The 144,179-nt window shown below is 48.3% G+C and overlaps 2 protein-coding genes across 2 annotated transcripts in view; both read right to left on the bottom strand.

Annotated features, from left to right (window-relative positions):
- ANKFY1 (ankyrin repeat and FYVE domain containing 1) overlaps nt 1–31,006 on the bottom strand; it is a 73,241-nt gene extending 42,235 nt beyond the window's left edge. The window contains exons 1-3 of the mRNA XM_059379832.1: nt 30,954–31,006; nt 13,589–13,781; nt 9,665–9,783 (exon numbers count right to left, since the gene is read on the bottom strand). Coding sequence (XP_059235815.1) covers nt 9,665–9,783; nt 13,589–13,781; nt 30,954–30,963 — 322 coding nt within the window. The 5' untranslated portion in view covers nt 30,964–31,006. The remainder of the gene's footprint in view (nt 1–9,664; nt 9,784–13,588; nt 13,782–30,953) is intronic.
- Nucleotides 31,007–36,617: 5,611 nt separating this feature from the next.
- Nucleotides 36,618–134,695, bottom strand: UBE2G1 (ubiquitin conjugating enzyme E2 G1). The gene is given in 9 exon segments (XM_059378600.1): nt 36,618–39,630; nt 50,834–50,955; nt 54,608–54,786; nt 60,679–60,776; nt 69,781–69,883; nt 134,185–134,238; nt 134,241–134,328; nt 134,330–134,496; nt 134,551–134,695. Coding segments are annotated over 8 exon segments (921 nt in total). The 3' UTR covers nt 36,618–39,630; nt 50,834–50,868.
- Between the last annotated feature and the right edge of the window lie 9,484 nt (nt 134,696–144,179).

Below are 144,179 nucleotides of genomic sequence, written 5' to 3'. Positions count from 1 at the left end.
CCAGCAATTCCGCTTCTGGGTATGTATCCAAAAAACTGAAAGCAGGATCCTGAAGAGATATCGCACATGCACGTCACAGAAGCATCTCTCACAATAGTCAAGATGTAGAAGCAACCCAAGTACCCACCGGTGGAGGAATGGATAAATGTGACACGGTTTATGCAGATGGTGGCATATCAGTCGGCCTTCAACAGGAAGGAAATGCTGGGCACCTGGGTGGCACGGCCAGTTCAGCGCCTGACCCTTGATTTTGCTTCCAGTCTGGACCTGGACCCATGCCGGGCTCTGCCCTTGGTGCAGAGTCTGCTTGATTTTCTCTCTCTCCCTCTTCCTCTGTCCCTCCCCCGCCAAATAAATCAATCTTAAGCAAAAAAAAAAAAAAAAAAAGCAAGGGCAGGAGGAGGAAATTCTGACACTAGCTACATGGATGAACCCTGAGGACCGAGTGTGAAGTGAAATAAGCCAAACACAAAAGAGCAGATTCTGTGTGACTCCACTTATACAAGGGAATGAAGGTCGTTGAATTCACAGGCACAGAAGGCAGAATGGTAGTTGTCAGGAACCAGATACGGGGAGAAACAGGAGTTTTTTAATGGGTAAGGACTCTCAGTGTTGCAAAATTAAAGAGTTATAGAGATTACCTGACAACAGTGTGAACACACTTAACACTGGTCAACAATTTAAAATGTTTAAGATGGTAAATTTTATGTTACACATATTTTACTAAGATCAAAAATTAAAAAATAAAATAAAAAGACTTGAAAGCAATTAGAGAGAAAGTACCATTATGTACAGGCAAAAGATCGCCATGACTGTAGATTTCTCAGAAGAAACCACAGAGGCCAAAAAAAAAAAAAGAAACCACAGAGGCCAGAAAAAAGTTGAATGACATTTTTAAAGTTCTTTCAGAAAAGAGAGCTGCCAACTCCAGTGTCTATATGCAGGGAAATTATCCTATAGACGTGATGGTGAAATAAGACGCCCTCCAAAGAGGGAAAGGAGTCTGTCACTCCCAGAGCTGGTCTACGGGAAATGCTGGAGGATGTTCTTCAGGAAGAAGGGAGGATACGAGAGGGAAGCATGCATCTTGACAAATGAAGGAGGAAGTAAAGAAAGAAAAATATCTGAGTAAACGTGAAGGACTTTTGAACGCTGTTCAGTTTGCGGAAGCACAAGCGGCCGCGTAGGTGGGATTTTCCGGGGACACCCACGAACACGTGTGAGGCTCTACCCTAAAGGGCCGTCATGGAAGCAGGAACGGGCCGGACCAACACGGCTGCCGAGTACAGACAGACGGCAGTGACGGACACACTGCAGACCCTCAGCAGAAAGTGGGTGGCACGTGTATGATCCCCATGGCAGTTCTCAGCCAGGGCCCATCCTGCCCCCCAAGCAAGCCCTCATGGTGTTCATCAGTGCTTCTGGGCGGCAGAACAGAGCATGCTCTCGGCGTCTGGTGGGTAAGTACCCTGCAGTGCACAGTGCAGTTCCCAGAACAGAGAATTCAAGCCAAAAACACCGCTGGAGTCGAGGAACTCCGCCCGTGACCCACAACGGAACACGGCACGAAGAGAGGGCGGCAGTCAATCAGTGCATCTGCAGGGAGCTCTCTCTCTGCAAATAAACCAATCCTTAAAGAGATACAGTGGGGGGAGACACCTGTGTGCACAGCCCATGAGCTGCCAACTCCTAGTTCCGGCTTGTGTTGTCATCTCAGCTTCTGAGACCCAGGCCTCTGCGGAATCCACACCCAGTGTGGGGCCTGCTGAAGACTCTCTCCTTCTCCCTCTGCCCTCCCACCTGTGCACGTACACGCTCTGTCACTAAAAATAAATAAGTCTTTTGAAAACTCTAAATGGAATACCAAATATCCAAATTATCCAAAAGAAGGCAAAAAAGAGAGAAGCCCAGAAAAAAAGAGAAAAAACCTGGGTTAAGCAGAAAACAAAACGGTACCTTTGTTACAGACATAACCACTTTAAATGTTGGCGGTGTAAGCCCTCCACCGAGACAGAAGAGACAGAAGAGACAGCACAGCAAGACCTCTGTATGTGCTGCCCACAGGGGACACCTCTGAACAGAAAGATACGCATCCGGTGACAGCAAACAAAGACAAACAGTAAGTGCAGGAGGCCGCAGGGACGATCTCCTGTCAGAAACAGACTTCAAGACCTACAGCACCAGCAGAAATAAACTTTAGCATTTCAAAATGATAAAAGCCACGCTTCATCTGGAAGTCCTAATAAGTGTGTTATGTGTATAATGACAAGACCCAAAACCCATGAAGCAAAAATGAACAGAACTGAAGGGAGACACTGACAATGCCCAAACTACAGGAGATATTAACACCCACCTTCAAGGCACTGACAGAACCGGACACAAGAGAAGAAGAAAACACAAAGAAGGTCCGAACACCATCACCAAACACCTAGACCTAAAGGACACGTAAGAAGCGCCATCTCCAACAACTGCAGAACACGCTTTCTTCTCAAGTGCACTTACGCTCACCAAGACAGACCATACGCAGAGCAGCAGAACAAGTCTCAATAAATCTAAAACGATCAAAGTCATAAAAAGCATGTTCTTTGATAATAATGGAATTAAATTAGAAATTAGTCCTGGGTGCCTGGATGTCTCAGTCGGTTTCGGCTTAGGTCACGCTCTCAGATTCCTGAGGTCCAGAGCCCCGTTAGGCTCTGTGCTGGGTGTGGAGCCTGCTCAAGATTCTCTCTCCCTGTCCCACTGTCCCTCCCACCCTCCACCATGTATGGCTTGTATGTATGCCTTGCGCTCTCTCTCATTCAAAAAAAGAAAAAAAGAAAAAGAAAAGAAATTAGCCATGAAAGATTATCTAGGAAAACCCCAAATGCGTGGAAAGTACACACCATGCTTCCAAATCATTCATGGATCAAAGAAATCACAAAGAAAATCAGAACATACCCGGACCTAAATGACAACATGCCATAGTCTGCAAGATGCAGCCAGAGCAGTGCTTAGAGGGAAACATGGGACTTTAAACCCTTGTCTTAAAACAGAAGATCAAAAATAAATAATCCGGGATGCCTGGGTGGCTCAGTTGGTTAAGTTCTGTCTTCAGCTCGGGTCATGATCTCAGGGTCCTGGGATCAAGTCCCGCATCGGGCTCTCTGCTCGGTGTGGAGTCTGCTTCTCCCTCTGCCTGCAGCTCCCCCTGCTTGTGCTCTCTCTCTCTGATAAATAAATAAATAAATAAATACATACATACATACATACATACAAACTTACATAAATAAAGAAACAAATGGATAAATAAAAACTTACATAAATAAAGAAACAAATGGATACTAAAACTGCGAAGTCCAGGGGCGCCTGGGTGGCTCCACTGGTTAAGCGACTGCCTTCAGCTCAGGTCATGATCCTGGAGTCTGGGGATCGACTACCTCGTCGGGCTCCTGGCTCAGCAGGGAGCCTACTTCTCCCTCTGACCCTCTCCCCTCTCATGATGTTTCTCTCTCTCTCTCTCTCTCTCAAACAATTAAATAAAATCTTTAAGAACAACAACAACAACTGTAAAGTCCACAACTTAGATGACAATACACAGTGACCACGTGGCATTTAGACCAGGAACGCAAAACTAGTTTAACATTGGAAAAATCTATGTAACTTGCTCTATTAACAACATAAAGGAGAATAAAAACTGAAGAATCATTTTAGTGGGCAGAAAAAAAAGGGACTAAACTCAAAACCACGTGCTAGAACATCTCAAAACACTAGGAATCCTCGAGCTGATAAAGCACGTCTATGAAAAGCTTACAGTACACAGGGGTGTGGAGTCATGAAAGACCTCACTGCCTCCCTCTGCAACCAAGAGCAAGGCAGAGTCCTTGCTTTCATACAAGCAACCTGCATCCAGATTCTATACGGAATGCTTACAAACCAAAACTGAGAAGACAACCCAATTTCTCAAAGGGCAAAAGATGTGAACCCACACGTCCCAAAAGAAGCCACACAAATGACCAAGAACACGAGACAATGCTCACCACGACTGGTCCTCAGTGCCACACCACACCTCACATGCCTTCGTACAGTGACGTGCCTACCAGGTCAGGAAGGCTCTGGAGCCCCGGAGCTCCTCCTCCGCACACTGCTCAGGGGGTGTGCAGGCTACCTCCATCTCATCCATTTTCGGGAGATCCCAACACTAAACTTAATCATCCCTAAGTACTCACCCCAGAGACACACAAACACATCCAGTTGAGCACACAGACTACTTGTACCGTCCAAGCGTCCACCCGCAGGTCCCCGAAACTGCAGCCTGCAGCACACGCACACGCAGATGCCACTCAGCAGGGACAGGGAACGGGCCCTGAAACCGCGGCAGAGACCACAGACGGACGTCACGACCCGCACGCTGTGTGAATGCAACCGGCAACACACAGTAGCAGTACACACTCCGTGAGTCTGTCCTCACGCAAATTCAGAAAATGCAAGCTGACCTATAAGGAACAGAAGCCAGTCACTGGGTGCCTGGCATGTGGATGGAAAAGGGATGGGTCACAAAGGTATGGGAGGCAAATTTTTAAGGAGGTGAAAGTGTTTGTCACTCCATGTGCCAGTGGTTTCACTGTAGGTCAAAAGTGACCAAACTGGGGGCGCCTGGGTGGCTCAGTGGGTTAAGCCACTGTCTTCGGCTCAGGTCATGATCTCAGGGTCCTGGGATCGAGCCCCGCATCGGGCTCTCTGCTCGGTGGGGAGCCTGCTTCCTCCTATCTCTCTCTGCCTGCCTCTCTGCCTACTTGTGATCTCTCTCTGTCAAATAAATAAATAAAATCTTAAAAAAAAAAAAAAATCTAAAAAAAAAAAAGTGACCAAACTGTACATTTTTACTTTGGGCAATTTATTTCATTTCCTTTGCATCTCAATGAAGTTGGAAACAAAAGAGACCGAAAGCAAGAAGCCGCATGACACTGGGGTTAATGATGTGGATTCTGCAGCCGAAGGGGTTGGGTTCCCACGGAAGGTCGCATCCTTCCTACTGTGTGAGCAGGAAGTGCTCCGAGTGACTCTGGTTCCACAGGAAACCTCAGTTTCCTCATTCATGGAAAGGGAGGCAAGAACAGAACTCGCCTGAAAATGCCCTTCTAGACACGAGGGCGGGGATGTGGGTGGGGCGCACAGAGCCTGGTCCCCGAGGCCGTGATCCACTAGACCGTGGCTGCTACTGGCTGTAAAAGACCATCTTCCACCAAAACACAAAGTTAACACAGCCAATGTAAGAAAAGCACAAAGCAACACCAGGAGTGAGTGGGGCTGTCACCACAGATGGGACAGACCTTCTAAGGCTCCCGGGGACTCTCGGGCGAGGGGTGGGGGCTGCCAGCAGCAGCCCACAAGGCTGACAGCTGCAGGACACCACAGGACACTGCAGGACACGGCAGCTGGCTGCTCGGAAGAGGACTGGGGAGGAAGTCACCACGCATCCGCAAACCTGTCTCTGAAGGAACTACTGCCACTTCTTTATTTTTTGTAGGATTTTATTTATTTGTCAGAGAGAGAGAGCACAAACAGGGGAGTGGCAGGCAGACGGTGAAGCGGGCTCCCCGCAGAGCAGAGACCCACCCCCCTCCCAATGCAGGGCTCGATCCCAGGACCCTGGGACCACTACCTGAGCCTCAGGCAGATGCTTCACCAACTGAGCCCCCAGGCGCCCCCCTGTTGTCACTTCCACCACCGCCAGTCACACAGAGCTCAGTCAGCCTGCACAGAGGACGGGACCGGGGTCCCACGCAGGCAGGGAGGGTACCAAATGCTGACAGGCATCCTTCCAGGCTCCCGCGGCCACAGCCAGAAGACACGGTGAGAGGGGACACCGGGGCGGAGCCACCTGGAGCGAGCACTTGATGAGGCACCGGACAGATGCCGACAGATTCCGTCTGGCTGGGTTTGCCTTAAGGGCAGCCCAGCGGCCGCCTGCCAGTGCGCTCCGCTTGCTCCCCAGGTGTAGGATGGCCTCCGGGGACGGCTTTGTACAGTTCTCCCAACCCCAACTGGGTGCCACAGGAGGGAGGACTGGGCCCTCTGGGTTTGGGAAGGGCCTGACAGGACTGGGACTTGCCCCAGGGAAGCTGGACGCCTCTTGGCGCGCAGTTGCAGAGCCCCATGTCCAGGCGCCCCGTCACGCGCGCAGAGCCTCTAAGAGGGCAGCCACTCCCACGGAAGTGCTCCAGAGGGCGGGAAGCCAGTCACTCCGCCCGAGGCAAGCAGTTTAGCCTCCCAGGAAGCTCTCCCACAGGCCTGGAGAGACTGAGACTCTCGCTCTTCCCAGGTGGCCACCCAGTGTCTCAACAAACGCATCTTTAGGATTCAAACAATAAAAAAATAAAAAGCATGTTTATATGTGCTTCATCTTTGTGCTTCAGAACAATTTCAGACTTACAAGAAGCTGACAGAGTTCCCAGCCACGCCTGCCTCACCTTCCTTGGTAACGCCTCACGGTGCCACAGGACAACAAGCAAAACCAGGGTACTGGGACTGGCGCAGCGGCGTCGCCTGACTGCAGACCTTCCTGAACGCCACCCATCTCCCCATTAACGTCCTCTCCACGGTCCAGAAGCCACACTGCTGCTCACCGTGCCCTTGACCTTGGATCTGACCAATTCTCCCCTAGTCTTTCATGACCCTCACGGACTTGGGTGACACCAGCTAGTGACGCTGTGGAATGTTCCTCAGTTTGGGTCAGACAGGTTCCCACAATCAGACCTGTGCACCAGCCCAGACACGACACAGCGTACTGAGGAGCATGGGGGTGAGGAAACGCTCCTCTCTCCAAGCATGGTTTAGACACTGCGCCTTTATGCCCTGCTGCATCTCCACCCACACAGGCTAAAGTACGAACAGTGATGAGCACAAAGTTGTGCTTATTCTGAGTTTTAAGGAGTACCCGTTACACAAGAGCTTCAGAAGAAAACGTGGAACTCGGAAAACCAATCTATGAATGTAAGTTCCGTGCAAACAGGAATTTAAATCTTGTTCACGGCTGCGTCCCCAGTGCCCGGAAGCACCCGCAATCCGTGGGGCCGACCGAAGAGCTCTGAGAAACAAAACACCCTTATATTCGTAGAAGGATGGTATCAACTCCGCTAGCGTGGGAGAGTTCAACCAGCTGAAACGTCGCCTCTGCTCGGTTCACGCACTTGTTTACAAGAGCTGATTTCCAAGCTCCCTCCAACCGCTGCTAGCCATGCAGTGGGTAGCACATGTCGCGTAACACATGCAGCTCCGGAGACACACACATACAAGCGCGCGCGACAACGCAGTCTAGGCAGCCACACCCACGCCGCTCTAAGCGATGCAGCAGGACTGGACTGCCGGGGCCAAACACACAGCAGACTGGAACGGGTCCACCTTCGCCTCACTTCCCTGAACTCGGCCCCGGGACAAATTCCACAGATAAACCCTATAAAGTAACATGCCACAGGCTCCACCTTCGGCTACCTGGGCAAGCGCCCCCGTCCACCAAAGCCACAGGATGTCTGCTCCGCTGTGGATCACTTCTGACAGCCAACGGCACAGCCGGGCTCAGACCACACTCGGGACGTATAGCAGCAGGGGCTCCAAGGACATTTAAAGGCATTAACATGATATATATATATTTTTTATTTTATTTATTTATTTGACAGAGAGATCACAAGTAGGCAGAGAGGCAGGCAGAGAGAGAAGGGGAGGCAGGCTCCCTGCAGAGCAGAGAGCCTGATGCGGGACTCGATCCCAGGATCCTGAGATCATGACCCGAGCCGAAGGCAGAGGCTTTAACCCACTGAGCTCACCAGGCACCCCAACATGATACTTTCTTAAACTACAAACATTTCCTCATCTCCTGATTCACAGTGATGCAGTCTTGAGGTCAGTCACTGAGTCAAAGCTGCTTTTAAATGATGTTCTAAAAAAGTAAAAGCAAATTTTTAATGTTTGAATTAGGCCTCTTACACCTTACTGCAAGTGCCTGTGTTCTTAAGTAATTTTGCTTGTTCTCCATTCTTACTCATTTTGATTCCATCCAATATTTCACAATAACACAAGAAACTCTGATATCACCTTTGCTGCTGAATTACCTACCTCAGAATCCGCCGGACAGTCCGACAACGCAGTCCCAAGAAAGACCCCCGTACAGCTCAACTCTCTGCTTCCTCAGATGCTCAGAGCCGCTCACAGCATGACTGGCCATGTGCCAGAGTACCAACTCCATGGGCCTCAGACCACCGGGCCCATCAATTTGTGATAACATTCTAACAGACAGCTGAAGATGACGCGTTCCGAACTTTTTTCTTGGCAGACTATTTCCCGTGTCTCATCATCTCTTCTAGTCTTTGTAAACTATCTGGTCAGCTACTGAAATTGAGACCCTCTCATGCCCCTTGTGAATGGGCTTTCAAAGGTCCCCCCTGTTCTGCCACACGGGGGGTTGAAGATAAATGGCCTCCAAGGAAAGCTCTGCTCAGAGTCTTCTGTCGCACAGCAGTGCGCTGTTTCCTAAGCAGATGCACTGTCGCACACACAAGTGTATCCACACGTAGATAATTGTGTGTTTGCAACTCTGAACTACAGGTCGCAGGTTAAACCCTGGAAATGATCCTCAAGAGACAGGGTTCACTCACGGTGGAAAGGCATCCGCCGTCTGCACCCCCAGCAGCTGCGGTGAACACCGACCCAGGCTCCGCAGCACCGCTCGGCCGTCAGCCTGCGCAGGTCGTCTGCGCCGGCGACGCGAAGCCGCTGCACTGGCGACAGCAGAGCCCTGGCCGGATACGACCTGTGTAACCCACTTCTCCACAGGCAGGACGCGGCTGTAATCGTCTCAGTGCTCCCAGCACTGCACACGGAAAACAGTACCTTCTGAATTGGCAAACCTTTGGCAGAAAGATGTAATTTTGCAGCATTTTCACACAGACAATAAATAAAATCTGCAAGTAACTCATTACCCCACTGCCTGGGAGTTGCCTTAACATGTGTTATAATTCTCGTGACTATTCATAAAAGAATTAAATTTAAAATTCGGTTTTTAAAAAGCAGTTAGGTTAAGTACTAAATGAAAATGCAATTCTGAAGCAAGCTTTTGAAAGTGATTCTTTTGAAGTCTACTTACCACCCTATTTACCCAAATTCTACACAACACAAGAGAACACGAAACAATTAAGTCATACATCAAACAGCTCAATGCCGCTGTTCCAATTCTGAAGTCTGGTGGTCGCCCTTCACTGCTAGAGGACAACAACTCCATCCTTGGGAGGAACCCTACTTCCATGTTCAGTCCCCGCATGGCAGGAGGAGCCCTTGGCAACCATGATGGAATCCTGAGCAACTGAACACCCAGACGTGTTCTAGAAGAGGAAGCAAACGCTTCCTTCTACACGTGCTCCCATATTTATAACATTCTAAGAAAAGAGTTTCTGGACATTTATCTTGTCACAAGATACGTTGTGATGGACACATCTTGTGTTGGACACAAGAATGTTGCCGGTATCCACAGATGTGGGACTTACGTTTAGGGATCACACAGACGTGCTGTGTTCAACCCACTGACTTCACTCATTACTCAAACGGCTCACGGTCACCACCGGTCGGTAAGAACGTTTCTCACTTCCACTGAAGCACTAACACGTCCCCCACAGGCAGGTCACAGGCTCACCTGACAGGTCCAGCTCCTCGGTGGAAGACAAAGTAGCCAGACTCCAGCTGTCGCTGCGGGCCGCCAGCACAAACTTGTGAGCACGGATGTGCCTGTCCCCAACCTTTATCTTCAGATCACTGGGGAAGAAAAACACCCACAGACATAAAGAGAAACGTCACCACGATTAGTTACAGCGAGGACTCAAATGATAGGAACACGCACAGACTGATCCCCATATACCTGGAGAAGAAGAAACCAGCGCAGGTACGGCCCTGCGCCAGCACTGAATTCTAATGGGCCGTGCATGTGACACACGTTGCCCTACATGCCTGTACTGCCAGCTTCTAGCTATGGTTCACATGGGATGTTCTGCTTTTTCCTATGGGACTCTGAAGGTGGCAAACCTACTGGTTAGACAGGATAATTAATATTCACATAAAATGTAGTAGAGGTTTCATGCAGACTAAACGAAGGTGAATCATCAGGGAGAGAAAGAAAACGTGGAGACTGTGACACAGGCTCTGGGACCACGGAGCTGCACACTGGACCCACTGACAGTCAAGCAAGGGGACGAGGAACACTACAAACTGGCTCTGACCAAGCAGTCCAGAACGTGAAACCAACGTCTACACTCCCGTTCTTGACAGAAACATTCCGACCTATTACGGGATGCATTCTGCTCAACCATTTAGACAGAAATGGGGTAGGAGAAATATTTTTTTCAAACACATTTTCATATTTATGACAAACCATTATTGTGAAAAGAGCATTTCAAATATTTATATTTGACTCTGAAATGTCAAATGCTGAGGGAAGAAAGCATCTGGGCATTTAACAAAAACCTCCGGATGACCCTCTGGGCCGACACAGCCATGTGCCATATGGCTTTGCTGGCAGCACTAATCCGGAGTCATTAATTATCACCATGCTGTGTACATGCAAGTTCTTCCGTTTTCATATGCCCCTTCAAAATGTGTTGGCTTGGAAACCTTCACAAGCTAAAGACACAAAAGTCACTACAATAAAAAGGAAAAAAAAAAAATCTATGCCATGAATTAACGCATCCACTTAAGAGGAGCCCCAAGGAGGATACTGTTTCTGCGTTAGTGTGGACGCAGATGCAGTATATCCACAGATGCACCATCCAGGCTGCAGGCCTGTGAGCAGCTCCGGCTCCTCTGAAGACCGAGCAGCTGCTAATCACATTAGATCAGAAGAACAAAGGATACTCGGTATTTCCAATTACTATAAACTACTCAAAACCGCAGAACATTATTAATCAGTCCGTAGAAAGGAAAAAATATTTTACCTAAAATACAACAAATCATATCCTTTGTTAAATTTCTAAAACTCAGAGAAAACAGGAAGCTGTTCGTAAAACACAAATGATTTTTAAACTCTGAATTTATGTATCAAGTATTAAATTGTAGGAACTTAAATGAAGACTTATTGTTTCCTGTTTTGGCCACGAACTGACTTCTAGTCACAAAATCATAAAAATGAATGTTTCTACATATTCACGAATGTCAGGCCAAACAGGGGAAATGGAAATACAGACAAGAACCTCATTAGTAATTTCTAATAACAATTTCTACAAATACAATTCAAAAATGGAAGACTGGATACGTTTCTGAAAACGCTACGCAGAAACAATTAGGAGGGTAGTAATGTTTTTAAATTTTCCTTCAAGGGGCACCTGAGTGGCTCAGTCAGTGAAGCGTCTACCTTGGGCTCAGGTCATGATCTCAGGGTCCCGGCATTGAGCCCCACATCGGGCTCCCTGCTCAGCAGGGAGCCTGCTTCCCCTTCTCTCTCTGCCTGCCTCTCTGCCTACTTGTGATCTCTGTCAAATAAATAATAAAAATCTTTAAAATTTTCATTCCAGTCAAAGAGCTTTTCCCTGTAAAATACGCATACTAGGATGTTGTTACTGGAGAGAAAGCATAAATAAGAGCTTCCTGCTAGTTTCTCAAACACCAAGAGAACCCCGTAAGCTTGATCACTAGAAGAATGATGCATTACCATCACTTTGAACTATTTTAAGGGACAAAAAAGCCTTCTCCTGAACTTAAGTAAAATTAACGTGACCACTTTCTTCCACATTTCTCAATTTAAAAACCCTTTAACACCTACTCTTCAATTACTCTAGTTACTGAGATGCACATAAAAATACTATCTAAATTCTTCAACAGAATGCACGTTACAGACAAAGCTTCGTGGTGGGTTTCTCCTTATTTTCTAAAAGGACCGCCTGCTTTAGAAAGTGATCTTCCAACTTCAGGTCCTCCGTGTCCGAAGCTCAAGTCCTCCTGGAACGCCCTGTGCCCACTGATCTCCAGGCTGCACTGGGTGAGGGACGGGCTTTGGATGCGCAGGGGGGCCCACTGCAGCCATAGCACCCGCGCTGTGCACCTGGCTCCCTGCCACGGCCTCCCAGAGCGGCCACGGTAGAATGGACGTGTGTGACAAAGAAGTGACAGAGAATGTGAACAAACGATGGGAGCTCTCAGGACACGAACCTGGAAGTGGAGAAGTGCCCATAACAGGTCAGGCTCCCCGCACCAGGGGAACCAGTTTCTACCGGTCCACGGAAAAAAGAGGGGAAGACAAGAGACGATGACCTACACGTCACAATTTAAAAGGCTGCCCTTTACTCGGAGTATGTACTTCCTCTGTTTTGGGTATTAAGTTTTTCTTTCTTTTATAAATAATTAAGTTGAAAGACAGCGGTTCTAGATTTTGATCTTTTTTTTTCTTCTAATGAGAGCACGCGTGCGCAAAAGAGTGAAAGCACTTGAGCAGGGGGAGCAGCAGAGGGAGAACAGACTCCCGCCGAGCAGGGAGCCTGACGCGGGGCTCGATTCCAGGACCCTGGGATCACGACCCGAGCAGAAGGCAGACACTTCACCAACTGAGCCACCCAGGTGCCCCTGGATTTTTATCTGTTGTAAATGTGATCGTTTATTTTGGGATTGTACTAAGGCTTAGCTAGCCTGACTGCCCGTCTCCTCCACAGCCGGACTCCCTGGCGTGCATGTCCTTGTCTCTTCTCTATACCCACTGCCACCGCCCCGACTCAGCCCTTCTTCCTCTCTGGTCTGGACGACGCACAATGGGCTGCAGGGCTCCCTTCTCTGCACGGTGCTGCCTACACAATACCAGCAGGTTCCCCTTCCTGAAACACCACTTTGACGGTAACAGTCCAACAGCTCGAAACACTATCCCATACTGCCTAGAGGATCAAGTCCAAATGTCCCCCCTTGGCCGCCCAATTCAAATCCCTGTACCTTTCCCGCCTCTCCCAGCACCCCCTCCAGGGACACGTACCCCAAGACGGTCCCTCCCGTGCCCCGTGTGCTCTGCAGGCTCCCACACCTCAGCCTGCTCTCAGCCTCCCCGCTGGTAACACGGCTGTCTTCATCTCCCGAACCCTGCCCAGTCTCGAACATTCACCTCGAAACTCAGTAACAACAGCTACTACGTGCCAGACAATCAAAGTACTTCAAACACAGACTTACTAATTTAGTCCTCACAGGAACACAGCGGGAGGCCGCAGAATCCCCACCTCACGGGTAAGGAGCTGAAGCATGTCCTACAGCTTCAGACCACGCAGCCAACAGGTGCCCTCTGAGCCGCTAACACAGGCTGTGAGGCTCCAGATGCCATCCTCGACCACACTAGCCTGCCCGCTCATGCCAAGACCCCTTCCTGGGTCATCCCAAGAAGAAGGGACCCTTCCCTCTGAATCCCCGGACATGTGAGCCACTTCCTGTCACCGTGACTCCCTACGCTCTGTGCTAAAAATAAGCAGGAAATAAAAGAAACAAAAATCTCACCCCGAAGAGCCTACACTCCAGGGACTACAGGGTTGCTGGCATCCTGCTCAGAGAGGAAGAGCCCAAGGAGAAAGAAAGAGAGAGCAGTTACGGCGGTGCGGCTCACCTGTACTGCTCCTGCTCGTAGAGGCCGGCCACAATCGCCAGCAGGCGGCTGATGAAGGACTCACTGCTGCTCTCCTTGTCTGCTTGTGCAGCCAGAAGTGCGCATCTCTTCTCCGTCTCTGCCAGCGTCTTCTGTAGCTTCACATACTCCTGTCGGAGAAGCATCAAGTGCTTCTCCAGCTTGGCCACCTCCTCTGCGAGGGAGACAAAGCCGCAGCTTTACTATGGCAGGTGTGCGTGGACAGCACCCCGCAGACAGGACCACCATGAGAGGATGGTTTCCTGGTGACACTCCTTTCCTAGTGATACTCCCAGTGATACCCATAATGGCTCTGTTAACGGCTGCCACGGCGTCACTGGGCCAGAAAGACCCTTGTAGTCCAGGAGTTTCTCTAAAGATCGATACTCAAGAAATGACAAGGAACACACGGAAGATGTTCCAGGCTCCTGCCCTGCAAATCCTTCACCATGAAGCCACAAGTCTCAAGGAAAGATTACCAAAATCACCCAGGACTGTTTTTCCAAACCACTGGGAGTGAAAACGGATTGCTCCGTGTCCCGTGCAAACTCTTTCTCAGGCAGCTTCAGAAACAGCCCGTGAGGTTGGCACAATCACTAGCCGTGCAGCCCGGGTGAGGATGCCAGGAAAAGAGAGACTAAGACTTAGCAGGCGGGGGCACTGGGAAGCGCCCCCGCACTCTCACGCCTGTGGTCTGTCACCCACCATCCCATACCACCTGACCTCCCCCCTTCAGGAAAGAAGCAGCCAATGATGGTTCCAATGAAAGCACGTCAGGTCCACAGGCATGCTGGGCCGGATCAAAAAGGCTGGGTCTGAAATTCAACAAACATTTGCCGAGCGTCTACTAGGTCCCAGACACTGCACAATGGTAAGGAAGTTCAGATGTCTCTCTCCTCGGAACTTCCAGTTTGCTGGGGAAACCAAACTTTTAGGGTTACAGTAACAATGCTAACCATCAAACACAGAACTACAGCTCTAGGCACACAAGAAGGAAGGAGCAGACGTGTGAGAATCCACAGTAAGTGTAACTTAGGACGCCAGGGAAGACGTCCCTGGGGAAGTCCACAGTCACGAAAACTCCCTTCTCTGATCCCTGTGCTCCAGAGCCTTGCTGGGGCTCACGGCACGGTGCTCACCAGTGCTCACACAGATCACGGCCAGAGAACCGCATCTCTGACCACGTGCTGCTCCTGCCCCTGGGCCTTGGCCCCTTTCCCCCTTCCCACCCCTTCAGAAACGGCAAATCCTGACAATGCCCTCAAGCCCACGTCCCACACAACCTGCCTCATTCTCTGTGTCTTGAGAAAACCGAGTTGCTGTCAACAGCTCTGGCCGCACCAGCCGCCCGGTGCTTCCTCAGGGCAAGGACCCCCTCCTACACAAGCGCGCAACCCCTCCGCCTAGCCTCCAAACCCGTCACCCTACTCAGGCCCTTTGCTTTGGCATCAGCCTCCCTTCTCAGCAACTTTCGTCTCTTCCAACTGGGTTCTTCTCAGCACATACATCTGCTCAAGACCCTAATAAAGCAAAACCCTCCTTCCACAGCTCACCTGACCCCCTGTGCCCTTGCACATCTAGCTACCATACACCCCTTCCTTGCCCTACTCTCCCATCACTTCCTCCTGTGTCCCCACCATCCCCCTGAAACTCCTCTCCACAATGACCTAATTGCCAGTCCAACAGACACTGGATGGTTCTCCTCCTGGACCTACTACACTGCATGTGAAGATATTTTTTCCCCAGCAACCATGATGCCACCCTCTTTCCAATTCTGCTTCTCCGTCTTCACCACGGACCACTGATGCTCCCCAGAGTTCTACCCCGGCCTCCTCGCAGCTGTCTGTCCTCCCAAGGCAGCTCCACTGGTAAGACTCTGCAGCTGGGCCACAATCCCAGTGCTGACGATCCAGGGACACTTCTCTGTGGTCCGGATTTCTGTTCTTAGCTTCATCTCGCCAACTGCCTAAATGACACTGCTCTCTCGTGGACCATGGGCACCTCAAGTTCCCTGTGCCCAGGACAAAAGTCTGAGCAAATGTGCTCTGCCTCTGTATGGTCCCTAAACTAATAAATTATGCCACCATCTAGCCCAGTTATGTGAAGAGAAAATGTGGGAGTCATCTTAAATGTCTCTCACTCACAGGACCCCAACCCTATAAAAGTCAGGGCTTTTTCCCACATAAAAATCTCTAGGAATCCTTCTGTCTTCTGTATCCCCACACCCACAACGACTCAGTTCAGGCCCTCACTCATCATATGTGCTGTCCAACGTGAAAGAATTCACATCCACATCTCAGAGCCCAGCGCAGGGTCAGATACACAAAGGATCACTAAATAGTCGATCAATTCAGTTGAACAAGGACAATCCGGTTTTGTAAGAGAGGATTCCTGGCCTCTCCCCACCTTCATCCCTCCCCCACCACCTGCTGTCCAATAGCTAATTTTTTATAAACATGGAAACAATCAAAAACTGGTTCAAAACACAAGAAAAGTTGAATAAACTAAGTGTGATGCTTGGTTGTGAAGTTATTACGCAACAAACACTTTCTAAGAAATACATAATAGTTTGTATATGTTCAAAGATAAATAACATATTAACAGAAAAAAGCAGGCAGTGAAACTAAATATATTTTGTAATTCGAATTTTATTATAAATATTCACGTATGTGGTAAGTACAAAGACAAATACCACTAAGTATCAGCAGATCTCACGGCGGGGGAGGGGGTTACTGCACATCTCCACACATCTCAGGGATTCTGTAACAAATGTGCTCCGTTTTCATAAGCAGAAAACAGTATTTTAAGAGAAATCTATACAAACACAAATACAGATAATGGACTGTTTCTTCACACATCTACTAGGACACATTCTCCCTCTCTTCCAGAGGACCCATGTTACACAAGTACCCAGGCAGAAGGCTGGCGTGGGTCTCAGGTAAGTCAGTGCTCCTGCAGAAACAAAGCAGGAGGCACCTGCAAGACGAAACGGTGCTTGGAGCTGCTGAACTGACCCCTTTGCACGTGAGCAACACACCAGAGGACAAGTCCGAAGAGATGACTTTCTTCCCAAAGTACTGCCATCATTTGGCCTACATGTATTTCAACAAAACACCGCTCTCAAAGCCACCAGCTAAATATAGAACAGTACTGATAATGATCCTCCTACGATATTTAAAATATCAGCAAACAGCATCTACAGGTACACGGAAGCCCTTAGGAAGGGCTCAGTCACTCTCCTACTCTCGCGGGACAGACCGACAGGGTCACTGGGTTTGGAGCGCCCTTCACAGCGGCTCTGACGAATACACCAAGGATTTTCATTACTGACCTCAAAGGGAGAAGTCTGTAGCAAAAGCACTGCGTTAATACATTTTGTATAAGGTAGGAGATTTATACTTTTTTTCCTGTACAGAAAGAAACAGGAAGAAAAGCTAGGTCTGAACTTCCAGAAGTGGTAACAGGAAGTGTGAAAGGACATATGCTCAAGAATCGTATCAAAGTCTGTTCAAACCTGTGACCACATGAATGTACGGCATCAGCAGTTTTGACAGCGGCCACCTGGGGAGGAAGAGCAGGAGGGCAGGACTGGGGAGGAACATGAGGGCCTCTGGGGTGCCACTAACACGCTTGCTGTCTAACTGAGTAGTCAGTGTACATTCCATTTGGGGAGTACACTGAGTTCTACACGCGCTATGATTTGCTCTTTTCCGCATGTATCTTATGCTCCAATTAAAAAGCTGAAAACTTGGGCCTCTGGGTGGCTCAGTCGATAAGCCTCTGCCTTCAGCTCAGGTCATGATCCCGGGGTCCTGGGATCGAGCCCGGCATGGGGGCTCTCTGCTCAGCAGAAAGCTGCTTCTCCCTCTCCCCTCCCCCTGCTTGTGTTTTCTCTCTCTCTCTCTGTCAAATAAATAAATAAAATCTTTAAAAAATAAAAAATTGAAATAACTGATATACACGAAAACAGCTGATACAGTGGTTTTTGGAGCCAAACTGACAGAGTCTGAATCGTTCTGGTAACGAGCCGTGGGTCTGGAGGCAAGGTCATCTCTCTGAGCTTCAGTCCACGTATAAACTGGGGTCGAGGGGCTGCTTCCCGGTGCTCCTGCAGGACTGAGGGACAATGGTACCATGGCTCACGTGTGCCCTCACGATCACCACAGTGATATGATTATCGGATACACAGTTGTAACTGTTACCAAGTTTACACAACTTTTTTTGAGTCCTGACAATCAGAATGGGATTCAAATGCTTTATTGATCTCGGAACCAAAACTGATCAATAAAAGCCCTGGCCAATCAAAGGGATGTTACGAGAAGTGTAAAGTGATCAAAGTCCGAGAAGACGAGCAAATACTGAGAAACGCACAACGAGCCGCTTCGAACGCCGCGTCACCTTGGACCGCAAGTCTGCGCTGACAGTGCCCACGGCGAACCGCAAAGCCTCTCGCGCTCGGAAGCGCCAGCACTACTCACTTGGGAGGTGCAAGGGAGACTGTGCTTTGAGGAAACCTCTCCGAGGGGAACCGCTAATGCACCACAGTAAGAAGTCAGAGTCTGGAAAGAAGTCAGAGTCTGGAAAAAGTAGCAGGCACGCAGTGGTCACCGGAGAGAGAAGAGCGTGGTGTGGTGAGCGGGGCTGAGCGGTGGGACCATTTATTTTCTGCTGTAAGCCTTGCAATATTTGACTTTTAATTCTATGTGCACTTATAAGCAAACATATGGCTTTATACATGTTTTCAAGATTGGGGAAAACAGAATTAATTTTCTAATACCCAAATATAAGGGTTTCTAGAGATCACAAAACGTTCTGACTGAAAGGAACCTAAAGACCATCTCTTTTAGTTCAACTCACAGATGATGCCCCAGAGGAAGAGAAAGTGGCAGAATCCATGGCCCCCGGCCACCTGCCCCTCCTCTCAGGTTCTGTGGGAGAACCGCCACTCAGGCTGTCGGAACTCGACGGGGCATGACCCGCGCAGTAGACCTGGGGCGGGCTGGGGAAAGCGGATGTCTCGCACGGCCGCAGGGACGGAACAACCGCCTGGGAGGAAAAGCTCAGTCCCTGCACAGCTCCCCAAGTCATGCACAGGGCGGCTGCCCCAGGCACACGACTGAGCGGACGGAAGACCCGCTGAGCGGCCGCCTTCCGTTCACGCGCTGGTCCGTCAGAAGACGTCCACCCTGAAGACGTGGACATGATCTAGTCCCGCTCAGTAAGAATGAAGTGCCACTGTCGTGCCGGTGCCAAGGCAAAGAAGCCCACCTCGGCACGTGGGGTTTTTGCTTACGAAGCTACAGGTAGAGACAGCGCTCTGAGGGGACCCTAACAGATCAGGAAGCCGGCAGCCCGGGGGGCTCAGCCGCAAGGTGTGAGCCCCCTCCTGGGACTGAGCCCCGCATCAGGCTCCTTGCTCGGCGGGGAGCCTGCTTCTCCCTCTGCCTGATGCACACAGTCTCTCTCTCCCCACTCCCCAACAAACAAATAAATAAAATCTGAAAAAAAAAAAATAGATCATGAAGCCACCTGGCTTAAGCCAGAGCAAGGGAAGATGTCCCAGGAAAGTGGAGTTTTACCTCAAACAACTTAGATAAAGCCTGTAAGTTATCTCAGCACACTGGGTCCAGAAAAATACAAGGAAAAGGCTTGTCTTTTACTTCCTTGGTCAGATTCTCCCTTTAAACTAGTATCAGTCAACAGGTTTGTAGAACAGAAGTGATACTCAACTCTGAGAAACAGAAATAGTTAGCAGGCAAGGCCTAGGCTCACTGGCAAACACGCTGGCGCCTCACCTGCCTCTGCCTAAGCCAAATGAGAAGGACGGCTGGTGGCCACCTGCCCTTGCTAGTGCCAGCCAGTGGCTCCAGGTCCAGCCCACCTGCCTGAGACAGGGCAGCCTGCCACCATGGACCCCTGGTTCTCCTTCCACGGAGCAAACTGAAGCTTCCACACTCGAGCCAACCTAGGCCTTCTGCTCCACCAAAACTGCTACCAGACAGCGGTGTGTGTCTGTTTCACTGAAACGACCACTCTGCAAGTGTTCAGAAGCACCTACTATGCACCGTTACAGGAGATCAGGACCTGCCTCTTGGAGAGGTTTGAAGAAGAGAGTCTAGCTTCACCTCTTGCAAACAGTGTGGCACTGATGCAGCACCCACAGGGAGCTCACGGCAGGAGGGAACAAGAGTCTGGGTACTGAGTCATGGGCACATCTGCCTTCCTGAGTAAAAAGTCGTGATTCCTCTACCTAACCCTTAAAATTAGATCACAGAAGTTCGGCTTCAATCATTTTCTCAAGGAATCCCTGTAAATTTCTTTGGAATTCCAATTCCGAAATCTACTGCAACAGCCCTAATATCTGTCCAGAACTGCTGACATAGAATTCTAGGGGCTGGACACCACCAGAGGACACACAGATTATCATTGGGGAAGATGGAAGGTACAGGAAGGGCTTCAGGGCGATTTAGGGCTCTTATTCGCAAAACCACAGACACTCCACAGCATCTCTGCAGGGAAACTCAGGTCACAGGTGCACCTGTCAGTGACGCTGCCATCGTCACACCGTCTCTTCTGTCACGGAGCAGATAGCATGCTCGGCCAAGACATTCTTTTTTTTTTTGTTTTTAATTTTTTTTATAAGATTTTTTATTTATTTATTTGACAGAGAGAGATCACAAGTAGACAGAGAGGCAGGCAGAGAGAGAGAGGGAAGCAGGCTCCCTGCTGAGCAGAGAGCCCGATGCGGGCCCCGATCCCAGGACCCTGAGATCATGACCTGAGCCGAAGGCAGCGGCTTAACCCACTGAGCCACCCAGGCGCCCCGGCCAAGACATTCTTGAGTGGGCACACTGCCTGCAACAGCGCAAATGTGTCCTTGAAGTGTCCCCAAGCCCTTAAGAGTTCGCATAGGAAAAAGCACGAGGTCACCATTCGGAGCAAAAATGAAGACGGAGCCCAGCGCAGCCCAGGGGCGGAGGCGGCACACCCACAGGCTATGGAGCGAGGCTGACTGGGATCCAACTCCGGCCCCACTCTTCCTACCTGGGACCCCACACCAAACACCTCACTCTCATCTGTAAATGCGCTAACACGTGTAGTGACCTCGGAAGGGCACCCGCTCGGTGGTGTGTGCTCAGCAAGTGTCTGCTGTGATCCCAGCCCTTCGGAAGGTAACAAGCTCGTCCTCAACAGCAGGACTCTGGAGCCTCGCCGCCAGGGCTGCCCACTTCCTAGCCGCATCCCCTCGGGCAGGTACTGCTCTCTGCTGCCGTTTTCTCAGTGGAAATGGGAACTACAGTGACATCCCAGGGTTTTGCCAAGGAGGAATTAAGTCCCGTTAAATCATGTAGCGCAGGGGCGCCTGGGTGGCTCAGTGGATAAAGCCGCTGCCTTCGGCTCAGGTCATGATCTCGGGGTCCTGGGATCGAGTCCCGCATCGGGCTCTCTGCTCAGCGGGGAGCCTGCTTCCTCCTCTCTCTCTCTCTCTCTGCCTGCCTCTCTGCTTACTTGTGATCTCTGTCTGTCAAATAAAATAAATAAAATCTTAAAAAAAAAAAAATCATGTAGCGCAGAGCCCGGTTGAAAGGGTTACTATCTACTTTTTCATCAAGTGGCTGCTGTCAGCTGAAGTGCCCTCCTTCTCTTCCGCCATCTTTACTTTAGAAAAAGCAAGTTTCTGTAACATATAAAACCTACCGTTTCACCAACACGGCCATGCTAGGTAGCAGTGAAGGCCTCGGGCAGGTGGCGTGAGGCACCATGTGCTCTTCACCAGCGCAGTCTGAGTCCTGACAGCTCATCGGTCATAACGAAAATGCTGCAAAAAAACCTGCTTTCACCATGACTAGCCTAAACTAATGACTTACGTATATTTAATCAGCAAGGCATGGGACAGCCAGAAAAGGAACCAGCAATGGTCTGTATAAGACTCTTCCTTCTGGGGCGCCTGGGTGGCTCAGTGGGTTAAACCCTCTGCCTTCGGCTCCCGGGGTCCTGGGATCGAGCCCCGCATCAGGCTCTCTGCTCAGCAGGGAGCCTGCTTCCCCCATCTCTCTGCCTGCCTCTCTGCCTACTTGTGATCTCCATCTGTCAAATAAATTTTAAAAAATTAAATATTAAAAAAAAAGAATCAGTTAAGAGGAAAAGACGAGTAAACTGGACATTACGAATTTCCAAAGTTGTTTTTAAACACTAAGAAAAAGAACAGGCAAGCCACATCCAAGGAGAAAACGTATAGAAAGTGTTGTTTCCAGCAAAGGTTTCTACTCAGACCACGTTAAGAACTCTTAGAGCTCCTACAATAATACAACGCAATAAAAAGGGGCCACAAGTGGGAACACTGCACCAAAGAAGATACGTGCACGGCAAATAAAGTACATGAATACAGAGATGCACGTTGTCAGTCGTTAGAGAAATTCAAGTTAAAGCCACCCTGGCCTGCCCTGGCACTCCCCCTGGACGGCGAAAATGAAATTGCTGGTGCAGACGCGGGGAGCGAGGACGTGGAGCAGCACAGCCACTCTGGAAAGGAGGCCGACCATGGCTCCGAAGTTAATCACACACCTGCCTTGTGATCCAGCGGGTCCCCTCCCAGCTACTGACCCAGAGGAATGGAAACACATGCACACAAACAGGAAACAACTCGAGTTTCCAGCCGGCGAATGCACACAAACGCCAGTGCAGAAATCCAGTGGAACGTTACTCCTCTGTGAGAAGGATCCAACTACTGACACCGGCAACACACTGCCTGGAAAGCAACACAATGAGTGCAGGAAGCCAGACACACAGGACGACATACTACAGGATCCCGCACCAAACTGCAGAACAGGCAAACCACAGGGACAGAAAGCAGATCGGTGGCTGTCAGAGGTCCAGGAATGGAACGGACTGCAAAGGAGTTCAAGAGAACCTCTGAAGACAGCAGAGATGTTCTAGGTCATGACTGCTGTGGCACTTACACTAAGTATTTGTCAATTGTCAGGTTGAAAACAATGAATCTCACTGTTTGCCAATTATGCCTCCATAAAGCTCGCAGCACACTCCCTCTGGGACACACCTGGACATCTTGCTCTTTCTCAACACCATCGCACCAGCATTTTCCCATCTGACTCACTCCCATGCAGCCAGCATCCGTGTCCTACTTCCCTCGTCACTGTACTCCACACACATCATCACTCATCTTCCTGAAACACGGCTTAACCAAGCCGAGCGCCTTCAGCCAGTTCTCTACTGTCTAGAAAAGTACAGGCTTCCTACTGAGGTTCTGGCTCCTCTAAGAAGTCTCTTGAGGGCACGAAACGTCTTATTTATCTTGGTACTCCACTGGCTGTGCTCTGAACTGCACGGCACTGTCTCTGAGCATTCCAAAACTGCACACAAACAGCGTTTTAGATATCTGATGACACGGATGATCAAATCCCATGACACTGCCTACCGTGGTACACTGACAAATGCCCCCATCAACATCCACGTCCTCATCCCTGCAACCTACGGATATCACCTTTATATGCCAAGGGAAGGGGGGCTCTGCAGGTGTGATTAGAGAGCTGAAGTGGGCAGGACCCCGAGCAATTACACACGTCCTTATGAGGAGGGGCAGAGGGAGCTTCGACACAAAGAGGAAAGGCCACACAAAGACACAGCCTTGAAGACTGACAAGCGGAGGAATGCCAATCACGCTGGAAGCTAGGCTCTTCCCAGGGGGAGTGACACTTTCCTCTCAGCCCAGTGACACTGGTTTTAGACTTCCGCCCTCCAGAACCATGAGGAATACATTTCTGTTGTTTGAAGCCTTCCATTTTGGGGATATGTGTTCCAGCAGCCCTAGAAAACTACAATTTTTTCCTTTACAAGCAAAAGATTACACATGGTAAAATATTTTAAAGTCCTAACAGCTTCTTGCTGATTAGGGTCAACAACAAAGTTTTACACAGTGAATAAAATGAACGCTTTCTTGTAACACGTGGCAATAAAAAAAAGGAATTAGCATTTTTTGATGTCTCCTATACAGTTAACTCATTATCTCATATTCTAACCAACATATTCCAAACAGCACAGCACTTAACAAAACAGAATTCACTTAGATTCAATGAACGGTCTAAAACTACACAGTTAGTGGGCGACCAACCGAAGATTCAAGACCCCAGGCCAAAGTCCATGCTCGTCCCACAGTGCCATGCTGCCTACCTGCGGCTCCAGGATCAGGCCAGCAACCCTTTACTGTTAATTCACTAACCAGGAATTAAATGTGTTCTTTCCGTTCCCCTCCTAAATGCAATTTCTACGCCCTCTGCTTACTCAGATTCTAACCTAAACTGGACTCAAGTTTTTTTAGATGAACAAAATCTTGACGTTTCATTTCTTCCCACTTCTCTAGTTTTTGTACTCTAGCCCCAATTTTAACAGTGAATTAGTGTTCTTTATAGAATGCGTTACTCACTAAATGACTTTATCTTTTACTCTGCTTTAACCATGTCAAGAGATAAAAGAAAAAAAATCACTGTAAAAGCTGTGACAACACCCTATTTGGAGATGTGCAAGACTAAATATTGTCTCAAGAGTATGTTATGGTCTTCCACGTAACAGTATTTCATTCAAATATCAACTTCTCAGCAACTACTATCCTCCTTGCTGGAATCAGCACCAACAAAGAGCTCCTCCCTGGTGATGATTCACCTCCGCTATGACTTTTCTAACCCTGTCCCAGTACAGATGGGAATTTTCTTCCACAGTGGTTCATGTCCGTTCTTTAATCAAGAGTGCTAAAGTAGGATGACTGTTGTTTTTTATATTTTTTATATATTTTATTTATCCAACACAGAGAGAGAACACGCGGGTGAGCAGGAGCAGGGGAGAGGCGGGAGGGGGAAGCCAACTCCCCGCTGAGCAGAGAGCCTGATGCGGGGCTCCATCCCAGGACCCTGAGATCATGACCTGAGCGGAAGGCAGACGCTCAACTGACTGAGCCACCCACAGGCCCCTAAGACGACCGCTTAATAAAGAGTATGAAATAAGTCGGTATATTCACTATTGAGAACTCAGGTGCACAACACATCCTCCTGGAAAGAAAAAGGGAAAGAGGAGGTCGACACCATCTGGAACATGCAAAGGGTCAGTCAGGGCCACCGGAGCCCGCCGGGCTACCCTCTCCTGCTCCTCTCTCTCACTCTTCGGATATTATTAAAAACATGAGGATGCTAAGAGCTCATATTCTGACTTCTCGCCCTTTTAAAAATCTAGCAAATGTAACTGTCATAACCTGAATGTTTTGACAAAGCACAAAAGCCATTGTTTTACCCAAGTTTGCTTTAAAAAACCCTATTATACTAGTTACAAATAAAACTCACTACCCAGGACTCCTTCCTTAGATAGGAAACATTACTTTTTTTTTTTTTTTAAGATTTTATTTATTTGACGGAGAAAGATCACAAGTAGGCACAGAGACAGGCAGAGAGAGAGAGCGAGAGAGAGAGAGGGGGAAGCAGGCTCCCTGCCTAGCAGAGAGCCCGATGCGGTACTCAATCCCAGGACCCTGAGATCATGACCTGAGCCAAAGGCAGAGGCTTTAACCCACTGAGCCACCCAGGTGCCCCAACATTACCTTATTTTATTCATATCTGCATCTGTGTACACATACACAACTATACATTCACATACACACATATATAAATAACCTAGTTTAAAAAGCTGATTTAGTAAAACCATGTTTTATCCAATTAATGACTCAGTTTGAAAAAAAAAAAAATGTTTTGTGGGATACATCGCTCTTCCCTGAAGCTGAGTGATGCACAAACCTGTTTTTTAAAAGCTCCCCGGGGCGACCGCACCGTGCTGGGAGCCAGAGTCTGAATCGGGACAGCCAGCAGACAGAACACACGGGAGGGCCAGCTTCACAGGACCCACAGGTGTGGCGGCTGAGTGCAGGTCACTGACGTGAGAGCGTGTTTATTAGTAGTGCCATCGATCACCAACGCGAGAGAAAATCTGTGACCATAAAGCACAATACACATCCTTTTCTGAGAAATTGTGCCCTTCTGTCTGCTCCAAGATCCCATCAAGGCTGAGACTGTCTTGGTCACTCTGTCACCCCTGGCACAGCAGCTTCCACTTCACAGAAATGAAAGACACTTTCCTGAACGGAGCCCAACTCTGTGAAGTCTCATCTGTAAGTCAGCAGCATGACAAACATCCTTCCAAACCTCACTCTGTGTAGCCCTGATCATAGTGCTGGTTTCCTAAGAGATCATCAATAAATATTAGTTAACTAGCTAATTTTTACCCACAGGCCAGTCTGACTGGAAATGCTTCTAAATGCTCTCGCAAAGACACAAACACTGGACAAAGCAAACTACACCCACAAAGGAGGTCAAGACAGTTGTTCTAGAATCTGTTCCTCCTCCTCCTCCCAGCCATTATCTGAGTCATGCAGATGCAGAACCCTTGAGTCATCTTTGCTATCTCCTGTCAACATGTAAACAAGTTTCAAAAGTCCCATCTTTCATACCTTCCCCAAGTCTTGCTCCTATCGGTCACCAGCCCAAAGCTCCTTACCAAAAAACTCATCACCAACTGTGACCATCTTCCCAGATCCGTCCTCGGCACTGCAGTCCCGCCCGCGTGCCACCAACAATTCTAGTCCGTCACTACCTTGGCTGGTATCACTCAGCAGCCTCACTCCACAGCCCATAGCGCAAAATCCAAACGCCTTATCAATCCATTCATTATCTGCTCCTTAACATACTTTTCCAACCTCGTAACCCACTATTCCTTCCATCGAGTGACCTCTTCTCACTACCATCTCCCCATGTCCACAAGAGGTCTATTTTCCTGATCACAGGTCAAATGCTATTTTCTGCAGCAAAGACCTTCCTTGACTACCCAAAACATACTCCCTACCACTTTCCTATAGTATCTCTTCCCATCTGAATCTTCAAAGTAACTTCTACCGTTTTTTCACCTTCTGCCTTACAGTAGATTTTTAAACATGCTTTTCACCTCCCCGCCCACACTGCAGACTCTCCTGTGAAGATGCTCGAGGTCTGGCTCGTCTGTTTGAACCACAACTTCTCCCTCTTCCCATTCCACGCTCATCCCATCCTCTACCCCATAGCGCCTCACAAGGCAGAGCTTCAATACCCCAGACCCTTGGCCTACTCCAATTGAACAGGACACTAACACTTGGGTATTTTCACTCGCCTTGCCAGTGACAGAACCCTGCACCTCTCTTCCCACACATCCGTAGTCACTACAGTGAACTGATAAACCTTCTCTCTTCATGGGGGGAAAAGAAAGTCCTCAAGGAGAAAGTAAACAGATGCCATAGGTGACAGAAGTGAAAAAAGGGAATGGCAGAGAAAAGGAAGCAATGCTCATGAAAGGACAGTGGTCAAGAGATCTCCAGGGAATGCATAATTGTCAAAAGCCTGGAACATGATAAATCCCAGACCTGTCCCCCTGAAACGAATGACACCTTAGATGTTAATGAAAGAAAGAAAGAAAGAAAGAACAAACAAGACCAAAACAAAGTGTGGGACAGATATTCACTGAATGAGTAAAATAATAAGGAAAGGAATAAATCTGAAAACTGAAAAGAGAGCAAAGTTTCCTCTCTCCCGCCTTCTACCAGCCTGTACTGACAAAGCACTTTCTGGAGGCGTGTCATCTAACAGCACTCTCTGCAATGATGCAAGTGCTGTTCATCTGGGCTGCGTGCTAGGAAGCAGACCACCAAGCACACAGCTACAAAGCAACTGAAACTGAGCGACTGTGACCATAGAACTGAATTTTTTTAAAAGATTTTTTATTTTATTTATTTGACAGACAGAGATAACAAGTAGGCAGAGAGGCAGGCCAGGTGGGGGAGGGAGCAGGCTCCCCGCGGAGCAGACAGCCCAATGCAGGGCTCAATCCCAGGACCCTGGGATCATGAACAGAGCTGAAGGCAAAGGCTTTAACCCACTGAGTCACCCAAGCGCCCCAGAACTGAATTTTTAATTTTATTTAATTTAAAGGAAAGTAGCCATATGGGGCTAGTGGCTACTATATCAGCCAGTGATTGTCCAGAATATGAAATGTACTCACCTAGTATTTTATTTATTTTTTTTTTAAGATTTTATTTATTTATTTGACAGAGAGAGATCACAAGTAGGCAGAGAGGCAGGCAGAGAGAGAGAGGAGGAAGCAGACTCCCTGCTGAGCAGAGAGCCCGATTCGGGACTCGATCCCAGGACCCTGAGATCATGACCTGAGCCTAAGGCAGCGGCTTAACCCACTGAGCCACCCAGGCGCCCCTCACCTAGTATTTTAATTGTCCAGTCTTTTCCTCACCAAACTCCAGTAAGCTAATAAAAGTCCATGATCAATTTCCTGTTTAGTAACCCATTACATCTTTTCCAGTTTTCACCTTCATCTTACTGAGAAAGGGAAGGAGAGCGGAGCTGAAGAGGGGACGCAGAAAAGAGCACAGGCCAGGGTCAGAACACTGGGCACTGCGTTGGCAGTGTTCTTTGTTTCACCATTTCTTCTGACGCCCCCTCAGCCACATCTGAAACAGAGAGGACCCCCTCTTCTAAAGCTGAGGAAACGGAGACAGAGAGCAATTAACCAGCTTGCCAGGCTAACAGCTTGGCGGGGCTCGGGTTCAAATCCTCGTCTGAGCACAGAAGAGCTCTCAAGCATTCTACTAGGATTGCTAAGACTAAAACGGGCAGGATGAAAAGTATCCTGGGGAGTCGCAAGAGGCTAACGTTATTCAGAACACAAGAACAACCAGTCCTGCCAGTGCACCCAAACAGAGACTGAAGGTGTATCCAGGCTACTTTGCTCCATGTCTGATAAATGATGCCCAGTAAACTCAGTCATTCCTTCAACCATACCTATGATTCCAAGCTGGGTTACACAGCACTGAACAAAACGGAAGTCTCCACCCTCATGGGGAATTTAAAGAATTTAAAGGAATAAAGGAATTTAAAGAATAATTAGGAACATCTCTAAAGGTGGTGAGAACTAAACAGACACTCAAATGAGACACTTAGTGGCAAGTAAAGACAGTGAGAGACTGTTCCAGGCCAAGGCACCGCAAGGACAGACAGAGAGGTAGACGGGCTGGGAGCGCACGTGGAAAAGCAAGGAAGTCCGCACGGCAAGAGCACAGAGACAGGAGAGAAGCAGGCGACACGGCCACACAGTTAAGCAGGCCAGACCCCGCTGGGACCTATGGGTCCCTGGAAGGCTTTGGAATGTATTTTTAAGATCACGAAGACCCACAGGAGCGGAGACTGTGTGTGTGGGGTGAGCGTGCTGAGAAGAGTAAAGGAGACGTGGTCTCCTCCGTGTCATAGAGGGAACGCTGGAATTGTAAAAGTGGATGGTGACGAAGCAAAAGCAAGGAGAAAAGGGAAAAGCAGGAAGTCCAATTAGGAAGGATTTTTTTTTTTTTTTTAAAGATTTAAGTAGTCAGAGAGGCAGGCACAGAGGTGGAAGAACTTAATTTCGAGTGACGAAGCAATTTTAAATTAGTAGGAGAGCTGCACATGTAGGGTAGAAACTAAATCAGAACAGATTTTAAGCTAAATACATTGGGTCAAACCACCAGCTACGAATGGACGGAAGGAAGAAAAGGCTGAGTTCTAAAGAAGTCGCTAAGAGGGGACCTGCAATCGGGTCTTTCCGGGCTCTACCATACTCGCAGGCACTGCTTCCCACACCCTTACGCCCTGGCACCACACGCAGAACCACCAGCAGCAGGTCTGCACAGGGCATGCCCTGCAGACTGTCCCGCAGCTCCCGGACCCAGCTTTCCGCCACTGGTCTGTCCACAGGGATTTCAGAACGGCGGAGCGGCCCTGACAAACGGACAGCAGCGCCCGCAGCATGACTTCCCGGCTACCCTTGCCTTCCTCCCCCCAGCACCCTCCCCGCCCCACTCAAGGCTTCCCGACGTTTGGCAACACAGTTTCCCCAAACCTGAAACGACGGGCCGGGAAACTGAAACACAGAACAGGTGCAGAAAAGCCGCCCGGTGGGAACGTCCCGGGTGGGCGCGCCCATCCATGACCTCTTGGCGGTGGAACCCTCAAGGAGGTGTCGTTGCAGGTCCCCGGGCCCAGGGCTGCGCGTGTCCCAGGGCGACCCTGGCCGCGTGTCCAGGCACCCGCAGCACGGCTCGCTGGTCGCTGCCCGCAGCCTGCGCGAGGTCCTCCGGCCTGCAAGCTGACCGCGGGGCAAGCAGGTGCGGAGCAGAAGTGCTGAGCGACCCCCAGCCGCCGCGCCGTTCCCAGCCCGGTCACTCGCGCCCCTTCCAGCACACAGGGCTAGACCTCGGGCCTCCCGGGAGGCCCTCCTGCTCCCCTCCCTCCCGCCCTTCCTCGCTACTCCGGCCGCGATCTGCCCCCAAACGAGCTGCTTCCGTCCCTTTTACTCCCCTCGGCGTTCACGATGTCCCTCTGCGCCCCCGACCAGGGCGTCTATCGCGGGGAGGACCGAGCCGAAAGCGGGGTGCCGGCGCGGGCCGTGTCCGGGACCGCGGCGTCAGACCCGCGTCCGCGCAGGGCAAGGCAGGCGGGTTTCACCGGCACATCGCCGAGCCCAAGGCCCCGGGCGGGAGGCCTGCGAGCCGTCCGGGCCGCCCCGACCCAACACCCGAGCCACGACGGGCTCAGGCCCCGCTGGGCTCCAGAGCGACGGGGCAGGTCATGACCAGCGCTCTGCGGCTGCTCGAAGGGCACCGGGTCACATCAGGCGCGTTTCCCGTGTAACAGCGGGGCGGGGGGGGGGGGGAGCGGCACGGCAGCGGCCCCCGCAGGACCCCGCGCCGCCGCCTGCCCGCCCTCCCCCCACACAACCCGCCTCCACCGCGCGGACGCCCTCCCGCAGCGCGCGAGAGGCCGCAGCGCCTCCGCCCGCGGGGTCCCGAACGGCGCCCCGGGAGAGCGCGAGGGCAGGACGAGGGCGACCCCGGCCGCGTCCGCACCCCCGCCGCCCCGGGGGCAGCGTCTCGGGGGCAGCGTCCCGGACGCCGGACGTGCCGGGACGGCAGTTTCGGTTTCCGAGCAGCGGGCGACCCAGCCGGCGCGGCGGGTCCCCAGGGGCGCCTCGCGCACGCCCACGGCCGCGCCCAGCCTCACGGCCCGAACCCGGCTCCGCAGCCGTCGCGGCCCGCGGGGGTCGGGGGCGCCCGAGGGGCGTCGCCCCGGGAGCCGCGCTCAGAACCCCGGCCCGCCGCGCGCCCCCGACACCCGCCGCGCCCGGTGCGACCACGCCCGGCCGGCCCCCGCAGCGCCGCGTCCCCGGGCCCGCAGCGCCCGCTCCGCCCCGCGCCGTCCCGCGCGCCCCCCGCACAGCCTACCTTCCGCCATGTCGGGCCGGCCCTGCCGCAGCCTCGCGAGAAGTGCGCAGCGCTCACTGGGCGGCGCGCGCGGGCGGCCGCGGGTCTCGCGAGAGTCTCTGGAGGGGGCGGGGGGCGCGCGGCTGCCTCTCCTCCCCTGGCGGCTTGGAGGATGGGGCCTCCGCGCGCGTGGACGGCCTGGGTCGGGACTGCGGCCCCACCGGGCCCTGCCGGGTGGACATGGCGAGTGACACTAGTGCTTGCACAGAGCCGGCCGGGGGACAGTCGGGGGGCGGGCGCGCCGCTTTCACGGCTCGTGTCTTGCCGGGCAGCTGAGGTGGCGGCAGAGGCGACGGGAACCGGAACGGGGGCTCACCGCGCACCCCACGGTGCACCCCTCCCCGGACTCCATCACGCACCCCACGATGCACCCCTCCCCGGGCCCCACCACGCACCCCACAGTGCACCCCTCCGCGCACCCCAGTATGCACCCCTCCCCGGACTCCACCGCGCACCCCGCGATGCACCCCTTCCCGGACTCCACCGCGCAACCCACTGCGCACCCCTCCTCGGACTCCACAGCACACCCCACGATGCACCCCACCCGGACTCCACCGCGCACCCCACTGCGCACCCCTCTGCGCACCCCACTGTGGACCCCACCGCGCACCCCTCCACGGACCTCACCGCGGACTTCACCAGGCACGCCACGATGCACCCCACCATGCGTCCCACTGTGCACCCCTCCACGGACCGTCCCTGGACTTCACCACGGACTTCACTGCGCACCCCACTATGCACCCCACTGCACACCCCTCTGCAGACCCCACCGTGCAACCCACTGCACCCCTCCACGGGCTACACCGTGCACCCCACCGCACACCCCACTGATGAGGGAGCAGGAGGCTGGCTGAGGACAAAGCAAAAGCTGGCGCCTTGCACCCCCCCCTTTCATCTGCTCCCCTCCATATGTGTAGCATTCCTCAGGTACCCCTGATTGCCATAAAATGATAAATGGTTAACTTGCTGAGATCACAATCCTGCAAGACAGGAGTCTCCGTTGGTTTGCAAATGTCCTTGAGATTACAACAAAGAATTTACCTTATCAATAGCCCAATTTCCAAAGACACAGAACTCAGTTCCTCAAGCCTAATGTCACCCTCCCCTCCATAAAAAAACCAAAGGAGGTGGAAGTAGAAGGAAAAGTAAATAAAGTTAAATTTCTTCTAAACCTAAATCTCTTTAACAAGGATGCTTGATAGCAGGAATGTAACATTCCACCAGGAGACTCTCAATTGTCTTTACTTGATAGTAACCAAGCCTTCAATATCCTGATAGTATTCTTTGCCCCAATAGCCCTTCTGGACACCCCTTTGTCCTCACCTGCCCAACTCCTGTGTATATAACCAACCACTCCTCACAACCCGGGGCAGCAGCTCTTCCTGCCCATGGGTCCTGTCCCCGTGCTTTAATAAACCACCATTTTGCACCAACGACGTCTTAAGAATTCTTTCTTTAGTTGTCGGCTCCGAACCTCCTCACCCCACCGAACCTGACTTAGGTTCTGGGACTTCATCACCACTATGCACCCCTCCTCGAACCCCACCGTGCACCTCATTAGGCACTCCACCGTGCACCCCACTGCGCACCCCGCCGGGGACTCTAACAATGACCCTGCGGTAGAACCCATGCACACCCCACCATGGACCCCACTGGATCCCACCCATGCGGACCCCACTATGCGTCCTACCACACCCCACACCAGTGGCCCCTCCACGGATCTCACCATGGACCCAACTGGTGACCCCAAGTGGACCTCAGTGCACACCCCAGGACCCCTCTTTGGACCCCACCAGGGACCAGAGGTCGTTGCTTAGTCGTTTAAAGCCCACAGAAGAGGACCCAAATGGGCCGAGAGGCGTCAGGAGACCAGATGATGACCTGAGTTCATGGACCAGAGAGAGACACAGGATCTGGCCCGAAGGCTCCACGCTGTCTCCTGTGCGTGTGGACGGGTGCTTTCCCAGCAGAAGCCCCCTTGGGCTGAGAGCACGGATGATGGTGCTGGCCCGGCCTTGGGATTCCCTGCCAGACAGATGGAGCAGACAGCTCAGGTGTAGACAGGTAGGGGCAGGGGGTAGGGTTGTGAAACCCAGGTCCCTGTCCTGTCGAGGACCAGTGGGGAGGCTCGTGTGCCAGGTGGCAAAGGGCAGCTCCAAACTCGGTAGCCCCGGGATGTGATAAGGTCCAGGACAGGGAGTGCAACACACCTGCCTCAGTGAACAGTTAGAAGCCAGGGAAATTGACTATTGGGACTGAGAGGTAGGGGAGGGAGACCCTAAGCCAGGAGCCAAAACTTCAGTGACTCTGGGGACGTCCCACAGCAAAAAACAAGGTTAAGGAGTAATAGGACCAAATAGCAGAGACCTATCCAAACAGATTTGGAAAGCTAAAGGAGACTCGAAAGAACAGTGGCAGCCGCATCTCTGGAAGCACGGGGACCGCAGGGGACACGGTGGCTGGGAGGAGAGCCAAGGGAGAGATGGAAGTCTGAGAAAGGCAGAAAGGTCCCAAGCGGGAGAAGCCGTGGGTGCTCTCAAAGGTAAGCACCAGAGGGTAGGAAGGGGGAGTAGAGAAGGGATCTGGAGTATGTTCTGAGGGAGAGGGAGGAATTCTGGCCAAGGGACACGCGGGAGAGGGAAGAGGAGAGGGTGTGGAGACGCGTCAGGACAGTGGCGCACTCAGGGAGATGCTGCTCCAGCTGCGGGGGGACACACAGGTGGGCGGGACGTGGGCCAGGGCAGGTGGCCACGAGGGGCGAGCAAGAGGCACTTAGACCACTGAGGGTTAGGGGAGGACTTGCCGGGCGTGTGGGCCAGGCCAGAGTGCCCAGCTTCTTCGTCTGTGAAGAGTAGTTTGGAGGTGTGCCACACGGTGAGCCACTGGGGTCATCGGTGTGGCCTGGAAAGCCTGTCCCCTTCGGCCACAAGCAGCCGTGGCTATTTGAGTGGGCCCTATGGACACGTGCTGGGTGGTGGCCAAGGAATGAGGGGAGTGTCTGGGAAATAGCATCACAGCTGATGCCTGTTTTGCGACAGACCACTTCCTGGGTCTCACCAGTATCAGCCTGGCACGTGACACGGAGAGTGCTGGGCGTTCGAGGTGTGGTTGCCGCCGAGTGAGCTACACCCGCAGTCAGGAGAACACGGTGCGAGTCCTGCCCGGCAGCTGACGTGCTGTGTTGGTGCGGGCCAGGGCCTGCAAGCGCATGCTCCTATCGCGACTCCACCGCTGTCTCATTATGCTCGTAAGGATTCGGAGGGTCAGGACCCCTGTGAGAACGTGACGAAAACCAGGGACTGCAGCACATGTGCGGGAAGAAACAAATTTGGGCCCTTCCAGCTGGCGCCCACAGCCGAATGGAAACCCACTCAGGGGCTGGAGTACCCCCTCCTCTCGGCCTCCCTCAGGAAGCCCTCCACGATGCACGCGCTGTCCTGTTAGGAGGACCGGGAACAGACCCCGATCCTGGGCCTTTGTCTTCTGCCCTCCTGGACTCCTAACTGGCTTGAAAGCCCTGAGCCACGGAGAGGCCCTCCTGGCAGAGCCCGGGACACAAAGCCACACTAGCACTGGGCAGTCGAACTCCAACAGCCCCCAGGCTCTGGGGCACTCCCAACACTGGAACCACCGGAAAGAGAGACAGTCTGAAAACTCAGCCCTGGAACCTGGCTCACCGTAGACTTGGCTCAGCTTTTGCTCAGACGAAGAACTTGGTGTGGAGTTGTCTGGGACAGGAAGCAGGAGGAGCATGAACGGGAAATGCTGAGGCCTTAAGGGCACACGGGATAAGGCTCTTCCTGGGAGAGCAGCGCCCTGTCCCGGTAAAGGGGAAGGGACGGGATCTCTCGGAGTCCACTGAATTGGGCTCGAGTACCGGCCTTCACGTGCGCATGGTCTGTGTGACCTGACGCGAGGGGTGGCAGTACCCGGTATGGGAGGTGGTGGAACAGAATTCCAGCCGTGAAACTTACTTGCTCTACAGTTTTAACACTGACCTGCACGTGTTTCCGTGTGAGAAAGCATTACTTTGGAAGATCCTTGTAAGAAAGGAGCTAGGTCCCTTAGGAGACACACCTGCGCAAGCCTGCCTCGAAGCAGAAGCTTGAGAAATAGGAATGAGATCTCTGGGGCTCCTTAGGAATGAAGGAGATGCCGCTGTGAACACACAGCACAACCACACTTATTTCTAACGGGATACTGCTGGGAAGGGAGAAAAATCAAGGGTCTTGCCTAGGACTTTCTGTATGGAACCTTGGTCTAAGAGCTGTCTGCTGTTTTGTGAAAGTCTTTTCCTTCTCCTGTGGTTTATTCTGCCGGTGTGAATAGGATTCACATCGTTTCTCATCTTACTACAGCTCTGTGGGACATGCTGGTCCAGTGAAATGAAACAAAACCAAAACCCTAACCCTACCCCGGCATTCATGTTACACACATCTGAAACTGAATAACCAAAAATACCTTATCCTGGAAATAATTTGTTCTGCAAACTGTATTCCTGCTGGGGTTTGCAGTCCTCTGGGAAGGCCTGAGGGTGAAGGGGAAAACCAGGGGGTCCTTCCTTAAAGCCCAGAGCCTTGCACACAGCAGACCTAGTCCAACACTGTTTCTTTGCGCTTATTGCTAAAACCCTGGGCAGATGACTGTGCATAAAACTGGCATCTAAAGGGGTGCCTGGGTGGCTCAGTGGGTTAAACCTCTGCCTTAGGCTCAGGTCATGATCTCAGGGTCCTGGGATCGAGCCCCGCATCGGGCTCTCTGCTCGGCGGCGAGCCTGCTTCCCTTTCTCTCTGCCTACTTGTGATCTTTATCAAGTAAATAAATAAAATCTTTAAAAAACCAAAAAACCCCAAAAAACTGGCATCTAAGGTTCAGGAACATCATCTGGACTCTTACAATTTATTGCAAATATATTTATCAGGAAAATTAGATTTTGATAATGACCTCCAATCCACTTTCAAGGACTTTCTGTCTCTAACTCAGTTCTGATTAGAGATTTGGCTTCTCGTTCTTTTCTCTGGAAGGAGGAGGCCTTCACGGCAACAGGCAGCGCAGGTCCCAGTGAACACGACCTCCCCGCTGTGACAGAGCTGTGTGTAAGGGTGCAGGGTGGAAGGCCCGATGGCAGCGTCCTCTTGGGGAGAGAAAAGAAAGGAAGGAAGGAAAAAGTACTCAGTCTTGTCTCTTTTTGCCCTTCACTGACTCAGTGACCCTGGGCAGGTATCCAGGTATCCAGTCTGCTAGTCTGTGCAGAGGAGGGTCGGTGGCACTTGAGATGGTGCCTGCGGTCTGGCCCGCTTCCCTTCCGAGTCTGGGTTCTTCGCCTTCTGGCTCATTATGTCTGTGGTAGAGCCAGTTCCGGCTAAAGAGGAAATCCCTCAAAATGCCCTCAGTCAGCAGGCATAGAGCGCTGGTGAGAAAGAGTGCTTGGCCCCCTCCTAGAAGTTTTAAGACTGTTTCATCAGGTTGGAAGTCAACTTCCCACCCCCTTTCCTCCTTTAAATGCAGTTTGAAGAATTCTTTTTCAACATTCCCCGGTGGACCTTTTGGTATCATGTGCTGTTTAGAAATAATCCCACAAAGTTGCTTTTGAGACCTGCATCCTAAAACCAAAATAGCTCGTGATACAGCCTCTAAGTCATCATTTATTGATTTACAGAGCACCCACCACATGGCGCAGGGGCTTTACAATACAGCAAACATCACAACAGAACTCACACAGTTAAATACAATCAAGGAGTTACAGAACTAAAAACAGCTGGAATGAAGCAACATTGTGTCAAATTTCAAAGATGCTGGGCGGTGTGGCAGGTACAAAGAAGGTAGTTCCACCAACTGGAGACCAGACGGGCAAAGATAGATACACAGGCAACACTGCCCAAAATGTGATCTGTAGGGGGTGAGTGAGCACACAGAATAAAATTTCACACCCGAGAATGAAGGCCATTGAAGATACCAGGACACCCAAGTGATCAGAGAACTCGTGGCATCGCCTCACAAAGAGACTGCCTTGTGATGACAAGGAAACCAATCCTGAGTGGATTTTAAACTCACAGAAGAGAGGCCAGAAAGCCACTGAGATCATCCGTCCCATTATGAGCACAGACTGAGATCTATAAGCCTTTACAAGAACTTGGAATCAATTTAAGAAACAGCCAACAGTTCTAAAACCCATAAGACTGTGTAGATGTTGTTGATAGTTGGCACAGAGTTGGGGAGAAAAATCCTTTCCTAAAGCAGAGAGGACTCGCCTCACACTAGTGATGAGACACTGGTGGCACAAAAGCCACCTGGATCAGTGCCACCTGAGAGTGGTTGAGTATCAAACATGGAGGTGTCAAGTTCACTGTCAGATGAACACGGGGAAAGGCACGGGAGACGCCCCTGGCAGAGAACAGGCCACACCACCTCCTGAGGCCCGTGTGTCCACATGCAGCACGCCAGGGCGCCAGGTGGAAAGGAGCGCGAAGGGAGGGGCACTGGTTCCTGGCTCGCCCCTTCCACTCCCCTAGATCTAGCCCCAAAACATACACGGTCACACCGAAGTACCTGCATGAAAGTGGCACTTAGGGTTCAGTGAGAGTTGTCCCTGAGTGAGTAGGTCACTGGCTGCTCCCTGAGGACTCAAACCCCAGGTTCGAACCCAACAGACCACGAGCAGGATCACAGCCAAGAGGAGAGCAAAATTCAGACTCCGTTCCGCCTCCTGCAACCATGTGAAGTTTCTGATTTGAGAGTAAAAAGGACTGCATTCAGATCCCAGGAGGCTGTGCAGCACCAGCACTTTGGGGCAACAAGTTTTACAGCCTCTGAGTAAGAAAAGTCACAAAATGAAGTTCTTGAAGAAAATCAGCTCCAAGGGATCAAACACTTTCCACGTTCAGTCATTACACATTGATGGGTCCCTACAATGCTTCAGAGTGCAGAACAGACGGACTCAGAAAAATCACTCTCTGCTGCGTCTACATCCTCAACCATTTTACTTCTGCTGAAAGAAGGACATATGGAGTCGCAGGGATGGGCAACTCGTAGGGACCCTTCACTCTCTGCCAGAGTGTCTCTCCGAGCCCCATAGGCCAGAGACGCGCCGGTCCTCACAGAACCGTGTCCCATTGGGCACTGCTTCCGTTTCTGTCCCTTGCCCGCCAACTACTACACTTCCCAGCCCCAACCTCACACCCAACACAGGGGAACCTGGGCCTGCCGTTCACACCGCACACGGTCACTTCATCACTTCCTGAAGCTGCTTTAGAAGACATGATATGAAGTACACTTATGCTCAAACGTTAATAAAATCCAAGTGCACGGTGTCAGTGACAGAATCGATGTATCAGAGAGCAAAGCATTCACACCCTGGAATGCTTTGAGACCCACATAAGAACCTAGATAGAGCCCAGTACATACACTGCCATGGCCATGGGATTTTCAAGTATTAAGTCTGTTTGCATAAGGAATCAACCTGAGATTTTTCTAAACTGCACTTCTCTGGCATTCAGTATTATAACCTTCATTCAATACAATAAAAGTCAACAACTTGACGATTATTGGAAAAAAATTATATTTTGGAAGAACTCACTACATAAGGTGACAGAATTCCAAAATCAAATTACATGAAAATATACATCGCCATTTCTTTGTACAATAAGTGAGAAAAATCTGCAATATAGAAGAGTAGAGGCAAAGAAACGCGGAGGACCGTGGAGAAGGGGATGGGGGGTCCACAGCATCTGTAAGAGCAAACTCACGAGTTAAGCAGAAAGCCTGCAGCCATGCACACTAATCCATCCAACCTGAACGCCCAGGGACCAACGGGAAGGCAAAAGCCAAACCAAACCAGATTTTGTTCTGTCTGGGGCAAATTTCAGTAAGTTGAATTCTGAACCAACTCTCTGTTGTTCTCAGGGATGACGGAGTTCAAGAGCTCTCAACAGCCAAAATGTGGTATTGTTCCACCCGATCCAAGAGACGGTGCAACCAGAGCACAAAACGACAAGCACCTAGTGATGACCAATGCTCTGAAGTCCTCGTCAAAATCAAGTAGTTGCTTACTAAGTGTTTCAGTACTGGAACTAAATGACTTGATAAACCTTCTGGCAGAGAGAAGAGAGAAAAGCAAAAGGGAGTGTGTCAAAACAAAGAAGATACAAAAGTTTAGTAAGTGAAAAGAGTTTAATGAAGCCTCAATGGTTTAAAGGAAATTAAATGGAAACTTTTAATCCTAATTGTTTTTCATCTGACATGCTTTAAGGAGTCTTTTAAAACTGATAAGAAACAATGAATAGGGAAAGAAAACCTGCTAAAATCTTTGAGAATTTACACGATTCTTGTCCTACTACAAGAGAGCATTATTTGGTACAAGGTGTATTGGTGGATGTACATGAATGGTATATATATTATCCGGATCATGTTGTGCTATGTACAGGTCTTTACAAGTCTTCCTGAAGGCTAAAACAGTTCATGAGAATTCAAACTGCGCAATCCCCTGTAAGTTGGCACTTGTTAGGCTCTTGTCAGCACGGTACTGGCTTGTTCTACTGCAGCCCAGCTCCAGCCAGTGTCCGCCAACTTGTTACAACAGAAGTCCAGCAATAGGTGGGTAGAGTGCAGGAAAACAGTGCCATGTTTCTCAGTTGGAGACCTGCAACGAAACAACAGCATTACATCATGAATTTACAAATCACAAAAGAATCAACCAGTCAGACATTTTTATTTCTGTTCTAGTTTTTCGGAAACAAGCTCTTAATTTCAACTTAAGCTCATTTTTGTGCTCATCCAACATGGCAGCCAGGTAGGGCCATTTTATTTCAGTTTTAAATTATATAAATGAAATTTACATTTTCGTTCAAGTGCTCAATATGGCTGGTGACTACCATGCTGGACGGTACAGAGGTACAGCATTTCTACCTATCGGCACAGATAGCTCTATGGCAATTCCCGACTTTACATCATTTTCAATATCCCAAATGTCTTTCAACTTATATTGAATCTAGAGTCAAACACAGAAATACTTACAAGTCATGTGATTGGGAAATTTATTAAGGATTTAAGGATATTCAGAAAAACAACGTAAGATTGCCACATTTCGGGGCACCTGGGTGGCTCAGTGGGTTAAAGCCTCTGCCTTCAGCTCAGGTCATGATCCCAGCATCCTCAGATCTCTGCTCGGCAGGAAACCTGCTTCCCCGGCTCTCTCTGCCTCTCTACCTACCGGTGATCTCTGTCTGTCAAATAAATAAATAAAATACTAAAATAAAAAAATAAAAAAATAAAAAAGACTGCCACACTTCCCAACTTGTTAAATTTTATCCAACCCCAGAGGTTCAGTCTAAACCCATTTTCTACGTGAGGCTGCCCGCGACAGACCGTCTACTCCAAGTACAGGTACTTCCACTATGCTGCGTCTGGCCAGTCTTTTGCCCTCAGCCAGCCCAGATGTCAAGAACCCCGTCTACCTAAAAACAAACTTCTCTGGTGCAGTGTTCAGAGGTATCACACGAAGGAACTTCCCCCATTTCACAGGGTAACTGAGACAAGGTGACGCCGCTGATAAGGGCAGGGTTTCCTGCTCAAAAACTGAGAAAAATTAGGTCCAAGTTAAGAAAAAAAGTCTATGTTAATGATTGGACTTCCATTCAGAGTTGCTCCTGTTCTACTGTGTGCTCTGAGCACACAGGGCAGCAGAGGGGAAGCAGGGAGGAGAGTGTCGGTCTTCTTCTCTCCGGTCCAGGCGTTCCAGAAACTCACACACCTGTTGTCTGCCAAGCACGCTGCTGGGCACCAAGAACCTGAAGAGAAGGTGGCTGGAGACTCCAAGGACATAATAAGCTCCTAACAAATAAGTCAGGTGTACTCAGAGTTAGGACAAAAATTTAAGTCACACCAGAGTGTGTCTTCCAATGTCCTGAACTAATTTATCAGCACCCAAGTTCAACCATATCACAGCTCTGCTGTGGACAGAAACCAAGCAGCGGGCCTGTCCATGCATGGCCCTGCATATGCCCATTTCCCTGACTTGGGCACAAAAATAGCGCCTGCGAGGCAGGACGATTGCTCAATTTCCTTCCAAAGGGGCTGTGCCAGCTGACACGTTCAGCCCTGGCAAAGCTGGCAGTGCACCAGAAACGCGCGTATCACCGTCCCCAGAAGCGGGATCTTCCACTGGCACAAAGACACACAAAGTGTGCAGATGTTCTGTTGGAAGACGGAAAGACGTTACTGAAATGAAGAAACACCATCACAGAACAGGCGTCATGTAGTTTTTAGGTGATGTTACTTGAATGCTTTCCCAAGGACTCGATCAACCACACCCAAACTACTCCCTGGCCATTTAACCTCTCAGGGCTGAAGGAGAGCTGGGGACAGAGACTCTAATCATTCCCCGAGGACATGAACACAAAATTTCAGGGCTCTGAAACAGTCATTTTTTTTTTTTTAAAAGATTTTATTTATTTATTCGACAGAGAGAAATCACAAGTAGGCAGAGAGGCAGGCAGAGAGAGGCAGGCAGAGAGAGAGAGAGGAGGAAGCAGGCTCCCCGCAGAGAGCCCGATGCGGGACTCGATCCCAGGACCCCGAGATCATGACCCGAGCCGAAGGCAGCGGCCCAACCACTGCGCCACCCAGGCGCCCTGAAACAGTCATTTTAAACGGTCTCTTTGTAAGGTTTTAAAAAGAAAATACTCCAGAGGGGACTGACTGCTCAAAGTCATTAAACACCTAAAATCAAGCAACCCAGCTTTAAATAGCATTAACTTTTTCAGCAGGAACAGAAAAATCCATTTTCCCCTCATGAACAAAAGGTTCAGTACCGAAAAAGCAAGTCTGTCGGCTTTTCTCTAAAAAGATAAATGTGAGACTCGCTCTCCTGGCCACACCCTGTCCATTTAAACAGATGCTGCTGACCTCCGACGTCACTGACAAAAGTTGTGCATTGTCCTATCTCCAACCGCATCGGCCTGTTACTAAAATCACACACATTTTATATTAATTGAAATTCTTTCAATTGTATGTCTTTATGAAATAACTTTATTTTTTTTTATCTCAAAACTTCGTATTAGTCCCTATTTTTAATCTACAAATCTGAAGATGGTTTCCCTCTACAGGACATTGGTACCTTGGTCTATTTATTTCTAAAACTAGAATCAAATGAATTTCCTATGCGGCTACACAACTTAATTATTTTTTAAGTCTAAAAAAATACAAATCAGGCGAGCATGCTTCCAAATAAAAACCACTTTTGATGTTAAGGATAATAGTACAAGGAATTCCACACTCTGGAATAAATGTTCCAGTAATCTCAACCATTCTCCACCGAGAGCAGTCCCTGTGTGGGGGGAGCTTCCCACTACCTTCCATACAGAGGACCCCGGTGCCCCTCTGCTTCCTGCCAGGGCCCTCGTGACCACCCAAAGCCTCTTCCTTTCTGAGGCCCAAAGTACCTCACACAGTCTGGCTCCCCTCCTGTGACCAGCCAGCCCACAGGTTTCTGTTTCTTCCTTCTGCCCCGACACGTGGCCCTTCTACATGAACGTCCTGTCTACTCTAGGGCCTTCCCATCTCAGCAGGACCCTCCCGTGGCAGCCATATGCCATATATGCCACACTCTCCCAAGACAACACCACCTGTGCAAATGGAAGGAAAGGAACCAATATTCATTCACAAGAACGGACATGTGCTCAGGCCAGCTGTTCTTGGTGTCAGCTCCCATTTCAAAATACAAACCTTCATCCTTAATGATATGCCACTGTTAAAAAGCTGACTGTTCTCACACCGATACACATAAATCATATTGAACTAGCGAAGTATCAGAAAACCATGTTACATTTTTAAAACGTACTCGTCTCTGCCCACATTATTATACGCCCAACACGGACGAGACGTTATTACACACCTGACACAGACGTGACATTATCACATGCCCGATGCTGACGAGATGTTATTACACAACATGGATGAGACGTTATTACACGCCCAACATGGACAGACGTTATTACACGCCCGACACCAATGAGACGCTATTACACAACACGGACAAGATGTTATTACAAGCCTGACACGGATGAGACATTATCACACGCCCGACACGGACGAGACATTATCACACACCTGACACCGACGAGATGTTATTACACAACATCGACGAGACGTTATTACACGCCCGACATGGACAGATGTTATCACACGCCCGACACCAATGAGACGTTATTACACAACATGGATGAGACGTTATTACATGCCCGACACGGATGTAACTTTATCACAAGCCCGACAACGACGAGGCATTATTACACAACATGGACGAGACGTTATTACACGCCCGACACGAATGTGATGTTATTACACACCTGACACCGACGAGACGTTATTACACAACATGGACGAGACGTTATTACATGCCCGACACGGATGAGACTTTATCACAAGCCTGACACCGACGAGACGTTATTACACACCCGACGCCACGCCCGACGCATACGTGAGTGTCGGGAGGAGTCACATCTCTGAAGATGAAGCCACCGTGTGTCAGGGGTTGACCCATCTGGGAACAGAACTGGGGCCATGACAGGACTTACTTTTCCTCACATGGACAAGCTTCCATCTCCAGAGTGTTGTCATGCCAGCTTTGTCCCTGTAGCTGGGAACAGGAGTGAGGACAGAAGAGGGGCAGGATGAAGAGGCAGGCAGGGAGCAGTTGGGCTGAGAAGGTACCAGGGCAGAGCCCTAGCTTGCATGCGTGAGGATGGAAGACACTTCCAGAGGTACTGTCAACAGTGTCAAGTCAAAGAGATTAAGAATCAACACCATGTGAAGCCACTGGGGCCAACACGCTGTCCCCAATGTCCCGGTCAGTTTAGTCTCCTGAGGGGAGGACAGAAGACGAGCCAACTGTTAAGGGGACAAGGCAAAGCCCCTGCTTCCAGTGCACTCCTCCTCCCAAAGTTAAGTGCCACTGCAATCTTTGCGACTTTTGTGTGTTTCCTCAAGTCCCTGCTTTAGGAGAGAGAGCTCTTTACCACAGAGCAAGTACATACTTTTAACTTACATGAACAGCACCTTACTTGACGCTGTTTTTTCTTTTTTGCAAATTATTTTCCTACTCAAGACTATTTCCTGAGATTGAACCACCCAGTGACCTACAGCTAAGCCTGTACCACGCACACAGCCGGCTGCAGGTAGTTCTCCGCTGCATCAGTCCCAGCTGCGCACACTGCTGACGGGCCTCGTGACGACAACACACAGCATGGCCCAACGCCATGGCTCTCCAACGCCAACACGCCTGCACTCTCGCCCGACCTCAAGGACGCCGCTTCCCCAGATCCTCAACAGCACTTGGGTTTCTCGGACATTTTGATTTCTGACAACCCAGTCCATGTGATGCTACCTCCCTGTACCCTCCAAGTTCTGATTACAAACACAGTTATCTTTCACATGCGTAACAATTAGCTTTCTTTAGTACCGAGGCAGGTGATTTTCCTTAGTACCACTTGTTTTCTCACCGATTTGCCCAAGCTGGTGTAGATTCTAGATACAATCCAGAACATCAGGTGGACGGTGATCTTTTCCCAGTCTATTGTTTTTAAAAGTCTACTGTCATAATATTTAAGTTTTCAGTTTTTTTTTTTTAAAGATTTTATTTATTTATTTGACAGAGAGAGATCACAAGTAGGCAGGGAGGCAGGCAGAGAGAGAGAGGAGGAAACAGGCTCCCTGCTGAGCAGAGAGCCCGATGCGGGACTCGATCCCAGGACCCTGAGATCATGACCTGAGCCGAAGGCAGCGGCTTAACCCACTGAGCCACCCAGGCGCCCAAGTTTTCAGTTTTGACACAGATCGGTTTTTTCTCTTTTTCAGGTGTTTCCTGTGCCTAACAAGTCCTTCTCTGCCTTGCAATTCTCCCTTATTTTGTTCTACAATAGCTATGTTTTTCATACTTAATCTGTTGCCTTACCGGAGATGGCTAACAAGGTAAGGCTACCTGCTGGTGGGGGGGGCCATGCTCCAAAAGCCCTGCAGTGGATTGGGCCAAGTGTTTCTTATGCAGGCTTGCGGCCACACAAGAGGTTAGAAAGATGCAACACGGCAGGAGCTGTGATGGCTGGAAGCCTAGGTGAGACGTGGTATGAAACCCACCAAGGACGCAGTCGGCTTGGGCCCATCTCTTACTCCACATGTGGTCTTGACTAACCACTGGAGAGAATACGCACCCCCCACCACTTGTGCTTTTCACTTTCTCTCAAATAAAATCTTTTTTTAAAAATACTGTTTTGGGGCGCCTGGGTGGCTCAGTGGGTTAAAGCCTCTGCCTTCGGCTTGGGTCATGGTCTCAGGGTCCTGGGATCGAGCCCCGCATCGGGCGCTCTGCTCAGCGGGGAGCCTGCTTCCTCCTCTCTCTCTCTCTCTCTGCCTGCCTCTCTGACTACTTCTGATCTGTCAAATAAATAAATAAAAATCTTAAAAAAAAAAATATACTGTTTTAAGCCCGAGGATTTTAGGTAATTTGGAACACAGCGCTAGAGACTACAATAATCCCTCTGGCCTTAAGGCAGAGCAGTGTACAGAGTCTTGCCGTCTGGTGGCTCAGATGTGGTCCCGCTGCTCATCCAAGGGATGGGAGGGAGGGTTCACTCCTCCCCTGTGTCCTCTCTTCCTCCCCTCCTGTACCGGAGGCCATTCAGGTCTTTACGGAGGATGAGGTACAATTACGAAGAAAAAGCGCAATAAGGAGACACATACAACAGGACCCCAGTTCTAGGAGACACCCAAGGAACCAAACTCCTAGACGGGGCCTGACGGAGGGACTGGAGAGCGAGAAAAGCGCTTCCGTCAGGAGGAGGGTCTGTCGTGCACCAGGGCCGGTAAGAAGTGGGAAAAGGGCAAACCCATGTTTTTTAAAAAGTGAAATAACGTCCGCATCAAGTTCTTGAATGGTGATACTTCCATCTGTAGAAAGCACACGTCGTGGATCTGGACGGAGATTTTTTAGAACAATTTTATTTTAAATTTTTTTACTTTTTTTTTTTTTTTAAGATTTTATTTATTTGACCGAGAGAGAGAAATCACAAGTAGGAAGAGAGGCAGGCAGAGAGAGAGATGGGGGAGGAAGCAGGATCCCTGCAGAGCAGAGAGCCCGATGCAGGGCTTGATCCCAGGACCCTGGGATCATGACCTGAGCCAAAGGCAGAGGCTTTAACCCACTGAGCCACCCAGGCACCCTTTTAGAACAATTTTAAATCTATTTTTGCTTCACCGCAGGATTTATATTTCACATCTGCAGTCTATGGTGCTGACGGAAGCTGCCGAGGACACGCAGAAACCGCACGGTGATGAGTCACCAAGAGAACCAGACTTTATGAAGAGCCTGAGGGGCAAGCCCACCTGGCCAGGCCTGCGGCCATGCCCCAGGTTCCTGTGATGTAGCCTCCCGCGGGACCCTGACAGAAGGACTAAGGGCACATGAGGGTCTTGCAGGCACCTGAGTCCAGCGTACCAGCGCCATGTGTTGCGGGGGTGGGCGGGGGGCGCCACAGACCTGCTTTTAGAAGGCCTGAGTTGGGGCGCCTGGGGGCGCTCAGTGGGTTAAGCCTCTGCCTTCTGCTCAGGTCATGATCTCAGGGTCCTGGGATCGAGTCCCACATTGGGCTCTCTCCTCAGTGGGGAGCCTGCTTCCCCCCCACCCCCCTGCCTGCCTCTCTACCTACTTGTGATCTGGTCTGTCAAATAAATAAATAAATAAATAAATAAATAAATAAGTAATCTTTAGAAGGCCTGAGTTAAGTCATGGATTTTGATGCAAATTTTTTAAAGTCCAATTTTCAAATGGTTTCACTCTCCGTTAATCCAGAGATGACTGGGCTCAGGTGCTCACCGTGGGAACGTGGTAACAACAAGAGTAAAAGAACACTCATCCGTGACTGTGAGTTAGGGCCCTGAGCACTGTGAGGGGCGGGGGGAGCATCTGTTGGAAGGGCAACTGCTTCATGAGAGGAGGAGGCCGAGACGGGCCTCGTCCCAGCACGTGGCAGAACGAGGAGACGTGTGCCAGGGCCCAGGTGTGGAAACTAGCTCCCTCCCGCCACACTCAAACACTCCCCGAGTGACGGGAAGATGCATCCCAGCGAGAGGAGAGCTACAGGAACAAAGGGGGAAACAACTAGGACTGTCTGACACACAACAGAGCTGGGGACTTGCATGCTGGTCGGGCAGGTCCGCATTAATATGCGTTGATCAGTGTTTCCCAAGGAACGTCGGTCGCTGCCCAGGGGTGAGCCAAACAGTCCTTCTGGTGAGCTTTGAACTGATAAGATACTAACTCCTTCATTCAGTTCTTACCAACGTAAGACACACACATTTCAAGCATGATCCTTTTTACACAAAATCCTGAGCTTAAATAGTAACTACAGTGATCATTCACACAACTGGTTTACTAACTTTCTTTAAAATTCTGCTCTATCAAGGACTCTGGCTGCCAGGCCCTCTGCGGCGACACAGAGCCATCACAATGCACCCGGTGGACAGGCAACACCCGAGGGTGTTCTGCTACTGGCCTGTGTCGGTCAAGATTTCCCATCACTGCTTCCTTCCTCTCTCATGGAGGCTCTCGGTCCAGTGCCCTCAACCACAGTGTATCATATTTTCACTTAACCTGTTCTAGACCATCAGGTATTTTGAATCAACATTATTTCCTGCCTCCATCTTTCTGATGAATGGACTTCACTCTTGGTAAGTATGAACACATGTGTGTGGTTTTTTTTTTAAAGATTTATTTATTTATTTGACACAGAGACAGAGATCACAAGTAGGCAGAGAGGCAGGCAGAGAGAGAGGGGTAAAAGGCTCCCCACTGAGCAGAGAGCCTGATGCAGGGCTCGATCCCAGGACCCTGGGATTATGACCTGAGCTGAAGGCAGAGGCTTAACCCACTGAGCCACCCAGGCGCCCAAACACCTGTGTGTTGTGAACGGATATAAACTAACGGTAATTCCACTAGCAAAGGAAAGTATAAAATTCCTTACAAAATTTGTCTGTGGCCCCTCATTAGTATGTATATTTAACTAATTCGAAATATACTATCAAGGTAAATATAATAAAATTCTTGGTTATTTCTTAAATCTATTAAGTAGTTTAAGAGATGGAATCGCGCGTGTACTTGGGCTTCAGTATCTGCAGTTCTGTCGCTGTCCAGCCCGTCTCTGACTGGGAGACCGTGTGGGAAGAGTCCCTTAGGATGTGGCCACACGCACGCAAGCACCAATGCAAAGATCAGGGAGAACGACCGGCATGGTGGGGCATACAGGACAAGCACCTGGATGAAGGACCGGCAGGAACACCCAAAGTCCCCGCAGACCGAGACATGGTCCAAGAAGAACAGTGGGAAGCAGGGACCATGTAGTAGATGGGAGGGAAGGGTGAGGTAAGGACACGAGGACAGGATTACTAACAAAGCGTAAGCAGGCGGGACAAGGACAAGCTACTGAAAAGCAGTGTGAAGGCAACAGGTCACTGCTATCCTCGGTCGCAACAGAAAGCAGGGCTGATCAGCGTTTCCGGTTATTATGAGGAGACCAGAAACCAGGGATCTCAAACACGGAAACAGGACAAGTGGTAGGCAGACTCAGTCTTTCTTCTAATTTGTACTTTGCATTTGATATAGTCATTATAGAAATAATAAAAATTAAAACAACATGAAGCTAGTTTAGGAGTAAGACAGGCCAACTCACAGAACACATTCAGGTCCGAAACAGATGAACACACCTGGAAATGGAATTACCTAGGACAACGGACCCTGAGTGTCAGGGGTGACAGAACCTGCCAACAATGGACGTGGCCCACGGTTTCTGCCCGGGGTGCGGACACAGCCACGCCCTGCATGCCCAGCAATTCCAGGGCTTCAACACAGATACCAACGGGAAAACCGTATAACCTTCACCAGACAAGATGCAACGCGAATCTTCTGGTGTTATATAAGAAGCTATAACACAAAACCTAGCTCTGTGCAGGAGAGTTCTAATACCTCTGCATTAAGATTAAGGATCTCCGTTCATCAGGGCGTCTGGGTGGCTCGGTTGAGTGTGCTTCTGGACGTCGGCTTGGGTCATGAGCTCAGGGTCATGATGAGCCTTGTGTCGGGCTCCGTGCACAGTGCCGTCTGCTTGAGACTCTCTCTCCCTCTCCCTCAGCCCCTCCGCTGGCTTCTGTGCACACACACTCTCTCTCTCTCAAAAAATCTGTTCATCCGGAGGTTCCACAAAGAAAGGGAACTGACCAGGGAACAAGTCCAGAGCTAACAGAACAGCCCAAAGAACAGGAATTTCGCAAACAGCCAAACACATGAAACGACAGTCAGCAGCGCCGGCCACACCCATCAGAGCAAGGGCTCACCCACCCGCTTCCATATGGAAAACTTCAGAGAATGCAGGGGCAGCTCTGGAGTAAATGGGAACATTATCCTTGTGAAAAGGAGTGAAAATAGATGCAGAACTCTGGTGACAACTTGGCATTATCCACTCAAAGTGATGTGCACAGACCCGAACTCAGTAACCCCACCCCCACACACACAGCCAGAGAGCTCTCCTCACGAATGTGCACCAAGAAACAAGCCAGCCACACCCGCTCTGGCAGGGACACAAAGCAGACATAGGGCTGACAGACCTCTCCCCACACCGGAAGACAACTGCAGTCAGCAGCGAGGGCAAGATGGTGACTCAGCGACTGAGGTCTCACATGACAGTGACAACAGTTGGTACAACCAGACCCAACACAGGCCAGTGACAGGACAAGTCTGGGAGCAGTGCATGGCAGCTCCATGCACGGCGTTCAGAGGCCGGGGGCACACTCTTTAGGACGGACCAACCGGATGAAGGGACAGCGGAAAACCGTGGTAAGCCCAGACTGGGCATGGGAGAGGAGGCTGGGGCAGAGGGGAACGTGGGGTAAAACAGGCGGCAGGTCCAGCATGACTCATGATCCTTTACATGCTCCAAGTCCTAAATAATTTTATCACCCCAACATTTAAAAAAAAAAAAAAAAAGGAAGAAAAGAAACCAAATAACTAAAATGTCACATATTTGGTCAGTGGTCCCCACCGTGTCCCCATCTATCCTAGACTCCATACTGGGTGCAATAAAAGCCTCTGGACACGGTGTACAACCTGAGAGAGTGTATGACACGAGAGAGAACTGTCCTACTGGCCCTAATAGTAATAAACAGGGAGATAAAGACCAATGAAAACATGGAAACTAGCAGCGTCTGGGTGGCTCAGTCAGTTAAGCATCTGCCTTCGGCTCAGGTCATGATCCCACGGTCCTGGGATCAAGTCCCCCATTGGGATCCCTGCTCAACTGGGAGTCCGCTTCTCCTTCTGCCTCTGCTCACTTGCTCTCTTTCTCTCTCTCTGCCTGTCTCTCAAATAAATGAATAAAAGCTTAAAAAAAAAAAAAATTAAGAACAACATGGAAGATGATGTTTAATGGTCTTGCCAGTTCATTACAAAATATAATCTTCCTTTAAAAAAAATTAGGAAATGAAAATTCACATCATCCTTTGCTATAAACCACACAGAAATAGGCACTTTCGTCTCTCACTGTCAGTGAAAAAACAGAGATCACGACCCCACGCCAGCCCGTGTAACACAACTACCTAGATGAAGACGCGGAGTCTGTTGGAGCAAAACGCAATGGGCTACACGGTTTCTGTTGAGAAAACAACAACAGACCACTGGACACTCCCGCTAAAAAATGAAGCTAGTGAAATCAGGCAATTCAAATATCCAAATCACACAATTCCCAAAAAACGTATATGCCATTTATCACAAGGCAAAGAGTAGGATTTTAAAATGAACTCACCCTGAAATAATGAAGTTATAGCTGTTGAACAAATGTCACTCGAAAGCTGTCTCTTGGCTTTTTCTTACACAGCGGGCAACTTTCCTTTTGAATTCTCCATTTCTGTCTTCCCTCCACTCTTTCTGTAGATACAAAAGTAACATGAAGTGACTTTATCCAAGCTCTTCTTAAAATCTCAAATACAACTTTTAATTCTGAATGTTATCACTTTGGCAACATGCACATTTTTAAAACGCTGAAAAGCTGGTAAGTCGGAAAAAGCAGTCAAATACTTTTGCAGACTCTGCTGCGACCTAAGAGCAGAAATCACTCACGCAAGTCACCTGTGCAGGTGCGGTTCTCCTAAAGAAAGAACTCCATGAAGAACACAGACGGTTCTCATTACTGGAAAAGGCGGTCTTGCCTTACACATTAGCTCTTCAGGCCCTGGGAAGGGCTGCGGGCTCCCTCCGGAGGCTCCAGAAATTCGAGCCAACACGAAAAGCAAAATTTCTTCCAGAAGACCAAAAGCAGATGGCAGAAGCATGAAGCATGCAGCAGAGGACAGAGGTCTCTGTGGAACCAGTGCAAGGAGGGGCAGGGCCGACCGAGCAGCAGGCAGAGTTTAGACTGTCACTGAGATGCAGGACTGGACACAGAGGCCCAGCTCCACAGTTTGGCGTTTTCCTCCCACCCACATCCAAAAGTCAAAGGCTCTCCTGAAACGGTGACCACCGTTACGACGCACAGATGCGCGCATATATGAAGAGCTCTCAACACAGGGCCACTAGTGGGGAGCAGAGGACGGAACTGCCTCTCAGCCTGGGGCTCAGGCAGGCTCGGGCCCTCACACCTGAGCCGAGCAGGCGCTCTGTGCGTGCACGTGCTCTCCTGGACCTGTGTGTCCGGTCGTCTGGGGTCACGCGCACAGCACTGTGCGGAAAGCCCACAGGTTCTGGCGCAGTCTTCAAAATACAGAAGAAACACAAAAGAAAACAATGGCCTCAGAGAATGACCAGAATATAACTTGGAAAATTTTAATTAGAACTCCCACGAGATAGACCTATTAACTTCGTCAAACAGCGACAAGATTTTATGAAAAAAAAAATCAATGCAGAAAAGAAAAAGCTACTTCAAATTAAGAGTAACAGTGCCAAAATGAGCATCCACCAGGGACTAGAGTCAGCAGCCGTGGAGGTGAAACCGAACACAAGAGTCAGTGTAGGCAACAACTGCGCACCAGAGAAGCAGCGAGAACCACTCCAATAAGAACTTGATGAAAGACAAGAGGAGAGAACGCTGCACACGAGCTCAAGCCCTGCAAGTACACACTGACCCCAGGAGGCCCCCCCACCACCCAGCCGCAGCTACAGCCCCTGTGGGCTCACCTGTCTCCCAGTCGACCCCGGGCTGTCCAGGAGCAGACAGTCCCCCATAGGATGTAGCAGCAGGTCAACAGCATCCTCAGACCACACTGCTGGCTGAGTCGCTCGCCCTGCGGGCACGTGACCCTGTCACACCCTCACAAGTAGGGCGCGTGCGCAGGACACCAAGGTACTGAGAGCCCCACAGTCCCACGACTTTCATCACAGTGCACCATCCTAACTGCCCTATTTCATTACCAGTTACGGCTGTAAACCTCTCACTGAGCCCAACTCATAAACTAGACTTCATCCTGTGTATGTACCTACAGAAGAAATCCTAATGCAGATAGGGTTGGTACCTATCACTGCTTTCAGGCATCCGCCAGGGGTCTTGGAACACACCCCTCACAGAGAAGGGGGGATACTGTACAGAAATGAAAATATCTTAAACTCTACACAACAACATGAAATTCCAAAGACCAAGAATCAGAATAGAATCTGAAGGGAACAGGGAAAACAGAGGAAGAAAGAAAAGCACCCATAATCAGCGACACATCAACTTCCTCGTCAGCAACAATAAATGTGAAAAGATGAATTCTGGAGAAATCTGCACTCCTCCTCCAGAATTCTACAAACTGTCACTTAAGGCTAAGGGCAGGATAAAACCCTTCCAGACAGGTAAGGACCCAGGTCTTCATTCCCACCCAGCCTTCCTGAAGCACGACTCTCAGATGAGGTACAAAAACAGGAAGAAGTCAACCCAGAAAAAGGAACTGGGATCTGGGAAACAGAAGAGCAGGAAGGGCAAGTCCAAGGAAGGCAGCTGCGCAGCAGCTGAGCCGACCTAACCCAGAGCCCACGGATGGAGGAGTCCAGGAGAGGGATCACCAAGAAAAATGCAGGTTTCCTGGAGTAGCTTTCGCTGACTGAGAGGTCAGAAAAACAAACAGAAAACCTATGAAAATATGGCAAGGTGTACAATGCAAACATGAAAGGTAAATGAAACCGTGGCTTAACTAGGGGACGACTGACTGGTTATTTCAGCAAGGGCAGCAACGGCTTTCTAGCGACAACCGGAACGGTGCTGCACAGCCCATGGTGTGCAGATCTGAGTCCCATCTGCACGGCTCAGCTCCACACAGCATCAGGCCAGGACGGCCCTTCCTCAGGAGGCCTATGGTTCCAGGACCCAACTGCCTGGAAGATGAAGTGACTTCTGCAGTCATTCATCAGATACTTGCTCTGAATTTATCCTTAACTTTAACCTTCATGAAGATTAAGATACAGTTTGTCAGTTCTGATGTTACTGCAAAGAGGTATAGCTGATCACGAATCAAAGTGAACAAAAATTAGTTCTCACTCAAAATGATGACCAGGATTCCTTCTCCCTCACACGTCTCTGACAGTGATCAGACTGACATTCCACTAAATAAGAGGCTAGGATGGCATTCTGTCAATTTTTTACTTCAATTTGATCACTAAATTAAAAAATCAAAGGCATACATTTAAAAAGAGTTTATCGAACTAGTGTTTTCCCACATAGACTAAATACGAACTCACCCCAGGGTTAGTCACCCATGTAACAGGCTACTAGCAAAGTGAATTTCATCTCCTGGCTTTGATACATACTAACAAAAGTTCTAAGAATGAGAATTAGAATGAAAGGCTTTTCAAAGGAGAAGAGAAGGCTGAGGCACTAGACTACTAGTAAAGAAGACTAATAAAACATGAACACAAGGGGCGCCTGGGTGGTTCAGTGGGTTAAACCTGTGCCTTCGGATCAGGATCTCAGGGTCCTGGGATCCAGCCCAGCTCTTTGCTCAGCGGGGAGCCCGCTTCCCCCCCTCTCTCTGCCTGCCTCTCTGCCTACTTGTGATCTCTGTCAAATAAATAAAATCTTAGAAAAAACAAAACAAAACAAAAAAACCCTACAAGAACACAAAATGAAATGAAATGCGGGTTTCCCAGATTCTGGATTTAAAAAAAAAGAAAACAAAAACCCAGATACAAGGAACAATACTGGAGCACACACCTGTGCATGCGACAGTATTATTGGAGGCAGACTTGTGCTGTGGTTACAAGGAAGGATGTCTGCACTCTCAGAAGAGGCCACAGCAGTACGCACACGTGGAGAGCCAGGGCATCGACAGACTCATCAAACAGGTTAGGGGAAAACAACATCTCCATAACCAGCGAATCTCAGGGGAAGAGTGTTTATAGCTATGAAAGACAGGTTCCTCATTCCTAAAAGATGAGGTTCAAGTACTTAGGGGTAAAGATCAGTTACATCTATAACTATTTTTGTGCAGATTGAGGAGAAACTTAACTGTATGTAAATCGATCTGCAGATACATACATACACACACACACACACACACTCGTCATCAAGTGTAGGGGAAGGGGAGGAGAGATTCGGGCATGACCACCTTACCGCAGCATCAACGTTAGCAGGTGAGTCTCCATTAGGGTCTGCCAGCATTGAAATGACACTAATCATGATGGTTTCCACAGTGTGAATAGGGAGCCAGCGTTCCTCTGGCTTTTCATAACCGTATTTATCTTCCCCGGGCTCATGAAGAATGGAAATGCATACATCACCATTTTTATCAACTGCAAAATTAGAGAGTAACAGTACTGTTTAAAGTATTTAAAATAACAAAACAAAAAAAAGTATTTAAAATAACATGGTTAGGGCGCCTGGGTGGCTCAGTGGGTTAAGCGGCTGCCTTCGGCTCAAGTCATGATCTCAGGGTCCTGGGATCGAGTCCCGCATCGGGCTCTCTGCTCAGCAGGGAGTCTGCTTCCTCCTCTCTCTCTCTGCCTGCCTCTCTGCCTACTTGTGATCTCTCTCTGTCAAATAAATAAGTAAAATCTTTAAAATAAAATAAAATAAAATGGTTACACATAAAGTACCTATTACAGACGTGGCCCTGGCTCCCGCAGTCCTTTATAAAACACTGAATATATACAGAAGACGATTTCCAAAATGGACCCCGTTCACCTTTCAGGAAGACCGCAGGTTTTACCAAACAGGATGCACGTGTCGGAGCCAACAGACACAGACATGGTGTTTCCCACTCGTGCAGGACTCCCTAGACAGCTGGCCCACCGACGGAATCTAGCATTTACACGCAGTGAAGACAATGAACCTGCTCTTTGTACATAAAGTGCACCATCCAAACACCAGAACCGAGTCTCTGTGTTAATGATGGCCTAGACTCCCCACTAACGGATCTACATGGGCAACAGTCAAACATTCTGAGACTCTCCTAAGAAAACAATGACAAGTAACCTCATAATGTACTTTTCAAATCACAGAAAGGCAAACTTACATTTTCAGGGAAAGAAGTGCACTCAAATTTACAAAAGGAACATGTCATATTGCTAGTGAAAATACATCAACATAAATGAAATTCATGAGGCATCTTTTCCATAAAACTAGGATTTAAAATCCAAGTCATAAATTAATTGTTGGTCAAAACAAAGGTGAGTTTCAACTCCACCAGCTCACTTTAATCACACAGACACTCCTTATTGCTCAAACTACCAGAATCGACACAAATCTCTTATGGTGAAGTTTGCTCTACTGCAAAATACAAAATAATAGTACAATAAAGTATGCTTACTTAGAAAATATAAGAGAAGACAGAAAAGTAAAGAAATTTTGGTGTAAAAAATGTCAATCAAATATCCAAATCCCATAAATCATCAATGGCAATATGTACGTCTGTTTCATTCCAAACTTCCTACCTAAAGGTCTAAGAGATTTTTAAAACATTTTATGTAATTATTTGGCAGAGAGAGAGCAAATGAGAGAGCATGCACAAGCAGGGGGAGAGGCAGGCAGAGGGAGAAGCAGGCTCCCTGCAGAGCTCCATCCCAGGATGCTGGGAGCATGACCGGAGCTGAAAGCAGACCTCCAGCTGACTGAGCCCCCAGGTGCCCCAGATCTGGGATCAGTATCATTCTCAAGGTTATTTTTCATCTCCTGACTTGGGCACTTCCCTGGCTGTTAAAAACTCTGGGGAAGCCGAAGCCAGGGTCTGCACACACTGCTGCTCCCCGACAAACCCTTCCCAGTGTGCACTGGGCACACGGGCATGGAAGCGCAGACGGTGACAACCCCATGCACTGCGGGTTTGACTGGGCTCCTCTTCCCAGCGCCCCGTAAAATCTGCTGCGTGCAGTCACTAGATCGAGAGGCAAGAAAGCTAAAAGGCTGTGAGCACACTGCAAAGTCCAACACGAAATGCTATTGCCATCTCTTTTAGATAACCTCCTCACACTTTACTTAAAAAGGATTTTTCCAAGTCATTTTCTTTGAAAACATAGTATTAAATGTTTCTATAAAACTCTATCAGAGAGAGAGAATCAATGTAAGATCATTTTCCTTTATTGGAAATTACTGTCATTATCTAGCATCTTTAAATGTTTAACCTTGAGTCCTTTCATTTTAAACGTAATTTTTTTAAATGAAAGGGTTCTTAGGCTTCAGACTTATTACCAAATTACAGTTTAAAATGGGAAACATGGGTGGAGCATCTGGGTGGCTCAGTGGGTTAAAGCATCCAACTCTTGGTTTCAGCTCAGGTTATGACCTCAGGGTCGTGAGATCGAGCCTCATGTTGGGCTTTGGGCTCAGTGGGTATTCTGCTAGAGATTCTCTCCCTCTCCCACTAAAATAAATAAATAAGTCTTTAAATAAAAAGGTGAAAAATAATCTGGTTTCTCTAAATGCTTTTGGGGGTGAAATTTCTCTAAGTACAGAAAATACACGTATTTCCTCTGGTGCAATGTCTGTTCTTATTCTTCACTCATTTATAGACCCAAATGTCTCGCTTTTTTTCTTGCCGAACTGCTTCTTTAATTTTCCGCACGTAACTTTCACCGCTACTTTAAGGCCCCAAGAGCGGTCTTCTCCCCGCCCTCAGTGACACGAGGCTCACTTGCCAGTCCTACTCTGCATTCGCTGCAACATTTATCTTTACTCTTCCGGCCGGGGTGCATGTGAAATTTTCTAATTTTCTCATTCTTGCCCCTAACACCCAGCAAACAGCTAATATTGTTTCTTTTAAGCCGCTGGCAAGTGTAGACTCCACTCACAGATTGGGAGTTTCCATCCCGTCTTCGAAACCCTGCCCCTGCATGCAGTGGCTGCCAGCCTCCCATCCACCAGCAAACCTCGTAAAGTTCCCAGGGACCCCCGAAGCTGTGCATGGGAAATGACAGAAACCAGCTGACGCCAGCCCCTCCGGACACCCACAGTACAGTGTCTTCTCTCCCTCTCAACCTCTCTCCCCTCGCCAGGCTAGAAACTGGCTTCCCCCCTACCAGGGCACCACCACTGCTCAGGAAACGGTCTGCACAACCCTCTCCGTGGTGCTCACTGCGTCTCCCTTCCTGAGTCACAAGGACCGACCTGAGCAAGGACGGTGCCCTCGGCCTCCGCTACCACTTCTTGGCGGGCTGCTGCCGACCTCACCCGCCCACAGTCCTCAGTCCGGCCTCCAGAACGCTCCCACTCCGCAGCACCCGCCGGCTTTCTCGTGGGAGAGAACTCGTTCCTCCTGTCACAGTGCTCCCGGCCCCTCTGCTGGGCTGTCCTGATGGGGACCATGCAGTGCCGTGAGGGTGCGGCGCACGGTGACCTCAGACATGCCCCCGTCACCCTGATGCGGGTCACTGTCAAGGCCCTACCCTCATGTTCACCCAATGAAGCAGACATGGCCAGGACGCCTCGAGAAAACTCCTGCGGTGCCAGTGGCTCCGTGGGTGAAGCGTCCGCCTTCAGCTCAGGTCATGATCCCACCATCGGTCCTGGGATCGAGCCCCGCATCAGGCTCTCTACTCAGCGGGGAGCCTGCTTCCTCCTCTCTCTCTACCTGCCTCTCTGCCTACTTGTGATCTCTGCCTGTCAAATAAATAAATAAAATCTTAAAAAAAAAAAAAAGGAAAAGAAAAGAAAACGGAGCGCACGTAAGCCACACACGTCTAGTTGCACCTCAGAACCCCGTTCCCGGCCACACCGCCAGGATAGAGGCGCACGACAGTGGCGTCTCACAGGCTCACAGAGCAGTGAACTGTCCCCTCGATCCGCCCCGACGGCGCGTCAGCCGGAGAGAAGGCGCATTCGCGTCAGCGCTCTCTCCCCGGACTCTGCACCCTTCCTCGAGCAGAGGCGGCATGACCCGACCTCCTCGCTCCAGGTCTGCCCGTGCATCGCGCCCCGCTGGGCTCCTGGGACCAGCTCCGCGAGTGACTGGCGCCGCCCTTGCGAACCTGCAGCTGAGGGGAGCGGGCTCCCCTCGTGCGGCGCCGCGCCCCACTGTTCGGACCGTGGGCCGTCGGGAACGCAGCTGCTCGGACCGCTCCAGGCAGGTGCTCTGCGGGCGCTTGTCCAACGCTGTGGCTTGGCTCAGCCGCTGTGGCTGCGCCTCCCGCCGGGAGCACAGGAGCCGCGCCCGCGCGCATCCCCGCCGGCACCCCTCGCCTGCTTCCGGGAGCGTGTCTGCGGCGCTACCCAGGCAGCGTGACCTGGTATGTCACGCTTGGTTCTGCAGAGCCGCGGCGGGCGGGCTGTCGGCGCCACGCTCCGCCCTCCCTGCCACCCCATACCTGCAGCGCGGGAGAGCGACGCCACGCCTCTGCGTTCGGGCATCCACGGCCGCTGGTCGCTGGCCGCAGTGTGCGGAAACGCACCGCAGGCCTGTCACCGCCCAGCCCGGCCTTCCCTGGCGGCGGGTTTCCGCATGAGACAGTCACGACCGACTGCCGCAAGCCGCACCCTCCACACGCGCTCTGGAGCGCCACCCGCGACCGACGGCCACGCGGCAGCAGTGTCCCCTTGGTGGCCCGGCACGTCCGTTCCTCCCACGCCCGGGCCCGGCCACCCTCACAGGGGCGGCGGCTCCCGACCCGGCATCCCCGCGGGCAGCGCCCCTGCCCTCCCTCTCTGCAGTCGCCTGTTCTACTGGCCGCTTGCCTCTGCTCCCCTCGGGCCTGAAGCGTGAACGTCCCCTCGACCCGACCACACACACCCCGCGTCTGCCGCCGTCCTCATGCCGCCCCTCAGCTGCCTCCCCCATGGCCAGTGGCCACCGCATGCCGCCCAGGCTCCCGTCCACTCCTCCAGCAGCCTCGGCCCATGGCCCACGGCCCATGACGCACCAGGGGACCCAGCGACGGCCGGACAGACGGCCAAAACCTCAGCAGACAGCGGCTCTGCAGCCTGGGGCAGACGGGGCCGCTCGGGCATCCGCGCCCCACGGACACGGTCCGCACCAGCCGCCTGCGGGAGACGCCTGCTTCCCTCAGTGCTGCCACAGAAGGAGCAAGCCATGTCCCTCCCCGGGACACCCACCAGGGGGCACGCGCACCGCGGGGGCCCCGTTCCCGGTGGCTGTCCCCTCACTAGTCCATCTCCCCAGACCCGCGCATCTCACAGGCCACTGGGCCCCGCTATGACCCAGTCCCCGTGGCAGAGCCTTCACACCCGCCCTCCTCGGACGCAGACAGGAGCCCCTCTCCCCGCGATGCAGCACCGCCGTGACATGCAGACCACAGCAGGGCACCAAGTCAGAGGCCACAGCTCTCCTCAGGAAACACTGACTGCCAACACACTCAGCGAGGAAATGCGTGGGCTCCAGCACACAAAACAAGGCCAAAGTCCAGAGAGACTGCGCATCAACACATGGATCCAGCCTAACCTCTGGCTCGTAAAGTGGGTTTTAAATGGGGACACATCTTTGGATAAAAATATTCAGCGTCACCACATCTCAGGCACAGCAGGACTGGGCGCTTTCCAGAGCTTCCAACACGCAGTGCACATCTCATCTGACCCTGCCGGTCACTGACGAGGTGGGCAGGACGTTCCCTGCTTAGCAGCTGGTCTAGGGAAAAAGTTAGGAGCTGCCCATGGTCTAAGAATGAAGATGAGAAACATAAATTTTTTTTTTAAAGATTTTATTTACTTATTTGACAGAGAGAGATCACAAGTAGACAGAGAGGCAGGCAGAGAGAGAGAGGGAAGCAGGCTCCCCGCTGAGCAGAGAGCCCAATGCGGGACTCGATCCCAGGACTCCGAGATCATGACCTGAGCCGAAGGCAGCGGCTTAACCCACTGAGCCACCCAGGCGCCCCAAGATGAGAAATATAAATTTTAAAACCAGGTGTGGTTACTCCTATGCTCTCTGTAGTACCAATGAGTCACCTAATACCTTAGAAATTATCTCAGTTACAAGAGCTGTACTCACGTCAAGTATCACCCAGCAACTTGTCTCTAGTTTGGGACATCAGGATTCTCAAAAAGAGTTGAAGACGAAGTAGTAAATATTTTTATATGATCTCTATTCCTCCTGTTGTTCTAAACAAACTAATACAAGGCCATGTGCATAATGAACACAGTGAACATCACTGAGAACTACATCTTTCTTACTGACCTTGGAAACCTCAGTGACAGGCCACCACATTAGCAAACGTAAAAGTAAAACTTGATAAACTTACCATTTGGGTGCCAGATCTCTGTAATGAATTTCATTTTAGGAGGCCGGAGGGGATAATCTTTTGGGAAAGTGAGATGAGCCTTAAAAACACCACCTTCACTGGAAGAAAAAAAAAACAAGTTCTTTCCTGTAAGTTCCCGCATAACAAAGGACAATTATCAGACAAACATGAAGCCATGTGCAAGTGCTGACACTAGAAATGAACTGAATTAATAATCTGGATCTCAAGCAGATCACCGACTCACACACTCACACCTGCTATCTCACCGGACTCCCACCCAGCCAGGAAAATGAAAGAAACAGTTGCCTGGAAACAGGCGGCTGTATCAGGTCACATGACTGCTGTGCTAACAACCTTTATCAAGTCCCATGGCACTTACATCAAAGTCCAGAGGCTTAAGTTGCCCGTCAGCTCTCCCTGCTGACCTCCAACCACCACCATTCCCCCCATTCCAGGCCGTCTTCTCTGCTCTTCAAGCACAATAAGCTCTTTTTCACTCAGAACGTAAACACATTTTGTTTGTTCCCTGTGTGGAAAGAGGTGCTGACCTTCCACTCATCCATTCATTTATTCATCTCATCATTTAATAAATATTTATTCAGCCTCTACACGTCAGACACTAGCAGTGAATGAGGTATAAGGTCTCTCAAAAAGTTTGTATTCCAGTGACTTTCCAAAGCAGTGCCGTCCAATGCAGCTTTCTGCGTACTGAAGACGTCCCGAGTCATACTGTCCAAGGTGGTAGCCACAAGGTCCTTGAAACAGGGCTGGTGCAACTGAGGAACTCAACTTTTAATTTTTAAAAAAGATGTATTTATTTATTTGAGACCGAGAGAGAAAGTGCTTATGCAGGGAAGGGGAAGGGGGAGAGAAAGAATCTCAAGCAGACTCCCTACTGAGCACAGTAATGTGGGGCTTGAACTCATGACCCTGAGATCATGACCTGAGCCAAAACCAAGAGCCAGTCACTCAACCAAATGCACTACCCAGATGCCGTTGAATTTTTAATTTTATGTAATTTAATAGCACATATGGCCAGTAACTGCTATATTCGTGCAGTCTTAGGTCAGTGCCACTTAGGAACTGTACTTGAAGAACTGTCAAAGCAGTACCAGTCATACTGTGTCAACAACAAACACCAATGAGATCAAGTCAGCCTCATGGGGCATATGACTGAGTTCCTGCGTTATGTCAGTACTAACCATTTCCTAAGCCTGAAATACCCTTCTCCCCTTGTCCTCATTTACAATTCAGCTTTGGGGCCCCTCAGTGGCTCCGCAGAGTTGGTTAAGCATCGGCCTTTGGCTCAAATCATGATTCCAGGGTTCTGGGATCGCGCCCCACATCAGGCTCCCTGCTCAGCAGGGAGTCTGCTTCTCCCTCTCCCATTGCTCCTCCCCTGCTCTGCTCGCTCACTGGCTCATAGGAGTAAGATCTTACAGAGAGAGACTCAGCTTCAATGTTACCTCTTGAGATATCACTGGATTACCTAGTCCGAACTCTCTGCGGTGCCCCTGCCACACTGACCCCCTCCATTTCTTTACTCCAACACCTATTTGCACACCCTGTTCTCATACTGTTCCGTGTGCTGCACTCCTTCAGAGCAGGGCCATGTGAGTGTGTTTGTTTCAGATCCACTGAGAAGGACAATTCTGGCTCCTCAAATGGCTTTCATTCACTGAACAAAGAACACCGATTACCTGCCTGTGTGAGGAACTCTTTTATGTAAAATAATAAAACAGAGAAGACATTAGAGATGCTTGGTTTCGAGCACTTACCATTTTGGTAACAGAAGAAAGTATCAAGCAAAATACCACTGACAGCCCCTGGAATGGTCTGGGTGATCTAGTACTAAATGTTTAAACAGCCACGTGTCTATAGGATAAGCCCATTTGTCCTTACAAAGGGAAAATGGGGGAGTGCGCCTACACAACACAGAGAGAAAACCACCTGCAGACACAACCCCAGTACACAGCAGTGGTTTTTTTCTGGGGCGCGGGATTATGGACATCTTTTCCTTTCTGCTTTGTACATTTCAACACAGAATTCTAAGCACAAGTAAGTATTAATTTTTATTGCCTTTTTCTGAGCATAAAGGATTTGGGGGGAGGGGGATTTAAAAACAGAGAGGCAGATCATTAATACCAAATACCTCTCGATACCTAGGGAAGGCCAATGGGCTCCCAGCACACAGGGTTATCGTGGTAACACAATCGTGATAAAAGCAACAGGAGGCCACAGAGGGTCAACGAGAGAATGGGGTGTCAAGGACAAGCATCACGAGCAAGACAATCTGAAAAGTCTGACAGTTTAAGGAACAGGGTAACTAACTAGATGGGGAAAGAGCACAAGGGGAAGACTTTAAAAAGGAGGGGAAAATCCTATCTGTTTACAAGGAGATGGGAAGGTGCTGGCAGAAAGACTAGAGACACTAGAAAAAGCAGAACTGAGCCATCAGAAGAGGAAAGAAAGTAAGGGGAGCAAGGGGCCTCACCAAGAAAAAGAACATCTTTTCCTTTTGCACTGGAAAAAGGAGAGAATAAATGTGGTACAGATATCCAGGGGTAAAATGGAAGAAAATGGACAAACTTTATGCCTGCTATATGGCCTCCATTTCGTAACTTACACAGTGATTTACTGGAGAGGCTCTGAGAGGCACATACCACACCACCCATCACCCCTGCTACCCTGACTACGCGGATTAATGCCTGATGGGCCCGGGGAACGTTAACTGTGTGGACTCCATTTTCAAACTGGGGGTGAATTACTAACCAGTCTTTTTAACAAATAAAAATCCCAAAGAGGGGCGCCTAGGGGGCTCAGTGGGTTAAAGACTCTGCCTTCAGCTCAGGTCATGATCTCAGGTCCTGGGATCGAGCGCCGCATCAGGCTCTCTGCTCAGCGGGGAGCCTGCTTCCCCTCTCTCTCTGTCTGCCTCTCTGCCTACTTGTGATCTCTGTCAAATTTGAAATTAAAAAAGAAAAAAAAAATCCAGCAGAAAACATGGCGCTACAGTGTGGCTTATTTCATCTGCACGCATGTTTCTACTCACTATAACATACACCCATGATCTCCATCGAGTCACGATGTGGAATGTTTATGATTGTGGGCTGTGGCGAAAAAAAGCCACAAACATAGAAAACAGCTAAGAATCTGTGTGAAAGGACCTCAAGAGAGCCTCCTACAGGCCCTCACACTCCATCCACTGGGAAGGCTACTCCACGCAGGAAATCGCCTTCCTCGGTCCCCTCGTCTCGGTTGAAAAGACCCACTTTGTAGCAGCCGACTGGAATCCCTGTCCTGATAAACCGTCTCCGTCTCTTAAATTATCTTCAATCTTTAAAGCATCAAATTTCTTAACCGATGCATCTCAAAAGGTGTAAAAGCACATGGTTTTCCCTCTGTCCGCAGTACCCTCCCCACTCTGGACCAAGCACGTTATTCCTTCCAGTTTTTTTCCTATGGTTGGGCTCCTTCTCTCTCAGTTGGGCCATCCTGCCTGTTCCCCTGAAACCGAGCTCCGGGATCCTGGCCTGCGGGAGCAAACTGCCTGTGAAGAGCCAAATCAGCAAAGAGGGGCACGAACCCCGAGGACGGGGACACCGTCACCCGAACGTTAACACATCGTACAGTCACTACATTTCAAACACGCAAAGACAGCACTGCGATGAGTCAAATTGACAACCTATGACAAAGCATCTGGGAACTGAAAATACGCCCATTACACACACAGTCTCATCACACGTACGAATCGTACACCTACCGGCAGGAGGGTAAAGAGCAGTAAAACCAAAAAAGGGTCACATTTGAAGAGACTGAGAAAGCTAAGCCTGGTTCAGCTTTCTTCCACGAGCCTCACTATTTTTATGTTGAACTGCGAAAATCTAACCTGGACCAGATCCTGTCATTCCATTCTGCCAGAGCCCACCCTTCCGTCGCATTTACTCGACTTCAATGCCACGCCGTACGCTGCCATCTGAACTTCTGCTCGATACTGTTCTCATGGAAATGTTCCTGGTGATCCCTGTTTCTTGTCCGCTTCACCTGGCGCGTTTCTCCATGTACTACCACACTCGTGACTACCATAGTCGTTCTGCTACTACATGCAGGACACCAAACATCCCTAACCCTTCCTGGCACAGGTTTCTGCCCTAAACCCAAAGCTGCTAAGACCCAGCTGAAGCCATCGTTCAAAGTCCCGCAGCTAAGGCAGGTGGTGGGGTTGGGGAACTGCGCGGAGCCCCCAGCCCGCGTTCTGAAGCCCAAACAGGAAGGGCCGGGGTGTTGACGCCGCAGCCTGTGTGTGCAGCAGTGCTCACCAGACAGCGTGCGGGGCCCGTGTGCCCACGTCGGAAGGACAATTGTAAAGGGACTCTTGACTGTAATATCATTCCCACAGTCTGGGGAAGCGACTCTACATCTTCTGCATGTACTCAAGGAAAGGCAATACAACGAAATGCACACAATCTTCATATTCTTCAGTTTCCCACACCCTGGCCAGCAGTGAGGGACAAAGGAAACCACACTTCCCGAACAGACTGGCCGTTGAGATGAGAGAAGAAAAAGCAATAGAAGATGGTGCGCGTTCACCATTCATGAAGATTTTATGAAATTTACAATGACATGGTGGTTTCCGAGTGTCCTGAACTTCCTTGGAAAACGTGCTGCTGCTCTTGCCTGAAATGTCTGGTCCGTGGACACTGCCCGGTCATCGCAGGCTGGACGCAGCGGACATGCACACCAGTTTCGGCTTCCACAGGCAGACAACCCAAGGAGTCCGTTCTCCACGGATGATGGGGCAGAGCAGTCACGAACCTCAATGCCATGTAGTGACAAACGGACCGGCTGCACTCACGCTCGTGGCCAGGCTCCGTGTCCCAGGAATGCTGGAATACCTGGGTTCTTGATCACCTGAACAGAAAAGGGCACAGTGCCCTCTAGTGACTACATGAAGGCTAACGACACCCCAGAAAGGACACAACTGCTTTCCAAGAAGGTTTGCACATGAGTAATTCTTGCTACCACTACAGAAATGGCCTAACTACTAAGTGGTGACTTCATTAGCTGGGTCTGGGTTCCATCTAAGCCCACACTCGCTTTAACTGATTTACACCTGGGGTCTGCGTGCCCGTGCCCAGAAGACCCCTCCACCAACTGCAACACGGCCTCGCTCTCTCCACGCTGCTAGAGTACCAGAACACCAGTAACTTCCTTCCTGCTAAACCAACACACACCATAAAATACTGGATTCCTGGCACTTTCAGGGAGCTTACTTCCAAACACACTTTCCTCTCTATCCACCCCCCTCGGAGACCCCCTCTCTGCACACACTCTCCTTCTCTCCCCACAGGCACCCCCAGCTCCCAGCCCATCTTTTTCACTAGAGACAAACTTTGAGGATAACAGTGTTAAGAGCAGATTTTTGTTGCAGAAATAAAATGCAAGTAAGGTGAAGGAAAATGAAATCCATGATCCCAAAATTAGGGTACCTGGGTTGTATGCTAGAACCCTAACTGGTGACTCCTGTTCTCAACAGTTGTGCTCTGTCCTCAGGACCAAAGACTAACCCAAACTCTTCAGCAGTGTTTATGAACTTTGAGTAGCCCCCTCCACTCCCTGCCCAGCCTAATTTCCTGACATCCTGTGTGCTCGCCTCACTTCTTGGCCACACCACGACCCAGAGCTCCCCTGGGAAACGCTGCAGCTCAGTCACTGCCCCCACGTCTCCCCACCTCTGCCAGAACACCTCTCCGGTTCACTCTGACCTCGCTGCTACTAGTTCCAAATCCTTTCCACTGCAGAACTGGTCTCTCCCAACTGCAGCCACTTCATTCATCTCACCAGTTACTGGGTGGCAGTGAGCAAGACTGCCACACAGGAGGCAAGAGCCAGTCAGCCGCAGAGCTCCTGCTGCACACAACACACACCACACTAGGAAGAAGTGTTGCTTGCAGCCAAAAGCCTCCTAACTCTTAAGTTCCCACTTCAGATGGATCATCCTCTGGCACAAGGCTGATCCATCCCAAACCTGCCACACCCCCAGTGAGTGCCCCTCTCCACCACGGCCATCAGCAGTCAAGTGACCGTGTGGTGACGTGTCTGCTCTCTGCAGTCAGGGACAACACTGAGCTGGTATCAAGTCACGCTCCCAGCGTCCAACGTAAGACCTCTAGAAAACGACTGAGTGAGATGTATGAGCAGTGTAAGTGCTGGTGTGATGCTCTATTTTTCAATCATTCTAAGTAGAAAATTGCCCAAGGGATGGCCTAGACTCAGTAAATATTAAATAATAAATCTTAAACCTCTTGTTTTGAGAGCTTTAAAAAAACAATCTCAGGGCGCCTGGGTGGCTCAGTGGGTTAAAGCCTCTGCCTTCAGCTCTGGGTCATGATCCCAGGGTCCTGGGATCCAGCTCCGCATCTGGCTCTCTGCTCAGCAGGGAGCCTGCTTCCTCCTCTCCCTCTATCTGCCTCTCTGCCTACTTGTGATCTCTGTCAATAAATAAAATCTTAAAAAAAAAAAAAAAAACCAATCCCATAACTTCCATCACACTTGGATTTCAGAGATATTAACAAGAAGGAATCATGTCCAGGTTATTCCGGACGACGGTTACAATGTCTGTCAACTGCCATAAGGCCTCATTACTCACAGGGCATTCACCGTGCATGTGGCATGGAGTTCAGCTCCCGCCCAACAGTCCCATCTGAAGGACTGTGCAAGTGGCTGCCAGCCGTCTCCTTGGGAAGCCCACACTCCAGAGGGCCCGCCACAAAGGCTTCTGCCATGCACATCTCACACCGGCAGCTGGCACTTTGTAAAGATAAACTGAAGGCCAGAAATAGTTTTTAGTTGGCAGAAAGAATGGACTATCCGTCAGTACAGGGAGTGCTGAAATGTGGTTCTTTTTGGTGACGGTGAAGGTACACATCAAATACAGGGGAGATGTGCCACCACGGCACAAGAAAGTGTGAGAATTCTGGGAGGCCCTTAGAGATGGAGCGTGGCCTGGAAGCCCAACTAACCCTCCAGACAGTCACCAGTTCAGAAGAATTCCTCCTGTTATCCCCTGTCGACAGCAGGGGTAGGTAACAAGATTCTGTCACTGGACTGTCACTGTGTCTTCTAAATAAACCTTCACGCAGTGTGATTAGCTTGAACACCTGAACTTCATCAGGCTTATAAACCAGGTTATTTGTACAGTTTTACGTGCAAAATTTAGTGAAAAATTTGCTTTAAAATAATTACATTAAGGTTGTGGGGGATACCTCAAAGACGGTTTTCAATGGCTACTGTTATCTACCGAAACAAACACCACGGAATGACCAAACTGAGTTATTTTAGTTTTCAACAATCAGCAATACAAACATTGCACTGAGAAATACATCAGAAAAAAATTCTGGGGGTGCCTGGGTGGCTCAGTGGGTTAAAGCCTCTGCCTTCGGTTCGGGTCATGATCCCAGGGTTCTGGGATCGAGCCCCACATCCGGCTCTCTGCTCAGCAGGGAGCTTGCTTCCTCCTCTCTCTGCCTGCCTCTCTGCCTACTTGTGATCTGTCTGTCAAATAAATAAATAAAATCTTAAAAAAAAAAAAAAAGAAAGAAACCAGGGAAATAAGTGTGACTGACTTCTTAAAAAAAAAAAAAAATCTGATTGGAAATAATCATGACAAAACATGAGTCACCTTCCAGATGACAGAAAACCCAAAGTCCACACCATAGCTCGCCCTGTTTGTCCTGTGGCAGCCTGCCCTGGTACCAAGTAGCCAGAATTTTCTTTTCCATCAGGTAGGTATGACTATGGTGGGCAGGGCTTCCCCATCTCTGAACATCTAAGATGAAACTACCGTGGGGTGCCTGGGTGGTTCAGTGGCTTAAGCCGCTGCCTTCGGCTCAGGTCATGGTCCCAGGGTCCTGGGATGGAGTCTCACATCGGGCTCTCTGCTCAGCAGGGGGCCTGCTTCCCTTCCTCTCTCTCTGCCTGCCTCTCTGCCTACTTGTAAATCACTCTCTGTCAAATAAATAAATAAAATCTTTAAAAAAAAAAAAAAAAAAAGAAAGAAAGAAAAACTACTGTAACCGAATCGTTGCCTGCTTAGCGCCACAGAGGACCAGAGCTGAGTGAACAAGTGCAGTCCCCAAGAAACTCCGCTACACATCGGCCCCTCCGTTGTGGGGCCCAGTGGTGAGTGAGAAGGTCACTGCATTCTGTGCCATGCCGCCGCTTCCAGAAACAATATGGAGCTTATACTAGTCACTAACACAGTTGGGAACAACCCATCTTCTAGAACACTATTCCTAACTTTCAGTCAGTCTGCAAAACTCCAGAGCAGGAAGTAAGGCTGTGGCTTTTGAATCTAAACCATGGGACAGGACACTGAAGACATCGCGCCGCTCTCTCCAGCTCTTGGACTCCACTGCACTCTGTTGGCTGACTTTGCATAGGTAATGAGGGCTAATTCAAAGAGATTAGCCGTGACCATCACAGTTACGAACTGGGAGAAAGTAAACATCAGTTCTCATCAGTGCTCTGTGGGGACCCAATTCAAGCAGTGCTCCAAGTGATGACCTTGAGAGTCTCGGCCTGCAGACATACCGTGTGCAACCGTGTTCCATATGAGTCTCCCAGGTGTAACACTGTGCTTTAATTAGACTGACAACGAGCTGGCAGTGGTAAAGACGGCTCTTTGAAATGACAATGTTCCCTTTGCAGGGGAGAAACATTTTAATAAAGACTTTCCTTCTAACCCCATCCTGCCAAAATTAACCCAATACCCAAGCAACAAGCAAAAAGTACATTATTTATACATACGTTCACCTTAAAAATAGCTTTTCTGTAATAAATGTATTCTAGGTATTAAGAATATCTGAATTTTTGAAACTGTCATATATTTAAGAAAGCAACAGGTTTTAGACACTAGAATTTCAGAACAGAAAAAAAAAGCAGAACACAAAAACCCTAGACATGATCATTTAGCACAAACGATTTCACCTAAACACAGCCATTTTGCCTGCTTTAAAAAATAATTTCACTTCAGTTTACCAAAGCAGTTTCCATCTGAATTAATTAAGAGAGCTACTTTAGTGTCTGTTCCATGGTACTTACTAAAGTGTGTCAGGGGGACCAATGATAAGGACTTCCCACCGGTAAAGATCATTGTCATCTATTAAACCTGCTGAAAAGCCTTCCACTGGATTTTTGTTGAGTTCTGTGGAAAAAAAAAATTTTTTTGATCAAAACTTTTAGGCATATAATTTTCACTCGACAGATAAATTACAGAACCTGAATATACATGATATAAAGTGCAAACCGTTCAGCAAATATACCTGGGTCTAGAAGCAAAACACTACCTGATGGCTGGAACATTCCCATTTCTGCACCAGAGGGCCCCAGTGGGGCAGCAAACTGTGCAGATCACATTCAGACCCCTCTCCCTTGCACGGTTGTTTCCAGCTGGGCCCTTAGCATCCCAGGGAGCCCTGCGGTGGTAGATGGAGCTAGTTCAGACCCAGATACTCAGGCACACCCCTCGCAGACTGTGCCCGCGACTAACCCCAACCAGCACCCCAGTCATTCTTCCACTGTGGTCTTCAGGGCACACTCTCAGAAGCACCAGCCGAGGCCCTAATACCCTTCTGTGGGAATTCACCTAAGTTAGCCAACCTTCGTTTATGCCAGCGCGCATCCGTGTGACAAGCCCTCTGTCACCTTTGGGACACACAGCTACAGCTGGTGTTCAGGTGGGGCTCGGCAGACTCCATACTCCACACACATGGGGAGAGCAGAATCCCCAGGACTCGCCCGTGTGTGCTGACCCCGATGCCAGCCAAACTCCCAGCACACAGGACCGGCTTAATGGTAACAACCAGAGATGCGCCCAGAGGGCTCCATCTTGATCTCAGGGGCCTGGGTTCGAGCCCCACATGGGGTGTACAGAATGGGTTTTGAAGAAGACGACGGAGGAGTAGGAAGAGGAGGGGGAGGGAGGGGGAGAAGGAAGAGGAAGATAACAACAGCTAGAGCCTATAGGAATGGCAGTGGCATCATGACTGTTTTCTCTTCCAGAGAGAGGGTGCTGTGGCGCGGATGGAAAATGATGGAAGCAGAGGGCCAGTGAGGTGGTGGCAGCATGGGGGGAGGGACGGTGGGTGGGGGACGGGGACCCAACAAGGGAGCTTACTGGATCAGGTCAGGAGTGCCATCTGACAGTTCCTAGACATATAGCGCTTAATAACGACCTACTGATGATGGGTATTATGAACAGACTTATCTAAACAGCTGTTTAATGAGGCATAATTGACACTCAGTGAATTGTACGTATTTAAATTGGAAAATCTGATACATATTAATCCACATACACTCCTGCAAAGTAGTAACACTAACACTGCGGTAACCAAGCACACACACTGTACACAGAAATCAGCAACAGGGAGGTCAGACGGGGAGCAGTGGGGGCCAAGCACTGGAGACAGCGGGCTGGGAGGAGTGTGCCGGAGGCCTCAGTGGCGTGTGATTCTCACACCCGCCCTGCCATCAGCCTCAAGCATCTGATGGTGACCGTAAGCATGTTGCAGCCCAGAGCGCTTTGACAGGACTGAACGGAGAAGATCTTAATTCTCTGAGGGATAAGGAGGTGTTGTGATTTCACTAACTAGGAGTTAACACCCCAACATGCCAGTGAAACACAGAGCTTAAAGGCACTTTGCCTTTGAATTTGCCTTTAATAATCGCTTCTCGGCCTTTTGGCTAAGATCAAGTGTAAAATTGCCTTTAATAAATAAATAAATAAATAAATAGAATAAATTTGCCTTTAAATACAAATGGCTTTTCTCAAAAGTTGAAAGATTTTTTAGAAGTCTAAATTTTTGCCTTAAAGGCAACACAGACCTAACGTTTTAAATCAGTACACTATTTCAAAATGCAAGCAATGTATTTTTACTTTTACTTTTAAATAGCTTAGTCTAAGACGTTTTTAAAAAGATACTGAAAATGGAAAGACATGAAGATAGGAACTGCATTTCGTTCCTGCGCGTAAACAGTCCCTGAGCAGCGGCGGCCGCTGTGGGCTCACATGCTGGGAGGTGCCCCGAGCCCAGTCCCCAGGGCAGGACGCAGCACACAACACTGCAGGGATGGGCAGCCATGTTCTTTTTCTAGAGGAAAAATCATATTTCATTTTATCACATTTCTCAGACCGTTTTCTTCAACACTGTATTCAAGTCTTGTGGAAGATTCTAGAACTTATCTAGAAAATCAGTCTTGCTGCATTTTCCGTCAGAATTCCAGTGGGGTTCTATAAATGAAGGTGGGTAAGTTCTGAAATTAGCATATATGGTCAAAATTACCGTTGAGAATTCCCTTATATGTCCCATAAAGTACATCACTGCTTCTCCCCTTTGTCAATACATCGTAATTTGTAAAACTCTCCCGCACATGCCCTCCTTGCTCTTCTCCTACAGGAGCGATCACACCCATGTTGAAGATGTCCACTACCTCACCTCTGGTGCGGCTTTTGCCCCGAGCAGGGGTCCCCCAGGGCCTGCACCCTGTCAGGTATCTGACACTCTGACACCACACCTGCACAAATGCTTCCCTTTCCCATGGGGTCGTCCCTAAATAACTGACCAAATAATGGTCTTTTGCCTTCTGTTAAGTTCCCAGTAATTACACTTCTAGCCCACACTCCACCCCTGACACTCGAATCCTGCGGAGTCTCAACCCGATTCCCACGGAAGTAAACAGGTGAGCATCATGAGTGGTAAATGGGTCAACAGCAGCACAGAAATCTGCAGGGACACAAAGAAGGGCACCTCATCACCAGGAAGAGGCAGAAAAGGGCTTCCAGAAAGACAGGAGACACCATACCACCCTGAACGCGCCTGATCTCGTCTGATCTCGGAAGCTAAGCAGGGTCGGGCCTGGTTAGTACTTGGATGGGAAATAAGAGGATCTGGGTGGCTGCTGCGAGGGTCACACAGAGGGTTAGTACACAAGAACCTGAAGCGTGAACATCAGGAACTGCCTCCAACAAAGGCGACATGTGGCCGAGAGCCGCAGGAGGTCAGAAGCCAGGAAGCAAAGGGCCTTTATAAGCCCTGTATCCAGAGGGCAATGACAAGCCTTTGAAGGCTTTGTGTCTTGTTTTGTCTTTAAAACAATGAGGTGACCATGAGATTCACATTTTCAAAAACAAACCTTGCAGAGCATAGATGATACAGAATTAGGCCCTAGTGACAACCAAGAAACCAAAAAGGAAGCCATCAAGGTAACCCTGGAAAGCGTACCTTTAGTAGGATGACCCTGGGAATCATGATTGAAAACAGGGACATTTAGGAGAATCAATCAACCAAACTTGGTGATGTGAGGGGTAAAATGACACAGATGTCCTCAGAAGGGGGGATTAAAAAAAAAGCCACAGAAGTGACAAAGAACAGGAAGACAGTGAAATAGGAAGTAACCCAAGGAAAAAAATCATATTGAAGAAGCCAAAGGAGAAAGTGGCCGACAGTAATAAACAGACAGTCCTCGGGAAAAGGGAGGTCTGAACCCAGTCCGCCAGGTGTGACAGGAAGCAGCCCAGGGATGCCCCAGGCACGACGAGTCTCAGGGTGATGGGAAGTCATGGGCCACCCAGGCAACACTGAGCTGACAAAAAGATGAGGGGAAAAAACACAAGGCGAACCCTTTTCTAGAAATCTGTGGACAGAGAAGTGTAGCAGCCATACGAAGACGAAATGCCAGGTTTTTTCATGGAAAAGGCCGAAGAAAAATGTGCAAGCACCCTACTGACACCTAAATGTTGATAAGGGTACTTCACGCTACGTTCAAACCTGGGTGCACTGCAAGACGTAATTAACCAATAAAACTTAATGAAAAGTAAATAGAGAATTTTTTTTCATAATGGGTTGGAGGTGGCCTTCCTATGCCACCTCCAAAAACCAAAACGCAACACTCAGATGATATTGCACAAAACATTTTAAATCCAGAATAAAGCTTTAACACAAAGCAGAGACCAGGAGAGACTATCTGCAATGTAACGGGTGAAAGCTCGTGGCCCTAATACAGAAGAGAGGGGAGGCGTGCACTGTCCAAGTACAAGGCGGAGTGGATGCTGCGAACAGAGTCCGGGCCTGCTGAAGACACGCACACACAGCCGTGACCCAGCCTCTGCCTATACTCCATAAGGACTGCAAAGACACTTTCCATGGGACAGACACGGACATTCAGCTTTTCGAACATACCTAGATACAATTTCAGGTGGAAAGAGCTCTCTTTTCCACAAATCACGACTGCTAAAGCAAAATTTTAAAGTTCTAAAACAGGCAAAACTACTAATGACTAGTACTTTTTTTTTTTAAAGATTTTATTTATTTATTTGACAGACAGAGATCACAAGCAGGCAGAGAGAGAGGAGGAAGCAGGCTCCCTGCTGAGCAGAGAGCCCGATGTGGGGCTCGATCCCAGGACTCTGAGATCATGACCTGAGCCGAAGGCAGCGGCTTAACCCACTGAGCCACCCAGGCGCCCCTGACTAGTACTTTTTAAAAATTTTTATTTATTTATTTGACAGAAATCCGAAGTAGGCAGAGAGGCAGGCAGAGGGAGGGGGGAAGCAGGCTCCTCGATAAGCAGAGAGCCCGATGTGGGACTTGATCCCAGGACCCTGAGACCACGACCTGAGCCAAAGGCAGAGGCTTTAACCCACTGAGTCACCCAGGCACCCTAATAATGACTAGTATCTGAAATCAGGACAAGACTGTCTTTTTTGCTTTTCTTTCAGAAAGGGAATGAGTAGTATCTGGAAGGAGGCATAAAAAGGGGCTTCAGGAATACTCGTAATGGCAGCTGCACAAAATACTTACGCACTTTTCTTTGTCTATGTTCTACTTCGATTTTTTTTATATGAAACCTTTGTCTTTTTCTAAAAAAAGAGATTTTATTTATTTATTTGACAGAGAGAGAGATCACAAGTAGGCACAGAGGCAGGCAGAGAGAGAGGGGGAAGCAGGCTCCCCACTGAGCAGAGAGCCCGACATGGGGTTCGATCCCAGGACCCTGAGTCCATGACCTGAGCCGAAGGCAGAGGCTTTACCCACTGAGCCACCCAGGCGCCCCACTACTTCATTTTTTTTTTTTTAAGGTTTTATTTATTTGAGAGAGAAAGTAAGAGAAAGCAAGAAAGGGCAGAAGGTCAGAGGGAGCAGCAGACTCCCCACAGAGCTGGGAACCCAGTGCAGGACTTGATCCTGGGACTCCGGGATCATGACTCAAGCCGAAGGCAGACACCCAGCCAACTGAGCCAGTCAGGCACCCACTACTTCAATTTTTAAAACTCAGTAAATCCTGGAGTGTCACATCATTGTTAGATAAGCATTATGCATGTCTGCAGTCAATCTGGAAATTGCTGCAGGCCAAAGTGGTCTACAGAAGATGTCCTTGAGAATAACCATCTGCAGAGGGGTAAGGAGCGGACAATAATGCATGTACGCACTCCTGAGAGAGTTGTTACTCGAGGTGAGACCAGAAGAGAATGGGAATGGGGAGAGCATATGAAAACTAAGAACTCTATAATTTTGAATGTGAATCACAAGTTTCAGTAAGAATCCATGATTTAGCTTTAAAAATTCTGAGCTGTGTCCACTGAAAAGGTGGAGGAAAAATGACCAGCCCTGTAGAAATGAGCATCCCTAGTTCCCAGAATATGACTCCCAATAGGATTTCCTACTTACAGGGCCCAGGGATCTTCAGAGGAAGTGTTGATGGCAGGTCTAGGGCAGGACAGGTTCTAGGCTCATCTCATACAGACCAATTAAAAAGGAAGCTGTCAAATAATACCATGGTCTTCTTAAAAGGACTCATCCAACTTAGAGAGGTCGCCACTGGTCATATACAGGACAATCTGGGTATCAATGAAGCCAGTAATGATGAACAGTCTAGAATAAACAGTGGTATCAAAAGCAACCCACCTATTGGTTCCACCATTTCTGGATACTAATTATCTTTTTGTTTGTTGTAAAACCCAGTTTTTAAAAGATTTTATTTATTTATTTGTCAGAGACAGAGCACAAGTAGGAGGAGCAGCAGGTAGAGGGAGAAGCAAACTCCCCACCAAGCAGAGAGCTGATACAGGACTCAACCCCAGGACCTGAGATCATGATCTGAGCCGAAGGCAGACACTTGACTGACTGAGCCAGCCAGTCCTGTAAAACCAATTTACAACAGCAAAAGATTCAAGATTTATTCTTCCTTTTATATACAAAATTGTACTACCAAGTAATCAAACAGTAATTAAAATTTGATCAAATAAGGTATCTCTCTATAGAAATAGCCCAATTAAAAAATGAAAAATGGACGCACTGCCATGCTGTCACTTTAGTGCAGGTACTTTAAGAAGGAAGACAAGCAGGTGCTATGAATCTCCGGATGACCAAACTCCCATTCGGGAAGTGATCTTGCCTCACTACGCTGAGCCTGTCCACGCCCCGGACATAATGATCAATTTCCGGAACACACAGAGAAATGTGGTTACAGACGGCCCAGGAAATTCTAAAGGGCATGGCCTGGAGCCCTCAATAAGGACATCACGTGGGAACAAGAGAGGACCGAGCTCAGACTTCAGAAAGAATGTGCCCATCCCTGGGCACTAGAGATGCTCATTTCTACAAGTGAACATGAGAAGGCTGACCAGGTATTAGTAGTAAGATGTTAGTGCAACCTTAATAACACGAAACAATCATTGATTCTTTAGAATGTGGTAAGGTCGTCTACTGGTGTTCCCACCCCAGTTGTTAGAGATGCAGACAAATGGTCACTGACATAGGATACTTGTGACGAGCCTCAATACCCTACGGGACAGGGGAAACGGCTGTTCTTGACGGACAGCTGAGGTTAGAGGAGCCCACGGAGATCATGACCCGAGCCGAAGGCACCTGGGTGGCTCAGTGGGTTAAGCCGCTGCCTTCAGCTCAGGTCATGATTCCAAGGTCCTGGGATCGAGCCCCGCATCCGGACCTCTGCTCAGCAAGGAGCCTGCTTCCCCCGCTCCCCGCCTGCCTCTCTACTTGTCATCTCTGTCAAATAAATAAAATCTTAAAAAAAATTTTTTTCAGGAAAACTTCAGAAAAAGAATCTCAAAGAAATTACTATGAAATGATATCTTTTTAAAAAAAGACCTGAAAGAAGACATTAATTATAAAGCAACAGAGACATCCAAGCCAAGCAGGAACAACGTAAAGAAATAAAAGGAGAAAAAACAGAGACACGGATTACTGTCACATTGGAAAGGACAAAAATTTCTTAGAAATTGGTGGCTCAGTCGGTAAAGGGGCTGCCTTCGGCTCGGGTCATGGTCTCAGGGTCCTGGGATCGAGTCCCACGTCGGGCTCTCTGCTCAGCGGGGAGCCTGCTTCCCTCTCTCTCTCTGCCTGCCTCTCTGCCTACTTGTGATCTATCTCTGTCAAATGAATAAATAAAATCTTTAAAAAGAATACTAAAAAAGTCTGATAACGGGCTCTACTGTTTTTTATCGATCACATGGAAACCAACCATCACTGAGTCTCATCAGATATGGCAGGCCTGGGACAAACAAGTTCAAAGACCCAACTATGTACCACTTTACACTTGACTCTTAGGGAAATAAGCTGCTTTAACTCTAAGTGCGCCCTGCCAAGAGCACGGCATCTGCTCCAAAGCCAACAAACACTGGTATTCGTAGCCCAGCACGGATTTGTTTTAGCTTTGTAAATTTTCATTTTTTTGCTAAACAGAAGTTCAAGGAATGCACATTAAAAACAAACAAAAAAACAAGCTTCATGATTCCTTAGTCTGTCATGCATAGAAAACCCCCTCTGTCCACCCAGACTAAAATATTCTGGACTGCTTTCTTCTAACAGTCTTATCTCTTGTTTTATTTCAACTACTGGCTAATGGTCTGGGCATAGTCAGGTTCCAAATCTGCCAAACGGGGACAGCAGTGTCCACTTCATGTTTGAGGAATCGACTCACACACGTCCAGCATCTAACCTCGTACTTGGCACGTGATAAACACTCGGTAACTATCATGATCCTTTTAGAGTTCAGACAAACATAAAGCTATGGACCCAGCTCCCATCTACCAATCGTAAACGGGATCAGTCAGTTGTTCTGGCAGTTTATGAAGTAAGCCATCCTTTCTCCAGGATCTGAGTCCACCTACTGCTGACCCTGGATGGAAGGTGGTCAGGCCCTCACTCACCACTCAGCTTCACACCCATCTGAAACGGCACTTCTCTCCCCTTGCATATCTACCAAGAAACTGGAAAACCCCCCACCTGAAAGTCTATCATTTGTTGTGTTGTAAACACACACACACACCCCTAAGTTGGCTACAGGGCACCTAGAAAGGGTTCCAAATAAACTACTAAAAATTAAACCCCTACATTTTCTGTAATACTTGTTTTTATGACTGGAAAAAGTGTATTTCAGGCAATGGGGAGAAAGGAAGAACTTAATGGTAGGGAATCTTTTTTAAAAATAGTCGGGAGTGGGCAGCAGCTCAGTGGGTTAAGCCTCTGCCTTCGGCTCAGGTCATGATCCCAGGGTCCTGGGATGGAGCCCCGCCTTGGGCTCTCTGCTCCATGGGGAGCCTGCTTCCTCCTCTCTCTCTCTCTCTCTGCCTGCCTCTCTACCTACTTGTGATCTGTCAAATAAATAAATAAAATCTTAAAAAAAAAAAAAAAAGCCAGGAGCTAAAAGCTGATGGGGTGAGTGCACACATGTGCTTTAGGTCTCCACTGGCTTTTCAGCATGTCTGTAATGACCTAAGACACGTGTTCTGCAAAGTCCAGATATAATGTATGACAGACATGTGGACAATTTCCAGCTGGGGGGGAATAGCAGATCCCTAAGAAAAGAAATGGAAATATACTATCATATAAGAAACAAAACAGAAATAAAATAAGTTAAAAGAAAAGGGAAAAAAGGGACTGGTACTGAGCTCGAGGCAGCTGGCCACTGACCACCCTCACAGAAAGCCGGCAGCTCTCCAGGCGCGGGAACCAACGCCCGAGGCAGCTCTCTGCCCTCTGCAGACCAGTGCTTTGGCTTCACTGCTTTCACGGCTTTAAAAGGACATAAGGAAACAACCACAAAGAGATGAGATGCAGCAGCCTAGGCCCCTGGAGCAGGGTTAGGACACACCCGCTGACGCGCCAGCCATCCCCTCCACCCCACCCAACTTCCCGGATGAAGTCTACACACTCAGACGCCACAGAAGGTGTAGGATGTAGGGCCAAGGGCACGTGGTGCTCACAGCAAACTGCCCTCGTTCCCTGGAGCTAGAGGCCAACACCTGCGAACAACCTGAGACGTGGATGCGCCAGGCGAGTCCAGCTCTCTTGCTGAGTCTCCAGTGCTTCCTATGGAGGGAGAAAGAGCCAGGCTGCGTGTGAGACACTGTCGGTCAGAGTGACCAGCCTGGTCAGACAGGGCTCCCAACCGTCAGCACAGCTCTGCACCAGGCCCTGCCAGAGCTCAAGTAGGAAGTCCTCTCGGGGCCTTGGTTGCCGTGAAGAATGTGGAAGCACACATTTGTTTAAGCCAACGGTCCCCACAGAAGAATGCAACCCAGGGTTCGAGAGGTGTTCCTGCAGATGTGCTGAATTCTGTCTAGTAAAGTCCCTACCTAAAACTGCTCAGACGCACAATAGCCCCAAACAACATTCTGGATTCTGATCTCGTAAACAAAAACCAACCCACTGTTCAATTAGGGTTAATTTACCTAAGAGAGGTGAATTTTATACACAAATTACCAATAAATAACATGGCATTCCTGTCACTTACCTTTTTTACGCTTTTCATTTCTCTTAACTCATTTATTAAATAAAATCATCAATTTTTAAATATGCATTCAGATACCAATCTTAGCCCTCCTTTCTAACTTTCAGTTGATTTTCCTGGAGTTTTAAAGGAGATCTGCCTTTGGTAACACATCATTTGATTCGTTTCCATTATTTCATGTCTTGCTTTTTGTCTTGTTTTGCTGTATTGGCTAGAACATTAATAAAAGTATGAACAATAATGGCAATATACACCTTTTTAGTATTCCTGACTTCTGATTATACCTATAATTAGTGCTGATTTTCAACAACTATTATTTACACATTAAAGCATTTCATTCTTTTCCTACGGCTCTAAATTGCTTTTTGTTGTTGTTGCCGTCTGGTTTCTAAAGGCTGAAAGCTGGATCTTTTCAAATGCCTTCTGACATGCACATGTACCGTCACTGCCCCACACAGCCCACAGGACCGCAGCCCCTCTGATGCACCCACGTTACGGCTCCAACCGTGTCACAGGAAGACACCACCTGCACACTCCTCAGGAGAACCCCACTGGCCGTTTACTGTCCTGCAGGTTTCAATTTGCTAAGATCTTACTGAGGATGCTGGCATCTATACTGGGATTGGTCCAGAATGTTTTTAGTCTAACTGACACACAATGTTACCTTAGCTTCAGGTGTACAGCGCAATGGTTTGATGACGGTCACCACACGTGTGGCTGCCACACGACACTGTCACAGTACCACGAACCCTATTCCCTATGCTGTGCCTTCCACTCCCGGGGCTCACTCGGTCCGCACCTGGAAGCCTGCTTCCCACTGCCCTTCACTCTCTCTGCCCACCCCTCTGGCCCAGAGTGTTTCCTTGCTGTCTCAGGTTTATAATTTTGGTCTCAGGGTTATAATGAGCTCAAATGAAATAGGAAACTTCATAATTTTCATGATGGAGTAATTGAAGTGAGATGAATAAAAGAATAATCAGGTCAATACAACATAACAGGCTCTTTGGGAATTTATAAAATTGTCCACTGGGGAAGAGAGGAGCAAGTCGAAAACTTTTATCACATTATACATTTACACACAATAAAAATTTTACCAAAATATTTTAAGTTTTGATTTTTTTTTTTAAATTCTCTAGCTGGACTAAGCAAGATAACAGAACTCAGCTTTGTCTGCCCAGAAATGAATGATAAGGAAAAAATTACTAGGGGGACCTGGCTGGCTCAGCTGGTGGAACACATGACTCTTGATCTCAGGTTTGTGAGTTCAAGCCCTACGTTGGGCCTAGAGCTTACTTTAAAAAAAAAAGAAAGAAAAGAAAAGAAAAAGAAACGAAAGAAAGAAAGAAAAAAAAAATTCAGGTGCCTGGGTGGCTCAGTTGGTTGGGCGGCTGCCTTGGGCTCAGGTCATGATCCTGGAGTCCCAGGATCGAGTCCCACACTGAATCTTGCATTGGGCTCCCTGCTCAGCAGGGCGTCTGCCTCGCTCTCTGACCTTGTCCCCTCTCATGCTCTCTCTCACTCACTCTCTCAAATAAATAAATAAAAATCTTTTAAAAAAATTACTCACACATGACCAAGTTTTAATGCACTTTTGGTGCCTGTGTGAGAGGACTCCTATAACAAATACCAGAAAAGGTAAGGCACAAAGTAAAAACTAGGGTGGGTGATACATAGTAAGTCACAAATGTGTCTCAAACTCAATACTGACTCTTGGTTCTCTGAAGCAGGCCCAATCCCCGGGCCCTTGCGATGGAGAGACCACCTATGCAGCAGCCCGGCCAAGACTTCTTCCAAAGAGGAGAGAAAGCAGGATGTACTGCTGCACTGACTTATGCCGTGTATTTGTGTGTGCACGCATGTGCTTATATACGCATATACGTCACATGTACTTACATGTATAAATGTACTAATTCCTATGTTATTCATTAATTCATTCATGAATACATACTATACGCATCAATCCATTTTTCGGCGCCCCTCCCCCATCACACCTTGAACTCCTCTTCAAACCCTTTCCTAAGGTAGCACTGACAGCCGACGTCCTTCTAATTCTAGTCACCATTTATTTGTGTGTGCTTTTTTATTATTGTAGTCACACCGGTGAAGGGAGAGGAGCCGGCTGCACGGCCAGCGATGCAGTGTGACAGAGCCTGACCCGCCACGCCCCCTGTGCGTTCCAGTGATCTGTACATGAGGCAAACACGGCTGCTAAGAAACCAGGACGTCCTGGGAAGATGCAGGTGAGCGCTGGCAGGAGGCCCAGAGGAGCACAGCCCTCCCAACAAAACCAACGACCACAGCCTGACTGTGACCGCACCTCCCTCTGCCACACATAAGACTTTCTGTGCGGAAGTAACGACAGAGATGCGGCCGGCCAGCATGGCACCGTGCTGCTCTGAGGAGCAGGGAGACCCCTGCACAACGCGTTTCCAACCAGAGTCTGCACGGCCACCACCGAGCACCATGCGGGCACAGCAATGGGCTCTCCAAGTCGGCAAAGGTGTGAAGCGGCAAAGAGCCAGACCAGGACGCAGCAGGAAAGTCACACTGCAGGGCAGGTCCTAGACCGTCTCAGAGGCTCAGAGCAGGCGCAAGACCACGTGCATTCAGTGTCACTGGTCACACAGCCTTTGCGGAGAGAAAGGCACAACACAGTCCCTAGTGACCGCAACAACTAGTAACAGACACGGTCACATCAGAAAGCAAACCGCTTATCTCTACAACAGGCCCTTTTTGGAAATGAAAGCCATCTTAAGTTTCCATTCCGCAAGGCTAACAAGGCTCACACACAGAAAAGCTGACAGAGAGGCTGACCGAGGCCCCTGGCGGTGTCACTCTGACAACACAATGCTGGAGGGCAGCCTGGGTGGCTCCGTGGGCTGAGCACCTACCTCTTGATTTCGGCTCAGGCCGTGGTCTCCCTGTCCCGGGATTCGCCCCATGACAGGCTCCACGGTCAGTGCAGAGTCTGCTTGTCCTTCTCCCTCTGCCCCTCCCAGCTGTCTCTCTCAAATAAATAAAATCTTCTGAAAAAAATAAAATACTTGAGAAGATGTTGCAAAATGTTTTTTTAGATATACAGCTTTTTAGTACTTTTTAAAAATTATTTTTATTTATTTATTTTTCAGAGAGCGAGCAAGCGAGCACAAGCAGTGGGAGGGAAAAGCAGGAAACAGGCCCCAGGAGGAGCAGGGAGCCTGACTTGGAACTCCATCCCAGGACCTGACATCATGACCTGAGCCGGAGTCAGACACGTAAGCAACTCAGCCACCCAGGCATCCCGCTTTTTAGTATTTTTGAAAAAAATGGGAGGGGCACTTTTTAAAAAGCATTATGAATATTTTTATAATCTAAAAACAAAGCAAATTTTCACGGCAGGAGGGGTACTAAATCTATTTTCATCCTACACATTCTCTCCCTTCTCACCACCGCCCAAGCCCCATTTCCTGACCCATGCAGGGTCAGGATTTACTCCCTGACTGCCTCCCTTCCATTTATGACTAGTCCCCTCACTGTAAATAAAGACCCCCTAGAGGCACCTGGGTAGCTCAGTGGGTTAAGTATCTGCGTTTAGCTCAGGTCATGATCCCAGGGTCCTGGGACTGAGTACTGCATGTGGGTTCCCTACTCAGTGGGGAGCCTGCTTCTCCCTCTCCCTCTGCCTCTGTGTGTGCTTTCTCGCTTGCATGCTCTCTCAGATAAATAAATAAGATATTTTTTTAAAAGACTCTCTGGTCACCCACTCTTGATGTTCCTTCCTTCCAAAATGTCTCTAGCGTCTCTCTCCTTCCATCATTGTTACTGTTAACATCATTAGTCTAGGTTTAATCCTAAAACATGATAAAACTATCCCAACTGTTTTCCACCCATACTGAAAGCTGTCTTCTGTATTTACTAGAAGGACTTTTTTGAGGGTGTTACTTATTATATTCAAATAGTACCTTCCTCATGAGGGAAGGCATTCAAGAGAAATAGTTTTCTGACCTCGGCAATGTGTAGGCTTCTTTGGAGCAAATGGCTTATTTTTTTTATCTTATCTATTCGATGATCTGTGTAACTTACCAAACTGGCCTCTGAATTTTGCTGTGAGAATACTGAACAGCCAGTTTATACCGGCAGTAAGTACACAGAATTGCTTGGTATGTATTTTTATTAAAAGCTAATTTTAGTGAATACTCTGCCTGTATCCACTTTCCCCCTTTGCTCTCCCTTTTAACAGCTGATGTCAACTTGCCTAAACTAACTCATCTATTCAGAAATGTCCCTGAGGATGTGCTAGGCACTGAGACACAGCAACGAGCAGGAAGCCGTTGTTCCCACTGCCCGTGAGAGAAGAGTCCCGTGGCCTGTCCATCTGGCCAGAAACACACGCACACGAGTACTATGTACAGCAAGTGGCAATGCGTCCTGGGAAGGAAAGCGCAGCCGCATTAGAGAACGAACAGGGGCGGGTCCGGCGTGGGCTGGAGACACATGCACACATTTAGGCATTTCAAGAATCCCCATAAACCACTGTTTGAGTAAGAGAGGAAGAACCAATAGTCCAACAACTCATCAAGCCAGCATATATTCAAACAGCCCTTTATGTCACAAGCTTCCCTACTTTCTGGGGATAACTAGAAAACTATTTCTCTTGAATGCCTTCCCTCATAAGAAAGGTACTATTTGAATATAATGTACTTTCCCTACATCTTTCTGGGGATAGCGATAGCTGCACAACCCCATGAACAGACGTCGTACCACGAAACTGTACCCTTCCAGATGCGTAACCCCTCTCTCCCTAGGAGAGCAACAGCTTCCTTAGAGCCCCATCCTGCTCATCTCGTGCCCTGGGCTTCCCCAACCACGGAGCTGGGTACACCGCCTGGGTTTAGGGATTACTCTCCCTCCCTACTTCCCTTCCCCTCCAGCCTTCCCTGCCTCGGACTTCAGTGACCGTCTTCCTTCATTCCGCCCGTGCTTTCCCTCCATCTGCCCTCCAACAAGATCCCATCGTCTGCCCTTGTCCTTCAAGGGTGTGCACACAAGGAAGGCTTCAAGTTCCACCTTGTATAGGCGATTACTTCCAAGTTTACCTTTCACAAGGTTTGGACAGTCCTACCAGAGCTCAACCTGAACTCACAGCCCCTCCAAAACCATTCTTCCACTTGACCTGACGTCACTCCCTCTCCTCTCCTCAGTCGCCCAGCCCTGGAGCCGGCTCCCAGTGGCCGACCTCTCTCCAACGAGCCTGCACGGCCTTTCCCAGCAACCCCACCTGCAAAGTGCCACCCGATTCTTCTTTCTCAGACATAATTTTGGTCCTCTGTGATCCAACTTCAAAATGTGAAGTTTTCCATTTACCTCTTATTATATGCCCTCTGCACCCCCAAGCACACCCACGGGGTGCTCGTGCTGACAACTGCTGAACTCCTTCCAAACAATATCCGACGCCCTGTCCACATACCAGACCAGGACTGTAAGTTAACACTCTCATCTGTGCTCCCCGGCACCTTGCATTACTGGGTTTGCTGCAGTCTGGCTCTACAGATTAACTTGGGTTTATTGTTAGAACGCAATTCTACTGTACGTGCTCAAGGAGAGCGCGAATATAGGGCAGAGGAAATCACACGTGAACGCTTTGGCAGACACCCTACACTTGAATTAAGAACCATGCAAACACATATTCTAGACCGTGCTTGTTGATCCAGAGAACATCTCTTTTAAGATCACATTTCAACCCAAGCAGTTCCAACGGACGCCCAGGTCCTCCTGATGAATGCGCAGAGCGCGGGCTCGGGGGGCCATCACTGGGCCCGTCACTGGCGCCGCCAGCTCGCGAAGGTGGGCTCCCACCAGCTCTCCTTTATGGCGCTGCGGCAGGCCCTGCTTCCCAGCGCCTCCGCTCCCCGCCCCGGCCCTTGGAGCTCCCGCCTGCAGATGACAACTTCACACGACGACTTCACACGGGCACCTGGGGTCCGGGCAGCACTCTCGGACGGAGATCCAGGCTCCAGGCGGTGTCGTCCTCCTGTGACCCCAGGCCCCCAGGAGGACATCCGCCTCCTACAGTGTTCCTCCTGGAGCATCCTGAGAAACTGGCTTCTGTTTCCGGACCTCAGCTGACTACCCAGACTCTGCTTCCACGGTTCTGAGGCGTCACACAACCACATCGCCACCTGAGAGGCAGCAACGCGCTGCTGTATCTATGGCTCTCTAAACCACGTGTCACATGCTCACTCCCTGCATGTGAACACACAGCCTAAGAGTAAGGACAAACACTTGAAAGAGACCGAAAAAATATTTTTTTTTAAATGAGACCCTTAACCAAATTTTTACTTCAAATATGCCAAAAGTCCACCCAAAGAGATGTACAGATTCAATAAAATCCTTATCAGAATCTCAAAAGACATTTTTTGCAAAGAAAACCTAATATTCATACAGAATCTCAAGGGACCAAAGTGGCCAAAACAATCTTGAAAAAGAACAAAGATGAAAGATTCCTATTTTCTGATTTCAAAGCTTCCTACGAAGCTGCAATAATTGAAACAGTGTAGCAGTGACAAGAAAGGACACACAAGTCAATGGATTAGAATAAAAGCCCCACAATAAACCCTCACATACACGGTCACATGATTCTCGTCACCGAGACCAACAGCACTCAGCAGGGAAGGACCGTGTCTTCAATCAGTGATGCCGACTCCTATGGCATCCAGATTCAGAAATGGCGGTGAATCAAAGACCTGCACAGAACGACGAAAGCTATGATACTGTCTGAAGAAAACACAAGATATTAGATTTGGCAAGGATTTTTTTTTTTTGGACACCAAAAGGAGAAAGGGTAAATGAGACTTCATCAAAACGAAAACCCTGCGTGTCATAGGCTCCCCACAGGACGGGAGAGATATGCCCATCGCGACACAGGACCGAGGCCCAGGGCAGCAAGTTCATTCGCACTCACACACGAACACCCAGTTCAAAAGAGGGCGAAGGGTCTGCACAGGCACTTCTCCAAAGCAGACCACAGACAGCTAGTGAGCCCTGGACAAGATGCCCAACATCACTTACCACCCGGGAAAACCAAACCAGGCTCCTGGAAGATGCCCCTTCACACCGATTAGGATGCCTATTATTTAAAGAAAAACAGACCAAATAGACAAGAATAAAACGAGACACCACAGGATGGAGGACGGCACGCACCCCTGTGCACCGCCAGCAGGAACGCCGAGCCAGCAGCCACTCACAGTGCTCTGAGGAGAGTCGCCTTGCAGCCCAGCAACTACACCGCTGGCGATCTGCCCCGCAGATGAGAAGCAGGCGCCCCGACACACAGCGGTGCCAGTGTTTACGCGGCGTCTCTCGCAACAGCCCAACTGCACGTGGAATATTAAGCTGCCTTTGAAAAGGAATCGACACACGCTACAATACGCACAAGCCTTGAGAACATGCCGCATCCGACACAGGACACATACTGTGATCCGAAATGGGGTACCCAGAGCAGTCCAACGGAGATAGAAAACAGAATGGGGGCTACACAGGGCTCGAGGGGGACCACAGGTACAGAATCTCAGCACAGGATGACGGAGACAGCCGTGGAGTGTGCTCACGGCCAGTGAACGACATGCTCAGGGTGACAGAAGTTCTGTTTTGAGTATTTCATCGCAACAACAAAAGCCCGAAGTCCAAGTTGGATCAGTGGGGAGCCTGCCAAGCGGAAGGCCAGAGCCGTCCTGCCGCCTCATGTGGCAGATATGAAGCACTGACCACGGGCACCCCTGCTCGCACTCCCTCGCCAGCCTGGGAGTGGGCCGGCCCGCACATCAGCCACCAGTCCTGGGACTCCAGACTGCTATACGCCACCCGCTGGGCAGCCGGCTCCAGCTGCACACACGCGTGAGACCGAAGTGCCTCTGAAACACACCTGCCCTTCTCCTCCTGCGACCAAAGGGGCGGTGTTCCCCTCTGTTCTCCACAGGTGACAGGTCCACCAGCATCCTCGAGGTACAAGGAAGCCAGCACCCTCACCATCGCCGCAAAAGGCTCAGAAGACAGAAGCAACCTGCATGGACCCCAGACTGCTGGCGTTTCAAGGACACGTCAGATTCCACCAGGCTGAGGGGCCATCACTTCTACAGAATGGGAAGTCCCAGCCTAGACTAGTAAAATCAACAGCTAGTCTGGGTCTCCCAGCTGCAGACCAGAACAAGAAGATAAGCCAGTGTTGGTTTTAAAAAAAAAACAAACAAAACTAGAAATACTTTCCACAAACTAACATTTATTTTTAAAGATTTTATTTATTTGACAAACAGAGATCACAAGCAGGCAGTGAGAGAGGAGGAAGCAGGCTCCCTGCTGAGCAGAGAGGCTCCATCCCAGGACCCAAGGATGATCACCTGAGCCGAAGGCAGAGGCTTTAACCCACTGAGCCACCCAGGTGCCCCGACAAACTAACATTTTTAAGTACGTGTACAAGCTGCTAGTATTTTACACTCCTCAATGAAGTGACACACCGAATTATTTTTGCATAAGCACTTCGGTGCCTCATGCGTACCAAACTCTCTCTTCTCCCAGGGGGTAAACAGATATCATGAATTACAAATGGACGAACATCTCAGTAAGGCCTAAGGTTTGGCCTGAATTGCTGGCCTTGTGTGCTGATGACCAGAGGGACGGAAGGCGGAGTGCCAAGAACCCAGGACACAACTCTGAAATCATTTCAGAGATACTGAAATGCACACAGGAAACCTAAGCACCTACATGGAAAACTGGAATTAAAACATTTCCAAAGAAGTCTAAATGAGAAATGATGTGATGGGCTCTTGTGTTGCATCCCCACGCACACTGAAAACAGCACAGCCGCACGGGTGACATGCGATCACAACACACGCAAACAAAATCAACACGAACAGTGAAGACAACGGCACAGCCACACAGGCACTCTTCAGTAAGGAGGGCAACACATGGGATTATGAAATATCCAAACAAATCCATATTAAAAAGGTGGGAGAGGGGTGCCTGGGTGGCTCAGTGGGTTAATCCTCTGCCTTAGGCTCAGGTCATGATCTCAGGGTCCTGGGATCGAGCCCCGCATCGGGCTCTCTGCTCAGCGAGCTCTCTGCTCAGTGGGAAGCTTCTTCCCCCTCTATTTCTGCTGGCTGCTCTGCCTACTTATGACCTCTCTCTCTATGTCAAATAAATAAATAAAATCTTTGAGGGGGAAAAAAAAGGCAGGAGAAAAAAATACACCAAAAGCATAAGTAATTGTGTTCAATTACACAGATTTTTCTCTTTACAATCAACATAGGAACTTTCTCAGATATAGGAATCTTAATGATTTTAATACTTTGATATTTCAGGACATTCTTCTGATAGTTAAGGATTCCAACGACCTCAAAAGACAGATCACCTCAACATAATACTGATCTCTCTTCCGCAGCCAGTTCAAAAACCAATTTCTTACTTTCCAGTATTAGCTCACTGTGCTACATGGCCCACTACCATGTAGACTTTTAAACATTTTTATAACATGTTGCTACATATAAATACCTTAAAATGTCAGTAAAAGTCCTACTAGTTTAAAATTAAATATGTTAATTTCTCCCCCAAAAGGACTAAACTATCACCAGAAGTTCCCAATGGAATTATGCCAGATAGTGACAAACCCTCTGGACACACTCCATGACTCGTCAGAGAAAAAGCTCATGTAGCACGGCCTCTGAGGGGAAGACTAGTTTGGCCAGAGGACCCAGAGCTCCAGGCTACTAGCAGTAATAACTCCTCAAACATCTAAAAAGCTTTACACGTTATAAAGTACTTTCACGGAAGCCTCAACTAATTTAGCACCTCTCTAGTACAAAGCAAGACAGCTACAAACCAAAATTAAACGACCAGGGTGGATTTTTCTCAACACAAGCCAAAGGCCAGCTGTGTTTAAAGAAACTGCTGTCAAGTTTCTCCCCCAACTTCCCGTTTCCAAGCGACCTTCAGATTTTCCATAGTCTTATCTGATCTTAAAAATAGGAAACATTTTTTTTAAAGATTTTATTTATTTGACAGACAGAGATCACAAGTAGGTAGAGAGGCAGGCAGAGAGAGAGAAGAGAAGGAGAAACAGGCTCCCCGCTGAGCAGAGAGCCTGATGTGGGGCTCGATCCCAGGACCCCGAGATCATGACCTGAGCCGAAGGCAGAGGCTTAACCCACTGAACCACCCAGGCGCCCCAGGAGGAAACAGTCTAAGTGTTCAAGAAAAAGAAGAAAACCCAAGAAACTGGACAAGTAAAACAAAACAAAACAAAACTCCCTGTCACAGCAGCCACAACCAACTGAGAGACAAGCAAGTGCTGTCACAAACCTCTAAAACACACAGACACACACGAAACTCAGAACCGTCAAGAAGGGTTCCAGCATTCTCAGCAATTATTAAAACAGTCTTTTTACCGGCAGAATCAGACATTTTGAGAAGCCCCTGACGAGAGTGAGAACACAGGAAGACGTGAACTTGAAGACAATGACAGTGAGAATATAAATTAGCACAACCTTCCCAGAAGGCAACTGGGATACTCAAGAAGAACCTCAAAACAGACAAAGTTCCGGTTACGAGATAAGGTCCAACGTCATGGCCACGGCAGTGACCCCTGAAAGTTCTCGTCAGAGGGGGAGAGGAACAACTTTCCACTCTGTGACTGTGTAGTGATGAAGGCTCACGATACTCGTGTGTTGTGCTGCCGCAGCTCAGAACTGAGAGAAAAGGGACCCTCAGAAACTGTTTCTCTTTGACGCAATGGCCACCACACCTAGATACTTATCCCAAGAGAAAGTAACCCAAGAGAACATGTGAATACTGTTCGTAAGGAATCTCCACAGAAGCATGAGCTATAATTTAAATAATCTGTAATTATGTATAAATCAAAACAACCTCCAAATCAAAGTTTGGGGGATATTCTGGTAATAGAATATGGAAAATTGCTATGCATCTATTTAAAGTACTTCGAAAGAGCATTTAATGACACAGAAATGTTTAAAATCTGTTTTAAAAAGACCAAATACTATAAATATTATCTCCGACTGCTAACAAACACACAGAGCACGTATGAGAACACAGACAAAAAGCTGTGGCCCACTTCCAGCTCTATCCCGTTCATAAGGCCAGTGTGAGCCCATGTGTTCACTTCCTCTCCTTCCCAATAGTCAAATTCCTCTGAACAAATGTTAAAACCACCATGTGGGTGAAACTGCTCTGTTTAAAACAAGGAGACTAAAATAAACAAACAAACAAACAAATAAAGCAAGGAGACTGCACACGGCTCCTGATGGCGGGAGCGGGACAGGAGGAGGTGAGCGGATCAGGCCGAGTGCAGGGCACAGCACGGGCACCCCCAGCACAGTGGCTGCCGGCGGTGGTGGGGGGGGGGGGTTCACCTTCTCGGCTGAGCCCCGGAGCCGCCTGCACCCCTCCATGAGCACCGGCACCAGTGAGGAAGGTCAGCAGTGAGAAGTGGGACTGAAAACATTGGTCACAGCAACAAGTCAACAACGTCTAAAGTTGGCAAACAAAAATAAACACTACAAGCCTATTATTTACAAACGAGGAGCCCACAGAATCTGTACCAAAAAGGGGTTTCAAAAGTGGCTGGGAGTGGGCAAGCCTCATAAGCAAGCCTCTGGACACCCCACATTTAATTGCAGTTTAAGCGAAGCATGGACGTCATGTTGACTTGAAGTTCTTACTCTTTTTCATCACACCCCTCCCCCTCTCTCCTTACAGCCCCACAGCTTCCCTCCCAGGGCGGCAGAGGCCACACGGGCACTCTGCAGGTGTTTCCCAACCACGAGTCATGAGGTCACAAAATAGATCTGCAGGCCGGGGTGGGTGGGGCTGGGTAACAGCAACACCTTCTTCCTAATACAAAGAAACAGTGAAACAGAGATACTGTTGGTGAAGCTTTCATTTCGGTCTGGAATGCTCACTCACGTGTGTGGGGTGGTGACGCTGTGACTGAGCGTGTCCTCAACCCGGCGGCCAGCGGGACCTTGTGGCACAGGTGAGTCTGGATCAGGCCAGCCCAGGGTGGCCTAGGCCCTGGCCTTTCAGAACCTGCCAGCATGTCCTGTCAACCTCCTACCCCCTTCCTTGGGCTTTGGCTAACTGCTCTTTCAGTGTCGGCCAAGTTTGAAGCACAAACCCCACACTCGCACACTCTCCCGCTGTCATCCCCTCTCCCTGTTTTATATCCCCCAGCCCTCCACAGCATTCCCCCAACTCTGTGCACCTCCCCCACCCCCACAGAGCACAGCTCTGAAAGGGCCCAGGTGTCTGCTTACTGACGGGGCCCCAGCAGTCCAACTGGGCCAAGCTCCAGGCCTGGCAGGGCACACGCCCTTAACTCTCCGGCCATTAATGGGGGAGTTAAACACCCGAAGATCTCAGGAAGACACAGGCAAACAAGCTCTCAACTTAAGTGAGTTTAAGTTTAAGTTTTAAGTCTGGAACCCTTAAGACATGGATCAATTACAAAGATAAGCTATAACGGAGACTCTGGAGTAGTAAATTCAGGCTTTCCACAACAGAGTATGTTGCTGGGCCACACCACATGCCACACCGAAGATGCGTCTACACCGCTTACACACACAGTGACATCAAGAACGCCAGTGTGCTGGCCACAGGTAACGACAAATGGACAAACAGAACCTTGGGAGAACCAGTCGCTGAACAGCAAGATACTCTGAAGCACACACATCTTGTGTAGAAGCCACAGTCTCGTTCTGAGGAACCACAATGTCCACACATTCAGTTTCACTGTGCCCTTCAACTCGGAAGGAAGGTCAAGGGCATAGTGCTGATCACCTCCCTCTTTCTTCAGAATAAAACCAGAGCAAGTCAACAGAAGGACAAACCCGCATGGATGACAGCCCTGTGAGGCATGATTTCTATGAGGTTTCTCCTAGTTTACAGCTCACTGAGTAGAAAAAGAAAAAAAAAAAAATCAATAGATTTAATGATTAATAGGAAAGAACAGAAAAAAAGTCTTGAACTCATCCACAAAAGCATACACGGCAGAAACAGACTTCTATCATGTACAAAGGAAGCTTATCCCATTGCAAAAAGAAGCACCTTTAAGCCCACTCATGAATAATGGCTTTTCCCTAATTCATGCCATTAATAAAAGCCATCTAACAGCATACCTGATAAGTCAATCTATTAAAACACTTGTTCATGTCCTTGGCGAATAAATTTTGTTATTAGCTGCTTTGTAACTGGTTTTACCCATCTTCTCAAAAAGATGTGGTTTTATCTGTTTTACCACAAGAAGTAATAAAGGCTTTTTCCAAAGGCGGAGAGAAACGAGACACACTGAAAGGGCTGCTTGCAGACGCTCGCGCACGCACCCGCCAGTGTGCCGAAGCCTCCGGCCACGTGAGAACCACCATCAGGAAGCAGCAGACCCCACGCTGGCGAGAACAGTGCTGTGGAAGGAGAGACTATCTCAAGCGGGACATAGAACACAACAGAAAAGGACAAAGGGAGCATTCCAACAAACAACAAAATAAGGGGCAGAACAGGGAGATAAACGAGCACAGAAGTGCTGTTTCCTGAGGAAAGAAGATTCGGAAGGAGAGCGCAGCAGCCTGTTTTCAAGGAGGCGGTCTGACCGGACTGACATGGCTAAGGAGGAACAGGAAACCCTGCCAGGGACTCCCATCCAGACCGACGTCCCAAAGAAGTTACTGCACTTCCAGGACAGAGAAAGAAGCCTCCCAACCGGGCAGAAGCAGTCACCTTTCTCTGGACTAATAACCCCAGATGCCAGAAGACAACAGAATAATGTTTACTAGGCTCTTAGGGAAGGTAATGTAACTCAAAACTTCTATAATCAGCCAAAATATCAGGTCACTTGTGAAAGCCACTGACAGATACTTCTAAACAAAGAAGCATTCCTCAAACAGACACCTACTGGAGAAACATAAAAGACAGTATATTAAAGCTACAACTTTATAAATAACCGCAGAACGATCACCAAACCGCCTGATCATTTTCACCTGTGGCGCATCTGAACGCAGCACGTGGGTTCCAGTCGCCAGCGCGCCCTGGTTTCTTAGGCAGCACCTACCTAATTGGCGTAGCAGCTATCAGAGTTACGAGGTACCCTTACCGTCAAGGATGCCTCAGACATCACTAAATAGGAAATAGGGTATGTAACTTACAAAATGACATGGGGACAGCAAGTAAGAAAATAAACAATGTACCCTAAGGAGGAAAAAGAGGGGCGCCCAGGTGGCTCAGTCGTTAAGTGTCTGCCTTTGGCTCAATTCATGACCTTGCAGTCCTGGACAGGTCCTGGGATGGGCCCCCCACTCTGTGCACAGAAGGGAGTCTGCTTGCAATTCTCTCCCTCCCCTTGCCTCTACCCTGCCCAGGCCTGCACACACACTCTCTTTTAAAAAGTAAATAAATTAAATGCTTTCACTCGAAAACAAGAGAGAAAAAAAACAAACAAGCAGAAATAAAGAAAAGAGTATTACAGAAGCAAAACCAAACACATGACCTTAATGTAAATGAACAAGAGGCCTCCCACACAGGCCCACAAAGCCTGACGTTCAGCCAAAAGGAGGGGGGTTTCCACGGACAAACATAAAAACCAGACTGTGGGAGGTTAGAAATGAAGGGAAGACACAAGTATACCAGGCCAGTATCAACAAGCTCCTAAAACCAGTTCAATTCCAAGTATACATGAAAGGTGGCAGGAAAGGGCTGCTTTTTATACTGATCCAGATCAGTCTATAAGGAAGATGCGTTTATAAAACAATATATAACAAAACCTTCAAAGTAGATATATTCGGAGCCAAAACTTCAAGGAAACTGGGTAAACATAGAGGTGATCACCATTTCAGTCCTAAAAGACCAAAAGACAAAAATAATAAAATGGTTGACCACACAGCAGGAGAGCAGATCACTGATTTAGGCCACAACACCTCAAAATTTAGCCATCGAACTACTCCACTTGGTGAAGGAGACTCGACCACTTACGAGCTACCTCGTCCTCAGTTACTCCATTCAAAGATGGAATCCAGGGGCACCTGGCTGGCCCAGCCAGGAGAGCGTGCAACTCTTGGTCTCACAGAGTGTGGAGTTAAAGCCCCAACCTGGGCACAGAGCTTACCTATTTAAAAAAAAAGATGGAGGGGCGCATGGGGAGCTTAGTGGGAAAAGCCTCTGCCTTCGGCTCAGGTCATGATCTCAGGGTCCTGGGATCGAGCCCCAGGTCAGGCTCTCTGCTCAGCAGGGAGCCTGCTTCTCCCCCATCTCTCTGCCTGCCTCTTGCTCCTTGTGATCTCTGTCAAATAAATAAAATATTAAAAAAAAAAAAGATGGAAATCAAAATTAATACAGATTACCTAATAATTATAAAAACCACCTAGATAAAAGCCTTTGGTACACAAATAAAGCTATCCCCAGAAGAAGATCCAAGACTAAATACTATCAACCTAGTCAAGAATTAAAATTAAATGTATTAAGCTCTCAACTCAAGGACAGAAAATAAATACAACTAAATAAAAATCAGAATAAAGGCATTAAAGAAACACAAAGTTACTCAGAAAACAGAAGCTAACAGATTTAATTCTAAAACCTAGAAGCTACGTTTTGAAAATAACAAAAATAAACAGATAAACCGTATAGCAGGACTAAAAAAACAATCATGTGAAAGCAGGGCTGATAAAGGAGGAGTTAGATGAAACTGAGGAAGCCAAAGTAAGTATGAGGTAAGTTTCCAGGAGGGCCTCCTGGGTGGCTCAATGGGATGGGTGTCTGCCTCTGGCACGGGTCATGGTCTCAGGGTCTCAGGGCCCTGGGATGGAGCCCTGCATCGGGCTCTCTGCTCAGCGAAGAGCCTCTTCCCCCTCCCTGCAGCTCCCCCTGCAGCGGCCTTAATTAAGTCCTAAAAAGAAGAAAAAGAAGAAGTCTCCAGCAAAAGTGAAGCTACTGAATGTTGTGACACAGACGAAGTAGATGGTTTTCAGGGAAAACCCAGAGTGTTCTCTAGTTCCACTCGATCCTACTGGACAGACGCCGCAGTGACCTCCACAAGGGTGAGTGTGAGGTCTGTCCCCTCCCCAGCAAATGGGGACAGCCGCCCCACACGTTTTCACAGTGAATTCGACTCTTCTGCCTGAAGTTACTGACCTTTATTAGACCACAATCCAGAACACAAAGTCTCCGATCCCGTGAAGCCGACCGTGCGTGCGCGGCAGAGAGAGCACCATCGACAAAATCCCAAGAGTAAGAGCAAACTCTCCTGCATAGTATTTGCTGTGCTCTGGACGCTCGTCAGAGGAGCAGGGTATGTAACACTTGGTCCCCAAATGACCCGGCAAGCTGGAGGGCCAAAACATTTAGCAGCAGGTAGAGAAGACGCGCAGCCTGTCCGATGGGAGGAAGCCAGAACTCGGCTCTGTGGGAGCACAGCCCTGAAGGCCCTCTTTTGGGCCATGCATGACTCCTTGACTGGCCAGACCACAAGGAAGAAGGGGGCAAGCACATCCCAACACCAGTGCTTGTTCCGACGGGTTGACGAGGACTCCCCGCCTTGAGCTGCCGCCGACCTCTCCACTTCACGGTGAGGAGGCCGACCTAAGAGAGCTTCGGTAACGCTGAGGCTGAGGCTCAACCCACACAATGAGGCCTCAGAGACTAGGCACTTAATCTCTCTCTAAAATAAAATATTAGTCAATATAACCCAACAATAAATTTCAAAAGTGTCAATCTTCCACAGATTCAAGAAAGGCTCGATCTTCTAGCAGACAACACATCAAGGCCCAAGGAGAAAAGGCATTAATCCTCACTGTTGTTGAAAATCCTCCATAAAATGCAGTATACATGATCTATTTTATGACACTAAATGGAAGAGAACCCCAATAAAACAGAGACAGATATAGTACCAATACAATGTCACTGAGAAAGACACACCACCTAATATACATTAAGCTGCAAATATGTGTGTATTCACTAAGGATCTTGTATACACACATAGCGCATCATGCCACTAAGGAGGAAATCACAAGTTTTCTCATTAAAGTCAGACAGCAAGACAAAACAAGGTCACCTGCCATGACAACTACCTCAGAAAGCAAGAAATGAAGATGAATAATAAAATGGATGTTCCTTGAGAAAAGAAAAAATAAAGACAAAAGTTAATGTACTATTATATGTTTATAAAAAATAAAAAATTTAAAAAAAGTTAATGTACTATTAATAAAAAATAATATAAATATTTAACACTGTTTTAGAACAACTGGGCAATGGACACAGGTTAAAAAAATAATTAAAGAGATCTGCATGATTACTGTACAGTTAGGAAAACTAAGCAAACCAAGTAAACACTATTAACAAAGCGGCTATTCAAAAATTAAGTAAATTAACAGGTTTCCTAAACATAACTACTAACTAATCAAAATACACTAAAAATGACTCTGTCCCCAGCAGGAACTGAAGTCTAAAGAGAACACAGGGGGCACTTTGAAATAAATGAATAAGCAAACAAATAAAATGCCCACTAAAGACATGATATGTAGGAAGTCAGATTCTGCCCCTGGAAACATAATTCAGTATGGGAAAGATATCAAATCTCCCTTAATTGATCTCTAAATCCAATGCCACTCACTGCATCCAGACTGTGTGTGGGGGAAAGGGAGAGCGTGGCAGTGAAGGGAACTTGACAAGGTGATTCCAGGGTGTGCGATCCTGGAGCAAACAGATGCCAGCATTCCTTCCTTAACATCTGAAGACCAGTATTAACATTTGCATTTTAAATAGTGTTCTGTATTTTTAAGTTTTTAAATTTGTAAAAATAATCTCAATGCAAAAAAAGGTTTAAATTTTAAGAAATTTAAACTTATTAAAATCATGTTAAACATACAGTCCAGTATTAACTGCTCACATAAGCTATTCAAGAACAAAACACTGGGGGCACCTGGGTGGCTCAGTGGGTTAAAGCCTCTGCCTTCCGCTCGTCATGATCTCAGGGTCCTGGGATGGAGCCCCACATCGGGCTCTCTCTGCTCAGCAGGGAGCCTCCTTCCCCTCTCTCTCTGCCTGCCTCTCTGCCTACTTGTAATCCCTGCCTGTCAAATAAATAACTAAAAATCTTTTTTAAAAAGTACTAAAAAAAAAAAAAAAGAACAAAACACTGCACCAAAAATTTACTTACTTAAAACACACACACAAAAATATTTTAAGTCTGATCTAAAAAAATGTACAACTATTGTACCATTTGAATTTTTAAGCATTTGGGGGCAAACTTTTCTAGCTGTGGGAAAAGTGCATTCTAACTACTATTCCAAGTACATCTTCAGTAAGGCTGAGAGGTGAGTCCTTGGGTCAGAATGATACTATTCCAGTAGGAGTCAGATGGCGGCTGGCTGATGGAATGACACCCTCCACGGCTCTCTACCCAAGTGCCAGCCCTGGTCCTTACCAGGGCCCACAAGACACAAGAGAACCAGACACACGCCGCCTTCCTCTTCAGCTGTCTGACCTCAGCTCCCACTCCTCTCCTACTTAACCTCCCTACACGGTCCAATCAAGGTAACCTTATTAACAGAAGTTCCAGAAAGAGGTAACAGAGGAAACAGAAATGAGGTTACACACACAATTTTGTGAGAACTGAAAAATCCAAGTTTATAGCAGGGCCTTCAAAGTGCCCAAGATATTTAATGCAAAAGCTCATACTAAGAAGACACACACACACACAAATTTCAGAACACCAAATCCTGAAAGCTATAAGACAGAAAAAGTTGACTTTTCTTTTCAACCAAAATTTCAAAATTGAACTTCCCCAGTGATAAGGGACAAAGCACTGGTTTGAAATTTTGGTATATAAGGAATGACATTTCAAATCAGGAGTGGGAAAAATGGGCTAGTCAAAAGTGATGTGTTAGGACAGCTGGTTCATCCGAGAAAAAAGCCCGTCTCTACCTAAATCTTACAACAAAAAATGTCCAAATACAAAAAATGTAAACATACAAACCAAAACCATAAAAGTACAAACGAACATATATGGGAGGATGGGGTGGGAACATTCCTATGATCCTGGTTTAGGAAGAGCCTTAAATCTTAAAAAGAAAACCTTGAAGCAATAAATGATAAAAATGAATCTTGCAAGAACTCTGAATTTCTGAAAGGTTTAAAGAGGGGGAGAAGGAATCCAAAAGACAAACTGAGGAGGAAACACGCACGACAGGGGTAATGGCAAAACAGGTAAGGAGCACTGACAAGTCGATGAGAAATTAAACCGAACATCTGCACAGAGCCGTCAGTACCCATGTCCGATAGATGTATGTTAGCCTGTCTTTTAAAAATACAAGGAAATCATTGGGGCGCCTGGGTGGCTCAGTGGGTTAAGCCGCTGCCTTCGGCTCAGGTCATGATCTCAGGTCCTGGGATCGAGCCCCACATCGGGCTCTCTGCTCTGCGGGGAGCCTGCTTCCTCCTCTCTGCCAGCCTCTGTGCCTACTTGTGATCTCTGTCTGTCAAATAAATAAATAAAATCTTTAAAAAAAAAAAAATACAAGGAAATCACTTATATCTTAAGATTGGGAAGCGATCAACATGGACAGGACTGGAGGAGATGATGCTGAGTGAAGTAAGTCCAGCAGAGAGAGTCAATTATCATACGGTTTCAGTTATTTGTGGCACTAAAGGAACAGCATGGAGGACATTAGGAGAAGGAAGGGAAAATGAAGGGTGGAAATCAGTGGGGGAGATGAACCACGAGAGACCGTGGACTCTGAGAAACAAACCGGCTTTCAGAGGGGAGGGGGGAGGGGAGGAGTGAGCCCGGTGATGGGTATCGAGGGGAGCACGGGCTGCATGGAGCTCTGAGTGTTCCACACAAACAGTGAATCACAGAACACGACATCAAAAACTGATGACGAACTATATGGTGACTAACATGACACTAAAAAAAAGAAAAAAAAAAGGTTGGGAAGAGATTCTCCATTTTAACCACAATTGGCAAAGACACGGGCCAACAAGCAACAGATGGAAACGCCAACTGATACATTTTTATATACAGCAAGTTGGCATTATTGGACTTTATTTTTTACCCTTTTGTTTACACTCAATTTTTTGGTTATTTTAGAGAAACACTGACACAATTGAGAAAAATGCCACTTGACTTCTCCTAATGCACCATACCTTCAAAGTTTTTAAAAAGTTTCTCATCAATTACACTCACATAATATTCACAAATACTTTTACTCACTCTTCCTAAAAACTCTGTGCTCCCTTTCTTACAGTTGCCTATCTGTTGCATTCTCTGCTAGATTTCTTCCATTTTATCTTCTAAGAGTTTCTTTCCTTTTTCATGGAGTTCTGTTCCTGTTGACAAATATCCAAGAGCGTCTTGACTTTTTTAAATGTTTTCTTCTCCTAGTCTGAGTTGCACTTCCTCCTAATTGTTTTTCCATTTGTCAGTTTCTTTTGCGCAGGGACGCTCTTCCCTCATGGGATACAACTCTTCCCCCATGGGATACAACGTGATGGTTGGAAGAGTGGGGGACTAGCGGGAGGGGGGCTGGGGGGCGGGTACCAGTCCCACCAGGGAGGCCTGAGGAGGGGCAGGCTCCTTGCCACTAAATGGTACGGCTCGTGATTGGGGCAAAGAGAGAATCTCGTGTAGCTTGAACACAGCCTCCATGAGTGAGTGAAGTCCCTGTATTTTCAACATTCTTCAAAGCCTTGTGTAATCTTCCATAATAGACTTCCTGTCCTTGTCTGTTTTTCGAGTGGGCCCTTGTGCTTATTTATTTGTAAGAAATTTATTTCAAGAAATTTTCTTTTTAAGTTGGGGCATCTGGGTAGCTCAGTGGATTAAAGCCTCTGCCTTCGGCTCAGGTCATGATCTCAGAGTCCCTGAGATGGAGCCCTGCATCGGGCTCTCTGCTCGGCAGGGAGCCTGCTTCCTCCCCCCTTCTCTCTGCCTGCCTCTCTGCCTACTTGTGATCTGTCAAATAAATAAGTAAAATCTTTAAAAAAAAAAAAATTAGACTTTGCCTGTGTTATTGCAATTTTTAATAAAATCCACTTTAATTTTAAAAACTAAGAACACGGTAAATTGTTTTCCTGTGCTCACAGCTTTTTCCATTTCTATGTTCCTATGCTTTCTGAGCATATTCCCTTTCACGATGACAGAGCAATTTCTTTACGCGGCTGATAACTACGGGCGTTTACTTGTCTCACTCCTCACCCTCTACTCTTTCCCACCCGCCTACCCACAAGCTTCCAAAGCATTCACTGGGGGGAAGCCAGTGCTTGGGGGGAGGAAGGCATGTTCTGAGAAGTTCATTAGGATTTCATTTTCACCGGAACAATGTTTACCACGTCCAGACTCTTTCCTACCAATAACGGAACGGTCACGGAGACGTCCTCTCCAACACCTCCACCGTCTAGTTCCAGCAGCCGTCCGACAGCATCGCCTCCTCCTCTCACTAAAAGCGGTCCCCTCCTCCGACAGAAGCCCACAGCATCCCAACACTTACCTTCCTTTTGGAATGTTACCTCCCCTGGCTGGTAAACAGACTACAGGATCCATGTCTAAACACATATTTTGTATTTTAGAACACTGTTTTCAAATGAAAACTCAGTGGAGAGGTGCCAGAAAACATAATTATAGGAAAATAACTTAGGTCCAAAGGCATTCCACACAGCAAACTTGAAATTCTTCTCAATCACCAACGTTTGACTCCAATCAAGTCCTCTTTAACTGTCCCCCTCCGGTTTCCAGGGCCCCCAGATCAAGCCTCCTCAAGGTTTCTGGCCGTCCTAGGTCTTGCCCTACCAAACCCACCTGCTCCCGTCTTACCACCTCTTACCTAATAACCCAGTCAGAACCTGGGATCCAAGACCTTTTCTCCGTCAGAGCAACACCGTCTCTCACAGAAGTTCTGGATGTCTCCGACCACATGTGGACTATCTCCCTTTTCACCCTCACACCCTCCGTGTCACCCTAAAATCACACTCATGTACTTACAGATTTTAAGTATTCTCATTTTCAAAATAGGAATATTACCTAAAGCCAGTGACAGTCCAAGAAGAATTCCCAAATCTCCCCAGGTCCCACTCTCCCAGCTTCACATCTGGTCCTAAAGCTGCCAATACAATTCCCATGAGTACAGGGGGATTTCCCTGCTACTTCTATCCTAACCGAAGTAGAAAAAGAATTGTTTTCTACTACACAATGTTACAGTTGGGTTAAAGGAATTTTCATTCACTTGTTTAAAAAAACAACCTTCAAAACCACCCATATCAACTACAGTGTTTCTGATTCAAGGGATGGAAACCCTGATTTTCTAGGTTCATCTGCTCTGAGTAGCTGCACCTCTGGGGGCTCCTCTGCAGAAACCAGGACATAACTAGAAATCACTGCCTGATCCCCTGGCTGGAGTGAAAGGACAGTATTCCCAGAGGGTCAGGCAGAGATTCACAGAAATCACTAACTTTGTAGACAAACTGACCCCCTCCACAGCCTCATACACAAATGGCTTACAGCTCTCTGGAGTCGACAGGGAGCACAGAGTCTCCTGATCACTCCTGATCCCTGGGGAAGGACTAACCTGGTCAGTCCTCACAGAAATCCCAGAGGGTAAGTACTGAAACTGACTACACCCCCCTGAATCTCTGTCCATACCCCCACCTATCACCCCACCACCTTCTCTGTGTTCTGGATGAACTCACCTGCTCCTCACTCAGGCTTCTCACCCGGCTGTAATGAGACCTCATCTCCCCTGCTCAGACACACGGCTCTGCTCCAGAAATTCCCACCTTCTCCTCGTCATCAATGCTCCCTTCTCTACTGAATTCAGTCCCATCAACAAACACGCTATCATTTCTCCAGCCTTTACAAAAAACAGGAAGCCCAAGCACGTTTCAGTTACTGTCCCATTTCTCCGCTCCCGCTTCACAGCTCAGCTTTGGAGGTGGGCGCTTTTAGGAGAGCTCCTTTGTACCTATGCTCCCCATCCCTCCCTCCCATTCCCTCCCATTGATGTGACACCTGCCCCAGCCACACCCCTGAAACCGTCCTTCTCACAGCCAGCATTCACCTCCAGTGATCCAGGTCACCTCCCTGTCTCCTTGAAACTTTCTTTGGTTGGCTTACAGGCTACCACATTCTGCTTTTCCACTTACCTCCCTGACCACTCCTCCTCAGACCCCCCGCCTTCACGACTTTCTGCTCATTTCTCTGACCACTAAACACTGGTGTGCCCCCAACTTCCTCCTTAACACTCTTCTCTCTGATGCCATCCCAGCCTCTCGGTTTACATACAATCACGTAACAACTTCCCAGTTACATCTCTGAGCCAAACCTCTTCACTGAACTTTTTTTTTTTTTAATGATTTATTTATTTGACAGAGAGTGACAGAGGGAACACAAGCAGGGGGAGTGGGAAAGGGAGAAGCAGGCTTTCCGCGGAACAGGGAACCCAACCATACAGGGCTCAATCCCAGGCCCTTGGGACCATGACCTGAGCCAGAGATAAACACCCAACGACTGAGCCATCCCAGCACCCCAGAATTCCTGGTCCTATCTGATAAGCTGCCTACATGACTCCTCTGCATCGGCATCTAACGGGCCATTCAAAACTGAGCCCCTGGTCATGTCCTGGTCCCACCGTCTTCCCACCTCACTGCCACGTCCATCCTTTCAGCGGCTCAGGCCAACAACCCCAGGTGCCCTGATGCATTCTCACACGTGGACCACTCCGAAGAACATTCCATCCACCAGTACACCCCGAAGCTCTGTTCAGAAAACAGACAAAGAATTCAACCACTTATCCCCACTGCCACCATCCTGGTCCCAGCCAATGCGGCACTGTGACTGACCTACTGCAGAAACCTCATGCCCGTCCTCCCGCAGCCCACATTCTTACACCACACGTCAAGGCGGAGCCTGTTCAAACAGGAGTCAGACCACGTCCCCCCACCCCAGCATTTTTTTTTTTTATATTTATTTACGAGTGAGCTAGCAGGCATGCCCCAGAGCAGCAGAGGGAGAGGGGATCTCAAGCAGACTCCCCACTGTGCATGGAGCCCCACCCGACGGGGGGCTCAAATCCCAGGACCCTGACATGAGGATCCGAGCAGAAACCAGAGCTGGACGCTTCACCCACTCCACCATCCGGGCACCCCATGCTGAAGAACTTCTACTGGCTTGTTTTACCTCCGAGTGAGAGCCAAAGCTGCCACTTCCCCCGCCCCAGCACCCTGCTAGGCTGCTTTCCCACCTTGGAGGGCCAGGGGTCCAAAGCCCGAGAGAAGGCCAGACACCGCCACGCCCCCCCACCTGTTCATTCCCTCTCTGCCTTCTTTTCTTGCTGGGGCACTTATCACAATCTAACACACCACATTTTTCACGTAATTATCTAGTTTATTATCTTCTTCCCACACTAAGTGTAAATGCTGCACCAGCAAGACTTTTACGTGCCGTTATCGTAAGTATTACTCGGAGAGAAAAAGGTACCCAAATATTTGTTAAATGGCTACAGAATTAAACTTATGGTATGTCAGCATTTTATTTTTTTTTTTAAAGATTTGATTTATTTGACAGACAGAGATCACAAGTAGGCAGAGAGGCAAGCAGAGAGAGAGGGGGAAGCAGGCTCCTGCTGAGCAGAGAGCCCGATGTGGGGCTTGATCCCAGGACCCTGGGATCATGACCTGAGCTGAAGGCAGAGGTTTTTTGTTTTTTTTGTTGTTTTTTTAATTTGACAGAGAGAGATCACAAGTACGCACAGAGGCAGGCAGAGAGAGAGAGAGGCAGGCAGAGAGAGAGAAAGGGGAGGAAGCAGGCTCCCTGCTAAGCAGAGAGCCCGATGCGGGACTCGATCCCAGGACCCTGAGATCAAGACCCGAGCCGAAGGCAGTGACTTAACCCACTGAGCCACCCAGGTGCCCTGAAGGCAGAGGTTTAACCCACTGAGCCACCCAGGTGCCCCGGTATAATTTTTACATGATCCTATGGCTTAAAAGCTATGAAATTTTCAAATAACATCAAGCCCTCTTTCCCTGTATAAGGGTACGAGATTTTACCATACTCTTCTTCAAACCGTTTTTCCAGAAAGAGGAAAAAAAATTACTGGTAAATTTCTCTTCGGTTGCAGCAGATACAAACTCTGGGGACCAAAGCCCCAGGGACATCTCTGGAAAAAAGCGGCAAAGACTTTTAGCCAAAAGAAAAAGCCTGAGGCAGACTGGTGCCCCAGCAGGTTTCCAAAAGAGCACTAAGCCCTCCGCAGACTGAAGGCAGAATCAAGGTTATCCTCACCGTTAAAGCAAGTGACTGTGAGGAGTCAACAGTGTGACACAAAAACAAACAGTGAAGAACAGCTACTCCCTGGTACGGACACTGAGCACACGACCTGACAGTCTGTCCCTCAAAGAATGTACAACCAGGAAGCCCAGTCAAAAATACAAGAAAAGGTTCTTAACACAGCTTGCTCCAGTCATCAAGCAAATGTCTGAGTAAAAGGGCCTTGGAAATAATTTTAATCCTATATTTAAAAGAAAAATCCATTGCCCAACCAGGAGACCCATGAATAAACGAAGAAGGTGACAAAATAAAAAACTCTAATTACAGAGGCGCCTGGGTGGCTCAGTGGGTTAAGCCTCTGCCTTCGGCTCAGGTCATGATCCCAGGCTCCTGGGATCCCGCCCTGCATTGAGCTCTCTACTCACGGGAGAGCCTGCTTCCTCCTCTCTCTCTCACTGCCTGCCTCTCAGCCTACTTGTGATCTCTGTCAAATAAATATATAAAATCCTTAAAAAAAAAAGAAAACTCTAACTACAGAGAACACAAATAACCTCATAGTATTAATAACATAAATTTCTTTCAAATCTCTTTTTTATCTTAAATGTTAGGGAAAGGTTTCATTTTAACTGTGTAATACATCCATGCTTAATTCAATTCTCACGGTTTTCCCTGAATCTTCTGATAACCCTACAGTTCAAGAATATTTACACCATGTTTTTTTTCCTGTAGTTTTGGGTATACCCTAGCAAAATGTATATCATCAGACAAGCAGGAATTGATGACAAACTAGAGTAACCCTACGTTTGGAAAAATAAGGCATGAATTTAAGTTTCACAGATAACTCAAATTATAAATACCATCACCAAAAAGTTCAACTGGTCTGAGTCTGACTACATTGTTCAAGAAAAAACATTTAAGTTGAGATCACAAATTTTCCTAACACATACCTGAATTTGATGCAATACAGATAGGATCAAGCAAGCATCAACATATAGGACTTTTAAAACTTGGCAGCTTTTCAGTAGACAAGTAGAATAATAAAATGGCATAGTGCGTACCGACCACGCAAGGGTCACCGGCACACGGCCCACCTCATTTCCCTGTACCCTAACCCTAACTGTCAACCTGGATTTCAGAGTAAATTCCAGCTGTCCTCCTTCAGTGGAGGCCGGGGAGGTTACTGAGTAACGGATCTGACCGACAGCTGAAGGAGCTTTACTTCTCGGTCCCTCCTTGCACGAAGTCTCACTGGTCTCCTCTCTCTTGGCCTGCAGCAGCTCTCCGGAGGGCCCATGCACATCCTAGGTCTTACACCTGTGGGCCCCAGCCCGCTCAGCCTGGGGTTCTTGCCGGCCTTGTCTGCCTTCAGCTTGTGAATGCGTCCTGAGAATCTGCTCGTCTGCACACAGTACACTTCTCTCAGGTACGGGCCGTGACCCACACAGTGGCCAACCTTGTCAGATTCGTGGGCACAGAGCTCTCCTCCTCCTCGGCCAGGCCCCCTTCTCGGGCATACATACGAGCACTCCAGGCCCATTCCACTGACCAGCAGAGAGTTGGGAAGGGACAGTCACAGGCTTCTGTGTGACCAGCTCATTGCCCATCAGTTTCCAGATCTACTGGCACCAGCTGGCACTGGTGCTCTCACCGGTATCACGGGGTCCACCCCACCTCCTGTTTGTCACAGAGCAGGGTCTAGAGGCCAGCCCCTTCTGAAGCTGGGCACTCGTGGCTGCAGCCGCAGCACAAAAGGCGCACCAGACGTCCCAGTTCCATCCACCAATATTTCAGTGCAAGTTCTAAAACACGACCCAATATTATCGTACCCTGAGACAGAGTTCCAACCTTAGCACCACCTATCTGCACTCAAATTTCCCCTTTTGCTCCTTAAGGCTAATTTAAAATTAGTTGGTTAGAACCAGGATCCATCCAAACAAGATCCCCATGTAAATATGCCTCTTTAATTTATAGGTTCCCTGAGCTGTCTTCTTTTCTTGTCACTTACTTGTTGAAACCAAGACCCCTGTCCTATCGAGTTTACTTCTGGATTTTACAAGTGCACCCTCCCATGGGGTCTTCATGTTCCTCTATACCTTGTATTTCCTATAAATTGGCAAATCTAAAAGCCTGATTAGGTTCAGAATCAGGTTTTTTACAAGAAAATTGCACAGGGTGCCACTGCATCACATCAGGACACACATGTCTTGGCTGGTCCCTCTTTCTATGATCTGTGGGTGCAGGAGACCTACCGGCTTCAGCAGTTGTCAGCGATCACTGCCTTTGTCAATTTCATTAGGCTGTGACACAGAGATATCCTGATTCTTTCACTTCTTCATTAGCTGGGTTACTATTACAAACAAAAACTCCTCTTTATCAACTACTGGGTTACCGAGGACAGTCCTGGAAGATGAATACTTGATTCTTTACTCTTACCCTGGAGTATGCTGGTGCCACATCTTCCAAGGCGACCGTTAAGATGTTTTGCTGTTACAGCTGTTGTTGCTATCACTGGTGTTAGGATTAAGAAGTCATGGACTGTGGGATGCCTGGGTGGCTCAGTTGGTTAAGCAGCTGCCTTCGGCTCAGGTCATAATCCCAGCGTCCTGGGATCGAGTCCCACATCGGGCTCCTTGCTCTGCAGGGAGCCTGCTTCTCACTCTGACTCTGCCTGCCTCTCTCTGTCTGCTTGTGCTCGCGCTCGCTCTACCTCTCTCTCTCTGACAAATAAATAAATAAAAATAAAATCTTTAAAAAAAAAATCCAGAAAATTAAAAAAAAAAAAAAAAAGAAGTCACGGACTGTAACACACTATGTTTAATCCATGATTAGTACTCATTTTATCCACCCTAACTGTCCCGTGGACCGATCTGTCCAATGGGAACCCTGCCCAGCGATAAAGTTGTCTGCCCATCGACCTCTGATAACTTTCTTGCTTTCTGATACATAAGACAGGATGTTCTGAACATTTCCAATCCCAGACAAATTACCCATTTCTCTATGGTTTTATGTAATGAGAGCCAGTAATAAGTACGTTCTCACAACCAGTGGGCCTTTCTCCGGAAATCTCCTGTCCTCCTTCTCCACACCATAACAGCGTGGACACGGGCACCACTGCCTATCCAACGAACAAAGCTCCACATGGCTATCTACCCACATCCAGTATGTCTATCTCACACAGATTAAGGAAAAAAGGGGAGAGGGGAGCACGCAAAACTCAGGGGGAAAAAATGATATAACTTAAAAAACAACTGAAGGACTTAGCACACCAATGTCAAAGATCAAACTGAATATACAAACAAACCAGAATTTATGAAGTGGTTAAGAGTTCAAATGTAGGAAAATGCTGAATTAAGTTTTCTAACTGCCTTTAGAAATTTCCTCTGATTCAAACAAGTTTTGTTTACTATATGCATTCACGTGTTTAAGAAATAAAAGATCAAACTTTATCTTAAAAACAAAATTATCTGAAAATTTTACATCAGCTTTGCAAAGTAAATGGACTCCTAATTAAAGTCTGATATGATGTCCTCTTAGGCCAGACACCCAGAAGGAACCAGTGGAATGATAACATCAGACAGCCAGAAATGCAAGCTCCAATCCCCTAAACAAGCAACTTAATGTGAATCACTTTGAGGGGGAAAAGGGCGTCATTAGGTCTTCTCTGCAATGTTAGCAAAGGGAATCTAAGTAATCAAAGAATTCAACCCAGCCCCAAGCAGGTCCTAATGCCCTGGAAAGAATAAATGTTGCTGCACTTGAATCTTATACAGTACGGTTTCACTTTCATTTCATAAGGAAGATGTGGTTTGGTCTACAAAACATTTTTTAATTCAACAGTCCTGGCTTCCAGTAATTCGTAAATATTTCATATATATTTTACTTTCAGTGGTCCCTTAAAAAAGAGCTAAAAAAAATAAACATATAGAATATAAAGCTTCAAAAATGCTCCTTTAAAAAAAAAAAAAAAAAAAAAAACCACTTCTAGCAACCCCTCACAGAAAAAACCAACTATTGCATTTATTCTGGAATTTTCTTTAGTCACAGTACCACGAGACATTTCATAAAAAGAAATTGCTGTTACTGAAAACACCTGATTCAATGAATGTTTACCAACTTACTAAGAACTGTTTACCCTAACAGTCACCTATTACCCAATTCTCCCCTTACAAGAGATCTCTCGTTGATCTGCAGAGCATGAAATCAGAGACTGCCTAAGGACGCAGGCCCACAAGTAAAAATAGAACAGACTCCAGAGACTCACACGGAGAAGGGGGAGGAAAAACACAGCAAACCGTGTCTAAGAAAACAACCTTGGGTACAATGCCAAAATCAAAAAAGGGATGGTATTTCATGTAATCTGAACAGAGAACATTAAGGAAGTCATGACGGCGCAGCAGGACCACTAACGGGATAGTAACATCTGCTCTTGATGTGTCAACAAATAGTACGCAGAGCTGCGATGCCACTTACAATCGCTCTTCTTTAGGAGAACGACTACGATTTCCTTAAGACACGGATATCATCTCCTGCCTTTGACGTGAAGGCCAGCGTGAGGCTCACGGGAAGTGTGCCTCGCACCTACTGAGGGAAGGCTGCAGGCGCCCGCCGTCTTCACCCTGGCCCGGGAGCGTCAGTGTCGGGGTGGTCAGGGGTGAGTATCAACACTGCATCCAGACCGAAGCCAAAGTAACCCTCAAGACAGCGATTGGACAGTCAGACAGCTGCCACCGCCCGCAAAGCAGGTAAGACACAGCTCACACTTTCGAAAGAAGGCATGAGAGGAGGGGTCACCAGAGGAAAGGGACAAAGATGCCTGAGAAGAAGGTACTGATGAGGAAGCAGACACAGCGGCAGAAGTTCAAGAATAAAGACCGCCTGCAGGCGCCTGGAGCTCTGCGGGCTGAGCAGCTGAGCGTCCGACTCCTGGTTGCGGCTTAGGTTGTGGTCTCGGGGTCGCCAGACTGAGCCCAGGCAGAGCTGAGCCGAGCCGGATGTGCAGTGTGCTGAAGAGTCTCTCTTCCCGGGGCACCTGGGGGGCTCCCTGGTTAAGCGTCTGTCTGCCTCCGGCTCAGGGCATGAGGGTCCTGGGATCGAGTCCCACATCGGGCTCCCTGCTCAGCTTGGGGCCTGCTTCACCCTCTACCCGCTGCTGCCTCCTCTCCCCCACCGCCCCTGTCAACCGAACAGAGCCTGTCTCTGGCCGTGTCTGTGATGCTCACCGCACCATACGAGAAACCCAGAGAGCAGAGACCTCTGCCAACCTGAGCCCACGAGAAATCAACCCATGTTTTAAGCCACTGGGACTTAGCCCATTCTAACATAAGGAGTGATCACGTATTGATCATGTATGATCCTACTGATCATGTCTCTCCTCCTCACAAGCGGCCTACTGCTAAGCTAGGTCTCCCTGACCTCATACAATTTTTTTTAAAGACAAATAACTACTAACTACTATTTAAGCAAACTTCCTGCCCAACTATAGAAAACTGTCTAAATCCTGATTTTATCAACAAACCTAATGGTTATTCAATTTCTGTGATTCATACAAATTTTGTATATACAGTAAAGTCTTCAAATGATTACTTTTTGGAATGTGATCGATCAAGTTCAGGAACCCTGAGGCAAGCCGGCAGAATGTCCGTCAGGACTAATACAAGCCAATCACTCGCCACCACGGTTATAACTGTTCAGCTGTACACACGTCCCATCTAAGATATGCCTTAAGGATAAAGAAAAAACTTGAGCAGAGAGGGTAAAAGTTCACTAAAAATAGGTCGGGCCCTAATCTAGACATGTTCTCAATGCCAATGGCCTTGAAAAACTATTTCGCAAGGGTCAGGGTGTTGGAGAAGACGTCCAAGCAGCAAAAACATTTACACTACTGGTCCTTTACCATAAAGGGTGAGTTTGTTTTACTAACCCGAGATGGGAAAAAGAACAGAACAGTCTTAAGTAAAAAGTATGTGTTACATAGGGAAAGGAATATGTAACAAAAGACGAAACCTCTGAACACAGAGGGGTTTTTCCTTTTTTAAGTATCCTATCCTGCCCCCCAAGTAAAATATGCTTTATAGAGATACATAAAATACAAAGTAAGTTAGAAATGGAGGAGAAAGAGAAACCATGAAGAACATTTAATGTAATCAGAAATACTAACATTATAAAAATGCATAGGACAGGGCACCTGGGTGGCTCAGGGGGCTAAGCGTCTGCCTTTGGCTCAGGTCATGATCCCTGGGTCCTGGGATGGAGCCCCGCATTGGGCTCCCTGCTCAGCAGGAAGCCTGCTTCTCTGTCTCCCTACACCCCGCCCCTCCCTCATGTTCTCTCTCTCAAATATTTTTTTAAGAAATGCGTATGACTCTCCCTCCTCCTTCCTTCTGTCCTTTTTTCTCTCTCTCTCAAGTAAATAAATACAATATATTTAAAAAAGAGGGGAGGCCCTGGGTGGCTCAGTCTGTTAAGGGTCTGCCTTCAACTCAGGTCGAGCCCCATATCGGGCTCCCTGCTGCATGGGGAACATGCTTCTCCCTCTCCCTCTGCCTGCTGCTCCCCCTGCTCCTGTGTTCATGTGCTTTCTCTCTCTGTCAAATAAATAAATAAAATCTTTATTTTAAAAAAATATTATATAATATTTAAACAGTTATTTGCATTGCTAGCAAAAAAAAAAAAAAAAAATCTTCTCCTGCAGGCCTCCCTAGAAAGGACACTGTAACGCACTGCCTTCATAATACCCACGCGCAGGCCAGGGGGCTGCCGACAGCACAGCTCCCTGGGTGGCAGACGGCAGTGACAGCATCCCAAGTACAGACCAGTCAAGACCCCTCTCTATGGGACAGGTGTGCAGCTCTTCACAGCCTGACGAGGCCCTTAAGGGGACCCCAGCAGGAGTCGGGGGTGGGGACAGTTAGGGGTCAGCTGAAAGGTGGTCTCAAGACCCTGTGAGAATCCAATTAAAGGGACAGGTCCTCCCTTCCCTTCACCCAAGACACAATTCTGACTATAATTTCAAGGGATTGCAGACTGCAATGTCCACAAGACCTCCAGAAGAAGGGGCGGTCTGCAGAGCCTTTAGTCAACCCTCAAAGACAGTCTAGGCCAGGCCGCACAGAATACGGCAGGAGCAGATGGCAACCGCACATGCTGGCTGGAGACCTCAAGTGCAGTCACGCAGAGCCCACGTTGACAACGGAGAGTGACGCAGGGGAGAGCGGACGTCCTCTCAGTGGTCACTTACAATGGCTCAACACTGCTCCCAGACTGCCACCATCACCCCCAACCACTCTGGACTTCTTGTGGTTTAACGTGGAACTAAAATTCTATTCTGGGCAACAAGCTATCACCAAGCTCGTTAGGCTTTTGGCCCGTTCTGACCCTTTTCAAGGTCTGGCGAGTTCCTACTAACCTTTAGTCTTAGCTTGGCTGTCTTCTCCATAGCGATGCTCTCCCCAACTCCTCCATAAAACACAACCCCCACATTTTACGGCCAATTACAAACGTGACCGTCTTCCCTGCTCAACAGACAAGCTTCCTGCAAGAGCAGTTTCTCCAGGGTCCCCAGCCCGCCAGCACAGCCAACTCTCCAACAACACGGGTTTGAACTGCACAGGTCCACTTACACACGGATTTTTTTCAATAAATGTATTAAAGTTTTTTGGGGATGGGGAGAAATACAGTTCTGTAAATGTATTTTCTCTTATGGTTTGCTCAGTAACATTTTCTTTATCTCACTTTTCTGTCAGGATATAGTACATAATACACACAACACACAAAACATGTGTTAATCGAGTCTTTGTGTTATCGGTAAGGCTTCCAGTTAACAACAGGCTATTACTAGGTAAGGCATGGGGAGTCGAAAGTCACACAGAGATTTCCAACTGTGCAGGGAGTGGGCACTGCGAACGCTAACATTGCTCAAGGGTCGAATGTATCTAAAGTCAGCGCTCAAACATTTGCCTGAAGAAGAAGACCACCTCTGGTGAAAAGGCAGTTCACCTAGAAGTGTTATGATCTCCCTTCTGACACACAAATGAGCAAACTTCTGTCTCACAAAATATGGCTCAGGCACCTAGCGGAGAACATGGTCGAGGCAGTCATATCCAAATGCCACCCTGAACACTTCAAAATAAATAATAAAGCATTCAGAGAATGTCTGGCTTTGAGCAGTTACCTTTTCCTGTCCTCTCCAAATTAAACTATTTGTAGAAAAGGCACCCAGGGACTGAAAGAAGCAACTTATAATTAAGTGGCAGGGCCACTGTTATTTATCTAAACCACTGTTAGATAATCTATCTCCATCCTAAGACTGCCTTCCCATTCTCTCTACAGAAAAAGCTTCCATGTAATTAACTCAAAAGCGGTATCAGATCATGAAGGAGCCATTAAAAAGGACACTGGCCAGAACACAATCATTTCTGCCTCTCCAATGTTCATCATTACTTGACCCATACAGAAACAGTCTCCCAGGGACCCTAAGAATGATCCATATGGTAAAGTGAAGTGTACCAGTCAAAGTTCAGGGCAGAAAACAGGAAATAGAATAGGTGTTTCAAGGACAAGGAATTCAATGAGGAAGTGGGTGCTTACAAATTACTAGAAGGGCTAACAGAAGGAGTTAGAAAGACCACCAGAGAAATACAGAAATGACCCACCCCGAGCCCTAGAGCTGAGAGTTCAGGAGTACAGTGACTGCTAGCCACATTAAGAAAGATGAAATCAAGGAGAAATGACATTACTTGAACTTGCAACACTGTCCTGCAGATAACAGCCAGGGCAATAAGAAAAAGAGGGGCGCCCAGGTGAGCGCAGTCAAGCCCAGTCAAGCCTCCACCTTCGGCTCAGGTCATGATCCCGGGGTCCTGGGATGGAGCCCCGCATTGGGGTCCCTGCTCAGCAGGAGCCTGCTTCTTCCTCTCCTCCAAACTCATGCTCTCCCTCTCTCAAGTAAGTTTAAAAAAAAAAGAAGAATAAGAAAAAGAAATAAAAGGCACACAAATCAAAGAAGTAAAACCATGTTGATTTGCAGACCATCACATATGCGGAAACCCCTACAGAATATGTAAAAAAGCTAACTCAATTTAGTAAGGCTGCACAACACATGGTTAAAATTCAAACACTTTTTTTTTTTTTTGAGAGAGAGAGAGAGTCAGAGAGATAGCCTGGGGGCGGGTGGGGGACGCAAGGGGAACGCAGGGGTGAATGCGGTGCTGAAGAGGTCTCAAGAGAATCTCAACTTGGTGCCACACCCAGCACAGAGCCTAATGTGGGGCTTGATCTCAGAACCCCGTGAGATCATGGCTTGAGCCTAAATCAAGAAAGAGTTAGACACTTAACCAACTGAGCCACCCAGGTGCCCCTGTTTTATTTCTATATATAAGCAATGAACTGGAAAACAAAATTTTAGATAATTTAACTAATGGCAACATTAAAAAGATGAAATTTGGATGGATATGTTCAACGAAACAGGTATAAGATCTACACACAGAAAACGACAAACTTTGCTAAAATGTAAAAAGACCTAAATAAATGGATAGGTAAACCACATTCACAGGACGGAAGACTCAAACTGTTCACTCTCTGCAAATTCATCTAGCTGCTCACTCGACTCCTCTCAAAATCACGGCAAGGCTCTTCTATGGAAATCATCAAATTGATCTGAAAAGACTTCAACATACCAAAACAATCCCCACAAAGAAAAACAAAGTTGGAAGGCTTCCACCACATGGTTTCAAGATTTAATATACAACGATAGTCAAGAACTACGACAGCGGCTGAAGGACAGGCACAAGAGACCCAACGTCACAAAATACAGCCCCAAAGAGATCTGCACAATAGGTCAGCCAACAGATTTTCAAAAGTTTGAAGATAATTCAGAGCAGGATAGTGCTTTCAACACTGATGCCTGAACAACAGCTCTCTCCACAGCACGGATCAACCGTAAAAATAATATGCCAAGGGAAAGAAGCCATACACAGAAGAACACATAATGTATTATCTCATTTACACGAAATGTCCAGAAAAGGCAAGTTCACGGGGACAAAAAGTAAATCAGTCGTTGACTGGGAAGGTGACCACTCACAGGCACAAGGTTTCCTTCCGTGGTGGTAGAAACATTCTGAAATTACGCTGTGACGATGGTTCCAACTGTAAATGTACTAAAAGCACAGAATTCTACATCTACACCAAGAAGACTTTACGCACGCAAATTAAACCTCAATAAACCTGTTTAAAAAATAAACTTCTGGAGGGAGAAAAGAAGAGAAGTTGTTCTTGGGTATTAGAAATACAATTGCCAAATGAAAAACTTCAGTGGCCAAACTAAATGACAAAACCAAGTCACTAACATGGGAGGAAAAGTAGAGAAAATCTCCAAAATATACTAACAAAAGATAGAAAATGAACAATGTGAAAATAAAGAGGCAAAGAAACAAGATTAAGGAGCTCCAACACCTGACCGGTAGAAGTTCCAAAGAATGGGTTCTGCTGGAGAATGCAAAGATGACAACAGAGCAAAAGAAGGACATTCCTGAGCTGAACACAGACCTAAGCCCACAACCCAGAAGAGCCCACTGACAGTCTGAAACAGTGAATACTTACCAGACACACATGGGTAAAACTGTACAAGTCTACGCATAAAGGAATCTCTTTGGAACCTGACAACAGTACCCCACAGGAAGAAACAGGAGACTGGCCGTGTGCTCCCGAGGAGCTCTGGGCACCACAGACCCCATTCTGTGGGGAAAAGAGGCTGAAGCCAGAACTCCCAGAAAACCCGTCAGTCGCATGGCAGGACAAAACAAAGGCATTTTCCAATGTGCAAGGACTCACAATTTGCAACCCACACATGCTTTATAAAACTAAGAACTACCGGGGACGCCTGGGAGGCTCAGTCAGTAGAGCGTCCGACTGCCCTCCTTGGCTCAGGTCAGGGTCTCAGGGTTGTGGATCGAGCCCCACGTCAGACACTGCACTGGACGTGTAGCCAGCTGAGGAGTCTCTCTCTGCGACCACCCCCTCCCCTGGGCACCTCTTTTTCCTACTCTAAAAAATAAAAAATAAATGAAGAAATACTAAAGTAAGGACAGTGTGAGCTAAAGAAGGAGTGGCACAACCCAGAGCACAAGGAATGAGACTTGGGGTGGGGATTGAAAATCCCCTCTAACAGAGTTTCACTGACGAGAGTGCACACCCCCCTCTTTAGGCCCCAAATCATTATTTGGTATTACAGTGAATACATTAACATAATCACATAAATGCTATTTTTCTCGTTTTCCTTTTCTGAGACTTGATAAGCCCAGAAGACTATTTCAGTTATAAAAGAGAATGTAAGTGTTATAAACCCTGACAATATAAAAATAATATAATCAATTAACAAAATCTGTAGGAGGAAGATAATCAGGGACAGCTCATTTCTTTATCTTTCACAGCAGGGACTCCTAGGTAAGACTGATGAATCACTTCATTAACAGTAATAAAGACAATCAGCAGAAGAGCTACAAGTATATAATAAGAATTAGGGAAGGGTGTTACTACATTAAAATCTTCACCCTTCACATAAATCATACTGGTAACCACGCACATCAACTCTGAAGTCCTGTCTAGAGAATGGAGGAAGGAGGAGATCAGACCTTTCAGTCTATTCTCTTTTGTAGAACTCATATTTTTTGCCAGGAATATGCAATACTTTCATAATTTAAAGAATTGTTTTAATGAAAAGTGCATAATGTTTTAGCCATACAGTGGAACACGGTGTAGGTTTCCAAGAACAAAGTAAGTTCTCTATGTGCAAGTCCATAAGGAAAGCTCCACTAAGGGCACCTGGGCGGCTCAGCCAGTTAAGTGTCTGACTCTTGATTTCGGCTCCAGTCATGATCTCAGGGTCATGGGCTCAAGCCCTTGGGTCCAGCTCTGCACTGGTCAGAGTTCACCTGGGAGCCTCTCCCTCTGCCCTCTCCCTCCCCCACCACATTTTCCCACACACGTGCTCTCTAAAATAAATCAATCTCTTAAAAAAAAAACTAAAAAAATTGTCTCCCTCACCCAAAAAAAGATGGCTACACCGTATTAGGTGAAAAATCAAGATTAAGAACAAAGCATCAAGATGGTACGTATTTAGGGGTCCTGGGTGGCTCGTTAAGCGTCTGCCTTTGGTTCAGGTCATGATCTCGAAGTCCTGGGATCAAGTCCCACATCGGGCTCCCTGCTCAGCCAGGACAGCCTGCTTCTTCCTCTTCCATTCCCCTGCTTGTGCTCTCTCTCAAATAAATAAATAAAATATTAAAATTTAAAAAAGGGGGAGGTAGTACATTTTTTAAAATAAAATGTGGGGTACAGTGACTTCAGAAGACAATTTGGCAGTTTCTTATCAAGTTAAACATACTCCTACCACACAATCATTAATCATACTCCTCGGAATTTATGCAAATGAACGGAAAACCTATGTGCACACAAAAACATGTACACAAATGTTGGCAGCAGCTTCATTCATGGTCCTTAAAAACTGGAAACACCACGAGAGCCTTCAGCATGGAAATGGGACAGGCAAACTGATCCAAAGAAATACACACAGCAGGAGGGTATACAAGGGAATGACACTCACTGACAAAAAGGAATGGGCTACTAATTCACACACCCGCGTGGACGAATTTAAAATACACACCACTAAGTCAAAGAAGCCAGACCCTAAAAGCTGCATATGATATTCTGGAAAAGGCAAACTACAGGAACAGAAAACAGATCAGTGTTTGCCAGGACAGGTGGAGTGGGGAGTGACTGCAATGGGGACATCTGGGGGAATTTCAGGTAATACAACTAGTCTCGGGGTCCTGCAGTGGTGCACAGGAGACTCGACACACTTGTCACACCCACAGAAATGTTGATCTCAAAGAATAAACTGTGATGTATGCAAAATCAATTTGAAAAATCAACATGGACAGAATGAAGACTGTTACAAATAACTTTAACTGTATCACTAACGCGTGACAAAACCTCACTGAAGGGATGGCAGGGAAAGGAGAAGACCTAAGTAACACTAAATATCAAGGTTCTGACTCTATAAACTGGAAAAAGAAGGACAAGAACTGTGCATTAGAGCTAAGTTCTAGCAGGGAATCTGTTTCCCACAAGGGTATTTAGCAATTCTGGAACTGCTTTCACAGAAGTGGTAGGGGCTGGTTTCTCAGCGTCAGAGGGAGGAGCTAAAAAAAAAACCCAGAAGGGAAGGCCAGAAGGGACACCCAGCACCCTGGCACTTTCTTGGAGTCAGAACCATCAGGAGGAGGCTAGGTGTGGTCTGACCGAGACACAGACGGACAAAGAAACACTGCAGATGCACACACACCCAGGTGAGTGTAGGCACAGTGGGCCTACCTCCTACGAAGAACAACCCTCCAGGAGCAACAAGTGCCTCCAACGCCCAGACCTGGGTTTCTAGATATGTTTCACATTGGAAAGACGCTGATTCTCAGGCTGGGCTAGAGAAAATACAAGACAGGTCTGATGCATTCTAGAGTCATCAGGAAAGAAGGATGCTCAAAAATTTAAAAAATGAGTGCATGTCAGAGGAACACCAGACGACCTGAAAGAACTCTCAATGACCAACGCCGGAAAAATGTGAGAACAAAATAAATGACATAAGAAACAAAACACGTGCCAGTTCATTTTATGTGACAACGTTACCAGGCCACAGATATCTGATCAAACATTACTGCAGGTGTTTCTGTGAAGGTAGTTTTCAGGCAAGATCACAATTTAAATCAGTAAATTTTTTTATTTTTTAAAGATTTTACTCATTTATCTGACAGAGCACAAGGAGGGGAAGCAGCAGTGGGAGAAGGAGAAGCAGGCTCCCGCTGAACAGGGAGCCCAAGGCAGGGCTCAATCCCAGGACCCTGAGATCACGATTTGAGCCAAAGGCAGAGGCTCAACCAACTGAGCCACCCATGCGCCCCTAAATCAGTAAACTCTGAGTAAAGATGATCCCCCTCCATAAGGTGAGTGGGCCTTGGGACGCCTGGGTGGCTCAGTTGGTTAAGCAGCTGCCTTCGGCTCAGGTCATGATCCCAGCGTCCTGGGATCGAGTCCCACATCGGGCTCCTTGCTCTGCAGGGAGCCTGCTTCTCCCTCTGACTCTGCCTTCTACTCTGTCTGCCTGTGCTCGCTCTCTCTCTGACAAATAAATAAAAATAAAATCTTTAAAAAAAAAAAAAAAAAAAGGTGAGTGGGCCTCATCCAGACTGTTGAAGGCCTTAATGTTTCGAAGGCTGACGTCCCCTGTGAGGGCGTTCTGCCCTCCGGCTACCTTCGGAGCCCAACTGCAGCACCACGTCTTCCCCGGAGCTCCTGGCTACCCTGCAGATCCAGGACTAGTCAGCCTCTACGACTGCACACCATGACACATGGGATATACAGGTACAGACACACATATACGTCTCCATCCCATCGGCACCATTTCTCCAGAGAACCCTACTAATACAAATTTTAACCCAAAGTAGAAAATAAAATACACAAGTCTGTGGGGGACCTGGCTGGCTCAGTCAGTAGAACCTGTGACTCTTTATCTCAGGGTCAGGAGTTCGAGCCCCACACTGGATGTGGCACCAACTTAAAATTTCAACATGCACACACACACAGGTCTATACACAATACATGACTGAATTATCAAACAAATGGGGGAGAAGGGACAAGTCTTCCTGAGAGAAGAGTTCCGATAACATGAAGTAAATATTCTCTCTGACATGAGGTGGGGGGTCTAGTCCCTCCCTCCCCCATGAGTGTGGGCTGGACTTAGCAGCTTACAAACAAAAGGGTAGGAAAGGTGGAGAACTAACTTTACAGTGAGGAACCTGATCAACACTGCCTTACCCAAGTGACCAAAGTTCACACAACCGTTGCTGTCGTGTGGTCACCGTGGGCCACCGGGCTGATGTGACAGGAAGCGCACTGCATCTCTGCAGTTTTCTTTCCTAAAACCCACTACCCCATTCTAATCATGAGAAAAACATTAGAAAAAAACAATTTGAGGGACATTCTACAATATACCTAACCGGTATTCCTCAAAACTGTAAAAGCCACAAGAAACAGCACTCTGAGAACAGAAAACTCCCAGCACAGAGCTGCTTCCTAGAAGACCAGGAAGAACGCTGGCTAGATGCGAGGCGGCGTCCCAGACGGGCTCCTGGAGCAGAGAAATGGACGGCAGCAAAACCCAGGAGAAACTGAAGGGCGGACTCTAGGTAGTGACACCGTGTAAGCGCTGGTCCACTCGCTGCATCGGATGTACCACACTCACGTGAGACGTCAGCAGTGGGCGCCCGGCCACAGAGCGCACAGCCACTCTCTGTACTGTTGCTGCAAGTTTTCTATAAATCTGAAACTGTTCTAAAATTAAAAGTTTAGAGAAAGAAGAAAAAAGCCTATCACAGTGGTGCTCCCTCCCTGCCAGCCACGAACCACATGTCTCGGACCCCGAAGAGAACAGTAGGAAACACGGGGCTCACCCAGACACCTGCAAGAGTTAAAACAGAAACTAAATTGGACGACAGTTTTGTTCTGTTTCCACCAAGCAAATGCTAAAGGTAGAAGCAGCAGCAAGGGTATAATCCTAAGGGACAGATGTAGAAACAGCCAGAGAAGACACTGAAAAATACAGTACCTTCCAGGGGAACCACCACACCATCAAACAGCAGTGTGAAAAAAGACATCAGCATGTCCTAAAGTCCTGACCTCTAATGACAACATAAACTACGCCTTGCACCGCTAAGTAAGTAAATACATAAAATCCTCTATTTACCTAGAGTAAAAAAGGGAAGTAAAGTCTCAGGGTAACACCCCTCTCTACATAAGCCTGAAACAGACATTTTAGTTTTAGAATCCTCCAACACAAAAGATGAGGGACAAACCCAAAGTATCAGGTGAGGCCATGAACAATAGTAATTTGCCTCCTGAAAGTCACCAGGATTTCAGAATTTAACACACAACGTGCTATTATGTTAAAAAGCACTAGTCTTAGTAATAAGGCGACCTAGTTTGAAACCTATTGCTGCCACTTACTTGCTAAATGAATTTGGAAAAACAACTTCTTGGTCTTAGGCTAGGTTTCTTAATGGTAATCAAGCATTTAAAAGGAATATCAATGAACTCAACTCCAAAGAATATGATTTCCGCTAAAATTCTTAACACTAAAGATCCTTCCTTCCAGAATTTCATTTTACTATAAAGGCAAAATACAACAAAAAGAAAAATAATCAAATGTTAACAGAAGCTTTAAAGGGATGGCTGATATTTCTATCACATATATATATTTTTTCAAAATCTACATTAATCATGTTCATTTGTAAGTTCTTTTAAAACATACATATGACATTTTCCTCTAGACTATCTTGATTCAGGTTACCTAAGATTTATTCAAATGCATCTGACTCACCCTGAGAAAAGTAAAAAAACCAAAGGGACATATGACTGCAGAGATACCCTAGGACTTAAGTAGAAAGGGGTAACTGAATCAACTCACTTTTATATTCTCTATGTAGATCTAATTTAAATACTGTTAAAGACAGGCTCAGAGATTAATGGAATCTAGTTGTCTTGGTTTTGCTACTGTAAGTAAGTCAAACCTAGTTAGTTTCCTCTTCTGGAAAATGTGGTCAGCCACCTGGGTAGAAAGCCTAAGGGTAGGTAAGGTAGAACACCAGAGAAAAATCTTTGAAAACATAAAAAAAAAAAAAAAGACAAAGAAAAGCCAAAGGCTTGGGAGGCAGGGTATAACCTTTAATTTCTCTGGCAATTCATAAATTATTAAGAGTTGTGAAAACTAGGGATGACTGGGGGCCTCAGTGGGTTAAGCCACTGCCTTCAGCTCAGATCATGATCTCAGGGTCCTGGGATTGGGATCTGGGATCGGGATCTGGGATCGAGCCCCGCATGGGCCCTCTGCTCAGCGGGGAGCCTGCTTCTCCCGCCTCTGCCTGCCTCTCTGCCTGCTTGTGCTGGTGCGCGCTCTCTCTCTCTCTCTCTGACAAATAAATATCTTAAAAAAAAAAAAAAAAAGTTGTGAAAACTATGGCCATAGTAGATAGAACTGCCCATTAAAAAAATCGCTTTGAGAGAAATAATTTGAACCCTGCTGAAACACAGAAGATCCAAGAGTCCTTTGGTCAAAGCTACACTTGTAGAAAGGGCACCAATGTCTACACGAATGTGCTGGAAGAACCACTTCTAATTATTAACAATGTCTATAAAACTTTGCCTTCCCCACTAGAAAGGGGAGCCAGGGACCCTATCATGTATCCCTACAGCCAAGCACAGAGAAGGAATTAAACGTTTACTCAATGGAAGGATCTTGCTTTAGTTTCTACCTCACATGTCCTTGAGTCCTCAGGGAAACAAAATCGAGTATTCTAGCTCTAACTCATTCAATACCTACTACTCGGTTGCCTGCTACATTTCAGTGACCCTTCTAGGCATCTGTGTGGGCAGCTACCAGACAAAAGCGAGCGTCTCTGTGCCCAGTGCAGGCCGAGGGAAACACACACTGGGGATAAGGGCCGGGCTCTCCTGACGCGTGCTGGGAAACGTACAGGGCTATCGAATGCACGAAGGCAACACAGCTGTCGCTCACACCGGACTGAAAACCTCTGACCCGACTGCATTAACAGAATGCAGTCCCAGCGCCACCCCGCACCCTGTCCACAGCCGCCACACTCAAAGCCTGCGCCATTCACAGCAGGCCGATTCCTGGTCTGTGATGCGGGAAGCTGGAGGAAGGATCCAGAAGCTCATAAAAGCAATCGGAAAGGCACTTCACATGAACCTAGTATTACAAAGGCTGGGCTCAAATTTATGTCTTTTTAATTTAATTTCTCTAAAAACTCATCTTTATTGTTTTTCTAAGTACCATTACAAATAAATGAGAATTTTCCTTAGAGTTAGTCTTCCATCACAGATCATTTGAGCAGCACTGGTCCAACTCACTTTGACCACATCACTTCTCCCCTCCTCAAACAGAATAAAACTTTCAACATTTTAAAAATTTCCCACAAATACCAGCCTTTTCAGATATTGTTTTCCCACTAGATGAGTTTATCATATGCTCCAACCACACTGAATTGTTTTCAGTACAAACCTTCTGTCTTGCTTGCTCTTTTCCCTCAATGTTAAATACTTTCTCATTTATGTGTCATGAAACTTTATATATGCTTTAAAAGTCAAATGCCACCAACTCCTCAAAGCCTTCTACCAACCGGACAGGCAGAAGTAAGCATTCCCTGATGTTCTCCGATACCTCAAAGCAGCTCTCACAGGACTTTCTACAGAATACAAGTTTCTGGAACCTAAGAACAACACTGCATTCATCTGGCAACCCTACAGCACACAAAACGGGTCACCCAACTTGCCGAATGATGTTAAGACACAGCATTCTATATACGTATGCCTACGTATATACAGAGCATATGTACAAATGAACTTCACTCAAGAGATCAGAATACTCTGAAATTATACCAAACTAAGTGTGTCCACTTTTCTTAAATTGTCCAGAGTCTTAAGAAACTACTACTCTGGGAAGAGCTCAGGTTTCATCAGCAGACAGACCTGTTTCTGCTGCCCAGGTCCACCAGGGCTAGCTTGGGGAAATTACCAGATAGACTATAAACCTCAATTTCCTTACCTCAAAAAGGTGGTAACATTTACTTCAAACATTTGCTGTGAGACCTGAATGTGACCACCAGTGGAAAGTCCTGGGATCAGGAAGAGTATGTGACAAGCACTCAATGATTTGCTTCCTTTCTGCCCTCCTCTCTCTTAAATAAGTTACTATAGCAGTGAAGTGAGCAGGCTTAGGTCCTTTAAAGCTGTCTTAAATTACAAATTGCTGCCATCCCTTGAAAGATGTGTTCAGACTCTTTTCTTGGAAATTGTCAACAGGGTTAGCTGTCTCTCAGAAACACCTATGTGTTTCAAATTTGTCAACTTTAAATTGCAGCCCACCAACCAATTCTAATTACTATTTTTTTTCCTGATAAACAAAGGATTTTCTTAAAAGTATATAACCCAACACTCTTAAGAGAAGGGACATCCTGATTTTAATGCATCCAAATATAGCTCTTTTCCTAGGAAGCCTTCCCTGACCCCCCGCCCCCATTAATCTCTCTTTCTTCCACACCTTTGGGTTTACACATCCATCAACTTCTAAGTAACACCACACCTCAAGGGAGGGTTAGTTAGCACTTCGTCCTCACATCCCCCAGCATTTCTGAGCACAACTGCACAAAGGAGCTCCATAAATCAACTCGGATACCTTCCTTCCATTTTCCAAATGGCAGCACAAGATGTTTAAATAAGGGTTATTTAAAATTAAGATGGAATTTCTATCTCAAACTGTATTTCAACTTCCCGTTCTCTCAAAGTGTTAATGCAGCAATTATACTGTTGCTTGCAACTATGAATAGTAAGTTTAAAATGGGAGTTCTCATGAAAAAACATTGATAAAAATGCTTTGGCGACAAGTGACATTTTAAAAACTTTTTATTTTGAAGTACAGATCTATAGGACAACAGAAAACACGGTACAGAAAGGCCTCCTCTACCCTTTACCCAGTTCTTCCCCAGTGCTGACATCCTACATCACTTGGTAGATCAAAAGGAAGAAAATGGCGTGGATACAACCCATACACTGTATGTAGATTTCACACTCAGTGTTTCTACAGCTCTATGCAATTTTATCACATTTGCAGATCTGTGTAACCACTACAAGATACCACCAAGATCCCTCAGACTCCCACACACCACTATCGTCCCAATTCCCTGAACACCACCAGCAATCCATTCTCTAGCTCCATAATTGCATCATTTCAAGAATTCTATACAGGTATCAAGACCACTCAGTTTGGGAAAGCACCGTCTCTTCAAAGAATGGTGGTGAGAAACCTGGATATCCGCATGCAGAAGATAGAAGTGAACCCTCATCTTATACCAGGTACAAGATGAACAGACGATCTCGCGTTAAGACCTAAAACTACAGAACCACTGGAAGAGCGCACAGGACAAACGCCTGATGGCACCAGGCGACGGTCTCCTGGCTACAGCACCAAAGGCACAGACAATACAAGCAGAAACAGACAAATGGAGCACCCAACTCGAAGACTTTCGTATGCCAAAGGACACAATCCAGAGTGAAAGACAACCTACAGAATGGGAGAATACTCGCAAATCATATTTATTACCTAAAAAGGACTAATATCCTGAGTACATAAAGAACTCATACAACTTGACGAAAAATCAAATAACCTGGTTAAAAATTGGTAGAGACCGGATAATGACAAGTGTCGGCAAGGATGTGGAGAATGTGGAACCCTTGTGCACTGTGGCGGGAACGTAAAACGGTGTTACCACAAGGGAAAATATGGAGGTTCCTCAAAAACATTAAAAACGGAACCGCTCAGGGGCGCCTGGGTGGCTCAGTGGGTTAAGCCGCTGCCTTCGGTTCAGGTCATGATCTCAGGGTCCTGGGATCGAGTCCCGCATCGGGCTCTCTGCTCAGCAGGGAGCCTGCTTCCTTCTCTCTCTCTCTGCCTACCTCTCAGTGTACTTGTAATTTCTCTCTGTCAAATAAATAAATAAAATCTTAAAAAAAAAAACAAAAAAACAAAAAACGGAACCGCTCAATGTAGGTTCAACAACTGTGACACAGGCGCCCCTCACTGGGTGTGCACTGATCATTAGGGGAGAGGCACGGCGCATGTGGGGGGCAGAGAGTGTACGAGAAATCTCTGTAGTGTTTGCTCAATTTTGCTGTGAACCTGAACTATTCTAAAAATAAAGTCTATTTAAAAAAAAAAAAAAAAAAACACCCAGAACTACCATATGATCCAGCAATCCCCCTTCTGGATTTATACCCCCAAAAACTGAAAGCAGGATCTCAAAAAGGTATTTACACACCCATGTTCACAGCAGCAATAACCACAAGAGGCTAGAGGTGGAGGTGAGCCAGCGGCATGCCTACGCATGAATGGAGAAACACCACAAGGCAGACGCTTGAGACGGAACACGACATAGCTTTAAAACGGAAGGACCCCGTGTCTGAGGCTACAGTTCGGATGACCCTCTAGAGCGTCACAGTCAGTGAACAAGCCAGCCAGAAAACACCAATACTGTAAGATTCCACTGACAGGAGGTAAAGTTATTAAATTAGAAACAAAAAGTAAAATGGTTACAAGCGAGGGGCAAGAGGGAAGGGGAAAGGAAAGGGACAGTTGTTCAATGGGTGATCAGCTTCAGTTTTTCAAGATAAAAAAGTTCTGCAGATCTGGTTCCACAACTGTGTGAATGTACTTAACACTACTGAAGTGGACACTTAAAAATAGTTAAGATGGCCAATTTTGCGGTTTTTTACCACAATAAAAAACATTTAATGTAAATGGAATCATTTGGTATTGTAACCTTGTGAGATGAGCTCTTCTTCACCTGGCAGAACTCCCCCCAAGAGTATCCCGCGAGTTTTGTCACCAGTCGTTGTTTCTCTGCCCACTGGGACGTGGGCTCCACAGGACGGACACACTGCGGTCTATGCACCCCCCGAAGGCTATCTGGGTCATCTGCAGTTTCAGCTCTACTAAAGCCACTACAACCGTTCACAGGTTTTTACAAGGACGTAAGTTTCATTTCTCTAAATGCCCAAACGTGCACCTGATGGGCGCTCAGTTGTACAAGAAGCTGCAAACGGTCTTCCCCAGCGGCCGCTCTGTTTCACGTCCCCTGCCCCCCGACAAATGTAGGAGACCAAGTTCCTCTGCACCCACTGAACAGCATTTGGTGTTTCTTTACTTTTTTTTTAAATTTTAGCTATTCTAGTAGGTATGTAGTGACAACTTAGTGTGGTTTAAACGTGCACTTCCCTGATGTCTAATAATGTGAACCATCTTCTCATCTACCCATGTGCCACCTGAAATGCCTGTTCATACCTCTTGCTCATTTTCTAAAAGGACTGTTCTTCTTTGTTGCTGACTTTGGAGAGTTCTTTACATACTCTAGCAGCAACCCTTGCCAGATATTTAATGTGCAAATATATTCTTCCTGTCTGTAGCTCACCTTGTCATTTGTCTCTCACAAACCTAAGTTTTTTCATGTTGGTGATGCCCAGTTTACCAATATTCCTCTTTTTAAAAAAAAAAAAAAAAAAAAAAAAGATTTTATTTGTCGGGGCGGGGCAAGGCAGGGGGAGGAGCAGGCAGAGGGAGAAGCAGACTCCCCGCTGAGCAGGGCTCCATCCCAGGACCCCAGGATCATGACCTGAGCCAAAGGCAGACCCTTAACCAATCGAGCCACCCAGACAACCCACCAACAGTCCTCTTAAAGATCTTGCTCTCAACGCTGTGCATGGAAACTCTCCACCTAGCACCCCACTGTCTTGAAACCGAAACTCTAATACATACACGAGACATAAGAATAAGAAAATGACTACACGCACCGTTAAAACGTGAGCACACTCAGAAGCAAATCCACAGGATGCCTCCTAACATAACGGACACTTAGGAAAAAGTCCTAAATGTGATTTACTGTTCTTTAAAAGCAATGCTTACTTTACAAGATTAAACCAAAAACAGCTTTAAAAATGTTTACTGCCAGGTAAAAATTTAAATAGGTTCTTTGTTGTTTACACTTTTTTAAACAGACCCTAACCAATGGGAATATGGACAAGAAAGCTGGAGAGAAGTCAAGAAGGAGCAAATGCAGCTTTTCTAAGTTATTAGATGCTCACAGAAAGCATAAATAAAAGGAAAATTTCCTCTTACCAAGCTTAACTTTTCACATATCTTCTAGAACTGCACATCATAAAAAGAGGAATACATCTCTATAGCAACAACAGAAAGATACTGTAACTTCCCCAGCCCTTTCTCAGAGTGCCAGAATCAGACACGGGAACAGCACTGATAAAAATCTCTGACTTACCTCAAAAAGGCTAATACTACCACCGTGCATTAGGGGGAAAAATTTCTAACGCAGTATTTTAACATGCATGTATCTTATTTCCTAAAGAGGCGTTTAATTCTTATACTCCCATCTGTTCCCTGGGAGGCAATAATTTGCAAAATGTTTGTTTTTCCTATCTGTACTTTACTGTACCTGGACAATGCCATCAACCAGATATAACACACCATGTTTACCTTGTTAGACTGTTTCCATACGCATATTCTGTGCCTTTTCTCTGAGAAGTTATTTCCTACAAACATGGTATTAAACAGAACTTTGGAGTCATTATTTCATGTTTCAAATTCTAGCAAAAATATTTCTCAATAATTAAGAAAGGCAAAATTTTTACTCCTGAATGAAACTGGGTATGTTAAAACAAAAGAACACTTGACATCTACTTGCTTGAAGCAAGAACACATTCACACCACAGTTAACCATAAAATTAGTGTGCCCCCCCTCCAAAGAAAACAGAAGAGGAAGAAGAATTTGCATTGAAGGACCCAAAACCAAAACCAAATAATCCAAGGACTGAAACTCACACTGATCATGTAAACGAATACTCCACCTGAGGAAAGGAAATCAAAAAGCAGCAACACAGAGACTGTCAACCAATTCCCAGGTTTCCCCACACAGGACCCTGCTCTACTAAGGCTCAATGCATCTTCGCGTCAGGATCACGTGCACAAGCATCACCAAACACAAGGTGTATTTACACAGAAACTACATAATAAAACCACAGACTCTGGTGGTATGTTACAGCAAATGCAGAAGACTATTATACTAACATCTACAGATAATATAATTTGCTTCAACTTTTAATATGCTCAGCAACATTTCAGGAACTAAGATCATCCATTACAAAAGACTAATGGACTATGTTTCATTCTGAGGTAGTTTATAGGAAATTAAACTACTATTGTTTATAAAAAAACTAAATTTCATTGTATTATCAAAAATAGTCACTGAATGACAGAAATTATTACTTAAAAATCACTGACTCCCTAATGTTCAGAAAATTCACTTACTCACTGAAATATTAAGACTTTCCTCCATTGGGGTGTCTGGGTGGCTCAGTCGGTTTAAGCATCTGCCTTTGGCTCAGGTCATGATCCTGGGGTCGTGGGATGCAGCAGTGAGTGGGCTTCGCCCTCTCCCTCCTCTGCCTGCACTCTCTCTCATTCACTCTCTCTTTCCCTCTCTAATAAATAAAATCTTTTAAAAAAAAATTAAGGCAGACTTTCCCCCAGTTTCACTGAGATGCAATGGACATCTAACACCGTACTTTTAAGGCATACAGCATAATGACTCGATGTGTGTGCATACAGCAAAATAAGACTGAGAGTCTGGGCCATCACACATCACACACACAATTCCTGCACTACAGGGGATGTGGTAAATGATTGAACACCCCTCCCTCAATCACACTGTTTCACTTATGCTTTTTTTCTGACAGCATAAAAGATGTGGCAGCTCCACTATTTCCATAATACAAGAATTCACTTCTGGATATAAAAATTCCCAGACTGTTAAACATTTAGGAGTATGATGCAATATAAATTTACTTTCAGACTTCCCCTCCATTTCCATATTTTTAAACATTTTCTTCCATATGAGTTAAACAACTATTAAGAACATTAATAATTAGGAGGCACCTTAATGGATTCAGTTGATAGAGCTTCCTGATCTTAGGACTGTCAGTCTGAACCCCATGTTGGGTGTAGAGATTCCCTAAACACATTTTTTTAATCTTAAATATATATATATATTAACAGCATCTAATAAAGGGGGGAGGGTTGCTGAGCAGCTCAGTTGGTTAAGTAACCAAGTCCTTCTCCTGGCTCAGATCATGATCTCCCGGTAGGTCCTACCATCAACCATGTCAAGCTCCGCCCCTAGTGGGGAGTCGGCCCCCCCCCCCCCCGCCACCTAGTCCCCCCCAAACTCCCCTCACCCGTTGCTGTACACAATCTGAAATGCACATGCACTCTCTCTAAAATAAATAACATATTTTTTAAAAATCCATTGAGGGGCACCTGGGCGTCTCAGCTGGTGGAGCATCCAAGTCTGGAATCCGCTCTCGTCTTGATCTTGGGGTTGCTCAAGTTCAAACCCTGTCCTGGGCTCCACAATGGACATGGAGCCGACTTAAAAATATGTATGTGTGTGTGTCTGTGTGTGTGTGCATGTGTGCATCTGTATAAAACATCGTGTTCATCACAGAATCTTCCACCACTAGAGTATTCCTGTCAATTTCTGCTTGTTTTAAATCGTTAATGAAATTGTATGTTAGAGTGCCAATATATTCTAGAAAGGCCAAGAAATATTAAATCTTTCAAACACCTCCTTTTAAGTGTATTCTTTGAATATCCTACCAAGCCCAGGACTGCTAATGAAACAGCACAGCACAAAACCAGGAACTGCAGGGAGCGTGGCAGGGGAAAGTGCTCAGAGTACCCACCACAGTACGGCTCTGAACCCCCCGCTTCACAGCCACCTACAGAACTCCTTTCAAAAGTGGATTATCCTGAGCATCAAGATATGTAGACTCTTTGGGCATGAGACCAGGAATCTGTGTTTCCCCAAGTGATTCCACTGCACATCAAGCCTAAGAAACACTTAACAAACTCAGCCCAACAACCTACTTTATAAGGGTAGTCAAGGAGATGAAGATTTGGGAGTCATCCGGATTACTTTAAAATACACAATCAAAATTTCTACAGTAAAAGATGCATAATTATTTCATTGTTATTGTATAAAAAAATTCTTCCTAGTTCTGGAATGACAGGTGCCTACAAGACCCTAACTCTTAAAAATCTATTCCCCCAATGTTTAAAAAAAAACCTCAAGTCATCTTTAAAAAAGGGGGGGAGAGGAGGCAAAAACTTCCTTGTATTCCTTATAAATGCTTGCCATATCATAAAATTGAGTACAGTAAGAGTAGAGAGCAAGTCCAATCAGTCCAAAGGGCGCCTGGGTGGCTCAGTTGGTTAAGCAATGGCTCTCGATCTCAGGGTCATGAGTTCAAGCCTCACAACCGGCTCCACGCTGCGGTGTGTGGAGCCTACTTTTTAAAAAAAATAAATAAATAATGTTTCTAAGTCCACAACTAGTCCAAAATTTTTCTCATAGCTAACCACCAACACCAAAAGCTCAGCCCTACTTTCAGCTTAACTCCCTGATTCTGCACTGTTGGCCTTAAGCACACAACGGCTACAATGTTTTCTCATCATTACTTTAGGAAGGAAGACCCCTTAGATTTTAATGTGTAGTATTTTGTACAACACATTTTATTAAGATAGAAACATTTCCACAATCATTCTGGTAGTTACTGGATAAATTAACTCTGAATATTAAAATTTATAAAATACTATTTCATGTTTGTGGTAATTACTGTTCCCTGGGAGGCAATACAGCCAATTAAAAACAACAAAGACAAAAATAAAACAAATAAATAATAAGCAAATAAATGCAAACAACAAAGTCTGCAAAATAAGAAGGCCCGCAATTTGAATGCACCTGGACCACGCACTTATTCCTACCCCTCGACTCTAAGCACGTGACTCAACCTCTGGAAGCCACCATTTCCTTATCAGGAGGATTAAATGAGATAATCATGGTGAAGCATGCCACAAGAGTGCCCAGCACCGGCTACTCCTCAGGAAAGGTATGTACACATGAAAGAGATACAAGAAAGTCTCTGAAAAGGCACCCAGGAATACCACTGACTGCTGGGTCTGAGCACAGAACCTGGGGCCCTCCGGGGGAGTGGAAAGACTACACCATTTTGTGCTCTGTATTTTTAACCAGTGCACGTAATACTTTCCCGAGAAATAAAACAATTCTGAAGTACCTGTGACGGGTCAGATTTCTCAGCGTTGAGGAGCAGGCTCTGCTGCTGAACCCTGGAAGGAGCCAGAGTCTAAGAATACCCACAAAGAAACACATGGCCTATCTGATTTCCAGCGCCTGTCAGGTGATCTCATTTGCTTCACAACAGCCACCATGATCTTAACCAAACAACCCTAAACAAGGGATTTTTCAGACTGGGTTGGTTTTAATCCCTCAGGGGACACTGGCAACAGAGACAGGTCTGGCTGTCACAACCAAAGGGGTGTACTACTACTGGCACCTGGTGGGTAGAGGCCAAGAATGCTGCTAAGCATTCTGGAAGGCACAGTATCTGCCCCAAATGTCAGCAGTCCTGAGTCGGAGGTCTGCTACCAAAGGAACCAGGCTCCTAACCCCAGTTCCCAACCAAACAGACACACAGAGTAAAATGTCCCCTCAAGTGATGCGTGATGAATTCCAACCGTGACAGGTCAGCCTCATAAAGCTAACCAGCACCGCCACTGCTAATTATGCCTCTGAAATCCCAGCAGCTAGAACGGCTTCTAGGTTCGTCTTCCAAACTCCACTCATTTCAAGACTTTAAAGCATTTATCACTAAGCCTGTCAAAGTTCACGCTCAATGACTTTAAGAGATGACCGTTCTTTCCCGTTTCCAAATGACATTTGAGGAGCCACAAGCTCAAACGATGCCCTACTGATACAACAGGGCCTTGGCGCTAGCAAGTCGTTCTCACGTCTTTCCAGAGACCGTGATATTCTGACGTTTCACTTAATACACTGTCTTGGCATACTGTTTTGTCCATGTTAATTAAAATCCTCCAAATGCTGAAGAAATTAGGAAGAGTCCGTTGTTTCTGATCAAGAAGACAAGAAAAATTAATCAGCAGTTCAGCAACTTTATAAGGAGGCTTGGAAAACGACACACCATAAATTCTCCCCTCTTTAACCGCCCTTATCACAAAGTCCACCACTGTGGCGCGGCTGGCTCCGTCCGAGGAGCGTGCGGGAGTCCTGATCTCCCGGTTGCTGGTTTGGGTCCCATGGGAGGCCTAGGGATTACTTAACAATAAAATCTTTAAAAAGAGTCAACCACAAATGAAGAACTTTGGAAAATATTTTATCAACATTTGGGATTCGTCTTGCCAAAAAGTGCAAAACTGAACCGAGAGGACACCGATCTCTAGCGTTGAGCAGGAACGTCCCTCTGCGGACACTGTTGATCACACTTTACTGTCCTGGTAACTGCCTGGCTTCTCGTGCCCCTTTTAAAGTGCATGTGCTCCCCGCCAGGCGGGCGCCAGACCCTGTCTTAACACACCCAGTATGCCCGCACTAACAGACCCTCAGGAAGGACCCCCCGCGAAGAGAAGCACACCCTGATCCTCCCTCCGAGACCAAACAGACACACCTACCACAACACATCCACAAAAACCCGAGGTGCGGCAGAGCTGCCCCGTCCCCCCGGAGTCCCTCCCCGTGCGCACCCACAACTTTGTCCCGGTCCAAACCTGCTGGTTCATGATCTAATAATAACCCTAACCCTGACACGGTCTCTACCAGCCCCTGACGACCTTCTTCTGGAGGCCACCGGGTGACTGAGGCAGCGGCGGCGGTCTCGGGGCGCCGGGGGAGCCGGGGGGACTCGGGGGGCTCCGGACGCGCCCCCTCCGTCCAGCCGGCCGCCGCTCGGCCGCTCCCCACGCCTGCAGCACGTGTGCCGGCATTGTGAGCCCGCGCACCCCCCGCGCACCCCGCGCACGCCCGGCCCAGTGCGCATGCCCCGCTCGCACCGTCCTGGCGGAGTCGGAGCCAACCCCCTAAAAAGTCCACCTGGAAGCCGCAAACGGCCGAGGCCGGGACGATGGGGGGAGGGGGCCGCGGGCCCCGCCGGGAGGCCGCCCCGGCCGCCGTCCCCGCCCGGCCCGAGCGCCGCGGCCCCCGGGGCTCAGCAGGCAGGCGCGGGGGGCCGCGGCGTTCACAGCACAAAGCCCGGGGCCGGCCCGCTCCCACCCTCCCCGGCGGGCGGGCGGGCGAGGCGGACGGCGGGAGCCGTGCCAGGCGAAGGCAGGCCGGGCGGCCCCGCGCACCCGCCCGCCCGCCGAACCCCGTGCGCCGCGGCCGCCCAGGCCGGCGCTTTTGTTGTCCGCCCCAACTCCGCGGCGCCGCGCGGCCGCCAGAAGTTTTGCGCGCCTCCCCTCCGCGGCCGGGCCGCCTCCCCTCACCCGCCCCGGCCCCGCCCGTCCCGGCCCGGCCCCCCGCGGCCCGCCGGCCCCGACGCCCCCCACCACCGGACGCCCCCCTCCCCACGCCCGCGGCACCTGAGCCCCGGGGCCCGCCCCTCCGGGCACCCGCAGCCCCTCCCCCGCAACGTCCTACCGGGTGGTGGGGGAGGGGGCGGGCGCCGGGCCCGGTGCCCGCGGCGGGGCTGCTTCCCCGCTCCCGACCCCCCTCCAGACGCCGGCCCAGCGCCGGGCCCGGCCGGAGGGGCGCCCCCGGCTCGCCCGCGGCCCGCCCGCCCCGGAGGAGGGAGTACTCGGCGGCCGCCGCTCCCCGCGGCCCGGTCCGGCCGGAGCCCCACCGCCAGCCCGCGCTCACCTGCCAGCTGTCTCCGCAGCAGCAGCGCCGACTGCAGCTCCGTCATCCTCCCGCCGAGGGCCCGGGCCGGCGCCGGGGCTTCCGGGAGGCCGAGGGCGGGCTGCGGCGGCGCCGGGAGCCGGAGGTGCTGAGGAGCGCGGGCCCCCGCGACGGGAGCGCCGGAGCCGGGGCAGGCCGGGCCGGGGCGGCGGGAGCAGCGCCTCGCTGCCGGCGCGGGTCCGCTCGGCTCGGCTTCGCACAGCGCCTCACGCCCGGAAGGGGAGGGCGCCCGGGCGGCCGCGGCGCGCACTGGGACTCCGCTCGCCCGCTTCCCTCTTCAGCCCGCCCGTCGGCCCCGCCGGTGCCTTCCCCCCGCCACTGCCTCACTGCACGCAGGGCCGCTCCGCGCAGGCGCGCTGGGGCTGCCCACCTCGACTCGGTCCGCCCGCAAGTCCGACCCCTCGGCGGCCCGGCCCCGCCTCCGGCGACGGAACCCCGCCCCCCCCGCGCGCCGCCGCCTGGCCGCCGCCATCTTGAGGAGGTCCGGCGCGGCCGAACCCCCCCCACCGCCCCGCGGACGCCATGACGGGGAGGTTTCGGAGCGCCCGGACGTCACCCCCCGGGTGGCGGCAGGTAGGCGGGAGCGCCGGGGCCGACGAGAGCGGCGGCCGGTCGGTCGGTCGAGCCGAGCTTGGCCCCGCTGTACACCGCTTTAAGTGGACTCCAAACGGGCTGCCCGTGCGCTGCTAGTTCACGTTACAGAAGGCGCGGAGACTCCGGGGGCGCAGGGCCTCGCGGCGACCGACACACGGAGCGACCCCGGGGCAGGGGCAGTGCGGAGAGGCCGACTCCGGCCCGTGCGGTTCAAAACGCGGTGCAGGGGGCGCCTGCGGGGCGGAGATGCGGGGCGCCCCCTGTCCCCGCGGCGCCCCGGGCCGGAAACCGCGAGGGCGCCGGCGCGCACCTGTTCCCTCCGGACGCCGGTCCAGGCCGCCCGACGCCGCCGCGGGCGCGGGAAGGACGCGGGCAAGTGCGGCCCCCGCCCACCCAGAGCGCCTTGAGTCCCGCGAGACCCCCGCGAGACCGCGCGCGGGGAACGCTAGGCGACCTCGCAGATCCCGGCGCGTGAGGCCGGACGGGCCCCCAGCGCGCTCGAAGGTGTCTGCGTGGAGGCGGCGAGCCGCCCGGGACGGCCCGGGTCTGGGATCGCTTGGGCGGCGCTCCGGAGGGCGGCCGCCCCGGCTGGAGGAAAGCAGGCCTCTGGGGGCCCTGCAGCTGCTCCCGCTGAACAAGCAGCCCCGCTTTCTGCGCGGGACGCCTCCCTTTTAAAACTTTGGTTTTAGGGAAGCAGCCAGTGCGCAGAGTTCGTCATCACTGCGTCCGGGCGCTTGGAGATGCCCTCTCCGCCCCGAAATCCTGCTGCCCCTGCCGACCCCCGTCCGGCTCAAAGCCCCTTCTTCTGGGAGCTACGTCCATTTACTCCGCATAATCCTCGATAATGCTGTTCCTGACTTGGCCGTTTCAGACCCTCTGTGCTCCTGCTGCATCAGATGACGGTTTAACTGTATGTTACCTTCCGCCAGTCATTCCCCTAATATCATTAAATCGTCACATTATATCAATCGGTAGTTTTTATGTTAATAGTTGTTAGGTCAAGAGAAATTTGTACACTTTTGTGACTTTGTAAATGTTGACTGTAATGGTTTATAATTGCATTTGTTCCTTAACACAGACTTTTTTTTTTTTTTTTTGGCCTAGAGTTTCTGATGATACCTTGTTTTCCTTGCAGTGTCTGGAGTATAATCAATATCCTTACCTTCCCCATCCTACTCCACCCCCCGTTATTGTATTCTATCAAGCCCTTTTTCTTAGAAATCTCCTTCCATGAAGGCTGTGCACACCCTCTTATCAGGCCTGGTTGTCTTGAGCCATGCCTGCCATAAGGACGTCTTCTAGGGTTCCCCCGGACCACTCTCCTGGGCTCCATCTACATCATCCCATATCTCAAGCATAATAATTCTTTGTGTATTCTTTCCTTTTGCTGGAGCATATTATTAGATCATTCTGAGACATATGTATGGGGCAAATTTTCTAAGTCCTTCTATGTCCAAAAATGTCAAAGTTTTAAACATCTAAAACTTAATGCCAGCTTAGCTGGGTATAGAATTTTATGTTTAAAATCATGTTTTTTCTTCAGAAATATTAAATTATTGATCCATGTCTTTTGGCATTCCGCGATGCTGTTAATTCTTATTCCGTGGTAGATGATCTATTTTTTTTTCTTGGATATTTGTTGCATTCTCTTATTACATCTAGTATTTTAAGATATGGTGATAGCATACCTTGGTATGTCTATAGGGTGCTCTCTTTTTGTAATTGTGCTCAGAGTGAATTTTGCGGTGAGACAATGGTTGTTTCATTTACATGTAGAGATGAACATAGGATAATGAGATAGTCTGCATTTACCTGCAGTATAAAAAAATATTTTAAAAAGCAATTGATAGGTGCCTGGGTGGCTCAGTCAGTTAAGCTTCTGCTTTTGGCCCAGGTCATAATCCTGGGGTCCTGGGATTGAGCCTTGCTTTGTGCTCCCTGCTCATCGGGGAGCCTGCTTCTCCCTCTCCCTCTGCCCCTCCTTGCTGCTCATGCTCTCTCTCTCTCTCTTTCTTGCTCTCTTGCTCTCTCTCTCTCTCTCTCAAAGAAACAAATAAAATCTTTAAAAAAAAAAAAAAAAGCAATTGAGGGGCACCTAGGTGGGTCAGTGGGTTAAGCCTCTGCCTTCGGCTCAGGTCATGATCTCAGCGTCCTGGGATCGAGCCCCGCATGGGGCTCTCTGCCCTCTTTGCCTGCTTCTCTGCCTACTTGTGATATCTCTCTCTCTGTGTCAAATAAATAAATAAAATATTTTTTTTAAATAGATTAAAAAAATTAAAAAGCAATTGATATTTGTATGTTGATCCAGACACCTCGCTAAGCTCTAATCACTTATCGATAGATTATTTTGATTTTCTACAAAAATAATATGTGTCCAAATAATGTCATTTCTATGTCTTTCTTTTGAAACATTGCTTCTCTTTGTTTCCTCTCCATGCAGGCTAGGATCTCCAGCAGAGTTGCCTAGAAGACATGGTAGTGGGCGCCCTTGTCTTCTTCCATTTTTAAAGGGACTATTTCAGTGTTTTGCTATTAAGTCTCACGCTGCAATTTGGTTTTTGGTTTGGTGGGGGGGTTGTTTGTTTATTTTGTTTGTTTTTTGGGAGGTTTTTTTGTTGTTTTTTGTTTTTTGTTTTGTAGATCCTTTTAACAGATTAAGGAAGTTCCCTGCCATACCTTGCTAATTTAGATTTATTCTTATAATAATCCCCAAATCTTTATCTCCTCTTTAGATCTTTCACCAGAAGCTGCTATTGGCACACTCCCCTAACATTGTATTCACTTACTTCGCAAGTGTTTGTTGAGCACCTGCTATAAGCTAAAGGTGGGTTTTAGGGGCATCTGGTGGTTCAGTTGGCTGAGTGTCTGACTCTTGATTTCCACTCAGGTCACAATGTCTGGGTTGTGAGGTTGAGCCCTGTGTCAGGCTCTGTTCTCAGCATGGAATCTGCTTGGGATTCTCTCCTCCCTCTACCCTTTCCACTCATGTGCGCGCTCTCTCTCTAAAATAAATAAATTAATAAAATATTTAATTAAAATAATAAATATGGGGGCACCTGGGTGACTCAGTGGGTTAAGCTTCTACCTTCAGCTCAGATCATGATCCCAGGGTCCTGGGATCGAGCCCCGCATCGGGCTCTCTGCTTAGCTGGGAGCCTGCTTCCCCCTCTCTCTCTGCCTACTTGTGATCTCTCTCTCTCTCTGTCAAATAAATAAAATTTTTTTAATTAATAAAATAATAAATGTGATTTTTAAGACAAGGTTTGGGAGTAAACTAGGCACATCATCTCAGATCCCTACTGTCATGGCACCAGTAACCAGTAGGAAAGAACAGTTGGTAAAAAAAACCTAAACAAATATTGAACAATTCAGCTTTGGATTACAATCAGGGATATGATGGAAATAAATAGGGTAAGTGAATGACTCAAGAAAAAGGGTCAATACTGGATAAGGTAGTCGGGGAAGTCCTCTCCCAAGAGAAGGTATTTGGACTGAGCTCTGCATTCCAAACAGGAGATAACAATTTGAGGATTCTGGGCAGGGGAAGCAGCTACTGTTCAGGCCCTCAGAGAGGTAAGAGGTCAGCTTGTCCAAAGGCTAGAAAGCTGAGCATGGGTGGGCTGGGTCCACTGGAGCCCAGTGAGGAGGGCCCCAAGAGAGGCAGGCAGGGACCATCTTGCAAGGGACCTTGCTGACCACAGCAGAGAGTCTGGATTTTAGCTCATTTGTGGTGGAAGCCTTGGCAGGGGTGTGATCTGATTTACATGGTCGAAATCTCCCTTGGTGCTTATAGAAAAGAGAAGAGTTTTCTGGAAGACCCGTTGGAAGCCTACTGCACAAGATGAGGCAAAAAAATGGGATGGCTCGAGCCAGGACAGGAGTGGGGATGGTAACAGGCGTGAGAAAGGGGATGGGGAATGGATTTGAGAAACATCCTGGGAGTAAGAAGGAAGGGCTTGCTGGCAGATTGAATGTAGGTGAATGAGAAAGACGATTCCTAGGTTTATGACTCCTGGAATAAATGAGCTGGTTTGAAAAAGACAGAAGGGAAAATGGGCTTTTGTGTGGGGTTATCTACTTGGAGGACGTCTGTTTTAGCCGTTTATTAGGCATCTAAGCAGAGATGTTGAATAAGCAGACACATACCTACACCTGGACTGCAGAGAAGAGAGAGACAAGGCCAAAGCTTCAAGATAACACATTGGGAGATAGCAGCATAGGCTTCCCAGGGAGAACGTGTAAGTGTGATAAGATTTTTTTTTTTCCTTAAGCCTAAAAATGAGCCCAGCCATCTGAGCACCTAGCCCTCTGAGGTCAGGTAGAGGAGGAGGAACTGGCAGTGGAGGCTGAGAATGTGGACAAAAGGAGAAAACCTCAGATGGGAGGACATGTTCCCAGGAGGAAGGAATGGTCAGCTGTCACATGCTGCTGAGAAGGATGTGGGCCAAGACGCGTACACTGAACCTTGAACCCAGGCACCTGTTGCTCGCCTGGACCGGAGAAGCTTTGTAGAGCACACTTGAGCGCCGTGGGCTGAAGGCTGAATGCAGTGAGAGGCTACGGTTCTCGGTGCTGAGGGCTTACACGCAGTTTGTGGTCAGGAACTGAAAGCTCATAGATCCAGCTCAGTAGTACTTTTTTCTGGTGATGCTCAAATGGTCGGGTGCACGTGGAGAAGGATGATCGGTGGGTGCCCCGATCTGTAAGTGGAGAGAGATGGAGACAGGCGAGTGCGTCGAGGGTATGTGAAGAAAGCGACTGTGTCTTGTCTGAATAGAGAGGGATGTGGAAACTGGAAGGAGCTGATCGGTAGCAGAGAAGTGACACCAACAATCAATGGAGTCTTAATGAGGTTGAAGAACGTGGTATAGTCACTAGACCAAACGAGCTGGGAGGACCGGAAATGCCGGTCATTGTGCGTGGCTTGGAATCCAGAATCTATTTAAGGTGTCAAGGCTGTGTCACGTGAAAGTGGGACAGGCTGGCTGGTGGGTGGGGCACGGCGGTCAAGGAGGGGACAGGCAGGAGTCCTGGGTAGGTCATTCCTGTGGGTCATGAAGTCCCCAGGACAGTGACTGCCGTGGGATGGAGAGGACGGCTGCGAGGCAGGGGCTAAAGTCATTGGTGAAGGGGTCCGTCAGGACTGGCAGTGGACCCACCAGATGGCATTGGCTTGGGAAGAGCTCAGGGTCAGGGAATAAAAAGGAGAAACATCTGGAAAGCAGCAATGGGGGCAGCAGAAGCTAGGTCTGCTGGCACGGGGACCAGCAGAGAGTCAGTGAAACAGCCTTCCTTTGGGAGGGTGAGGACACGGTCCTTATGTGAGGGGCGCCGTGCGCACCTCTGACCACGCGTCAGAAGCTCAGTGCTTCCTCTCCAGACCTCCATCACGAGCAATGGTGCCCACTCACCTTGGTCAGACACCGGATGGTCAGCCTTGGTGCCTCCCTCTCCCCACTAGAGTTGGCCAATCACCAAGGCCTAAATGTTCCCTCCTTCCTATTCCTGTGGACACTCCTGGATCCAAGCCTGTGGCCACTACCAGGGCCTCAGTGAGGGTCTCCTGGCCACTGGTCTTGACACTCTCTCCCCTCATCTAGTCTCTGCAGCCACAGAGAAACATCCAAAATGCAAACCTGCTGTTGTCTCATTCCGACTGGAAGCTCCGCAGTGGCCCTGTATGAGGCTTAGATCGAAGCTCCCGGAAACCATCTGCCCTCCCCTGGGGCTTCAGCTCCATCCTGAATCTCTCCTCCTCGGCCTCTTGTGAACACTCTCCACCCCAGACAGCACTTTTCTCCGTCCTCTGAAAAGTCAAACTGTTTGAGTTCTGTTTATTGTTTCTTTGCATGTTTGTTTTTGGCACCTTTGCTATAGCAATGGCCCAGAATATTCTTTCCTATGTCCGCCTGGCACCTGGCGGACTCCTGCTAATTCATTATTCAGGTCGTTGAACCAATTCCCTCCTTTCTCATTCTCAAAAGTAATCTTACTTTCTGCTTCCCATGCCCAGCGTATACACCATCTCGTGTTCCAGCACTGTCGTGCACATCATGGTGTTTTTCCTATTCATGTGTCTGTAAGCCTTGTGACGGCAGTTTTCTTCTCTGTCCTCAGAACTCAAAGCAACGATGCATGGTGGGCACTCGGCAAATATCTGTTGAGTGAATAAGTCTACTCCATTAAATTAATAACAGGATAATCTTTCAAAATTACTCTAGGCTGATGCTTATTAAATCCGGCACAGAGTGGTGTGGCAAGGTGTTCTTAAAGCTGCAGAAGAAGCCTCTCTTGGGTTGTTAGTCTGGTTCATTTTTTTGAGATTAGCGAGTAAACAGCCCTTAAAGCTAACCCTATAACTGTACAGACTTGTGTCAGGAAAGAAGAAAGACAGAACACTTCACAAGCTAAGCATCTACTGGAAAAGTCAGAAAAGCAAAGTAAGCCCCAAGAATGGCATCGAGGCCTCTGGACAGCCCACGTACAAAACATGTGCAGCGGGACCCCTACCTCACGCCACATGTGAAAATGACCTCGAAATGGATCAGGCGTGTAAAGACAAGGGCTGAAACTAGAAAACACTGAGGGAGATCTTTGTGACCTAAGGTGAGGCCGTGTTTTCCTAGACGCCACAAGCAACAAAAGAAAGAGTCGATACATTGGACTCACCCAGACTGAAAACTTTGTGCTTCACAGGACACCAGTAAGAAAATGAGAAGAGAATGCGAGGCACATGAGAAAAGCTTCACAAATCACCTATCCACTCAAGGACTCATGTTTAAAATATGTCAAGAGCTCCTACAACTCAATAAAAAGACAAATAACTGATTTAAAATGAGCAAAAGATCTGAACCGGCATTTCTCCCCAGGAGACAGACTAATGGCCGATAAGCCCTTTGAAAGGACCTCCACATTACTAGCCTTCAGAGAAACAGGATGGCTCACATCCCCCAGTGGGTAGAAAAGTACTAATGAGTGTTCCCGAGGATATGGGGAGACTGGAACCTTCATAAGTGGTTAGCAGAAGTGTGAAATGGGGACACCTGGGTGGCTTAGTGAGTTAAAGCCTCTGCCTTCAGCTCAGGTTATGATCCCAGGGTCCTGGGATGGAGCCCCACCTGCTTCCTCTCTCTCTCTCTCTGCCAGCCACTCTGCCTACTTGTGATCTCTCTCTCTGTGTCAAATAAATAAACTGTGTAAAAAAAAAAGTGTGAAATGGTACAGCCACGGTGGGAAACAGGCTGAGACTCAGAAAGTTCAGTACAGAATTTCCATACAACTCAGCAGCTCCACTCCTAGGCATAGCCCAAGAGAAATGAAAACATGTTCACACAAAACCTTGTACAGGAATGTTCATGGCATCATTACTCGTAATAGTGAAAAGGTGGAAACAATTCGTATATCAACCTAACGAGCGGGTAAGACCTATGCTGGAATATTGTACAGCCATAGAAAAGGACAAAGCACTGATACACGCCCCAGCAGGCATGAACCTGGAAGACATTACTCTAACTAAAAGAAGCCAGACACAGGTGATTCTGTTCACATGAAATGCCCAGAATAAGCAAATCCATAGAGGCAGAAAGTAAATGAGTCGTTGCCTTCGGACGGGGTTGGAGGGTGGGTATGGAGAGGAACAGCTAATGGGCACAGAATTCTTTTTAGAAAGATGACAGTGTCTTAAAGTAAATTGTGGTGATAGCTGTACGAGTCTGTGAGCACACTAACAACCCCTGGGTTATGCATATTTTTCCGGGTGAACTGTATGAAATTATGGAATTTATACCTTAATAAAGCTGTTATAAAAATATACGCAAAGAAATGGGGAACGTGTCAGAACCAAGAGTACAAGAAAGAAAAGGGAAGCAACAGGAAAACCAGTAAAGACCAATAACAAGGCCAACAGACAGTGCTGATGATGTCAACAAGACTCCGGCAAACTTGACCAAGAAAAGAGAAAGCACTAGGGCGCCTGGGTGGGGCAGTCAGTGGACCATTCGACTCCTGGCTCCGCTCCTGTCATGATGTCAGAGCCGTGGGGTTGAGTCCCGTGTCAGGCTCTGCACAGAGCGTGGAGTCTGCTTGGGATGCTTCCTCCGCAGCCCTCTGCCCCTCCCCACTCCGCTGGCCCGCGCTCACTCTCGCGCTCACTCTCTACAGCAAAAATAAGTAAACTAAAGCCTGCCGGGGTTCACATTCTACTGGGGCTTGACAGTCGATCAGTCAGCCAAAGATCCTTGCAGCTACTGACAAGTGCTGTGAGGAAAGTAAGATGGGGTATCACGGAAGGCTGCCTGGAGACGACCCCAGCCAAGGAAATCATGGAGGGCTTCTCCGAGGCGGTGACATCTAAGAGGAGGCAGCAGCGAGAAGTTGTGGGGCCAGCGGAGGACGGCACATAGAAGGCTTGGGGTCGGGACCTGAGGAATGAGAGCAGGGGATGCAGTCAGAAGTTCATGGCACTCTGTTTGTAGTGGGAAGTTTGGAGGAGTCTCTTCTGGTTCAGAAATTTGACTATAAAAGGGAAAAGAGGCAGGGCAGCAGCTCGGGACAAATCTGTGTGTGTGGCCCGAAGAAGAGGGGACTGTCCTCAATTACTCGTCCACCACCGTTCCCCACCCAGGCGCTCTCCCGGGTTTGAGCGGCAAAACCCCTGCTTGTTTGGTCATGGCAAAGTGACAGTCCACACGGAGACGTCTGGTTCCCCCTAAAGGATCATTAGCTTCTTCATCCCTCAGCTCTCCCATTTGTAAACCGGGAAGGAACCCATGTGCCTCCGGGAGGTGCGGAGGGTGAGGCCTCCGGGCCCCCAGAGAAGGTGTTTGCCAGGACTCCAAGCTTCCCACGGGCTCCAGAGCAGCCCACCCACCCTCACGCCCTCCGAGGTCCTCACGGGGACCCTGACGGTCCCTTGGGACAGGGGAAGGGGCTCCCAAGTTCCTGAGGAGGCAGAGCAGAAGGGCAGCACGGGGAGTCGGCTCCGCTCGGGTTCGCTGCCGTCCTCCCGGAGCACACACCATGGCTGGAAACGCGAGCCGGCTCCGATCTCGCTTCCAGAAAGCCTGACCCCCTCACCAGTCTCAGTGTTTGCCAGCCGTAGCAGCAGGGAAGGTGGCGCTGACACTAGCGGGCCCGCTGGGAACGTGGCCAGCGCACAGAGTGAGCACGGCTGACCTTTTCCAGAAAGATGACTGTAAAGGCACTGAAAGACAGCTGGCCGTGGCCGGACGCTGGGGACAACAGAGAGGCTTTTGTTGTTGGGTTTGGGTTGTGTTGTCTTTCAGGGTGAAGGACCTGAGAGTGAGCCAGGTGTCGAAGGCAAGGCACCCATGAAAGAGGGAGCAGGAGGGCAAGGGGCTGCC

Source organism: Mustela nigripes, chromosome 16 (assembly GCF_022355385.1).
Source record: "Mustela nigripes isolate SB6536 chromosome 16, MUSNIG.SB6536, whole genome shotgun sequence".
Taxonomy (NCBI): Eukaryota; Metazoa; Chordata; class Mammalia; order Carnivora; family Mustelidae; genus Mustela; species Mustela nigripes.
Note: the sequence above shows the minus strand (reverse complement) of the source record. Positions and strands in the feature narration are given on the sequence as shown.